The sequence below is a fragment of the Furipterus horrens genome, unplaced genomic scaffold (assembly GCF_987537825.1).
Source record: "Furipterus horrens unplaced genomic scaffold, mFurHor1.1.pri manual_scaffold_7, whole genome shotgun sequence".
NCBI classification, from domain to species: Eukaryota; Metazoa; Chordata; class Mammalia; order Chiroptera; family Furipteridae; genus Furipterus; species Furipterus horrens.
This window is the reverse complement of record NW_028327177.1, coordinates 107,581,891-107,726,069: the sequence shown is the minus strand read 5'-3', so window position 1 is coordinate 107,726,069 and position 144,179 is coordinate 107,581,891. Positions and strand designations below refer to the sequence as shown.

At 37.1% G+C, this 144,179-nt stretch overlaps 1 protein-coding gene across 2 annotated transcripts; it reads left to right on the top strand.

The window, feature by feature from the left end:
- The first annotated feature begins 27,204 nt into the window (after positions 1–27,204).
- Positions 27,205–142,305, top strand: RASA2 (RAS p21 protein activator 2). Of its 2 annotated transcripts, none has more exons than XM_090284247.1 (24): positions 27,205–27,360; positions 55,220–55,337; positions 60,189–60,292; positions 71,747–71,841; positions 81,967–82,043; positions 97,615–97,698; positions 99,400–99,472; positions 103,090–103,166; positions 104,170–104,271; positions 112,347–112,503; positions 112,908–113,056; positions 113,635–113,749; positions 114,525–114,599; positions 115,290–115,413; positions 117,728–117,834; positions 124,770–124,853; positions 125,276–125,353; positions 128,788–128,861; positions 129,393–129,499; positions 137,690–137,772; positions 138,426–138,634; positions 139,339–139,442; positions 139,791–139,980; positions 141,667–142,305. In XM_090284247.1, exons 1-24 carry the CDS (start codon positions 27,228–27,230, stop codon positions 141,695–141,697), a joined length of 2,550 nt encoding a protein of 849 aa, XP_090140373.1. In that variant the 5' UTR covers positions 27,205–27,227; the 3' UTR covers positions 141,698–142,305. The 2 variants fall into 2 exon arrangements, with proteins under 2 accessions (XP_090140373.1, XP_090140371.1); XM_090284245.1 differs by having other exon boundaries at positions 129,393–129,502.
- The last annotated feature ends 1,874 nt before the right edge of the window (positions 142,306–144,179 follow it).

Below are 144,179 nucleotides of genomic sequence, written 5' to 3'. Positions count from 1 at the left end.
TCAGTTAACTCCTGGTCTAATTAGCTCTGGTTAAAGGGAATGAGCCTGTTGGAATACAGCTGCAGAGACCTGACCCTGAGGGCAAACTGCAGTAATCCAAGAGGGCAGAGTGGGCGGCTAGGAGAGACCCTCAAGTGCCCACCACGTGGTTGCCCAAGCACAAGAGCTGCTTAACCAGTAACTGCATCAGTATGATTGCTGAGACCTGTCATGATGGCTTTGACTCTGCCACCCAGCTTTCTAGCCCAGAGTTTCCCATTGCACACACACCGAACAGTTACCGGAGGGTCTGCCTGGCTGAGAGGCGGACTCGGGCCCCGTCCTGCAGCAGCATTTCTCACGTGTTCATGGTGAGATGATGCGTGGCAATGCGAAATGTTGGATTTGGGTTGATATTTGTAAAGGATCCCTCACTCCGAGCCACAGACATTAAAAAAAAAAAAAGGGGGGGGGAGCTTATTTTGACAATGTCTTCACCTCATTTTGTCAAATTCAAATTAAGAAATTTCATAAAACTGAGTGAATATGTGCAACTTGCTTTTGAATATGTTATTTTTGGGAAAATCATTTTTTAAAAAAAAACATGTTTATGTCTGGAAATTTAGTAATGTAAACAAGCTGTCTGCATTTGAGAGAAAGCTGAGGGAGGTAAAGATAGGATCGATCTGTGCTTAAATTCCCAACTGCTGTAACCTCCAAGCCTCTAGTTAATTTGCACCGTGAACGCCTAGTCCGCCCTTCCCTCGCTGAGCATCATACTTGCGGCATCTCTGAAGAATGATGAACCATATAGAGGTGGAGGGGACGCCAACATTTGTGCAGACCGGAGAGGAAAATGTGGCCAGCAGAGGGCACTGCCGCTGCAGCCGGGACTCCGCCGCGGCGGAACACATCCCAGGTGCGTTGTGCCTGCCGCTCCACCCAGCCCTCTTCATTCACTTGCTCTCTGCCTAGCTTAGGGAAGGAAATAAATGTCCATGTGGCCCTAACCAAGTGTGTGCATGCTATCAGCAATTTTTCTCAGTATTGCTTTTCCCTTTGATATCCCAAACCTGAGGGTTTTAGCTAAACATCAAGTTAATACTCAGAATAAGACAAGATAATAACTTTGAGACACGGAACAGGTTCTGCTTCAACCTTGGATGGTGCCTGAGCAGGTGCAGCTCATTCAATAAACTAGTTGCACTTGCTTCTTGCCTGGATGACTGGGAGTTTACCCCATCTCTCTCTCTCTCTCTCTCTCTCTCTCTCTCTCTCTCTCTCTCACACACACACACACACACACACACACACACGCCTGAGGTAACATGCAAAGACCCCAACAGAGTAAGGGTGGGTGCTGTGGTATGGCATGGAGGGGTACAGCCCAGTGAGAGCAGTGAAATGAGAAGGAGGCTGTGGACTGCCTGCAAAGGATGAGAAACACCTGTGAGCCACCCGCGGGCCCAGAACTAGCCATGGGCAACAGCTGCATACAATGGACTGGCTTGCCAGTGTTCTCAAGTGGCCACCAGCAGAGCAAAGAGATGCCACCAAGGGCCATCTACCCACTAAGGGTGGAGGGAAGAAACTGCATTTTCAGGATGAGGGAGGAAGTACTAGGGCACCTAAAAACCACTGGATTGTCCCACGAGGGCACCCACCTCTTCTAGGGGTCAGGGCTAAGAGGTTGCCGATCCTCTGAGGCCAGATGAGAATACCAGCTTCATGAGCCGTTAGGACGTATAGTCTGTTCCCCAGCCAGGCAGCCTGGTCACTTCATCTCACAGACACTGGTCAAAAGACATTTAATGGTCCTGTGAAACCAGAAAGCAGTACAGAGGCACAGTGGCAGCAGGAAGCCGCATGGGAAGAGAAGGAAGCTGTCCATTTATCTGGGAAGAGTTCTGAGGAAGAAGCAGGCGACCTAGTTCTAAGCCAGGCAAAACATTGCATTTCCGTGATCACAGTGACTGGCTCAGCAATGGGCAAGTAACCCACTCAGCACCAATAAGACTTAAAGGCTCCCGGGAATGCTGTAAGTGAGAACATGTGTTTATCTCCTGACTGGACTTGGAGCTGAGGAGATACAGTTTGGAGATGCTGCCTCCTTCTTGTCAGTGTGTGGAACACCTGGAGCTGAGTGGGGCCACCAGGGAGTTCCTGCAATTATGACTAACAATGCAAGAACCTCAGGGTGGGAGGGAAACTGAGTCCTGATAACATGCTTTGAGCCCTGAATCCAGCCATCCCTGAAGTTAATGCTACTCCTGGATTTTCAGTGGGCCTGTGAAGTCAGTGCCCTTGTGCTGAGCAGAACCTCACTCCTGTGCCTCTTGGTGTGGAAGAGACAAGGGTAGGGGTTCTCCAAGCCAGTTCCGACATCTGATATCTTTAGGATTCCTTGTACTGAGGTTGATCAGAGATAAACCCACCTGGCCCAGGTGAAGTGCTCAGGCTCAGATGGTCATCCAAAGCTTGTTCTTTTACAAGCACCCGGATCGTTCTGAACCTTTGTGACCATTCCTGGCTCCCGAGTGGGAGCCAACAACTTCAAGGCAGGACTCTGAACTTGAAGATTAACACAGAGATACCAGCACTGCTATTACATGTCACACATTTAGAAGAATCTTGTTGAAACTGATGATGATGTTTCAACTTAAGATTTAGAAGAGGTTCTAATAAGAGAGGGGTGATAAATTGAAACATTCCCATGATTACTAATTTAGAATGTGTAAAGTATCACTGATTTTCTCTTTATTCAAAATTCTGCCTTTATTCCTTTCTTTTAACTATGGTAAAAATATATATCTAAGATCATTTTTTCTTTTGTTCATTTTTACTTTTTTTAAAGTATATTTTATTGATTATGCTGTTACAGTAGTCCCATTTTTTTCCCTTTGCTCCCTCTGCCCAGTATCTCCCTTTTCTTCAGCAATCCCACCCCCCTTAGTTCATGTCCATGAGTCGTGCATGTAAGTTCTTTGGCCTCACCCTTTCCTATATTATCCTTAACTTCCCTCTGTCTATTTTGTACCAACCAATTATGCTTCTTAATCCCTGCACCATTTCCCCATTACTCCCCATTCCCCCTTCCAGCTGATAACCCTCCAAATGATCCCCATACCTGTGATTCTGTTCCTATTCTGGTTTGCTTAGTTGGATTTTGTTTTTTAATTCAGTTTTTGATAGTTGTCAGTTTGTTGTTATTTTAATGTTCATAGTATTGATCTTCTTTTTCTTAAATAAGTCCCTTTAATATTTCATATAATAATTGCTTGGTGATGATGAACTCCTTTAGCTTTACCTTGTATGGGAAGCACTTTATCTGCCCTTCCATTCTAAATGATAGCTTTGCTGGATGGAGTTATCTTGGTTGTAGGTCCTTGCTTTTCATCACATTGAATACTTCTTGCCAGTCCCTTCTTGCTTGCAAAGTTCCTTTTGAGAAATCAACTGATAGTCTTATAGGCACCCCTTTGAGGTAACTCTCTGCTTTTCTCTTGTGGTTTTTAAGATTCTCTCTTTATCTTGAAACTTTGGCATTTTAATTATGATGTGTCTTGATGTGGTCCTCTTTGGGTCCAGCTTGTTTGAGACTCTCTGTGCTTCCTGGACTTGTATGTCTATTTCTTTTGCCAAATTTGGGAAGTTTTCTTTCATTATTTTTTCACATAAGCTTTCGATATCTTGCTCTTCCTCTTCTATTTCTGGCCCCCTTATGGTTCGGATGTTGACACGTTTAAAGTCATCCCAGAGGTTCCTAAGCCTCTCCTCATTTTTTTCAATTCTTGTTTCTTCATTCTGTACTGGATGACTTTTTTTTTTCTTCCTTATGTTCCAAATCATTGATTTGAACCCCGGTTTCCTTCCCTTCACCATTGATTTTGTGTAGAGTTTCCTTTGTTTCATTTAGCATAGCCTTCATGTCTTCCCTTATGGGTTTGCCATACTTAAGCATATCTGTCAAGTCTGTGAGCATCTTTATCATCAGTGTTTTGAACTCTACCTCCTTGTATGTTAGGTTGGCTATCTCCTCGTCGCTTAGTTCTCCCACTGGAACCTTGATATATTCCATCTTTTGGGTCATACTTCTCTCTCTCCTCATCTTGTCAGGCTCCTGTGTTTGTTTGCTTCTGTGTCTTAGACAGAGCTGTTGCTCCTGTTAAGTTGTAAGGGGCAGAGCCTTAGGTATTTGTCAGTACCGGTGACCCTTTTCACCACGTTGTGGCGCTATATGTGGGGGTAGGGTCTGAAAGGGAACAATGCTGCTTGCTCAGCACTCTCCCCTTTTCCAGGCACCTCTCCAACTTCCCGTATGGAACTGGTGCCCCTGTAGCTGTTTCCCTGGCCTCTGTACCCAGAGTGGGTGAGTTCGTGGATGATCTAGGACTGCAGGATCCCTTTAAACAAGTGGACTCTACTGAGAGACTGGCAGTTTCTTCCTCCGCCCCAACCCCCATTGGTTTTCACAGTCAGAAGCAATGAGGTTTTATTTTTCTGGCACTGGAACCATGAGCTGTGCGGTCTGGTCAGGTGCTGGGAATGCTCCCCAGGAGTCCCTCCTGACTTTTTAAAACTTGTATCTGCACTTCCCACTGGCCTGCTGCCGCCACCACACTGTGTCCTCTCTACCCCAGCTCTGCCCCTCCTACCTGTCTAGATGAGTATTTCTTCTTTATATCCTTGTTGGACTTCCATGCAGCTCAGTTTTCTGGATCTTCTGGTTGTCTCTAGTTTTGAGGTAGTTGTATTCCTTCTTAGTTGTGGAGGGAGATGCAACGTCTCTGTCTAGGCCTCTGTCTTGGCCAGAAGTCTGCTTTTTTTTTTTTTTTAATTGAAGTAAAATATGACCACAGTAAAGTACACAAACCTTAAGCATATGCTTGATAGCCTTCATTTATGTAAAACAAGCAACTTTCTCTCTCTGAGTCTGTGTCCTCAACTGTCAGGCAACTGTTAATAAGGCAGCATTTCTTAGGTCTTTTCTCAGAGACTTTCTTCCAAGCCAGTGACATCTATTCTGCATATTTTGATGCAGTAGCACTGATCTTATGATTGTAGTATGTTTCTCCTCATACCTGATGCAGTGGCTCTGCATGGTTGGTAGGCTGAGGTGCCTCTGATACCGTCTCCAGAGGAGCCCAAGAAGCTGTTGACCAAAGATCCCACAGCCCATAGCCACAGCACTGCCACGGTCATCAGAGTGCCCAAAGTGCCTGCTGAGGGGAACTGGAGGACCTCATCACTGCCACACTCACTAGTAAATGCTCACATGGAGGGGGTCTAGTGTATATTTGCTGGAAGGGTGGGTAAATGGATGGGTGGATCTCAGTTCCAAATTCTCTCACAAAGAAAGCTGATTTTGTGGTAGGCAGGCTATTGTCTTGACAGAAAAGGTGATTCCCCAGCTATTCAGCCTGATGTTTATTGTTCAAATCAATTTCCAGTTCCTCTGTGGTATAACTGCACAAACTCCTTGGAAATCCTTTGGTGTCTAGCATCTTTCTTTAAGCCATAATGAAACCAGATTGTTTACAAATTGTTTACTGAAGGGTTTGCTTTAGGCCTGATTGTATTAGGTCAGCAGGGGAAAATGTGTGTCAGTTAAGATGCTTTGGACTTCAATCCACAGGAAAACCAACTTAAGATGTCCCAAAGTAGGCAATTCCGAAGCTCCATGGTATTAACATGGACTGAGGCCTTCATCCGCATCTGTGACCTCTGTCTATAATACCTACCCTTGCAATCAGAGGATGGCCAACACCAGTCCAAGCAACAGGGCCCTCACACAAGTCCAAGAGCAAGAAGAAAAGCAGCAGGGTATACTTATCCCCTTCCTCAAAGGTTTTCGGCAAATCACAATTTAGACCAATTCTTGGTGAAGAAGAAACATATGGCCTGGGCTCATAGTCACCCAATAATTACAGAACTAGAGGTCTCTGAGCACAGAAGGAGAAGATGTGAATTATGAGTGAGCAACCAACATGTTTGCCATAGGATGGTCACATTGGCAGCCACTGGCCATCATCCAGTACAATCCCAATTCAAGTAAATTAATTATTTTTTAACTTTAAATAATCCATTGTCTTAGTAAAATTGGATGACCGCCATTGACCAGGCAATCAAGACCTCTGTGAAAATATAGCTCTGGTGGTTTTTGGAAGCCCGTGGGGACTATGAAGGCCTTCTTGCTCTGTTTAACACAGATTCTCTCCAGCAAATGCAGAGACTCATTAAGTGTGCTCAGCCTTTTCCTGGGTAAAGGTCGTGGCTCTGGGAGAAAGCAGCTCATTGTGTGGATTTGCAGAACAGTCATCATTTGTTTCTTCTCAGTGAAACTCAGCAGTCTGGGAACAGAACTGAAACCCCTTTAACTCTCCTAGCTAGCTCCATCTCAAGAGCACACCCACGTGAGCCTGGATAAATGGCCCTCTGAGGGAGGCATGTGGGGTTTGGCAATGACCCTGGGAGGGTGAGGGGTTAAGGGCAAGGGGTGATTTCCCAGGAAGTACCAGAATTGTCACCTTAGAGGCTCATGTACTAACAATTGGCCTTTTATTTCTACCCTTTCTCCACAGTTGTGGAGGCAGAATGAAGACTCTCTCAGATGCGGGTGGTATGCATGTTAGAATAGGGTCTGTATGTAGATGAGTGGGGGGGGCGGAGTGAGCAGGGCCAGAGGACCAGAGAGTGACTTGTACCTGTTGCAATTAACCCACCCCCAGGGATCACCCTGGTTTGACAGGGTGCCACTCTTTTCCCTTCCTCCCAGAGCAGGGAGGAGCCCATGGGAACAACTGGGTGAAAGCACAGGTGTATGCTGGATTATTATCATTGTCAAGTGCTCTCTTGGCTTCTTTTCTGCAGTATCTTCGTCCACATTCTGCTCTCATTCTTTCTCCTTGTCTCTGCATATGGCTACAGTTAGGAACCCACTTCCCCAAGAACAGAGTATAATTTCAGGGGCACACATCAAACATCTTATAGTTTAATAGATTCTGCATTTATTTGGCTTTTTATTACAAAAATAGTTGTAATGAGAATTATAGTTTGTAAGGTGGCCTTGAGAATTCCATTGGCTCTTGAGCTATTTCTCCAGAAGAATGTTGAACTCCCCCTAGAGCAGTGGTTCTCAACCTTCCTAATGCCGTGACCCTTTAATACAGTTCCTCATGTTGTGGTGACCCCCAACCATAAAATTATTTTCGTTGCTACTTCATACCTGTAATTTTGCTACTATTATGAATCATAATGTAAATATCTGATATGCAGGATGTATTTTCATTGTTACAAATTGAACATAATTAAAGCATAGTGATTAATCACAAAAACAATATGTAATTATATATGTGTTTTCCAATGGTCTTAGGCGACCCCTGTGAAAGGGTCGTTTGACTTCCAAAGGGGTCGTGACCCACAGGTTGAGAACCGCTGCCCTAGAGGCTGGAAGAAAACAAGATCCAGATGGAAGGAATCTGAATGGCATCTTGCAGCATAAAAACAGTGGTTTCAGTATTTAAAAATCACATGTTTGGGCTCCTAATTTAATGCTTCTCGCTCTACACCATACTTGTGTTAAATATATCTGTCTCATCTTAAGCACTTTTTATTTTTACAGTAACAGAAATCTTGTAAATTACTCAATGTAAATAGCTGCTGTCTAGAGGACTTTCATTTAAGTTTTTTTGACAAATCTCTAGACTTCCAATCAAGATGGCTGTGTAGGTAAACACAGTTTGTTTTCTTGCACAACCACATCAAAATTACAACTAAACTGTAGAACAGTCATTATTCAGAACTGTAAGAGATTGAGCTGAATGGCAGGAAACTTCCCTAATTTGGTGAAGGAAATAGACATATATGTCCAGGAATCACAGAGAGTCCCAAACAAGCTAGACCCAAAGAGGACCACACCAAGACACATTATAATTAAAATGCCAAAGGTTAAATACAAAGAAAGAATCTTAAAAGCAGCAAGAGAAAAGTAGTCAGTTACCTACAAGGGAGCTCCCATAAGACTTTCAGCTGATTTCTCAAAAGAAACTTAGAAGAGATTGACAAGAAATATTCAATGGGATAAAAGCAAGGGCCTACAACCAAGATAACTCTATCCAGGAAAGCTATCATTTAGAATTGAAGGAAATATAAAGAGCTTCCCAGACAAAAAAAGCTAAAGACGTTCATCACCACCAAACTAGTATTATATGAAATGTTAAAGGGTCTTCTTTAAGAAGAAGAATATTAAAAAATATGAACAATAAAATGGTAATAAGTACATATCTATCAACAATTGAATCTAAAATAACAAAACAAGCAGAACAGAAACAGAATCATAGATACAGAGAATGTTTTGTTGGTTGCCAGATGGGAAGGGGGTTGGGGGATGGGCAAAGTAGGTGAAGGAATTAAGAAGTACAAACTGGTATTTACAGAATAGCCATGGGCATGTAAAGGAGAGCATAGGGAGTAGAGTAGCCAAAGAACATATATGCACAACCCGTGGACATGGACAATGGTGTGGGGATTCCCTGAGTGAGTATGGGGGAAGCTTAGTGGAGGGGAGCAAAGGGGAAAAATTGGGACAACTGTAAAAGCATAAACAATAAAATACAACTTTAAAAATGTCTAGCCATGGCTGGTGTGGCTCAGTGGATTGGGTGCTGGCTTATGAACTGAAAGGTTGCTGGTTAAATTCCCGGTTGGGGCACCTGGCTGGGTTGCAGGCCAGGCACCCGCTTGGAGAGGCAACGAAGTGATGGTTCTCTCTCACACTAATGTTTCTCTCCCTCTCTTTCTCCCTCTCTTCCCCTCTCTCTAAAAAATAAATAAAATCTTTTTAAAAAATCTCTAAATATTTTTATTTTTGTTTCCTCATCCAAGAAATTACAGGGCATTACGGGCATTTCAATGAATTTTTAGTTAAGAATTTAAAAGGTAGTAACTATCTATATAGCTTGGTTTCTGAGAGAGTTTAATTGAAATTTCAATATCCCACATAAGCTAGATCATAAAGAAGATTACAGAGTTCATGTTTTGTGCCAATCATTTTTGTAAATTCATCTTTTCTCATTGTAGACTCAATGTAACTGAGACATCTAGTGTCCAGTCCTAAGAAAAACAAATTTCCACTGATTCTGGGTTTAAAGAATCCACCAAATCTGTTTTATGGTACTTGTAAGTGAAACTACATATTTCCCCCCAACCTCATTTTGGAAAACCCATGGTGCTTCCCATGTGAAAAATATTTTCATATTACAGAAGCTCAAGAAATGTTTCCCACATCTAGTGTTCTTGTTATAACATTGTTGCCATTCACATGGATAAAATCTATTCCCTCAGTCCCAGCTCATCCTCCCCCAACTTTTTCAAGTGTCCCAGGGAGAAAATGTGTATCCTCTTTAGTGGCATTTGAGTCTAGGTCATACCTTATTTTCTGGATTTCTAGTCACTAAGAATGTCCTCCAGAAGAATGTATGTATAAACTCAAAGTATTTAAAGCATTTTCTATATACATAAAAAATATATAACATATAAAATATATTACTAATGTTACCTGAAATATATGTGCACAAATAATATGTATTTATTTCTAGCACACAATATTTTCATATAACTTTTAAAGTAAATTATATATTAAATCTGACACTAAAAGCAAAACAACAAAAGGAAAAAAATAGATAAATTGGACATCATCAAAGTTAAAAGCTTTTCTTTGTTTAAAGGATATCATTAAGAAAATGAAAACACAATGGTCAGAATGGTAGGAAATATTTGAAAATCTTATATTTGATAAATGGCTTTTATCTAGAATATATGAAGTATAATTATAACTCAATAATAAAAAGATATAGTAACTCAATTAAATATAGACAAAGGATCTAAATAGACATTTTTCCAAAGAAATGTACAAATGGCTAATAAGTACATGAAGAGATGCTCAGTGCCACTAATCATCAGGGAAATGCAAATCAAAATTGCAGTAAGATATGACTTCACATCCAGCAGAGTGGCTATAATCAAAAAGACAGATAATAACAAGTGTTGGTGAGGATATAGAGAAAATAGAGCCCCTGAGCGCTGCTAGTGGCAATGTAAAATCAACGTGTCTGGAAACAGTCTGGAAGCTCCTCAAAAGATTAAACATAGAGTTATAATATGACCCAGCAATTTCTCTCCTAGGCATATCTCTAAGAGAAATGAAAGTATATGTCTACCCATAGACTGGTACACAAGTGTTTGTAACAGCATTATTCATAAGAGCCAAAAAGTATAAATGGCTCAAATGCCCATCAACTGATTAATGGACAAATAAAATGTGGTATAGCCACACTGTGAAGTATTATTTGGCCATTAGAAGAAATGAAGTACTAATACATGCTGCAACATGAACAAACACATATGCTAAGTAAAAGGAACCAGACATAGAAGGTCACATATTGCATGATTCTATTTACATAAAATCCCTAGAGTAGGCAAGTCTATAAAGATAGAAATAGGTTAGTGATGCCTAGGGCTGGTTGGAGGAAAATTAAGACTGACTCCTAAAAGGTATTGAGTTTTTTTCGTGGGTGAGGAAAATATTACAAAATTGATTATGGTGATAGTTGTAGAACTATGTGAATATTCTAAAAGCCATTGGATTATATACTTTGAATGTAGAATGTATAAGTTATACCTCAATAAATCTGTTATTAAAAAGGGAATTATAAATATTAACATATTTAAATAACTAGCAAAATGATATTTAAAATGCTCTGTAATCCATGCCCCGAACATTTTTATAACCTCTGTTTCTATTCATCTCACAAAAGCTAAGGCAGCCTCCCTGGATGTCTCTACAAAGGAATTTGTAAAGATCACTGCTAAAGTTAATCCAAGGCCCTTTGAGATGAAAATAGATCTCATTTATTTTACAAAGAAGAATCCAAGTTTTCTGTTGGGTGGGTGGGTAGAAACCTCAGAAATATATCAACCAATCAAATTAAGGGGAATAAAAGGCATGGGGAAGGAGGATAAATATAAACCAATCTGTGCCTTGTCCAAGCCATGTTAACTTCTGTGAGCCCATATGCTGCCTCTGTTAATGAGAATAATAAACCTGCACACAGATTTTACACCAGGTTGCCACAGGGTTCTTGTGAAGATCAGAGCATTGTCTGCCAATAATGGTGGGTTACCTATTGTCCCAGTTTACCAAGTTTCCTGGGATGTGGGATTTTCCATTATAAAACTAAAACAGTCCAGAGAAAAATGGAATGAATTGGTTGTCTTGGTACCAGTTGAGCTGGTAATGTCCACGAAAAACTTTCGAGCATGGAAGGATATGTGCTCATTAACATGTGCCTGAATCAATTTTCAGTTTATTTAAGTTTTTTAAAATGTAAGTTTGCAGTCTACCTATATAGTTATTTTATTCATAATTATATATATTCAAAAGTACATGTAAAAATATATTATACATACAAATAAGAATAATAATTTTTCTCTCATCCTTGAACTAATGTTTCATTAACCTGTAAATTTAAAAAATTATATTCCCCTAAACTCTTTATGTAAATTAACTTAACTAAATTCCTTAAACCTTTTAAACAATATTTACCAATTTAATGTTAGGTCCCCTCAGGCATTTCAGTTGCCTCACATAATAAAGTTATAAATTTAACAGACAAAATCATACTAAATTCATCAAAAAGTAATAAATATATTAAATTAAAATTACAGATGTACTAAATCAGAGTCACTTGAACAACCAAATTCTTTATGGGCTTAATATTATCTTAATACTTTCTAATTAAAGTCTCTTAATTTTTCCAATAGCACAAATAACAAACACTCACAGATTATAACAATGAGTATAACACTTAGCATGAATTCCATTTTAAAAAGTATTGGTCAATTTATTTTATTGGGCCCTAACTTTTTTCTCTATCTACCCATGGCTACAAAGGCTATTATCCCACCCAGGTGTAGAGATGTGATCTCAGACCCATGGACCATGAACCCAGGACCAAGAATGCACGTCATGGACATGCCAACCCAGTGCCTGTTAATATGCTGTGTCTCATTTTAGAGTATGGGACTCTCTAAGCCCATGGGTCCCAATTCCAAATTTCTCTCCTAAGCTCTTCTATAACTTTTAATTTTCTGATTTGAATTAAAGAGATTCTGAATCCTATGTGTGCTCCACAAGTCTATTCTACATTGAAGAAATTTTTCCTTTCTTTACACCTGCCTTAAATGTGTACAAGTAGAGCCTTGCAAACATAAGGAAATTAACACTTTAAAATGCTGCTGCCATTATTATTTGGTCAACATTTAGTAGCTTCTTCATATTAATTCTCAATGAACACTTGTTGAATAGGATGTAAAAGAGTAAATCAAAAATTTAATAGTTGTATTTATGGAAACAGCAAGATGATTCTAGTAGTTCATCTGGAAGAGAAAGCAAACAGGAATGGTAAGAAAAATTCCAAAGGGAATAGTAATGAGCAAGAGTTAGATATAGAAGGTTAGTAAGTAGTTATTGTAGTGAAAAATATATGATGTTGGCACAATAACTGACAGGCTGCTTAAGTGAACAGCAATGAAAGTCATGAGCTGGTATTGATATAAGATTGTGTCATTTATAGTAAAGGAAAGAACAGAAACCAATGAAAAAGTAAATGGTCTATTAAACAAATGAAATGATATGAAGATTATTGTCTATTTGGGGAAATATATGAAGGTTGGTTCACATAACATGCTAAATTTCAATGAATTAAAGAGTGCAATGGAAAAAAATTAATTAAAAATTACAACATAAAAACTAAGTGCACATATACCTGATACCTGGAAAGAATAGGTATTCTGCCCTGGCTGGTGTGGCTCAGTGGATTGAGTGCCGGTCTGGGAATCAAATGGTTGCTGGTTTGATTCCTAGTCAGGGCATATGACTGGGTTGCAGGCCAGGTCTCCAGTTGGGGGCGCGTGGGAGGCAACCACACATTGATGTTTCTCTCCCTCTCTTTCTCTCTTCTTTCCCCTCTTTCTAAAAATAAATATATAAAATCTTTAAAAAATAAGGAATAGATATTCTGAGCACAAAAATGATGATAGAAATATCACAAACAAAAAGACTGACTATGGGTTTATAAAAATTGACAATTCCTATATGGTGAAAAATACTATAAACAAGGCTGCACACACACATAGAGCGACTGGGAGAAAATGTCAGCATATCACATATACATACACATGGTTCTTATCTGTTGTAGGTAAATATTTCCTAGAATCAGTAAGAAGAAAATATTCTTCCTCTTCTCACGTCCCCAGTGAATAATATTATAGAAAGCTTCTACTGCTGTGATGAAGCCAGGAACCAGGAAAGGAAAGATAAAATATCAAATGCCAAAAACAAGATTTTTTTAAAGAGTTTGGAAATTTGTCCAGAAGTGGAGACAAACAAGCAAGCCAATAATTTCAGTTTATAACATTGGTGTGATAAAACCACTGACAGGAGACAACTGGGAACTCGACATCATTGAGTCAACGAGCATTTCTGCTAAAATAAACAGATAGGCCAAGGTGTGCATTAAGTATTTGACATAGAAGGTTTAAAAATATACGTATCCTTTAAAGCATAATTAGTAACGTCTTTGGCCAGAATTCTATTAACCATTATTTTCACACTTTTCCAGCGTCATAACAGATGTTTAGAATAATGACTGAGGAACTGCATGTTTTTGAAGTTTCTTTTCAATAATCCTTTCTCAATGGAAGTCTCACCACCCTGTCACTATAGAATGTATTCTATCACAAATATCTGTGTCTCCAAGCGACACCTGCATGGCACACAGGTAATTCTATTAATTGTTCTAATTACTACTTTTGTACAACAGAAATTTTACTACAGTTTAATATTCCTTTATCTGAAATGTAGAGAATGAGATTAAACAAAGCTTCTGTTTAATAGAGAAAGAGTAACAAAACAGTCAGTTTAGCTGAGGACATCTAGTCAAGTAAAAAAAATGTAAAATGTCTCTAAGTGCCAGAGAAGATCTCAGTGAGCAAAGTCAGAAGGGACTGCAACGTGTTCATCTGTTTATTTGTGCAAAAAGCTGCATTTTCTGTTTTATCCGACAGGTGGCGCTGCACTAACACTCTGCCTCTTGAACACTGGCTGAGTTAAGAAAGCCGCCAGGAACTACCTAGACCACTTCCTGGAGCGGAGATCATGAGATCCATTTTTTGTCTGACTGTGGCCTTCAAGAACCTCACTTTGTCACAATACAGAACACCGAACCACACACAGGAAAGCACTTCGTAAAGTGTATGTATTAAGGCTGATTCAAATGATTCTTCTTAGAGGTAAATTCATTTATTCATTCACTCATTTACTTCATCAGTAAATATTTTTGCCATATCTATCGTATGTTGGGCCCCATGCTTTGTGCTAGAGATATAATAATTTTTAAAAATACATGGGCCCTGTTTTTATGGTCCTTATGGTTTAGTGGAGGGAACAGAGATTACTGAAATGCTCACATTAATTAAATAATCATGAACTGTGGTGATTCAAAGGAAAAGTACAAGCCATATACCAATACAGACATTGGGACAGTGAACCAAAGTAGAAAGCCTGAATAAATATGGACTAAATTCTGTACAGAATGAGGTAGCGATTGTTTAAAATGTTAACATGCACCCTGTGCATATCTATTACATTATTAGGAGTATCTGTGATACAATGAAAAATCACCTCCTAACCCCACCATGGTAACCAATAGACACAATAACTAACAGACACAGAAAAAGTGCCCCATTCACTTCCCACCAAACCTTACACTTCAGCTAAAGTCTAGGATGGGCTCCAAGCTTTATCTCCTAAATGGCTTTCCTTCCTCTAGCCTCTTGCCCTCAAAATGCAGTAACTCCATCAAAGGCTGCACATAACCAACAACTTAAATTTCCCAAGCATGGTTTTCTTCGTATCAGTTTCCTTCTCATGGGACAGTCAGACACTCTGCCTCTCTCAGAGCTGACATTCTCACCCTGTTACTCAAGGATCTCCATGACATGCTCTAACTTCCTTTTAGTCCTACTTTCCATTGGCCCCTGCACAGTCTGGAGGCAAAGAAGTGTACCTACCATCCCTGGAAGAGATGTACCTACCTCCCTTCCCTGCCTCTCTTCTATGCCTTTGACCTATGCCTTCCAGTCATCCGAAATGGCTTTCTCACTTATCAATAAACGATGCCTTAACTAAAATAAAATCACCAACCTTCTGGTGTTTAAAGCCCTTTCTTTAAAGAAAATAAATAAATTTTGATGGTAAAAATAGTGGTTTTTTGTTTTTTTTTTAAGATACTTGCTTGGCAATATAAAAAGTTGATATCCCAATGTTAGTTCTCCCATTAAAACCATTTTTTCTAATTGTAGAATCAGGGAAACACAGTTGTAGATAGAAGTCTCCCTTCACAGGCCCAGGGCCTGATTCCATTTGGAGAGAAAATGAACCCACACCTGGGAGGACTGTCCTAGTCTGGAGGCCCCCGTGAGTCCAGGCGAAGGAACCCAGAGGATGGAAGAGTCCAGGCAAAGAAACCCTTTCTTCTGTTTGTTAAGGTTTGCTCTCAGAGTTCTGGTTTCCTGTCTGAGGACCTACATCTTTTTCTGGCTATTTACTGGACAGATGCGGTCTACCCACAGGGCTGCGGTCCCAGCCTTGCAGGCTTCTATGGAACAGACACATTAGAACATGACACGTGGTGGGGAAAATTATCAATATATATAACGGTGATAATAGTTTTGAAATCCCCACTTATGCTGCTTTCTTTAATAAAGGGGTGGGTAAAAGTAGGTGAGTAATAATAAATAATACAATAATCAATAAATAAATAATACAAGAATAAAGTCTGTGTTTCATGCACTCACAACTGTAAATCTACTTTTGCCCACCCCTGTACTTCCTTATACTAACCTCTCCCCCTCACCCAATATCTGCAGAGGTTTCCATTTACCTTGGGGAGGTTTAGGATTGTTACAGAAGAAATACAAAAGAGAGAAGAGAGAGAGAGACAGACAGAGAGACAGAGAGAGAAAGTTAAATATCAGCTTTCAAATAGGATTTTAGGATTTTTCAGCTAAATGATCTTAAATGCTCGGCTTTGTAAAAGAGAGAAAAGATATTCTAGATTCTTGTATTTCTCTTGTTGGCATATCAAAAACTAACTTGATCATGGTTTTACACAGGGAAGTCCTGGAGTAGACAGGAAAAGAAAGAGGAACATCTACCCTGTCAGTCCCAGTGGACTACGCAGGAGAAAAAAAGGAGAGAGAGGTAGTGGGGACGCCAGAGGTGACGCTAATCTCCCTCCTCCTGATTCCGCCCAGAGTAGGGAGGTTTGTTAATTTGGTGGAGGGGTCCTGAAGACTTCTCTGGGACTCTGGGAGGGGCTCACCTTGCAGGTTGGCTGGCACCACGCGGGAGTGACTGTATCTAGGTTTAAGGCAACAGTATAGTATGATTCTGCAGGGTGAGGGAGGGAATATAATTTTCTAGGCTGCCCCCAGGATCAGTAGGGAATAAATTGGGCCAAGGAGTTTCCACCTGCCCCAGAGGCCTGGAAAGCTGCTAAGGTGAGAGCCAACAGGCCTCCAGGCGTTAGCCATTACGAGGGAAGAGTGAGTCAGCAACAAGGTGGGGGTGGACATTCTGGGCAAAAGTCAGATGAAGGATGTGGGGTCTGTAGCAGCAGCCAGAGCAGAGACTGAGTCATCAGGGAGCACTAGCAGGTTTTTCGACCCAGGAGGAACCACAGGTACTGTAGATATGGCTTCAACAGCAGGTGCTCACAGAACTCCCAGGGATGGGTTGGATACATCAGTGAGTGTCCAGACCCCCCACCCACAGCAGCGAACAGCAAAGATGCAAAAGATGTTGCATGACCTGAGGATCCCATCTTCTCTAGGGAGGGTGTTAGCCAGAACTCCACCCAAACCCAGACATCATCTCAAAAAGACAGGAAGGGAGGATTCAGATATCTATAAGACACTAAACTTATTTTGCATAAAGATATGGACTATTAAACTAAAATATCTATTTAAATTGTTGTGTCAGAATATTTTCCCATCTACTCAGTGATTGGATGCTCATAAAGAAGATAAGAATAATTTTTAGAGAAATAAAGATGTTATATCTTCTCTGCACATTTGTGAGTAGGGTGAAAAAAATCTGCCACCTTTCACACATATTGGTGTTGCCAGCTTTTCCCGGCCTCCTCCTGCTTCTAAATTTGGTGCTGCTTGAGCTACTCGGCTCCTCCCGTCCACCCACACCCAACTATGCAGAAGATCTTGGAGGGTCCAGACTGAATTTCTGGGATTTTTCAATGCGGAACCGGGGAAAGGGGAGAGGGAGAGAAATGGTATAAGCCACATGGAGAGAGTCTAAGGAGAAAAGAATAAAAAACCAACTCCTCTTGCAAGAAGCCATGGAGAGCAGGGGGTATGAACGTGTGCAGACGCATCAATGGGAGTGGAGAGGGACAGAGAGGTGCAGGGAGAGAGTATGTTATTCTAGGAAAGAAGAGTGAGGAATGGCATGGTTGGACATTCGAGCAGAGGAAAGATTACATACTCGCATCTCATTTATATCCCTTTGGATTTTGATTCCACTCTCTCCATCCATGCCTTCCAGGCATTGTATCCATGCTCACTGAAGGAAGAAAGTAAAGGGCCACAGAGAGAAGGTATGGTGGCAGCCTCATCTGTCCCTTCTAGGAAAACCAAAAGCCTTCTGGAAGCCCAAAGAGGGTTCCCTCTCATAGCTTATTAGGTCACATAACCAACTCTAGCTATCAGGGAGTCTGGAAAAGCAATATTTAGCTTTACTGACCTCTACGGTAAGGCAGTAAAGCAGAAGAAACCTCATGGGTGTAGACTCAGTGGAGGGGGAGATGCCCAAATTGGTGTCTCCAGGCCAGGGCTGTTAATCTTCTTCTAGGTAACTTCTTTCTGCCTTCAACCTGAAGAGAATGAAATCAAGCATGTAATGAGAGAATGAAGCCCCGACCCTTTATAACATGTGTAAGTATGGCATTTTTGTTGTTGTAAATTGTATTTTGTCTGGTTTGTTCTTTCTAGATAAAAGCATCTGTTTTATTAACCATAATATAGAAATCTCCTTTCAGCCTGGCATCTTTGACTAGCTAGAGGCTGATGGGATAAAGAGATGAGAATCAGAGCTGAGAGTTGATTTTATGAGAGATTCTGAGCCCAAGCAATGCTGTTTGGGGGGCCTGGGATGGAAGAGATGGCCTTTCTCACCAGCTTTGATGACACCTGGGAGCTCCACAGGCTCTGAAGGACACTGTTCCTGGTTTGGGCCTTGAAGTTCTCACAGCAGGCACCATAAAGTTGTGAGGATCCCTCAAGCTGCTTCCTGAGTAGACACAGTGACAAAGGGGAGCCAGAGAGGAAAAGAAGAACATAACAAACCCAGCAACCCCCGCCCTGCCCATGTTGAAGCTAACTGACCACTCAGGCACTCCTGGAAATAAATGACTGGGGTGAGGTTGAATTATTCAGGCAAGTGGAAGGTGGAGGCAAGATCAAGAACTTCGGGTTAATGATGTTAGCAGGGTTTCATGTGTAGCCACAGGCTGGTAGCGTTGCCTGGAGATTTGACCATAATAACAAGTATGAAAACAACTTGCTACTTTGAAATCAGTTTTTCCAGTTTCCACAATAACCCACAAAACATGAAAGATGTTTAGATCTAGCCCACCACTAGACAGCAGTTCATGACCCATGAGCTTCTGCTCTCCTTGGTGTCTCTGCCAAAAACGAGCTGCTTGTGACACACACAGCCTCAGCCCAAGGAAGGATTGCAAACCCCAGACCCTGCCTCCTTCCCTTTCTCCTTCCTCATCTGACTTCTGAGATGTTGCCTTTTCTCTGCACCTAAGCTTTCTGCAAAGCCCAGGCTCAGCCCAACATGATTATGTGGTCTTCTCTGGTTTTCCTTGTGGGTTTTAAATTCAGAATGCTGAGTTCCTTTATTAGTAGCTTCTCTGAATAGGCCATCTCATTAATTTGTTCATTCATTCATTCATTGATTCATTCATCACTCATCAAACATTTAGTAACTGCCTCCTGTGTTCTTTTATGTTTTCTATGCACTAGAGAGGCAGAGGCAAATAAAATATCATCCAGTCTTTGAGAATCTTATACACAGGCAAACAAATAGGAATGGCAAATGTGTTATGAGCATTCAAGTGAATGTATACATGGTGTACTATAGTGGCACAAAGGAAGAAGAGGCAAATTGTATGGAGGCAAACCATGAAGTAAATCTCAGGTGTTAAATATATTGAAATATTTTCCATTGAACTTATTATTGAAATATAAGTAAGTATGTTGGTATGGTGGTCAGAGTTGGCTGTCTACTCTATGGCTACTGGTTTCCTTTCTTTCACAAGAGAACATTGGTTTGGTTCAGCTCTCAGTTCTCAGACAGCAGTTCACTTTTGGAAGGAGAGTCCATTCTCCAGATCCAGGGACTATTGATCAGGCTGAGACCATTACACATTCATCAGGATTATGAGTGAGATTTAAGGAGACTACACCTGGTCAGGGTGAGAAAGAGCATTAGAGGCAGGTAACATCCAGAAAAAAATAAATACCCAGGAAGGGTTTTTCTCCCTAATTAAAAAAAAAAAAAAATTCTGAAGAAAATGTTTCTTCCTACCATTAATGTTGCGATGTTTAGAACTTCAGCAATCATCTTGTGACGATGAGGCCAAAGCCAAAAGAAGTGCTTAACCAGAACCTTGCCGTCATTGAGTTGATGAGTTAATCATCCATGGGTCTGTGGACTTAAGGACCTTTTTCTCCCCAAGATTTTACTGTGGCAAAACATACATGAGAGTGATCTTCCTAGCCATTTTTAAGTGTACAATTCAGTGGCCTTAACTACATTCACACTGTTGTGCAACCATGACCACCATCCATTTCCAGAACTTCTTTCATCTCACAAAACCGAAACTCTGCACCCACCAAACAGTAACTCTCCAACCCCTCCTCCCTCAGTCCCTGGCCACCACCATCTTACTTTCTGTCTCTAGAATTTTGACTATTCTAGGGACCTCACAGAAGTAGAACCACACATATTTGTCTTTTATGACTGGTTTATTTCACTTAACAGAATGATTAGCCTCAAGATTCAGCCATATTACACAATGTATAAGAATTACCTTCCTTTTAAAGGCTGAATCATACTCTATCATATGTCTACCACATTTGGCTGACCATCCTTCATCTTTCAGTGAACACTTGGGTTGCTTCCACCTTTTGACTGTTGTGAACATGGGTGTAAAAATCTTTGAGAATGTGCCTTCAATTATTTTGGGCATACCCAGAAATAGAATTGCTGGATCATACAGTAATTTCATTTTTCATTTTTTCAGGACCCATCAAGACTTCTTTTTTATGGACAAGATAAACTGTAATTGTTTAAGCCATTTTCTGACTATGTTTCTGTTACTTGCAGCCAAAAGCCTCCTAAGTGGTCTGATGAGGGGTGGAGTGGGAAGGGGATCTGGGACAAAGGGAGCAGCTGGAGTATAGCAGATCTGCATAGAACCCCCTTGCACTTGTAGGAAACTGCAAAGAGCTGGGCATATCAGCATATAAAGTGCAAGAATGTATCAATTGCATCTGTCCTTGAAATAACAGAACCCTCCCCAGGTAGTTTAAGCAGGAAAACAATGCATTAAGTGTATTGAGTAACTAAGAATCTCTTAAAGGGTCAAAAAGTCAAGCTGGAAAGCTTTCCACCCAAGAACAATACCCAAGTCACACCTCTGGCCAACACACATAGAACTTCAGTTTGCACAAGATCTAGTGGCTGGGGCCTCAACTAGTATGCCTGAGGTCTGTCTATGCGCTGTGCCTTGCCACCTTCACCGGCACTGTCTTCTTCTTCCTCATATTTCTCTTCTCTGAATTAAATTCTCACATGGCTCTATCTCCCTGGGAGAAACTAAGACACATGTATGAATCCCCACTCCAAGAGACTTTGATCTTGAGAAGGCTGAACACAGTGTTCTGAGGCTCATCAAAATTCAGTTGGAAAAAGTGTTGTGATTGATTGGTAGTATGTGCCATGAGTATTATGGAAGCTTGTTACAGAAAGAATGTTTGTGACCCCCCCTTCTCAAAGTCATGTGTTGAAGCCCTAATCCCCAGTGTGGCTGTATTTGGAGATGGGGCCTTTAAGGAATTAAGCTTAAATGAGGTCATAAGAGAGGGGCCCTGATCCAATAGGACTAGTGTCCTTATTAGAAAAGATACCAGAGAGCTTCTTCTCTCTCTCCACCCGCATGCATCAAAAGGCGGCCATGTGAAGGCATTGAGAGAGGTGTCATATGAAAGCCATGAAGAGGACTCTTACCAGAAACTGAATTGGCCAGACCTTGATCTTGGAGCCAGGAACTTTGGTAAGAGGAGGAGGAGCTCAGGAAAAAGGCAAGAATTCAATCTTATCTTCCCCTCCCCTACCCCTACTCTTACCTCCCCATAAACCTCCCTGCCTGGGGCAGATCTGGGAAGAGGAGATGCTTTTACTTTGAAATAAGAAGTTATGATTATTGTTCTGTACTGGACACTTACTGACATGAGAGTCCTGTATGAGACTTCAGTTAGGGCAAGAGAGAAGTTTAGTCCCAAAGCAGGGAGAAAAGGATATGAAGGGGGAAATAAAATTGTTTTTGTTTTTTTTTTTTACCCACAGAATTCTGCTTATGCAATAAAATGGCTAGTACACAAATTGCTGGCTTCTCCTCCTCCTCTTCCAAACTGCACTGTTCCTCCAGTCCCTTCCTTCTGGACTCCTCTTTGTCTCGAGGAGCAACCTGTGCCCTTCTTGGCTCAAATAAGATTTTCCTACGGTTCTCTTCTGGAGCCAGCTTTTCCCCTTTGAGACTAAACCCCCAACCAGCATTCTCGCCTCCAAAATAGTGTGGAAGCTGCTCAGAAGTTGCTCTCACCATCAGGAATGACTTCCTCCAAGAGGCAGGCTCACCCAAACGCTCACCACTGGGAAAACTACCTGGTGGGAAATGGCTCTTCCCATGATGGCACTGGGGTAGCGTGACTGGTGTGTGCACTGCAGTCAGACTGCATCAGGTCCAGTCCCAGATGTTCTACTTACGAGCTGCCTGACCTGCAGAACTCTTCTCACCCTTCTGTGCTCAGAGACATCATCTATAAAATAGAAATTACAATAACAGCAAAACCAACAATAAACAATATCAACCATGTATGGGTCCACATACACAGTCTGGCACAGAGTAAGTACTCAGCACATGCCACTATTAGTTCCCATCATTGACCAGTGGGTAGGGTTACTTTTCAGAGAAGCTCCCCTTGGACTTGCATTGTTGAAGCTCTCTCATTTATGTTTGCCCCACCCTGGGTTTTGCTGTAAGAGGGGGTATTGAGCCAGCTCTGTAGCCAGTTTCTTTCTAGTTCCACCCAAACGTCCTTTCTCCTTCCTCATTGTTTGGAAGAACACAAGGGTTTTATCTACCCAAACACCATTCCACTGTCTTCCCATGGCACTGAGGAGGGGCTGAGAGGTGACACATTGATCTCCGACCTACAATGAGTACAGCCAGGTGGGTCTCCAGCTCCATCCTCCTTTGCCGACTGCTGGAGGTGCAAACTCAAATGTGTGTCAGTCAGGTAAGTGACAGGCTTCTTGGCCTGAGGAGACCTTAACAATGTCTTCAGATTAAGAAAATCAACTGGGCCATGGCCTGAGGTCCTCTGGCCTAGTTCTTGCCAAATGGATGGAACGTTTCTCCAGGTTTCATGGTGAATGGACAAATCTGCCCAAATAGAGAAATTCCTTGAGTACAGAGTAGCAGATGAAACAAGTGCATTTTGGCCCAACTTTCCAGTTTTCTCTTCAGACCCACTGTTTTACCAGTTTAAAATGACAAGAAGGGTACAGTGGAGGTAGAGTGGATATGCCATCAAGTTCAAAAGCAGGGAGGCCAAGAAGCTGAAGTCAGACTGGCCTAGGGGCAGAGACTGTCCTGTGGTCTAAGAGTCAGGCCTTTACCATCCTCCTCCAGGAACTGAGAAAATTTGAAAATATTTTTAATGGAGGAACTGGAAGCTTTAGGATAAAAACTTCTCCATATATTTTGGGCACATCCTTGTTATGGCCCAGTTTGATCTTAAGGTAAAATGCTAAAAGTATATTTTGAATATTCTGCACAAATATCCTGATATTTAAGTTCTCACCTCACCTTCCACCACTCCAACTTTACCAAAATGAAAAATGCTGATTGGTTTAGAGATTGTTTGTACAGTGTAACTGAGTGAATAATGCTTCATATACAAACGGCACTCTGATGAAATACTGGGGAAATCAAGTCATTGGTGATCAAAAGAACTTGCCTTCCCAAGTCCACCAGAAATAGTCTTGTCTCATGAGAGTATTGCCCTGTGAAAATAATCTCCACTTAAATACTAAAAAGCAAGCACATTTTTCTTCTCCTGACTCACCAGAAAGAAGGTAATAAATAACTCAGGACCAGGAGATACTCTTTTTATTGCTGTGTTAGAGGTTGATGGGTGCTGATTCACAACACTGCTGTGTAACCGACAAGTTCTGGAATTACTTTCTAGCTGTAGGACATATTCTTATTAGAGGCAATACAGTTTTCCTACCTCAGCCACCATGAAGCAAGCCAGTTTGTGGGTAGAAATGACTGAATGGGTTAAAAACTGGTGAAGAAAGAGGAAAGAACATAGTAGTGAATGGTTGCTCATCAGAGCAGAGGGGGTAGAGATAGGAGAGATGGCCTTTAAACACATTCATTAATAATTTGAGGAAGGAAGTGAAGTGCAAGTGTGTGCATGATGCAATATTGTTCCAGTTACTAAACATCATGAAGAAATGAGAGGAACTCTACGTGAATTTAAAACACAATGCAAGGGCAATAAAAGGAAGGAGAGGTAACAGCCTTCTTTTAATTGTAGTGTGAGTAAATCTTATTTGTCTTTATAAAACTTTATTTCCCAACTACTTTACACTAAGGAAACATTGACTCTGCTAAAGATCTATGTAAATCAGGCCAGTATCAGTAAAAGAACAATAATGTCCTTAAGTGTTTATTCAGTTAATTAGGAATGATTTTGGCTGAAGAAAAAAATGGAGTTTCTGGGTTTTAGTGAAAAAGTATGGTAATTCTGAAATCTCTCAAAAAGGAAGACTGCTTGAGAGAAAAAAAGTGGAGGGTCACTTCATGTAGAATTGTTTTCATATCTTCAGTAACAATTTAGTAACAGAGTCATGGACTTAGGGTTAAGCTAGTGAAAGAGAAATTAGGAGAACCTGTGCAGATATTTATATTTTAAAGAAGGGAACAAAGCTTTAAAAACCAGCTTTTAATTTCAAATTAGAGAATGTTATTAATGTTTCCCATTCTTATTTTAACCATTTGGACGGGTATGATAATGAACAATAAATACAAGTCAGAATTTTCAAAACAAGAAAACTTCAAGTCTGCCAAGTGGAGGAAGTAAGTGAGCAAATATGGTTCGATCCATTTATTCAACAGATATTTATTGAGGGAGTTAAAAACATGAATCTAAAAGAAGAGATCAACAAGTACACAGGTACATAATACCATGTAGAAAGTGATCAATGCCACAGATCGGTACATACTAGAACCTCTGTGAGAGAAAGAGATGGATGGATGAGGCAGCATGTGGCCAGGCAGGAACAAGATCGACCCTAACAGAAAAGTGACTCAGTGTGGCTGGTGGTAAGAGGAGTTAGGTAGGCTTGGTCTGATTCCAGCAGTGGACATTTGCCTAAGGAATTTTAACTTGATTCTGCTGTCATGTCTAGCACTCTTCATGGCCTGTAGTGCAGCTTGCTTGCTGGCTATTGGGATGAATCAAGTCATTGGTGTATTTTCAGTGGACAAGTGACAAACTCCCATTTTTGCTTTAGGAAGATTAATTGAAGTGGTGTATAGGAGGAATGAGAGGGATGGGAGACCTCTTAGAAGAGTTCCAGTCAAGAGAATAAGGCTATGTTTACTGAGTTAATCCTACTATGTGCCCGGTATTCCACCAGATGCTCTACACATGTGCTCTCAATAACTATTTAATCCTGATAATAACCCTTTGAAGAAAGAAGAGTAAGTATAGCATTCCCATTTTACTGTTATAACAAACAAACAAACAACAACAACAAAAAAAACAGGTTCAGAAAGGATGAGTAACTAGCCCAAATGTTGTACACATTACAGCGGTAGAATTAGGCTCCAACCCAAGTCTGCCTGTGTCATAAGCTCATGTCTTTTTAAAAACAAACAAGAAAGAAAAAACACTATAGCATATCATACTATTCAAATGATGATTATTTTAAGAAGGATAATGACAGGGAATGGAAAGGAAGGGAAGGGAAGGGAGAAAAGCGATTTTGGCAGAGTCAGAAGGATGTGGCAACTGAAAACAGTATGGTGACAAGGGTTTTAAAAAGTCCAAGTTTTGAGTGCCGGTCTGCAAACTGAAAGGTCGTGGGTTTGATTCCCAGTCAGGGCACATGCCTGGGTTGTGGGCCAGGTCCCCAGTTGAGGGTATGCAAGAGGCAATCAATCACTGTATCTCTTGCAAACATTGATGTTTCTCTCCCTCTCTTTCTCTCTCTTTTCCCTTCTCTTTAAAAATAAATAAATAAAACATTAAAAAAAAAAGAAAAATGAGTCCAAGTTTTTAGCCCAGATAACAGAATATGGCTGTGAACTTAGCTTTGAAAAGGAAAACAGGAAATCAAGTTTCAGACTTATTGTTTGAAATGACAGCCGAACATCCACATAAGAGAGGTAAGTTCACTCTCTTCAAAATGTGTAAAAATCGTGTAGAGATAACCAGCAACACACCCAAAGTTGGAAGGGTCGCTTCTCAGTGACAGACACATTCTGAGACTATTTTCTCTGCCTGTCCAGCCTTTGCACAGTGGCTTCTCTTCCTTGTCACACTTCTGCCTCTCCTGGCTTGTCTTCAGTTCACCCCTCAGTGCATTGCCCAGGAAGGCGTCCCAGTTTCCCCGATCAGAGTTCTTTTCTCCTAATGCCTCTATCCTTCCTGTCTCCCCATAGACTGAGCTGCTGGAGGGCTGGGGCTCTCTTCACCTTGACCGTTGTATAATCTCTGAGGCTATCACTTAGTCTGAACCTCTAAAAATATTTGTTGACAGACTGACTGATTCCTATTGTTGCCCTGTAAAACAGCTACCCTGCCCTATTAAGTCACAGTTTCTTCCTTCTTAGGGCAATGCAGTGCACACCTCAAGACCAGGAAATCATCTTCCACCTCACATACCAGGGTATTATTCATGCAGTTTACTCACTGGAAAGAGCTCGCTTGAAATAAAGCTAACTACTTTTTCAAAGATTGAAAAATTACCTACTGTCAATGAACTTTTTAACAAGCCCACTTATGGCGGTGGCGGAGGGGCGGAGGGGAGGGGTGTGCGGGGAGACCCAGCCCTTCTTTACTCTGTTTCCGAAATCCACAAGTGGTGGTAAAGGTTTCAGAACTCCTCTGCCACAGGGTGTCAGGCACGGCACTCATGCTGTATGCGGGGACTAGGATCCTTTTTTGCACCAGCTTTTGCAAAGCAATGTTCTTACTTAAAAAGAAGGATTTGTGTGTAGTGTGTGGCTTGGGGCTAGGGGACAAACGGATATTATTGAGGGAATCTCTAATGCAACTCTTGGCTCCTTTAGAATAAGGGACTTTTGAGGTCCACCGAACTGTCAAATTCCATTCTATTCCGCAGGCAGTTAGTTCCCTTGAGCGTTAGGAGACAAGGAAGTCCGCTGGTGCAAGGGGCTAATTCCCAGGAGGATTTGAGGATTCCGGGAGGGCCGGGGTTTTCTCTAAGTGGGTTTCAAGGCAGCTCAGAGCCACGACTTGGAGCCTCACTTGGTGAGCGCCTGGGCTTTTCCGGGGCAAAGAGGAGGAAAGCCAGAAGTTTGGTTCCCGCAGGGGTGGCGCCCCGGGGTCGGAGCGAGACTACTGTGCTGGCCGGGTGGGGCGGGGGCGGGGGCGGGGGCGTGGCCGGCAGTCGAGGCCGGGGGCGGGGCCAGACGCGCAGCTCACCCTCGCTGGGCCGCTGGGCTCCGCCTCGCCGGGCTACGCAGGCGGCAGGGCTGCGGCACGGGCCGGGCAGCACCATGGCGGCGGCGGCGCCTGATGCTGCGGCGGCTTCTTCCGAGGCGCCGGCGGCGGCTGCGACGGCAGAACCCGAGGCTGGGGACGAGGACAGTCGCGAAGTCCGAGTGCTGCAGAGTTTGCGGGGCAAGATCTGTAAGCCGGGAACGGGCTGACGGGACCCACCCAGAGGCGGCGCGGCCGGCTGAGGGGGCGGCGTGCGCGCGGGGGTGGCGGCGCCGCGCCGCGCTGGGGTCGCGGGAATGTGAGGGGCCTGGGCGGGGGCCGGAGCCGGGCGAGAAGCTCGGGGAGGGTGGGCGTGGGTGAGGCTGGAGGGGTGTGTGTTGGGGGAGGCGTCGCCCGGACGGGGCGGCTTGGGCTGGGCTGCCCCTGTCCGGAGGGAGTGGTGAGCCGGGAATTTGTCCGGGACGGGGACGCCTGGGCCGCGCCGGCGTGAGGGGCTCGGCTAGGGGGCGCGGCCTGGACGCGGGGACGCCCCAGCTAGAGGCGCGGGCCGGGGGCGTGAGGCGCTTCCGGCCGCCCTCAGACGCAGGCCTGCGGGCGGCTGCGGGCGCCTGGAAGCAGCCGGGAGGTGGGAGCCGAGCGTTAATTACCGGAGGCACGGCTGGAGGAGGCGGTGGGCGGGGAAGTGGGGCTGGTCCGAGGGGAGGGGGCTGCCTGCTTCCTGGGCTCACGAGACTGGGCGAGGTTGAAAAAGGCGCCCTGATCAGGAGGAAACAGGCTGCCGTGGGACTCGAGTGGCCGCCGCGCGGGGTGCTCGGGAGGGGTCGGGGCCGGACACCTGTACTCGCCCGGCTTGAATCGAGAGACAGCGTGCCTGACACTGAATTCAGGCAGGATGTAGTGGCTTCCTGTGAGCAGGTCTCAAAACACAGTCATCCAGCCAGCACTCTTAACCCACTTAATTCATTTCCTTCTCAAGCATGTGTTACTTTTGTGAACGAGCCATACTAGTTGACTTAACACCAGATTTTCGCTTGGAGGCTTAGAGCATTATCATAGACCATTTCAGTCCAGTCATTTGGACATTTATTTTTGGGAAAAAATAACCCTTGGCATCACAATAGCTACTTTTTTTTCCACAGTAATTTATTCAGAGGAAACTTTTTTCCTGTATGTAAGATGTATCAATAAACCTTATTTTTGCTTTGCCAGATTTTTTTTTATGCAGTCTCTTCAGATTGGAAACATGTTTCATGTTTCATGTAAATAACAGGAGTACTTTTTACTTTGTATGAAGAAAATTGAATTGCATTAAAACGGCTAACCATGCTCTTTCTCACATTTTCCTCTTTGTGAAGAGTGATATTAATTGAGCTTGGATTCTCCCACTTTTCTCTCTTCAAGTTGCTCTCTCTTCCAAGTATTTGGGATTTTATGAAACCTCAGAAGCAGATATGTCAAATGTTTTCACTTTTCTGTTTTCAGAAGTAGTCCTCAGGCTTATAAGAGTACAGTTCTTAAAACCTGGGGAATAACACCAGAAAAGTAGATCTTGTCTGTATCTAACTTCCCAACATTGAAGTTACCTTCTAAGGTATAGAATCTTTTAAGAACTCAGAAGCTGTTTATTTAATATTTGTGTGTGTATATATATATTTAAAGATTTTACTTTTATTTATTTTTAGAGAGCGGGAAAGGGAGGGAGAAAAACATCAATGTGCAAGAGAAACATTGATTGGTTGCATCTCGCGCACCCCTACCTGGGGACCTGGCCTGCAGCCCAGGCATGTGCCCTGACTGGGAATTGAACCAGTAACCCCTTTGGTTCGCAGGTCGGCACTCAATCCACTGAGCCACAACAGCCAGGGCAGTATACGTCTAATTTAATATTTGGAAAAACTATAAATGGTCCAGAATTTCCCCCTTGATCTAATTTTCCAATTTTTCTGCCGCTTTACATTTTAGTGTCACTTGGATGCTAGGCACTCTTCACTGGAGCCTCACTGATGTACCTAGCTGCAGGTTATACTGTGGAACTGCATATACACCTGGCTTGGAATTGAGGGTTGGGGTTAGGTTGTTTCCAGAAGAACTTAGTTGCCGTGCACTTTCACCTGCACCATGGCAAAGATATCACAGTAAGAGATACCACTGTAGGTGAAACTTGGGCCAGCAAATAAGAAGACACAACTGGTTTCTATGCCTTAGAGCAACCCCAGTACCCAGACGTGGAGACTGACCTGGACGTGATATTACCACTTTAACCATTGTGGAAGTAGTACATCTGTTACCTCAGTTTCTTGCATTTTGAATTGCTCAGCTTATAGCTTAGATCATAGAGTGTCTGCTTCATAGGAGAAAATGCATGAAGATAGTTATATATGAAACTTCTCCCCACCTTCCTCGTCATTTCTTTGCCCTCCTTTTAGCTGGCAATCCAGAGTTGGTTGACCTTCAGAACACTGTGAAGAGATGCTGTTTTCTGTTTCCCTGAAACTGACATGTGGGTTTTGCATGGTGGGGGATGGAGGGACTGGAAGAGTCCTTAGCAGGTGCTAAAATCACAGGAAAGGGATAATGGTGGTTGTGACACTGAAGTACTAAGCAGCTTGCAGGTGGAGGTAACCATGTCAGCTTTCCTTTTCACCGTACTGGGAGACCCTGGAACAAAGCCTGATAGTGCCCACTAGCCTAGAGATGTGCTGGCAGATTTCAAACTCCTGACTGGGAGTCTCTGATCTGGAGAATTAGAGATCCATAGGGCTCAAAGGGAGCCTGAAAATCAGTGTCCTTTTTTCTGAACTGAGGTAAGGACCCGTCAACTCCAAATCATACCAGCAAAAAAAAAAAAAAAAAGTGAGCATGGATTGATTCATATATCTTTAAAGTTCTAGAGAGAATAGGGCACAACTTTTTTTAGGGGTTTCACTACAGTATTAATTTTCCCATATACTTTACAAGGTGAAATATCAGGTTGACAGATTGAAAAACCATTTTGTTGTGGTCAGTTTCAAATGATCAACTTATATTAGCAAATCCAGTGTTGTTGACAATATTTTTTTGTCTTACGTGCTTATCCCAATTCCCTTAGGTCCTTTCAGTACCCTAGGAAACCATGGCAGTTCCAAATGGTCTGCTTCGTTAATATCCAAGAGGCAGTTTGGGTTGTTGGATGTCCTATAGTTGTCAGGCGAGCCCTTGATAAAAAAAAATTAAGGGTTACTTCAGACTCCATCCTTTGGTCTGAACTCCTGTGCAGTGAGTGGCAGGTACACTAGTGCAGCTGAAGCAATTTTCCATTTCCCCCGCCACCCCCCAAAACACACACACAAGTAAAATGGGGGGAAAGGGATTAGGGCTTTCTCTTATACTTTCGGTCTTCATTCTGTTATTTTATGGTGTCCTTTTTATTTACTTTTTGTTAAGTTTGCTCTTGTCTAATTAAATCAGATTGTGAAACACTGCTGAAAGAGCCCGTGCCACCTCTTGCATGGTTTTACCTGCTCAAGGGAGACCACATCTATAAAGGAGCCAAATTTGAGGATTTGTGTTAACTTTGAGATGCGTAGTATATCACAGAATCTGGGACTGTGATTTATTTGTCCCAGAACTTCCTTGGTCTCTGATACCTTCAGATGAAAGAATGACCTAGGGCTATTTGGCAAGGTAGGATTTGTAGGGTATGCTTTAGTTTAGATGCTTGGTTGGTCAGGTTAGTCACCTAGGTTTGAATCTCCACTTAATTTCCAACTTTTGTTAACCTCTGTTTGCCTCTGTATTTTCATATCTAAAATGGGGATAGTAAAAACATCTATCTCCCAGGATTGATTTAAGGATTAAATAAATACTATTCTCTGATTATTTCTTCATTTCCCCCCAGAATCAGGGACAGACATGGACCGTCTCTTAAGAAGGAGTAAAGTAGGAGATAAAAACTAATCTTTATTTGATGTTCTTATCCAACATGTACTGGAATTTCCTGGTATGCAAAGCTGATTAAAATCAGGAGACCTGTATTTTGTTTCTGCATTGTTAATTGTTATACATGTGACAACTTTAGGCAGCTAGCTCACTTATCTTTGAGCTTATCTTCCTCATCTTTAAAATGGGAATAATGCTCCATCATGTACATGTTGTTCCTTCTAGCTGGGAGTGTTTTTCTCCTTTTTTTCACCCCATATTTATGTTGGAGAACTCCTGCTCATACATCAGAAGCCTGCTCCATGTCATCTCCATGTCCTGTCTCTTCTCTGGGTACTGCCACCCTCATCCCTGGAGAGAAGGTGTTAGGACTTTGTACTGCTGGGGAATCACAATTCCTTGTCCATTTCCTATCACATTTCATAAAAATTATTTATTTACCCTATTAGACTATGAGCTCTTTAAAGGCAGAATGCGTTCTTTTTTAAAATTATTCCAGTGTCAGCACAGTGTCCTAGAACAGTATGGGCCCTTAGAAAAATGCCCTACTTCTCCCTATGTTATCCTGAGGAGAATTTGAGATACAAGATATGAAAGTGCTTTGTAAATTTTACAGCTAAACAAAATAGAAGAGATAGTATTCAGAGAAAACTACATGGATCTGTGACAGGAAGTTCATCTCTTTCAAAATCACAGTGCCAACTGAGCTTAGGTTTGAACTGTTGCCAAAGTTGCCTCATTAGGAAAAGGATTAAAATTTTCTAAATACATTGATTGCTCATTATTAAGGGATTTGAATATTGTTATCTGACTGTATTCCATGAATATTGTTACTAATTGGTCCTGAGCCCTGAAAAGAAAAACTTCATAATCATACCGTACACATTAAGTGTCTTTATTTGTCATGGCAGGTTTAATTTTTTTTGGGGGGGGGAATAAAGTTTAAATCAGAACATTTTATTGACTACAATAGAATTGAGAGGGAGAGATTAAAAAGTTTATGCTAGGAATTCATTATCAGATATTTGAAATGAGATAAGTTATTTAATTGAGGAGAAAATTTAAAAAGGGTTTGTTCATGCTAAGAATTTATTATTCTCAGAAATTTGAAATGAGATGATGAGTTATTTAGAATGGAGGAAGAAGCCATCTTTCAGATGGATAGAAATGAGAGAAAGGGGTTCTTTGTAAAAGTTCACAGAGCAGTCTGCTAATCATTTGCTCTGAGGAAGACAGGAGGTAAACCTCAATGAGTTCATAGAGTTTTTTTTTGTTTGTTTAACTTAGAACTCTTTGAATAGACTCTTAAGAGACTGGAACTAATGTAGCTGAAATAAAACTATCATTTTATCCTTTAATCATGGATGCTAATTCTATTTCCTTTGTTAATGTTCTTTATGAAATTATTTAATAATAAAATCAGATTACATGTTTTATCTATTAATGAAGTTCTGTGCTCTTTTGACAGTGGCCAGCAGTTTTGTTGTATAGCCATTGATTAATGTAAATTAAGAAACTTTATATATATTTAGAAATTTCTATCATATATATCTTTAGTTTTAAAGGTCATTTTAGTCATCAAAAAGTCTATGGCCTAGAGAGAGCATTTTATCCCCTCATTTTATAAATAAGGAGGTTGACAATCAGAGCCCAGTGTCACACAGTTAATGGCCTGTTTGATAGTCCTGATACTATCAAAATTCTTTCTAAAATGCTACCTAGAATGAATTCATTAGTACTGTTGTTGCAGATGCACCACATTTAATAAAAGAAGATTGCACTGCCTATCTAGTGATATATCCAGTAGTAGTTATTTTCATTCTGCTATCTACAACTCATCTGTTCCTTTTCAAGAACTTTGTGAAATCATTAGGATTAGTGACGAGACTGTGATTGTGACTTACGTGGAGATTGAGCCTGGATGCTTCCTTATTTGTGTCATGCTCTAACTCAGCTGTTTTCAGTCCTGACTGCTGATCACCTGTGTACTTAACACATTGTGTACGGGTGGCGAGAATTCTCATCATTTCTAAAAGGCATTTAAATTCCCTGGTATGCAGTGTGTTAAATTTTGATGCTTAGGCTCTACTCTGAACCTACTGTATAAGAATTTCTGGGGTGGTACCTGGACATTTAGGCTTAAAACGTTCCACAGAGGGTGATAATGGGTTGCTAAGATGGTGAACCTTTGCTTTTGCCAGCTGAACAGATTAGCCACAAACTACCTGAGTGGTAGCAACCTGCTATGTGTGACCATTTAAAGGGGACCAATAAAAAGTTTGGTGTGATCACAGGGAGATTTTAATTTGTTTATTATAAAAATAAATACAATAATACAAATACCTGTTAAGAAATTCAAAAGATACAAAAGGATATACATTCAAAACTTTCTTCTGTTGTCTTTTAGCCATTTCCTCTTCAGAAGCAGGCATTACCAGTTTTTTTGTATAGCTTTACAAGGATACTAAGTATTTACAAGCATAAATGTAGGAATATTAACATCTTTCTCATCACATTCAAATAATAGCAAAATAGATTATTTGCATCTCACTATTTTATATTTAACTATAGTATGAAGATTTTTCACATCTATATGTATAAAAAACTGCCTCATTAAAAATACATATTTTATTGATTATGTTAATACAGTTGTCCCAATTGTTACCCACCCCACCTCACCCCCCAGATCCCCCCATTCCCTCCAGCAATCCTCCTCTTAGTTTATGTCCAAGGGTCATGCATAAAAGTTCTTTGGCTACTCCATTTCCTATACTGTTCTTAGCATCTCCCTGTATTCTATGCCTGCCAATGTGTACTACTTTTTTTTTTCTTCCAGGATACAGCAGTTTGTACTTCTTAATCCTTATACCTTTTCCCCTGTTCTCCCCCTCCCAAATGATAACCCTCCAAATGATCTTCATGTCCATGATTCTGTTTCTATTCTGCTTATTTGCTTACTTTGTTTTTTAGATTTAATTGTTGATAGTTGTGAATTTATTGCCATTTTAATGTTCATAGTTTTGAACATTTCATATAATAGTGGCTTGGTGATGATAAACTCCTCTAGCTTTACTTTGTCTAGGAAGCACCTTATCTGCCCCTCAATTCTAAATGATAGCTTTACTGGATAGAGTCATCCAGGTTGTAGGTCCTTGCTTTTCATCACTTTGAATACTTCTTGCCAGTCCCTTCTTGGCTGCAAAGTTTCTTTTGAGAAATAAGCTGACAGTCTTATGGGAACTCCTTTGTAGGTAACTCTCTGCTTTTCTCTTGCTGCTTTTAAGATTCTCTCTTTATCTTTAACATTTGGCATTTTAATTATGATGTGTCTTGGTATGGTCCTCCCTGTGCCCATCTTGTTTGGGACTCTGTTTCCTGGACTTGTATGTCTATTTCCTTTACGAAATTAGGGAAGTTTCCTTATATTTTTTCAAACAAGTTTTCAATTTCTTGCTCTTTCTCTTCTTCCAGCACCACTATGATTTGAATGTTGGTACGTTTGAAGTTCTTCCAGAGGCTCCGTAGCCCATTCTTGTTTGTTTGTTTGGGGAGGGGGGGGCAGGGATTCTTTTTTCTTCTTGCTGTCTTGATTGTATGTTTTTTTTCTTTCTTATGTTCCTAATCATTGATTTGATTGTTGCTTTCATCCACTCCACTGTTGGTTCCCTGTAAATTTTTATTTCTTTAGGGTAATCTCCATTCCTGCTTGTGTCTTTTTTTATGCTGCTGAAGTACCCAATGGGTTCCTCGAGCATTCTAATAACTGTGGTTTTGAACTCTCCATCTGGTAGATTGCTTATCTCCATTTTGTTTAGTTCTTTTTCTGGAGTTTTGATCTATTCTTTCATTTGGGCCATGTTTCTTTGGCTCATTTTGGCAGCCTCTCTGTGTTTGGTTCTGTTTATTAGGTAGAGCTGGTGCGACTCCCTATCTTAGTAGCTTGACTTATAGAAAAGCGCACCAGTAAGTTGGAAGGGGCAGAGCCTTAGATAATCACCAGTGCAGGGCAACCCATGTGGACAAGGTTGATGGAGTCTCTGATACAGTGTTGCTTCTCTGTGGCTTTGTGTTGGGGAGGGCTCAGAAAGGGAACAGTGATATGGCCTGGCCTCTGGAGTTTTGTCCAGGTGGAAGCTGTCCCCCGGCACTTGCCCTGATGCCAGATACTCCTGTTCCTCTCTCTGTGCTATTGGTGCCCTTCCAGCTACTGCCTCAGTGCTGAAGCCCAGAAAGAGTGAGTCTGCGTAAGCCCTAAGTCTGTTGTGGGCCCATTAAGAGAAGACTCCTGAGAATCCGCAGTTTCTTCTGCCACCCCAACTCCCAATGGTTTTTACAGCCAGGACTTATATTCCTGGCAGTGGAACCCTGGGATGTGTGGTCTGGTATGGGGCTGGGATCCCTCGCTCCTGAGGTATCCCTCCTGATCTTTATCCACCACACGTGGGTGTGGGACCACCCATTCCACGTCTCCACCACTCTTACCCTTCTGGATAAATGTGGCTTCTTTAATTTCTTGGTTGTTGGACTTCCATACAGCTCAATTTTCTGGCCATTTTGGATGATATTTGCTTTGTAGTCTAGTTGTAATTTTTGCTGTGGTTGTGTGAGGAGGCTAGCTGTGTTTACCTATGCCTCCACCTTGACCAGAAGTTTGGGTCAGGAGCTGCCTCATTTTTAACAGCTCCATAATATTCCATCATCCGGACACATCACAGTTTATTTAACCAGTCCCCTCTTGGTGTTCATTTATGTTGTTTCCATTCTTTGCTAAATATTACTGCAACAAGTAACTTTGTAGGTATGTCATTTTTAATATGAGTATATGTGCTTATCAGTAGGATAAATCCCTAGATGTTAGGAGTTCAGTCGATGAATCGAATGGTACATACATTTTTATTTGGAAAGAGGGTGCCAAACTGCTTTTCATAGGAACTATAGCAATTGATGCTCCTACCAGGAGTGTATGAATGCTTCTTTACACCCACATAGTATGTATTTTAAAAACTTCTTAATCTTTACTGGTCTGCAAGATGAAAAGAAACATCTAATATGTAGTTTTTATTTGCACTTCTTTGAAATGAAGTCAAGGATCACTTCTTATTTTTAAGAGCCATTTTTATTTCCGTTTTCTGGTGAACTTGTCTGTTTATTTCTTTTTTCCCCCCACCCCCCTATTGGCTTATCATTCTTCTTTCTGGGTTGTGGAAATCCTTTATGTAGTAAGGAAGTTAGCCTTTTTTTTTTTAGTGGAAAGATTTTTAAAATTCAGATGCTTTGGCTGATGCCTGAATATATTCTTGAGGAGAAGTTGATTGTGAGATCCAGTGAGGGCAATCAGTTGTTGATTTCATCTACTTACGTCATTTCTGATATTAGAATAGAGATGTAGAAAGAACTATCTGAGGTAAGGTAAGTGAAGACTTCTAAACAGGAGTTAAAAGACAGACAATAGTTTCAGAGAAAATTTGTGCAGCAAATCCTACAGACACTTATTCTGTGCCAGCCACTGTTTTAAAACACTTTTAGCATATTAACTAATTTAATCCTCACTGTAATTATAAGTAGTTATTGCCCACATTTTGCAGATGAGAAAACTGAGGCACAGAATTGCTAAACTAAGTAACTTGACCAAGATCAGGCAGTTAGTGAGTGTTGGAGCTGTCATTCAAACTGGGGAGACTGGCTCTACAGTTCATCCTGTTACTTTGAACTTACTGTGCTATTCTGCATCTCTATTTGTTAGTGTCCACAATGTATTAAAAGTTCATACAAACTTTAAAATGGAAAAACCTGTTAGAAAAATAAAGGATCCCTGACTGGTGTGTGTCAGTGGGTTGGGCATTCTCCTGCAAGCTGAAAGGTCATGGCTTCAGTTCCCAGTTGGGTTGCATGCTTGGGTGGTGGGCCAGGCCCCCGGTTTGGAGCATAGGAGAGGCAACCAATTGATGTTTCTCTTGCACATCAGCGTTCCTCTCCATCTCTCTCCCTCACTTACTCTCTCTCTAAAAATAAATAAATAAAATATTTTATTAAAAGAAAAGAAAAAGGATATGAATAGGCATTTCACAGAAAAGGAGATACAAAAGTTTAGGAAACAAAGGAAAATACTTGTAAGATTTAACAAAAATTAACCAGAGAAACACAAATTTAAAAAAGTCACCAGTCTGTGAAAACAGAAAAACTTGTTAATTTCAGTTTTTGGTGAGGATTTAGGGAAAAGGTATTTTCTTCCCTGTTGCTGTGTATTTAAGTTGGCAAAACAATGTTCAAGAGCATTTTGACAGTATCTGTTAAAAATTTAAGTGTATATACCCTTGCATTTCTATATCTACATTTCTGCCTTATAGAAACATTTGTACATTTGCAAGAGAGGCATACACAAAGATGTTTAATGGTACCTTGTTGGTAAAGCAAAGCAATTAGAGATAACTTGTGTCAATCAGCAGTAAAGTGGCTAAATAATATATTCATATACATATTCTATAGCAGCTAAAAAGAATGAGGTGTGTCTATAATATGAAAAGAAACAACTTCAGGACATACTGTTGAGTTAAAAAAAGCAACTCGTTAGAGTGGTATGTATAGTATGTGTTGTTTTTCCTAAATGTATATGGGAAAATGCACAGAAAGAGGTTTTAAAATATGAACAACTTTGGTTACCTCAGTGGTAGATAAAGGGAAATTAGCCTTACTTATAATGGTTTAATTTTCTACAACATGTATTTGTGTATTAGCTATGTTATTTAAAAAAAATGACCATTTGTACAAATGAATTTGATACAGTATTTAGTTGTTTGAGCATCTTTTGCTCTACTGTTGAAGACTATCCTATCTGCACATATAAGGGTAACCAAGTGTTAAGCTTGCTAACATTTTGAGTGCACATAGAAATAGTCAACTTTTAGAATAGAAATAGGGTAACTTTCTATTTCTTATACTTTGCCTGTTTTCACCATTTGTGTTCAAAAAGTTAGCTAAATAATCCAGTGTTTCAGAGGAATGTAAAAAGAACAATTTTGATCCTTTAAAATATTATAACATTTGTTTAAATGATAGAGAACCTCTTGGTTCTGAATTAGGATAATTTAAAAAAAATTTTTTAAAATCCTCACCTGAGCATATGTTTAGAAATGGGGTGGGGAGAGGGAGGGAGGGGGGAGAGAGAAACATTGATCGGTTTGCCTCCTGTATGTGCCCCTACTGGGGATCGAACCCATAACCTTTTGGTGTTTGGGACAACACTCCAACTAACTGAGGCACCTGGTCAGGGCTGGACAATTTTATTTTATGTAACAATTTCTTAGGATGAGAAAATGAACTAACATTTATTGATTATTCTTTTCTATGTACTATGCTAGGCTACTCTGCAAACTGTTTTATTTCCAATTTTGTGAAGAAGATTGTTATTCCTCTTTTAGTGAAGAAGATGCAGACAGAAAGGTTATTTGTTCAGGTTTTAAGAGCCAGGTTTTTAGAAGGTCTTTAAGTTATCAAAGTCTATATCCTTTTCTCTACCAAGTTGCCTATCAGATTGTATACTGGAAAGAACTGATGAATACATTTCTGTTATCAAGAAGTTGATAATTGCTATGGTTCAGTGGATTGAGCTTCGGCCTGCGAACCAAGTGTCGCTGGTTCGATTCCCAGTCAGGGTACGTGCCTAGGTTCCACAACAGGTTCCCAGATGGGGGCGCATGAGAGGCAACCACACATTGATGTTTCTTTCCCTCTCTCTCCTTTCCCCTCCCTCTAAAAACAAATAAATAAAATAAAATAATTTTTTAAAAAAAGAAGTTGATTATCCGTAAATTGGCAATGGTCTAATGTAATGGATGTTCAATAAAATTAGAATGTTGGAATGCTGTATCTTTCGTACTGTTTTGGGGATTGACACACACAAAAAAATGTTACTCTTTTTTGCCTATTTGCATGTGGGTTTGTCTTGTTAGAACACACAGACACACATACACCTATATATTGATACATGCATGTGTGTGGGTGCAACTTTTTTTTTAAAAAACACTGGGTCATGAGTCCCATTTTGGCTCCCTTGATGCTGTTACCAGAAATAGCGGCCATATTCCATATATCACCTGTCCATGGAGTCCTTAGTTCAGCCACCACCTGGCTTTTGGGTTTTTTTTTGCTTGCATTAAGAGCTTTGCTAAGCTTCATGTAGCCATAAGAACCATTGGCTTATCCTAGGTGAGATTCATATCGTATGTGCTTCAGAATTTGGTTTGTTACTTGAGAAAGGGGTTGAGGGGTCAGCACATAGTCAAAACTGAAACTGGAAGTGAGCAATGCAAACCACAGGAAGATCCTGCCTGCATCTTGGTGATGTATCTCTATAACCAATGGACACTTCCTGTGAAACTTGCCTTTTCGAGTACAGTAGTTTCCTAACTTGTTCTGTACTAAGCTTCAGTCAAAGGTGGTTAATGTGATAGCAATATAGATAAGTGTATGATAATTATTGTACACAGGACTTGCATGAAACAACTGGCCGCTGATTATGTTCTGTAAACTTTCCTACTGAGGAGTTGCATCTTACCTGGTAGGACATTTTTGTGGAGTCGCTGTGGAACTTATGCTTTAACCTTGACTGTATGCCTTGTCAAGAATTGTACTTACTGTTCAGGTTTTATAGCCACAAAACAGTTCTTTGCTTACTGAGTCTAGACTAACCACCTAAGCTATATTAGATTCCTGGAGCCATTTGCCCACTCAGGTGCTTCCTCAGCGGTGTTACCTTGCTTTTAGGCACCTTGATGATTGCACAGCACCTTATTTCTGTGAGGGCGTGGGGATTGTGATTATTTAGTAAGGGTTGCCTGTCTGTAGTTTCTACTCAGAACCATGTTGTCATGTCTTTGATTATTAAAGAGAAACCAAAAATAATGTACATACTTACTATTAATTCTCCCAGTTTCTAGATGTTGGCTCGCTCTCTCTATATATGTATATATATACTTTTTTTTTTTTTTAACATTATGTAGGCCAAACAAATCTCTGGCTACCTGACCCTCATTTTGTGCCTGTATGAATAGTTCAAACCCCTAATTTTAAAGATGTGGAGCTTGGCCTATGGAAAGGCCAGTTGCTTTTTCATGTATTTTTTATTACTTTTGAAATAAGAATCTCATTTTAAAAAAATAAATGAGCTCCTCTGGTGTATCCAGTTAAATTGCGGATTATCTCTGGACAGGACTTAATGGCCTGGGTAAAGAGAATTGTGTGTAGATGCTGATTTTTAGGAATCTGACCAAGGAAGGGCATTAACTAGTTACTATTTACAGAGTGCTTACTCTGTTCTAGGCATTGTGGTATAAGTGCTTTACCTCAGTTAATGCTCATAGCAATCCTAAAGCATTATAGTTACCTCTTTTTATATAGGCAGTTGAGATTAAAAACATACAAGTCAAATACAAAGCTTATGTTTAAACTTGCTATACTTTACCAATACTGTATGTTTTCAGAATTATGTACCCCTTTTATTGCAGACATTTTACTTAAACTTTTAAAAAAGATTTGAAAGAACTTTTGATATGTTAACATTATACAGGATTGTCTTATTTATGTCTAATTAGATGGCATAACAGCATTTTAATTTTACTCTACACTTGTCAACCCCAAGACTGTATTACATTTTAAGTGTACATTTGCTTCATTCTTCTTCTTTTTTGTGTCTGTGTGACTGTAAATGATAAAGTTTTCATGTTCTTTATAGCTTTTCCCTATCTAAAGTTTCAATCCTCTGTTAAGGTTGATATTCCTGTTATTAGAATATCATCTCCTCAGTCAGTTAAGCCAAATTATTCTCTCCCTGTAGTATCTCTTCCATTTTTCTTTTCCTCCCAGTGCCCTTTCATTTCTTTAGTTTAGGCCATTTAACTGTCAGAGTAATTCTCCCAGAGCATAGTACTGACCACACGAACTTTTAGTGACCCTTGTTGCTTACTGAATACAATCTTACTCCTCCTTATTCCCCTTTCAGCTCCCTTTATGCTTTAGCCAGCTTTTACTATTCACTGTCTCCTTGAAGGTGCTCCTGCTGTTCCCACCTCTGGACCTTGTTCACTTACTCCTGGAATGTTATCCCTGTAACCTCCGTTTCTCTATTTTGGATTAAAAAAAAAAAAAAAAATCGGAAGAAGTTAGTGTGAAGATTAAGTGAAGTAACGTACATGAAGTCCCTAAAAAACATCTGCTATGTGTAGTATATGTATTAATTTATTCATTAAAAGGTAGCTATTATTATGATTTAGCATTCCTCCCAGGCCAAATAATCTTTGTCTTTAAGGTTGTCTCTTTCAGAACTCTGGCCTTTTGAAATTTCTCTTGGGGTTTAATTTAATCCAGCTGAGATCTGTGTTGGCTCTTCATCCTGTACTTAAATTATCCTTTGAATAGACTTGGACCTACAGGATCTCTTAGGATAACTTCAGAGAGGAATAGCTGTCTATTTATTCCTTTCAGCATTGCTGTATTCAGAAAGACATTAAGAGTGGAATAGAAAAAATAAGTTTTGTCTTTGTAACTGATTTTTTTTAAAATTTATAAAAAGGAACAGTAATACCTACCTCACAAGGTTGTTGTAGGGCTCAAATGAGATATTTGAGAAATTGTTCAGCATTATTCTTGGAGTATCCAAATACTTGATAAATATTTATCTCCTTTCTTACTTAAGCCAGTAGTGTTCTTCTTTAAGACACACAGAAACATATATACAGACCTACAGATATAAATGCATGCATATAATTCCCCCCAAACATATACATAAGCAAATATGTACACACTCATGCACACATCCAGAAGCATATACACCAGAGTCTGTACCCAGTAGCCTGATACTTGAAATTCTAGTCCTAGGTGAGATTGATGTGGTAGGATTCGTATTTACTGTCTTTTGACCTTTCCATAGAACCATTGATCTTGTACACAGAGAGTTGCCCATCTTTCCATTTCTGTTTATCTAAGTTGTCAGTTTTGATTTCCAGTGGTGTTTATCTTCTTAGTTTAAATTGTTTACTTTTTGACAATGACTAAAAACTATCTTCTAGAAAATATTTACTTGTCTCCCCTCTTCTTTCGGCTATTTATGCAGAAGTTACCTTTTCAGTGGAGCCTTCCTTGGTTCCCCCTTCCTCTGCCTTTCATGTGGCGCCCATTTCTGCTTAACACTTACTAGTAACATACTGTTGGCTCAGGAAAATATGGTTTGGTCTCTTTTTCTTTCCTCACTGTCGTATCCCTAGTATGTTAGTAAGCACTCAGAAGATACTTCAGTGTGTGATTTTCAGTATAACAAGTGTTAACATTATAAAGGTTCTTATAGTTAGTGGTTTAGATAACTGTATACAGGAGACTGTGTAACACAGACACATAGAAACAATATTTTATTGTGGGAAATTAAAAGTAGGGAGAATAACATCATGTAATTCAGGGTGGCTGGGCACCAGCTGAGTCCTAGCACTGGCTTATGACCTCTGCACCCTGCGTCAAACCTTTCCTCTCCCAGCCTCAGTTTCTCCACCTGTAAAATGAGGATCTGGACTCAGAGGTCCCTCCCCTCTGGGCCTCAGAGGAGGTATAGGGGCTTGGTAGTTGCAAACTGACCCTCTGTAGCCGGGCTGCCTGCAACCCCAGCCCGCTATGCACTAGCCATGTTAAGGCTGCCTGGGAATTCCTGGAGTCTCTTCCTCGCAGTGTTGTGGGAGGTTTAAGTGAGCTAGCAACTGTGAAGCACTTAGACAGGTGCCCAGCACAGTCAGAACTCAGTGACTATTAGCCATGATCTGTCGTCAGTTGTCAGTCCTCACTCCTCGATGCTTCCAGGCAGTGCCTGGAGATTCTGTGTCAGGGGACGGAGGCTCCTTCCCCGGCTCGCCTGGAAACACCAGAAGTGAAGCAGTGGGTTTAAGGGACCAGAGCAGTGGTGTCAAACCTGGAGTCCAAGATAGCAGTTCGTTGACAGAACCTCTCCCCTCTCCATGCCACTACCAGCTGGCCCTGGACAACTGCCTGTCTGGCCACCCTTCCCCTTCAGCCAGGTCAGTCCTCTCTCCTTGCAGGCCACACTGGCCCCTGCTGATCCCCAGACACCTCAAGCCTATGACCACACCATCCCCTCTTGTTCTTTCTACAACCTTGGCTCTTTATTGTCACCTAGACCTCGGCCTGGCTCTCTCATCTAAAATAGTAGGCCCCCCAGTCACTCCCTGTCTTCTTCATCCATTCGACAAAAATTGGAGCTTCTAATGTGTGCCAGGCTCTGTTTTAGGCCCTGGGGAAACAGCACCGAACAAGCCAGGCAAAGCCACTGCCTTCATGGAGCTGGAATTCTAGCACAGGGGCAAGCAGGGGGGCAATAATAAAGCACACGTGGCTAAACAAGGAAAATGTTAGATGGGAGGAGTGCTGTGCAGAGGACGAAAATGCTAAAATGGGGGACAGGATGGAACATGGGCATGTCCTTGTCGGTGGGTGACCCTCATCAGGCGCTTACATGAATCAGGAGCCCATGTCTAACTAGCTCTGCACAGTTCATGGAAGTGGGATTTGCTTCAAGTTGTCAAACACCTACTGAGCACCTACCCTCTGCCAGACTTCACACCAGGCTCTCAGTGCACATGGTGGACAGTCAGCGGTGTCACCCTCTGCTCTGTAGACTGGCACGGGACACTCATTCCCAACCAGATCATAGCGGCAAGCCTGAGGTGGTGTGGCTGTCCAGAGTCAGGGGAGGTGACGAGGTGACATGTTGGAGTTGAGGGCCAGATGAGAGGTGGAGCTGGTGGAGCAGAGAGCAGCAGAAACACAAGGATGGAGGTGGAAAATGAAGGTAGAGGCCGGTACCCAGGTATCATACTGTTCCCACTCTCACTACCAGCAGCCAGAGCCTACAAGCACTTACCAAGTCATAGGCATTATGGCGAAGCACTTTATATGGATTATCTTATTTAATGCTTACAACAACCCCATAGGGAAGATACTGCTATTATGACCCCACTTTACAGATAAGAAAGCTGTTAGCTAAATGTAAGTAACTTGTTCAGGGCCACCCAGACACTAATTGGCAGAACTGGATTGAGCCTAGGCCATCTGGCTCCAGGGCTTCTGCTCTTAACCCAGGTGTGCATATGAGCACATACTGTGCAGAGGAGGGAATGTGGGCAACACGTGAGAGTGTGGGCAGGGCCCTCAGGACTTGAATGGAGGGCTGAGGGGTATGGACTTGATGTTGGGACGACCATTCCCCACCCCTGACCCCAGACCCTCTGCCCAAGGTTTTAAAAACAAGAGAGTATGGGACACAGTCAGAAATGTGCTTTAGGAAGTTGCTTCTAGCTTGTAGAAAGTGGGTAGGGAGGCAGAACAGAGGCTGGCCCACATTAAGATCAGGAAACTAAGAATGGCCCAATGCTGAGGCCATGCTCTGGGATGATGGGGGTGGGGGTGGGGTGGTGCAGGGTGAGGTGGGAGGTGAGTAACTGGTGAAGGCCTGAGCTAAGGCAATTCAGTCCTATTGGAGAGAAGAGGTCAGCTTCCAGGGATGTGAGGAAGCAAATCTGTTCTTGCATTAAAATAATATTTACTAACCACTATGTACCAGGCACTACTCGATGCCTGTGTTAGAACAGTGAACAAAACAGAAGCATCTGCCCTAGTGGAGCTGACATTCTAAAGGGTGGAGAGAGATGATAAACTAAATAAGTAAAATACATAATATGCTAAGGAATGATAAGTGATATAGGAAAAAATAGGTGTGGAGGTTCTGGGGTATTATAAATTGGGTGGTCAGGGAAGTCCTCAATGAAAGTATTTAAGCCAAGACCTGAAGGAGGTGAGGGAAGAACCATGCTAGTGCCTTGCAGGACAGGAGGAGGAAGTGCAAAGGCCCTGAGGTGCAGGTTAGGCTCTCATGATGAAGAACCAGGAGGCCAGGATGGCTGGAGTGGAGTGGGGTAGAGGAAGAGAAGCAGGAGCTCAGAAGGCAGCCCAGACTCAGTCTGAAAGGCCCCTGGGAGACTTTGGGTCTCACTCTGAGTGAGATGGAGGTCACTGAGGGTTCTGAACATAGGGGAGACATGGACTGACATGTTTTATCAGGATCACTCTGGCGGCTGTGTTGAAAATAGACTGTAAATGGGAAAAGGAGGAGGGAATACCAGCTGGGAGGCAAGAGGCGAGGTGACCTAGACAGGCCGTGGGGAGTTCTTTCTCCCCTCCCCTCCTCTCCTCTCTCCTCCCTGCCTTTCTTCTTCTCTCCTCTCTCCCTTCTCCCCTACTCTTCTATACACTCTCCTCTTTTCTCCCCATACATCTACATGCATGAGTGTGTGTAACACAGACACATACAAACAATATTATTGTGGACAATCAAAAACGGAGAGAAGAGCACTGTCCCCTCCATCGCACACAGGTACTCGTCACTCAGCCTCAACCATCGTCAGCTCATGGGTAGACTCGTTCCATCTATGCCCCTTGCATGCTCACTCCTCTTCCCCTGGACTATTTTGAACCTAATCCAAAACATCTTGTCGTTTCACCATAAATATTTCAGTGTGTCTAGATATATTTCAGAAGTAGAGCTAACAGGAACTGTGGATGGATCGGTCTGTAGGGTGGGAGGGAGAAAGAGGAGTCAGGGATGACTCTGGGGGTTTGGTCTGAGCAGCTGGAAGGATGAAGCTGCCATTTGCTGAGCTGGGCAGACTGGGAGAGCAGCTTGAGGGTGGGGAGTCCAGTTTTGACATGCATATTGAAGATGCCCATTGGACATTAAGTGGAGACATCAAGTAGGCAGCTGGACACATGAATGACCAACTGGGTCTGGTGCTAAGGGGGCAGGGCAGCTTGGGGCTTTCTGAATGGGGTGACTGGGTGGAGAATGGGGCCTTTCACTGAGCCAGGAACAGAGGGGAAGCCAGTTTGAGGCAAGGTCAAGCGTTTGTTTTGATGGGTTGAGTTTTAGGTACCTGGTGCCTTGATATGACAAGTTCTCTAGCAGGTGCTGAGGTGCCCCAGCTTGGAATTCAGGGGAGGGGTCAATGCTGGAAATAGATATAGGTGGTAGTTAAGCCAGGAGAGCCACTGGGGTGGATTAGGGGGTATCTGCAGACAAGAGGAGAAGCAGGCAGCACAGAATGGGCATGGATGATGGGATAGGGGTCCCTGGATCATTGGGGATGGAGTGGGGGAGAAAGGTCTTAAACCATCCCGAAATCTGGGAAGAACCTTTTCTGCTTGGGTACCCCCATGCACAGTAAAAGCTTATGAAACTAGGAGCAATAGGGTTTATGCATGATCCATTGGGTTTACCTACTCTTCCTCCATGTCCTCATCCAGGATCTAGCCCTGGGCATGGACCCCAAGACAGGAGAGACAAGCTTCAGGGGATTGGGGATTTTCCTTCCTGCCGCTGCCACTGGGAGAGGGAATCCCTCTGCCTCAGTTCAACTGAGAGCCCTCAATAGTGCTGCCTCTGAGTGTGACCCTGAGCATATGAGCATGGCACAGCAAGCCAGTGTCCCCAGAATGGCCAGTCTGTGGAGCCAGACTAGCTAGGCTCAAATCCCAGACCATTGCTAGCGGGCAGCTTCAGTCACGAGACTTAATCTCTCTGAGCCTCAGTTTGCTCAGCTCTAAAATCTGCATAACTGTCCCTAGTCTGCTGGGTTTGAGTAGATGAGGTGATATATATATGTGTGTGTATATATATATATGTATATATATGTGTACATATTATATATATATATATATATATAACCCTGGCTGGTTTGGCTCAGTGGATTGAGCGTCGGCCTGCGAGCTAAGTGTCGCTGGTTCGATCTTCCAGTCAGGGCACATCAGAGAAGGAAAACTCTGATTCCAAAAAACCTCCGCTGCCTTGCGGCATACCTCTTCAGGGGAAAGGCTAAGGGAGTAAACCCCGACAGAAAATCCGGAGCTGGAGTCCCTAAGGCGGTTTGACGTTGTAGTCAACACCGGCAACTCCTGCGGCGCACCTGAAGCCAAGCTGTATTGACTCCGTCTTTCCCTTGGATCCTTCAGCTGCGAAGAGAGGGGGGGTCTGCTGCATGGGCAACAGCAGATCCTCCATATCACCCTGCCCAGGCTCTGTAGCTTCAGCTTCACTGGAGGGGACACTCCAGCGTCATCGCAAGATGTCGATTCAACACGGGAGGAGACATATACCGTGTCACTCCCGAGTTGGACTGCACAGCCATTCTCGGCGGTGCAGATAGACTCTTAAGAAGCTACACCATCGTCTCTCGAGACGGACGGCTGCCGACGATACAGGAGACTTTTTAAAACCGTTGGAGCAGTTGACATAGATCAACTTTCATCAGCTGGAAGAAAGAGGCTTATGTGCAATTTTTCAGTTTGTGATGTGATATTAGAACTCTTTTTTTGTCCATGCTAAAGTTTATAAACACACGCACTCATACATATTCAGTAGATATTTCATTATCTGTTATAAGCTAAGCATGGTTCTAAGAATTGGTCCTTCCCTCTAAGAAGTTTATAGTTCATGCCCTGGCTGAGTGGCTCAATTGGTTGGAACATCGTCCCCTATGCCCAAAGCTTGCGGGTTGGATTCCCAGTCAGGGCACATACCTAGATTGTGGGATTGATCCCCAGTCATGGTGCGTATGGGCGGCAACTGGTTGATGTTTCCCTCACATAGATGCCCCCCCCCCCCCGCCCGCCCGCTTCTCTAAAATCAATAAACATATCCTTGGGTGAGGATTGAAAAAAAGAAGTTTATAGTTCAGTGAATAATATATAGTAGTTTTCTTTGCTTTTTTTTTTTTTTTTTTTCTCTGCTAACTCAAATGATGGAGAGCTCTGAGGCTCCATCTTCAGATTCTTTTCTATCCATATTTATTCTCCTTGTGACCTTGATTTTCAAATTTTATCTCCATTCAGGACATCTTTGCTCTCTTGACATCTGCACTTGGATATCTAATAGGAAACTCAAACTTAATATGCCCTGTACAAACTCTTGATCTCCTTCCCCTAACAAGAGGCTCCTCCCTCTGTAAGTGGCGTCACTGTTCATCCAGCTGCTCAGGCGGAAACTCTAGGAAGTCATCCTTGACCCCTCTTTCTCTCACACCCACATCCAAAATATCAAAAATCCCGTCGGCTCTGTCTTCAATATGTATGCCCAATTGACCACTTCTTTCCATGTCAGGACTGCTCCCCTACCCACAGTTTATCTCTAATCGTGGTTATTACAATAGCCTCCTATTTAGTCTCCTGCTTCCACCTCTTTCCTTCTGTAATGAATCTTCTAAAACAAAAGTTAGATCATGCTGTTCTTCTACTCAAAATTGTTCAATAGTTTCCCATTTCACTCAAAAAAGCCTAAGATTTTTCATTGCCCTACAAGACTTATTTAACCTATTTTCTTCCTCACCCCTATCTCATTTCTTACCATTTTCTCCTTCTATGGCAATAAATATGATTTACTTGTTTAAGAGTTAATGATGTTTGACTCCCCTGTCTAGATTGTACAACAGTTCCATGTGGGCAGAGACCTATTTTCATTCCAGCATTTAGAAAAGTACCTGGCATGCTGTAGGCACTTAATAAATATTTGTTGAATGAAATGCAACAAGTGCAATACAATATGATCACTATATAAGGAAATAAAGGAAATAGTGACATGAGTACCTAGGAGTTGAGGGAAGACTTTATAAAGATGCCCTTAAACAGATATTTTTTGAGAAAGAAAAGCAGGTAAGAACATTCCATACAATGAAAATAGCATTGCAGATGTACAGAGGCATGAGAGAACACAGGGTATTCAAGGAACCAAAAGTACAGTACTGCAAGAGCGTAACTTGTGGGGGTAAAGATTAAGTAAGCAGATGAGGCCAAACATGTAGTAGTTGGTGCCAGATCATGAAGGGTTGATAGGCCATATTAAGGAATTTTAAATTTTATCCTGCAAGGTGGGTGGTGTGGTACCACTGAAGATTTTTGAGCAAGGGATGATACATATGTTTACACATTCAAAAGGTAACTGGCAACATTGTGATGGGTGGGGATCCAAGCTAAACAGGGCATTTTATTTAAGCTATATATGATGTTGCAAGCTATGATGCAAAGAAACAATTACTATCACTTGAGTGGGCAAGAGGCTATTTTATTTTATGATTGGACAAAAACCACTGATGTGTAGTGTGAAGGTGTTCTTGGCATACTTGCAGTACATCTATGAGGGGGAAGAAATGCCCTGTGGAGATGAGTTTGTTCATCTCTAAAAATCCATGCTTTAGGAGAGTTTTTTAAAAATTTACTTAATTATGTCTTAAGTCATTATGTAGACTAGAAAAGTTTTTAAAGAGTAACATTTATGAATTCAACAAGAAAGGCTGTTGTTGTAGAATGAAAGGTGTTGCACTTGAAGTGAGCCTCCTTTCTTCATAGAGGACCAGTTTTGTCACAATATGCCTTCTGATCTTGATTCACTGATGTAGGAAATAGTGACAGTTGTAAATATAATTAGGACTATACTATTTGCTATAGGGCCCGTACATCTGCTTTTGTAGGATCTGCCTTTGCATATTGCAGTACCCTGGTACAGACAGAGTTTTTAAAATGAGGGATAAGCTGAAACATTTCTTCTTTCATTCAAATGCAAGGAAAAACCACTTCCATTACTTCATTTGTCTTGCTCAAGTGTCTCAGAAATATATTGAATGTCTGGAATACTTCTGGATCAGAACATGATGTATAAATTTAAGGATAAGATGGAGGTACCTAAAATGGAGCACATGGTTTGAAATGTTGAGAATTTGACACTCCCAAATGCATGGAAACATACCGTATTATTGAGCCTATTTTAAAAACCATATCCAGATACTATATTAGGAAGTGGAAGACATGTTTACCAGAGACAGATACAACAATACAGAGAATTAAGATCCATTTGACTCCATTTCCCAAATTAAGACATTTACCTTTTGAATGCACTATATTATTCAACTCAACTATCTAATGGAGCAGTAAAAGTAGTTTTTAGTGAGATAATTGCTTTATCATTTCTGAGTCCATATTTGATCCAAATTACCATATCTAGCTGAAAGATTTACCAAAGTCAGATGACTAGTAACGTAGGATGGAATTTTCTAATTTGTTAGAAATGAAGGGTAAGAAAAGAAACCAGTTCAGGAGTAGGTTTATAGAATCATCTCTAACTAGTTTAAGCAGTTTAGTAAAAGATTTCAAGTGGCTTATAGAATTGTTGGGAAGACTGTGGAAACAGACTGTTGAACTTTCAGGAATGACATTCAAAGCCACATTGCAGCTGGGCCACCAAAAGAGTTACTATCTCTTTTAGGATCAGAAATGTGCCTGCAGCTGTAACTTTTAGCTTCTTGGCTTAGAACCTCACCACCTCTGCCATGATTAGGAATCTGCCACTGTTAGGAAATAGCCATCAGCAGGAAGCCATCTTCATCAGCAAACTGTTGTCACTGCAGCTGGCTCTTGAGCCACGACACACCTACCACAACCTGTATGACAGAATGGATGCCATGTGCTCTTCTTGATACCTGTGAAACCTGTGACTAGATACAAGGACCTCTGCAAATGCTGCTGCAGAAAACTTGTACATCTCCATGGCAGTCCTTGTTAGTAGAAACAGCCTAAATGCAACCTCCCTCGTCTGATTGGTAGAATTGAAGTCACATCCACAATGCTAACTGCAAGAGAGGGTGAGAAATATAGTTTTTAACTTTGTAGTCTCTGCAATGCAGAAAGTCATAGACCAAATGATGAATACTGATCCACCATATATACCACAGATACAGATCCCAGTTCTCCATAAGGCTAACCACCATCAAATAGGTTACGGATAAATTGAGAAAGTTTGCAAATAATACCATCAAATAACGTTGAGAAACATTTTTTTTAGTATATTTTTATTGTTTGATTGTGACACTTTTAAAGATACTTAAAATTGGCGCTCCACCTATATTTAGTGAAAAATGTATGCCAAAAGTTTCCTCACATTTAAGGTGTGGGTAGTGGATGAAAAGCCTGAATGAGGGAGTGAAAGAAATCAGAAGGGGTGATTCCCTGAACTGAGCCTCGATCAGTATTATCAAATACTGAAGCATGGTTAAATAAGGTGGAAACTGAAGAGCAGTCATTTGATTTGGTAGCACTTCATATTTACTAGTGTTCTCAAAGGTCCTAGTAAAGAAATAGCGTCAGAAACCAAATTGCAGGTTGAGGCTATAAGTAGGAGGGAAGGGATTAGAGCAGAGATTATAGAATAAGTTTTCAAGAAGCTTGCCTTTTAAGGAGTAGTAGTAGTTTTGTTTTTATTTTGGTTCAATGCACTTGCTTTTGTATATACCATGATTAACTAGAATGAGGTGCAAAGCAAGTATCACAGGTCAAGTATAATGTTCCAAATTTCCTCATTTTTGTCTTTTTGTGTAGTTTGATGTAAAGTGTGTACTATTAAGATAATCTCTTTCTGCTTAGAGATATAATGGATACAACATTATTTTTATTCTCTAACCATTAGTTACTTCACTTTTGATTTGTTTTCAAAGAGCATTTAATTATTTTGATTTACATTTTTAATAAAGTGCCAATTTTGGAGTTGCAGTTTAAAGTCTTAATAGCTCACTTAATAAACATATTTGTATGCCTGGTTGGTTACCTGGGCGCTGATTAGATGAATTCACTTTCAATGTAGTTTATTTGAGCATTAGTGACAGATACTCAAAAGAGTGCAGATTATAACTGCTTTTATAGGAAGTGGTGTGAGAGCATTTTGTATATTACACAGAACTTTTAAAATGTATTCTAAGTAAATATCTGATCATGTTAAGTTCACTGGATGCTGTAGACAACATAATCTCTATTGTCTGTCTGTTAAAAAGGTGGGTGGTGGAATAACTGTACATTTGATAGTGTAGTTTTCTTAGAGTGCACTTATGTGAACAAAACAAGAATGCCTTCAAGGGCAATGATTTAGTGTTCCACATTTCCTCATTAGCTCTGGCTGGTGTGGCTCAGTGGATTGAGCGCTGGCCTGCGAATCAGAGGGTCACTGGTTCAATTCTTAGGGCTCATGCCTGGGTTGTGGGCCAGGTCCCCAGTTGGGGGTGTGTGAGAGGCAACCACGCATTGATGTTTCTCTCTCTCTCGTTCTCCTTCCCTTCCCTTCTCTCTAAAAAAATTAATAAAATTTAAAAAATTTTTCTCATTTGATGGAGCATGTCTGTTATGATTTAATTCCAAATTTATTTACATTCTGGGCCCTAGAGAGTGACCTAGTTGGATTTTTGGTTAAAAAAAACAAAGCAGAAATTATGCAGAGTGGAGACATCAAAAAAGAAGGAAAGACTTAAAGGAGAAGAAGGTTGAAAATAATGAAAACAGAATTTTGATCAGTGCCCTGGAGTGAGAAGGAGGGAATGGGATAGAGAGAACACACGTAAGTGGATGAACTACAGATGAGCTTTGGATGAGAGGAGGGACACCTAGTCTTTTGAGGAAGAGAATGGACAAATACAAAATCAAATAGGTATTATTTTTCCTATTAAGAAATGGGTTTATTTGTAAAGTCCAACCCATGTGGGGCAATTTTGAGTATCTTAAAAGATTAGATTTCTTGACTCTTACTTGAGATGAACATAAGTATTTTTATATATTTCGTTAAATGATAAATTGATTTTTTTTGTTGTTGTTTCTCAATGACAAGTTTCATAACAATGGGTATCTTACTGGTGCTTTTTCATTGATTATCTCATTTTAATTGTCAAAAAGTATTTGTTTATTGAGTTTTTACTAGGTGCTTCTTAAGTTTCTGATAAATTTCTTTAAAATATATTGGTTTAAATGGCCTTTCATTTAAAAGTTGGTAGTAAGATACTTAAGTTTATCTACTCCAAACTTTCATTAAGAAAGTTGTGCTTTAGTGATTTATCTGAAGTCACTTAGCTGCTTAATGCCAGAGGTAGGACAGGAACATTGGTTTCATGATTGTTAGGGCAGAGCTCTTTTTATGCCAGCTGCCTTGCTTCCTAATTTAGTACACTGGTGCCTCATTTCATCATGCACACTTTTGTGTGTCTTGTGGCCCATGATCACCTCACAAGAACTTCAAAACTAGACTTCCTGTCTTTAATATGCATTCAACAAATATTCTCAAGTGCCTTCCTTACTGTATGGCAATCACTATTTTAGATCTTAGGGATCAACCAGTTCTCAGGCCTCAAGAATGAGGAAAATGGAAAATAAACACTTAAGTAATATTAACAGTTTCAGATAGTTATAAATGCTATCATGAAAAGAAACAGAGAAATAAAATGTGGTAACAATAGTCAGAGCAGGTTTCTCTGAGGAAGTGACATTTGAGCTGAGATCTGAATGATAAGAGTCAGCTATGGGTTAGAGCATTCCAGGCAGAGGCCCTAAGCTTGAACAAGCTTGGCATGGTTGGTGAATGGAAAGAAGGTGAACACTGGGGAGAGTGGGAGGAGAAGAGGTCTGAGAAGAGAGGGCAGTTCAGGAGGGCTATGTAGACCCTGAAAGTGGAAATTTAGAAAAAGGATTGTATTCTAAGTGAAATGGAATGGTATTGGAGCAGGGGAGTGAGTGACCTGAATATGTTTAAAAGATTATACTGCTTGATAGAGAGTAGATTGTAGAGTGTAACCAGTGAAGGTGATTGAGGAGTGGTTGGATTTGGGATTTATTTTGGAGGTCTGCTGGATTTATTGATGAACTGGATGTGGGGGTGGGAGGTTTGGGGAGGATGGTGAGAAAAAGAGGAAGGTGGTACTAGACTGGGGGAAGAGCATGTTTTAGGGGAGGAAATCAGATGGTTTGTCTGGGACTTGTTAAATTTGAGATGTCTACTGGAATCCAAGGAGGAACTTGGATATTCATATCTAGCGTTGAGGAGGATATATCAGCCCTGGAAATGCAATTTGGAAGGCAGCATCACACCATATACTGAAGGAGTTTGCATAGGGAAAGAAGAGAAGGTGGTCCACAAGAGCCCTGAAGCATTGTAACATCTAGAGGTGAGGAGGGAAGAAGTCAGGAGGGGGCCGGCGATGTAGGAAGAAAGCCAGATTTGTGGAAGCCAAGAAAAGAGGGCATTTTAAGGATGGATGTTCATGTTCACTTACTTTAAATAGTGCTGCCAGATCAGGTATGATGAGGACAGAGAGGTAACTACTGGGATTGGCAATATGGAAGGCAGTTTCACTGTCTCATGGAGTTAGAAGGTAATTGGAGAGAAATGGAAAATGAATGGAAGATGAGAAATCAGAATAACTGGAGATAATTACTTTCAAGAAGTTCTGCTGTGAAAGGGAGTCTAGAACTGGAATGATATCACAAGGGAGGAGGTGGAGTCAGAAGAGGTTTGTTTTTTCTTTCTGTGCTTTTTTAAAATTGGGAAATACCAAAGCTTATTTATGTGCTGATGAAATGATCCACTAAAAAGGAAAAATTAATGATGATGTAGTAAAGCAGGATGAATTGTAGAGTCAAACCCTTGAGTTGGAGCTGGTTGGATAGGATGGACAGCACAAGTAGGGCGGTGCCCCCTTTCTAAGAGCAGGGCTTCAGTGATGTAATAGGACGATCACGTGCCTCTTTACACACAGCTCCTCCCTCAGTATCACTGAACTTCTTTAAAACAAGTTGATCAGCCCTGGCTGCTGTGGCTCAGTGGATTGAGCATCGGCCTGCGAGCCAAGTGTCGCTGGTTTGATTCCCAGTCAGGGCACATTACTAGGTTGCATGCCAGGTCCCCAGTTGGGGGCATGAGTTAGAGGCAACCAAACAGCGATATTTCTCTCCCTTTCTTTCTCCTTTCTCCTCTCTCTAAAAATAAATAAACAAATAATTAAAAAAAAAAATACAAACTAGAATCATTTGTGAAGTAGAGGTGATGAAACTGTTGGCTAATAAAACTATTATTAAAAAAAAAAAAAAAGTTGATCATCTTCTTTCTCTAACCACTAATTTTTCTCTGTACTATATCTTACATGTTCTTTTGGATGACTTAATCCTTTATAAGCCTTAGCCTGAAGCAGCTGGTGATATTTAACACCTATTTCAATTTTTGTGCCAACAGGTGAAGCAAAAAATTTATTGCCATATCTTGGACCCAACAAAATGAGAGATTGTTTCTGCACCATAAATTTGGATCAGGAAGAAGTTTATCGTACCCAAGTCGTTGAGAAATCTTTAAGGTTTGTAAAAATTGATAAATTATCATTTATGTGAAATATATTGATACATATATTTATTAATAAATTTTATGCTCTTTCCAGACTTCATCAGAAAGACTTTCCTTCATGTGCAACTTTTATTTTTCTTTTACATTCTGAATTTAATTTTAGAATTACAGAATCTCAGAGTTTGAAGGAGCTTAATGGTGATTGAGCTGGACTAACTGCCTTATGTTTGTTTCATTCTGACAGTTATCTTTGACAGATGGTCATCTGGCATTTGCTTGATAATGTACCAATGACCAAGGAAGTCACTGCCTCCTAAGCAGCCTGTCTGGTCTTGAAACTATTCTGACTCTTAGAAAGTTATTATTTTTAGTTGATTAATGTCTAATAAAAAGCTTACTATATGCCAAGAACTTGCTGGGTGCTATTTATTAATACATCCACGAGAAAAATATAGACACAGTGCTTGCTTTTATGTGGCTCTTCATTGCCTCAAAATGTATCTTCCTCTTAATTGTTCTTAATTCTGTCACTTGGATTCCTGGAGAACAAGTTTAATCCATCCTTCACATGACACACTCAAGTTCCTGAAAATAACTATCATATACCTCAGTTTGTTCTCAAGGTTATATTTTGCTCATTCATTTGAACTTTTCTCAAACTATATTATTTTATTTCTCTTGAAAATAACTTCTTACAGTTTATATAAGTCACTTAACTCCTCAGTAGGTTCCTCATTTTTAAAAGTGCAGCAGCACTTTCAGAGTATAATAGTAAATGCTCACTCATAAAATTGAAGTGTGCCACCTCTGCCCTGTAATAGTGTTTGTGGACGTTCTCGTGCAGAGCTGTGCTGGAAGGATACAGTCTTGTTCAGACATCAAAGTCAAAACAAGGGCATTGGGAGTTGTAAGAATGAACATGTGGGTGAAATATTGAGGATCATGACTAGTGTAAATTTTATATGGCACATGTATACTTTTATGCTCTTTCTTATATCTTTTTTTTCTTTATACTCACCTTTTTTCCTCTGAAGTTTTCCCCTTTATGTCTTTATTGTCAGTATTTATAATTTTGAGTGTCTGTTAGATTCTTCATAAGAAAGATATTGCATAAAGCTGAAAATACATCAGTAACACAAAAAAATTGAAATAATACACTTCACATCTTTAGTCATAAATTACCCGTCCCTGTTGTATTAGAATTGTTGTTATTTGTGTTATAAATGATGAAACTGAGTCACCAAAAGTCTGAATAATTTGTACACTTAATAAAGGAAGTTTGAAGCAAAACTAAGATTGAGACCCGAAACTATTTAAATCTCAATGTGTTACTTAATGTATGCTGATTCCATATCACACAAAAATGAGTGGTATACAAAATTGAATACTTGTGGTAGTTTCTAATATGTAACGTTGTAAATGAGTAATTAAAATTAGCTTACTTTTTTTAACCCTTACCTTTCCAGATATTTGTATTGAGGAAAATGAAATGATAAAACAATTATTTTTATCCATCTTATTTTTTTTAGATGCATAGCAATTTGGGAGATATTTTAAAGCTAGCAGTGGTTATCTTAGGTCATTCAATACAAACTATGTACTAGTTAGTTAGACTAGGTGCTGCTTGGATTCTAGGTGTCCCCTAGCATTTTATCTTGTGGAATAGTGTGAAAGAATCTGTAATATAAATCGTTGCTCACTTTGGGTTCATTTCAGTGTTTTCTACCCTTGTGGATATTGTTATGATGATAAGTCAGTAGATAACTACTTAGATTTTTTGTGGGTTCTGGATATTACCGTTTTTGTTGTTGTTTTTTTAGGATGAATATTTTATTTCATTTTTAATTTTTGATTTATTTATTGTTTTTCTATTATAGTTCCAATTTTCCCCCCATTGCTCGCCCTCACCCAGCCCACTCCCTCTCCCACAGTCAGTCCCGACCTTGTTGTACATGTTCATAGGTTATTTATACTAGTTCCTTTACTAAACCCTTCCTCTATTTATCCTCCTTCTCTCCCTCTCCCCTCCCTGGATATTACAGTTTTTATAGGTAGTCTGGAGATAGAATTTTCATAACAGGTTAGTGGGAGTCACATATGGGATCCATAGTTCCTAAATCTCTACCTCACTCAAATCCTTTTAAGAAGTAGACGGTATGTAAACAAACTGAGTAGCAGCAGTGCTGCTTATGCTTGGTGCTCCTCTTCTCCACACCAGAATTTCCTTAGGAGTCTTGTGAATGATCATAGTCAATGGTAATAAACAGTAGAGTATTGTTTCAAAAACTATGTAAGTCTAGTCACTGCTTCTTACGAACTTTGTTGAAAACTTTTCTTCAAATGGATTGATTGACCCATTTATTTATTTATTTATAAAATAAAAATGTGGGCACCCAGATGTGGATATTGATGAGATTGGGATGATACAGTGATACAAATTACTTAATGAATAATTCTCATGTTATTCTTATTTCGCTTATTTGGATATATGATATATAAAAGAGTCTCTATTTTATAATTGTTTATAAAATGATGCAAAGGAGAAAAATACCTAAACATGTCATGCCTTTACCTAATAGTTGTTTTCATATTGATTTCTATGTTGAGACTAATTAGAAGGCTGTAGTTATTCTGACAGACCAACTTCTAAGAGTTTAGTTTGGTTACATTTGATGTGAAAAAAATACCAGGCATTATAACAACCAAAAAGCTGAGTCAAATTTTTTTTGGACAGAGTTGGAAATGATGTCTCAAAGAGCATTTTACTTTGTATTTCATATTATCTTTAAGTTGTGACATCGTAAAGAGATTGCATTTTATTGTGACATTTTCAAAGTATCTTTTTGTTATTTAAACTAAACTTTCTCTAGAGAGAGGAACTCTTGACAGATATTTATAGCATTTCAGAGATTCCTGTCTTCATAGAAGAATTTAAATATCAAAATATTCTTAAAATGCACTTACAAAAATAAGTTGTTTCATAGGAGAAACTCTTAGGCAAAAGTTTTTTACTTAGCATGCAAAAAGTACTAATTAAAATAGAAAAATTGATAAACTGGATTTCATTTTGATTTCATCAAAATCTCAGCCTTCTGTCTGTTCTTCAACAGACACTGTTAAGAAAATAAAATTACAAGCCACAACTGGGAGAAAATATGCTAACAAAGGACTTGTATCCAGAATTCATTTAAAAAAATAAATAAGGAAGACAACCCATTTAAAATAAGTGGAGAAAACCGAAACATGTATTTCCCAAAAGAAGATAGACAAATGGCCAACAAGCACATGAAAAAATAATCAACACCATTAATCATCAGGGAAATGCCATTTTTTTAGAGAGTGAGAGGGGACAGGAAGGTGAAAGAGAGGGAGAGAAACATCAATGTGTGGTTGCCTCCCGTGCACCCCCAACTGGGAACCTGGCGCACAGCCCAGGCATGTGCCCTGAGTGGGAATTGAACCAGCAACACTTTGGTTCACAGGCTGATGCTCAATCCTCTGAACCACACCAACCAGCATGGAAATGCCATTTTTGTCACTACAGAGTCTTTTTAAAAAATTTTATTTTATTTAATCTTTATTGTATTTTTTTTTTCCATTACCATTTAGTTCCCTTATACCCATCACTACAGATTCTAAAACATAATTGTCAAGATAAAAATCAGATCACCGGTTCCTGTGACAGTGTGGAGGGGGAACTTTCTGGGGAGATAGAAATGTTCTATATCTTGATTGGAGTAGAGATTCACAGGTGTATAAATTTATCATGTCACATTAAGTAGAATAGCTAATTTTATAAAGACTTTCAATAGCAAAAGTTGACAATGATATGGAATAACTGGAGCTCTTATATGTTGTTGGTAGGAATGTAAAAAGATTGGAAATCATATTGAAAACAGTTTGACAGTTTCTTTTAAATTAAAATTGCACCTACCCTTTAATGTAGCAATTTCATTTTTAGTTACCTACCCATAAGAATTGGAAGCTTATGTTCATGAAGAGCCTTGTGTAAAAATGTTCATAGCAGCTTAATTTTTACTAGCCCAAACCAGAAATAACTCAAATGACATCACTAGGAGAATGGAAGGTATTCATAAATGAAGTACTATGCAGCAATTAAAGCAAATGAACTGCTGATACACATAGAAAATGGAAAAAAATCTCAGATATTAAGCTTAGTGAAAGAAGCTGGACATGAGTACATAATATTTGATTCCATTTGTATGAAATTCTATACCAGATCTATCCACAGTGGTAGAAATCAAATCACTGGTTGCCTGTGGCAGGCGTGGTGGGGTAACTGCAGAAGAACGTAAGGGAACTTTATGGGGATATAGAAATGTTACCATATCTTAATTGAGATGGAGACTACACAGTTTATCAACTTATCAAAAATCATTAATCTTTATACTTCAAATTTAATTTTGTATTTAATTTATACCACAGTAAATTTGATTAAAAAATAACATGTTTTAATTTTGAAAATACATTTTAAAGTAGTGTTTTACATAACATTATCCATTTTAGGTGTTATATTTTATGACTGATAGAGCTTTGCATATTTCAGAGATGATGATTCTATCCTCTGCTCTCATTTGTGTCCACTTTGGGTGAGCATGACCCTAGGCAATTACTGAGTCTTCTTCTGTTCACATGACTCCTGAAAAGCTGTTTGTTCAGAGCTCAACCTGGCAATCGAGGTTCTTTCAGAGTTCAGCTTGGTTTAGTTGAAACTTAACATAGAGTTTTTGAAGCTTTTGAAGCTTTTCTTTTGGCATTTTAGTGTGTAATTTATTTTATTGAAAATAGTATTTGAGGACACTGTTAAATTTAAAATAATGAGTTTTTTCCCTTTTCTCTCTAGCCCATTTTTCAGTGAAGAATTTTACTTTGAGATTCCAAGAACTTTCCAGTATTTGTCTTTCTATGTTTATGATAAGAATGTTTTACAAAGAGACCTTCGTATAGGTATGTACTATTCATAATTATCTTTAATCACAACATTCTTGTTTATGTTCACTCTTTCTCTAAGTATAAAGTATTGAAAACAACAGAATAATATATGCTCAACATTTTTAACCCTCTTTTAGTCTTCAAGTTTATTTGTGAGTCTGATTTTTAATTTGATTCCTCCTCGTCATGGTGTCATGTGTCCTCAGTACCTGATGGGTCCCTTTCCATAGTACTCAATATGCTTGTTCACTAGTTTGTTGTTTAATGTCTAGGTTCTCTAGTTGAATATGATATTAATGAAGCAGAGGCTGTCACTCACAGAGTGCCTTACATTTAATAAATGTTTAATAAATGTCTTCATATTAATATTGAATGGTTCAAAGAATGTTTTATACAAAGATCACAGGATTTGATTCCCCCAAAGAACATCTGTTTTTTTAAGTTTTTCTCATAGAAGTAATTAATTCACTTTAATCTGGTCATATTTTCTGTTGTATTGGTGACTAGTAACTATTTCTTAAATAACTGTCTAAGGCTGGGTGGACTAAAATAAAGTTAACTGGCCACATATGTGTCACATTCATGATCTTTGTACCAGAATCTTTCTATTTTAATAACAGGTAAAGGTCTATAATTTACATGTATTATTCTCTCCCTTTTAGTATCCTGAATTTCACCATCTGCATTTCTTCCTTATTTGAAATATGCTCAAGTCTCCTACAGTTTAAATGAGAAAGCTTTATTTGACTTAGACCTCTCAACTACCATCTAATTTGTTTCTCCTTTGCTATTGAACTCGTTAATAAATGGTTTATATCCTTCTTCTTACTACTATTTTTAAATCTCTGTAACCTGGCTTCTACCTTTTTCTGACAAACTTTTTTCAAGTTTGTAGAAATAATTTTAGGGAAAATCAAATAACCTCTTAAAAACATTTTTTCTTAATTATAAAACTATTACGTAATCATAGTGACTGGTAGTGACTCTGCACAGGAATAACTACAGTTAATAAGTTGTATATTTCTTCCTGTTCTTTATTCCATGCTACATTCAATTTTTTCCTTTTTCACTTAATATCATGTGATGACCCTTTTCCTTTGTTAGTAAATACTTTAAAAAATATTTGGTATATAATAGTTTTTTATATAGAAATGTATTATTTTAACCACTTCTTTGTTGGTAAACACTATGTTTCCAGATTTTTGGTGCTCTAAATGGTGCTGCTCTAAACATCCTTCTGCATAAATTTTTGCATGTTCATTTTTCTTAGGATAAATTTTTAGAAGTGAAAATATGGAGGCAAAGGGTATGACTATTTTTAGGGTTTCTTCTATACAGATTTTTACATTGGCCCCAGAAGTATTGTACTAATTTACAGTGCTCCAAACATGGCATGGACAAACCATTTCATACCCTTGTCATTCTTGGATCTTATCATTGAGAAAAAGAATTCCAATTTGATAGGTGAAAATAACATTTAATTTTTAACTTATATTTTTCTTATTATCAGTGAATTTGAGGAATTTTTCACATGTCTTACATTTTTCTTTTATGAATTAGTTCATTTTCACCCATTTTTTTTTTTGCTAGAGTTAAATCTTTTATCTATTGTTACGAATCTTTAGTTGTTAAATATGTTAGCTTTTGTCAGCTATATTTAGAGCAAATAATTTTTCTGTCACAAAAGGCAGTTTTTCAACCCTCATCTGCTTCCATGTCACATTTGACTCTTGATTGCCCAGGAAAAGACAGTTTAATGGCATTGTGTTTTCCTAGTTGTCTTCTGACTTCTTCATCATCTCTATGCATACTCTTCTCTAGAAAGAGAAACCCTTAATTATAGATCACCTCTGAGGCTCCATCCTCAATTCAGTTAAACAAACATTTATAAAAACTTCTGTGTGGCAAACAATGGATGGGAACATTAAGATGAATAACAGTTTCCATCCAGGCTATCAGAGAGGCAGACTTGTATGTACTCTAATACTAATATATAATATTATCATAGGTTCTGTGCTGGAGGTATGAACAAAGTACTTGGGAGCATAGAGGGGAGAACAGTTAATTTTGTTTGGTGGAGGATTAACATTACTTAGGTAGGAAGTTGTTTCAAGGTAATAAGGATTGTCAGAAGCAGAGGAGAAAAATTGCTTCACGTCTGCTGAAGTATAAAAATTACTTAAGAGGAGGATGGTAGAAGATGAAGTGGGAATATAAAATTGGGGTCAAGTTGTGATGGACCCTAAAGCCGTGCTAAGGAATTTGAACTTTATTCTATAGACAGTAGTGTTGTGTCTCTTAAGAATGGGGAACCTTTTAAAAATTTACATATAACTGCATATGTATGTGTGTGTGTGTGTATGTGTATATATATGCATATACATAATATATATACTTTTATAGTTTAACAACTTCCTATAACAGTAACTTTCAATCTAGAAACTGTCTCTTGATGACATTTAATGTATTATATATAACTATATATACACACACATATACTTTAGGTATGTAATCTATATTTTATAATTTAGAATAGAGAGAGATTAGAGGCAGGGAGACCAACCAGGAGGCTGTTACCAAATAAGGTGAATTAGGGTAATGGCAGTGGAAATATGAATGAGGAAATGTACTTCACAGGAGTAGCTTCAAATAGGATTTAGAAACTAAGGGGAAAAGAGGATGTGAGAAGGAAGAGTTTAAAAAAATGTCTTGTGTTGGTGTGGCTAGAGTGCCAGTCTGTGAACCAAAGGGTCACCAGTTTGATTCCCTGTCAGGGCACATGTTGGGGGCATGCAAGAGGCAACCACACATTGATGTTTCTCTCCCTTTCTTTCTCCCTCTCTTCCCCTCTCTAAAAATAAATAAATAAAAATCTAAAAAAAAGTCTTGATAGTATGGCTGTGATTCATTAACTGATATAAGGAACACAGCAAGAGCATTCAGTTTTGAGCGGGGGTTGGGAAGGGGAGATGACTTTGGTTTCAGACAAGTTAAATTTGTATTACCTGGGGAGCATCTTTAGATGACTGTTGGGAATACAGATCTGGAGCTTAGAGAAAAGAGCAGGAGATGTGGATTTGAAGAGTCATTAGCATTAAGTGATACTTGAAGCCTGCCCTGGAATGAATGAAATTTCCTCAGGAGAAGATAAGGAGTATGTTGCAAGGAAAATGAAGCCTCAGTGAGGATTGATAATGTGTTTCAGGAAGTTAGAAAGAGAGATAAGAGAGATTAATATCTTTGAAGGCAAGGAGATCTTTAAATGTCAACAACTAGAGAGAGGTAGAGTAGGATGAGGATTGGATAGAGGCTGTTGGTGATTATTAGAGACTCATGAGAGAGAGTGTATCTTTTGACTGTCATGTATTTTTAAGAAAATATTTTGTAATTTTCATTGTGTACACATAAGGTAGTTATATAGTATTTTTTGAAAAGGCCTTTAGTTGAAGTTTGTAAATATTATTTCTAAAAGTTGACTGTGCGTGTGTGTTTTCAAAGTAAAAAATCAATTTTATTTTAAGTAAAAATCAATTTTTTGGTGGCTTCGTATCTGAAAATTACAACTTGGTGTGAGAACTTTTTTCAAATAAGTTTACTCTTATTAATAGATACAATTTATATATTTAGTGGGAATTTTTTCCTTTTATCTATAGGAATTATTATTAAACACAGTACATATGTATCATTTGATTTAAATTTGGAAAATGGTCTTGCTGTTTTCATTTACAAATATTGGGTTGGCTAAAATGTTTGTTTTTTTCCATAAGATGTCTCTAGTAGCACTTAGTTGTCTTTACATTCAGAACAATTTTGTTACGTTGTATTGTGACAGCTGTCATATCAGTGTGCATTAAAAAAAAACTTAACAAAATTGGTGAATTTTTGTCTGGCCATTTTACTATTGAAGATGGAAGAAAATATGCAACAGTTTTGGCATATTATGCTTCATTATTTCAAGAAAGGTAAAAACACAACTGAAATGCAAAAAAAAGATTTGTGCAGTGTGTGGAGAAGGTGCTGTGACTGATCAAATGTGTCAAAAGTGGTTTGCTTGCAAAGTTTTGTGCTGGAGATCTTTCACTGGACTATACTCCACAGTCAAGTTGAAGTTGATAGTGATCAAATCAAGACATTAATTGAGAACAATCAACATTATACCAGGTGGGAGATAGCTGACATACTCAGAATATCTAAATCAATAAAGTTATTGGTGAAAATGAAAAATGTGCCTTTTATTTTATGGAAAAAACTAAATGGACTTTTTTGGCCACCCCAGTATTAACTTTTTGTAGTTCAACATATTTTCTTTTGTCATTAACTATAAAGTTGGTTGGGTTTTTTTTTTTCATTTTGAGCTACCAAAAATTGAGTTCCCAAAATTATTTTATTATTCTGAGTTGCCCTGTGTAGATTAAACAATGGCACAGCATTTTCTGGAAATAAAATTTGAGCTAGAGACCTGAGAATGTGTACTGGTCGAATATAACTAAGACTTGTTTGATTTTTGTTTTTAATTGTATTAAGTAATATGTGGATATTTTTCTTTCTGTAAAAATATTATAGCATTACAGATAATCCTAATTAATTTTGATCACTGACCCCCACCCCCAATCCCTTTCCCAGGAGTAATAACTGTTGTCAATATGGGGCATATATTTTCATATTAGGCATCTTATATGCTATGAATAGTTAGTGCAAAAGATTGATTAGGGGTTAATTAAAAACTTGAGACTTAGGAACCATTTTACAAAAAGAAAAATTGTAAAATTGAGGCTTTAAAAGTTTAATATATTATCTTAAGGTATAATGTCTTCTCTTAAAAATTGAAAAAAAGACAAAAGGAAAACTTTATGTAAGAATATATGCATATTTCCATGTCCAATGAAGATCCTAATCACATTAAAATTAAGACACATATTTTACCTCCTAATGTATCTTTTCAGGTTATTTTAGTTTTCAGAGGAATGTAGGCTCAAACAAACTGTGGTATCTTAGTAGACTTCAGCAACTTTTTTTTCTTTCCCCTGGCTTCAGAACAGTATTTGATAAGAGAATTTTACTAGGATATTGGAGAAGTGAATTCCAGTAATGACTATCAGTAACCAGCTCTGACCTCAAACAAGTCACTGTACCTTCTTAGGCTTAGTTCATCTATAAAATAAGGCTGAATTTAAGATAGCTCTTTGAATTGTAATTTCTGCTGGCATTTAGCTCTTAAGTCAAACCTACTGTTTAAAATTTACCTAAGACTACACTTTGGGGTCTGTTTGCATGGTACTGTTTCACTTATCTGTTGCTATGTAACAAACCACTCCAATACTTGGTGGCTTCATACAGCAACCATCTATTTGTTTATGATGCTGTAGGTTGTCAATCTGGGCAGAGCCAAACTGAGTGGTTCTTATGCTAGTCTCACCTGGGGACACTAATGAGCAGTTATCTGGGAGATTGACTGGGCTGAATGGTCTGATTCATATGTCTGATGGTTAGTGCTGGCTATTATCTAGGCCTTTCTCTCCACATGGTGTTAGGATTCCAAGAGGGTAAGCACCATTGCACAGGTGTTTCTTAAGCTTCTACTCATGTCACATTTGCTGATGTCCCTTTGGTAAAAGCAAGTGACATGGCCAAACTCAGAGTCTGTGCTGGAGGGGACTACACAATGGCATACATCAAGGAGATCGTTAATATACCAGTCTGCCATAGAGACCAAACTGTCCACCTAAACCGCATACACTGAGGTATCAAAATATTGCCATTGGCTGAATTGCTGTTGTTGATTATCTGCCAGAATTTGTTCAGTCTTCTGGTCCTATTTCATCTTGTAGAGGCAGTCACACTTGTCACTATGTTTATCTACTCTTAAAGCCATTTCTTCTGGTATCCAGCTAGGAATGGGCTTGTCGAGATTTTGCCAGTTGGTAATTTGAATCAGGATGAAATTTCTAATATGCTGTATCAAAAAATGGAGCCCAAATATAACACAGTATTTACACATGGCAAGAAAATGCTACATAGAAGTGGTGTTGTAAAGCTAAGAACGCTTTTTTTAATACACCAACAAAGATGGTTTTGTTGCCGAGAGTTCCTTCATTTCTTTTTGTGTTTCCTCTCCTCATCTTATTTTAAGGAACTAATACAGCATCTGGGGTGTATGTGTGTACGAGGTCTGTCCAGAAGGTATCCAGCCATGTAATATGAAAAATAGAGACATTTATAGATGAAAATATAAGATACAAGAAACATTGTACATAGGAAAATGATGCCTCAGTTCCCTTCAAAGTAGGCACATTGGGACCTCACACAGTTTTCCCAGTCAGCTGCCCCATTGTATTTTCCTGAATCTCATCGATGGTCTGAAATCTCTTCTCTTTCGAAGGTTACTTTAGTTGGGAAAAGGCAGAAGTTGCAGGACGCCAAATCTGGGCTGTAGCAGGGCTGAGTCACTTGGGTGATTTGATGTTTTACTGAAAAATTGCATGAGAGGTGATGCATGAGCAGGTGCGTTGTTGTGATGAAGCTGCCAATCACCAGTTGCCCATAGCTGTGGCCTTCTGAATTGTCCTAATAGTTTCCGTGTAGCAATATTCAAGCTTAATGCAAAATTTGATGCAGATTTGTTGCTGTACTTGCTCAGTCATTTTGTATGTGATGGCCACCCAGTACACATGCTCACTCAGTGGCATCACTGCCCCCACTGACTAGTACAGTGAAGTTGTCATTGTTCACGTGTGCGCATTCCAGTCCACTCTCCTTGGCTGCCAGATTATATTGATGTCCCACAAACTATTCTCATTACATTAACAACAACTGGACTTTTTCTGGACAGACCTCATGTTTGGTCTAAGCTCTTTCTGTTTATGAGTTCTTCAGGACAGTGAGGAAATATCACCTACAAATAATTTGTTGGGTAGTTTCTTCCTGGGTGTATTTTCTTTTTTTTTAGGTTGGTGATTTCATGGCTAGTGAAATAATGAATTAAGTTAGCTTAAAGCAGTAAAACAATAAACTAAAATAATCTTTGGGACCATTAGAAGCACAGAACAGGTTTTTAAGATCATTAGAAAGTTTTTTCTAATGCAGAGGAGGTAAATGAGAGGTAATGTTTAGATAAACAGCCCAAGATTGCATAGCTAACCAGTAACAGAATTGACACTATGTTACTAAATAAATGTCTTTGTTGGAAGCAATATGGACAAGGGGTGCCTTGGTTTTGAAATCTGGCTTAGCACTTGTTAGCAGGCATGTTTCTAAATATTGTTAAGCTTTCCTCATCTGTAAGATGGTGATTGTACTCTCTACACCCAAGATTGTTATGAAGATTAAACAAAGCTATTTAAGAATGTCTACTATCTGGTGAATGTTCAGTAAGTGCTGGCTTTCTTTGAGTTCCATGCTCTTTCAGCTATGTTAGGCTGCCTGCCTTTCACAATCAATACTTGCCATCTAACCAGTTTAACCAGGGGTAGCTCAAAACAACAAGAAAGAATGATGGGCTTTTTTGGCCTTATGTATGTGTATTTCAGAAACTTGTCCTTCCCATATCTGTCCCTCTCCCTCTTCTACATCCCCCTTCCCTTTACCCTCCCACCTTTCTCTCTCTCTGTCTCTTCCATTCATTCATTCATCCATTCATCCATTCATTCATTCTCTTTCTTTCCCTCCTCCCCCCTTCCTGTTCCCCTTACTTGATTCTCTAAGACTTGTTTAATTCCTTAGGACTGAAGACATTGTCATGTTATACTGTCTATTTAAAGTGCTGAACATGTTGCAGGTATCCTAATACCTAATGACTGCGAATATTTTTGTTAGTTTCCTCTATCATTCCTACATAACAGTTTCTCTGACTTGGGATCATACACTCTTCCCTGCTTCTTCAGGCTGACTAGTCTCATGCAACTAAATCTTTACATTTCAGAAACTGACATCTTAAAAAGGAATTTGATAAGAATAAGAGCTGGTAATAAAATTGCAAGTTTTTCTCAATTTATGAATGGCTTATTTATGCAGCTGGTCAGGAAGGGCTTCTCTCTCAGACGACAAGAACCATTCAATTCTTTCATGATAATAAGTGCCATGGATACACAAGCTATGCAGTAGGAGGAAGAGAGTACTTCCTTCTGGGATTTTTTTTTAAACCTGTGAACTAAGAGGATTGAAAAGACGTATTTCCAATGCTACAAAGTTGTGAGCCATAAATAGAACAGGTAGATTCTTACTGTAGTTTTTAGATGCATTATTGGTTAAATGAACTTTGGTTAGGGGAGTCTGAGAATCAAACCACCATTTAAAAAACAGTGCTATTGTGATTATTTGTTGAATGAGTAGATGAATCAAGCCAGTAAATGTCTAAATAAACTTTTTTAAAACCCCTATTTTTAAGGTGGGGGCTTGCTTTAGTGATGTTTATATAAATTACATGTACACACATGTGTACATCTACATACATATTCATAAATTATCTATGAAACTAAAAATCCTAAAAAGTGTAGAATAGGGATCTTAACTGGGACTGTACCAGCAAGTTTTTGGATGGTGGGTAAACCGTCTTAAAATATATGCTAGATAATATCTATGCATTTTTTTCTGGGGAGAGGGCACAAAAAATTCATAGATACTAAGATTTTTAAAGAAGAAGGTGAGTGGTTCTCAAAATATAAGAACTTCAGCTATAGGAGGTATGTATATACACACAAACATGTATGTATGAAGCTTTAATACATTGCCTTATTATTTATATCTGGTGTGAAATCAGTGGTAAGTGGAACCACTTTATAGAATTTTGATAATTTTAGTCATTTGTGATGAACAATATTAAATCCTTTATCATAATTCTGAATCCTGAGCCACATATTGATTTGCCAGGAATTCGATATAGTCTATAAATAAAACATATCAAGAGATTTGTATGATTTGGTTCTTAACTCCTTCAGGAGTACAAAGAATATTTGGGTGTCCTAGTTGTTGCTTGAATTCTCTACTTGGCTTGTAATATTCAGCACTGGAAGAATTTATTTTTTTCCATTATTTTGTATCTTAGATTTATATACCTCCCCCAAAAGGCTGAAATGTATTGTTTTTCTGGTGTCATTTCCTATAAGATTTGAATGAATTATAAATGCTATATATTTACATGAAGATTTTGACCTTCACATTAGATTTCATCCAATATATTTAAAAGAAATTTGGAAAGATTCATGCTTGTTGTGAGGAATAATTTATTAATTTAAAATTTTTACAGATATTAATAAATATAGCTGATGAAGTTTCAATAGTTCTCTTTTGGGCTGTATATTAATACAGTTGCCACTCTAATGAAAATATATGTAGCTGTATATTAATATTTTCCTTAAAATTATACATATACAGCATTCCCTCACTTATCACAGGTATTCCATTCTAGACTCCCCTGCGATAGGTGAAAATCCGCAAAGTAGGAACTTTACATTTATTTTAGTATTTATATATATTTTAAGGCTTTATAAACCCTTCCCACACACTTATAAACCATTCCCAGTCCCTTATTAACCTTTCCCACTCCCTTATTAACCTTTTCCACACTTTTATAAACACTACTTATGTTCTTAAACATATTTTACACTCCTAAACCTACGTAACTTTAACAACATATGTATACAGTACCGCAAAATCCTGCGATATAGTGAAAAATCCATGATAAATAATTAAATATAATATTTTTAAAAATCCCGCAATACAGTGAGTCTGCGATAAGTGAACCACGATATAGAGAAGAGACTACTGTATATAGTTAGTCTTTGTAGTTTGAGTGTCAGTTATGACTAGAAAGATGAGCTTATCAAAAATTTTAATATGGCCCTGGCTGGTGTGGCTCAGTGGACTGAGCACCAGCCTGCGCACTGAAAGGTTGCCAGTTCAATTCCTGATCAGGGTACATGCCTGAGTTGCAGGTCAGGTCCCTAGTTGGGGGGTGTGTGAGAGGCAACCAATTGATGTTTCTCTCACACATCCATGTTTCTCTCCCTTTCTTTCTCCCTCCCTTACCCTCTCTCTCAAAATAAATAAAATCTTTTAAAACATTTTTAAATATGGCCCTGACAAGCGTGGTTCAATTGGTGTGTCATCATCCTGCAAAGCAATGTGTTGTGTATTTGATTCCCAGTCGAGTCATGTGCCTTGGGCTGTAGGTTTGGTCCCCAGGTCAGGGCGCATCTGAGAAGCAACTGATTGATGTCTCACACATCGATGTTTCTCTCTCTCTCTTTCTCCCTCCCTTCCACTCTCTCTAAAAATAAATAAATAAAATCTTTAAAAAATTTTTATGTGATTAAAAATTTTAAATAACAGCTTTATTGAGGTGTATTTCACATATCATAAAACTTACCCTTTTAAAATATACAGTATGTACAGTGGTTTTTAGTATATTTCCAGACTTGTGCAACCATCACCATAATCTAATTCTAGAATAAAATTTTAAAGATAGTTCTTTGTTTGTTTTCCTGTCATGCTTTTCCTTTTTACTTGATACACAATAACTGATATATTGTTTTTAAAAGTTTTCAAATGTTGAACTAAAAGATCAGGATAGTTCATAAGTGAAAGATACCCTTGAAATATAATTAGGGCACTTAAAATGAAAATTCTTACTTGATAAAAGAAAGTGAATTGTGTTTGACTTTTAGTGTATATCCTTTGTTGAAGTTTTTATGTAGAATCTTCAAATAAATGTCAGTCATATGCAAAACTATGTCTACTTCTTAAAACTTGAATTGAGGAAGGAAATACTTTGTACCAACATGGCAAATACTTCTTTATAATAAGAACATTTCTGTTTCTTCCTCTTCATACTACTGTATTCATTGTACTATATCTTTCTTGAGAGGTAGAAACTCTTTAAGGAGCTGCATTTATTTTTGTGTGTGTGTATGTTTGCATTGAAGCAGCATAAGCAGTGTTTGCAACATTTTGATAGAGCAAACTTGGAATAAAATTATTGCTTTAATTTCCCATAATTTTCAGTATTGTTAGTGATATGTGATGCATGATGTTTTTATTTTTCTCTTAACTGGGGCTTATACACTCTTATTAAATGCAGGTATAAAACATATGGTTTATTCATAACATTAAACAGTTGGAAGGATTATTCTGCACTGTCATTGAATAAATAAAATAATTGCTTTTTACACTGATTGTACTCTGGGTGAAAACATGAATCTGAATAAGTACTAAAAAATGCAATGGCATGTAAATACAACTAAATTTTTGTCCAATTCTCTGATTCAAAATGATGCAGAGGAGGGCCTGCTAAGGGGCAAGGAAAAATAAGTACTTTTCATTTTTTTATAATATAGAAAAAATACTTTATAAAAATGTATTTTTAATGTCAATAGGTATAGGTTATTTTAAAATGTTTTCCACAAAGTATTATATATAACAGTGCTAAGGATTATACAGAATGTTTCCTCATATTGATTTACTTATTTCCTATAGGAAAAGTAGCCATCAAAAAAGAAGACTTGTGTAACCACAGTGGCAAAGAAACTTGGTTTTCACTACAGCCTATTGACTCCAATTCAGAGGTTCAGGTAAATATTAAGATTTAAATGATACAGGGGATTGTCACACAGAAAATGAATGAGAACAGATTTTACTAGTTTGTATACTTAGAGCTCATTATGCCTTATTTTACATTGTGGCACCATATATTTTAGATCTTTAGGTAATAAGTAGCTAGAAGGAAATGTCTTGCCACATGAATTCAAGAATAACATGTATATGTGCGTGTATGTGTTAGGGGAGGTTATGTTAGGAGATATATTTTTCCCCTTAGTTCTTTTGTATCAGTCATAGTGGCAAATTATTAAAGATTTTTTTAGATGGGAGAAAATGTTTTATTTATTTTTTTAAATATTTTATTTATTTTTAGAGAGACGGGAAAGGAGAGAGAAAGAGAGGGAGAGAAATATTGATCACAGAGAGAACATTGATTGGTTGCCTCTTTCACACATGCCCTCTCACACGGGACCGGAGGCATGCACCCTGACCGGAATCAAATAGGCGACCTTTTGGTTTACGGAATGACACCCAACCAACTGAGCCGTACTGGTCAGGGCTAGATGGGGGAAAAAGTTTTAAAGGAAAAACGTGTTTTTTTAACTTTGAGGAGAATTCCTAGATATCTGTAATTTCATCTGTTCTGACCCAGGATGCTTTTATTTTACCCTCTAGTAAACTAGACTTAGGAAAATGCTACTCATTCAAACCATGCTTGAGATCACCATACAGTACCTTTATTCTCATACCCACCCTCTGTATTATTCACCTTTTCTTCATTTGAAAGGTGATCATTACTCTTTTTAAAACTTTTCTTTCCTCTTGCCAAAATATGTATGAGTAAAGATGGGATATTTAGCCATGTATCTTAACTTTCTATTTGTTTCTGGAAAACCTGAGTCTTTCTTAGAAATTGTTATTTCTATCTAAAAGGAATCCTTTTTTAAATATCCCTATTTACTTATAAAATATGGTAAGGCTTGTGAAACCATTTCCTGAAGGCATAATTGCAAACAGAATTCTTCCTCTCTAAAAGAAGCTATAATTTGCTACTGTGACTCAAACAAGTTTGAGAGAAGAAAAAAAGTGCTGTGTACACACCCACAGATATTTGCAAATAAAGTGCCTGTGTGTCTATTTCCTCATAACCTCTCAAGCATTCTCTTTAAGTTCTCAAAAAACTAAGCATTGGTATACTAAAACCTCTTCTTAAGTACAAAATATAATTTTTTTCCTGTTTTAGCCACTGTATCCTATTTTAGTGTTCTTTTCCTTCCATTTGACAATAACTTATTCATATCCCAATTATACCATATGGTAAATGATCGAGGTGACTGGCAATGTGATGAAGTGGAAAGGATTTTAAACTAGAAGTCAAAAACTTTAAGTCTTAATTTTTATATGTGGTTACTTTACATATCTTGAATTTTATTTCTTTAAAATGGAAATAAAAGTTGCCCTGTTGATTCATACGATGTGAGAATTAAATGAAATACCTTTAAAAGTATTTTGAAAGCTGTTAAATGCTATCCAAATGTAAAATATCTGTTTACTACCAGTTGATCTGTTGACTGTTTCCCTAATATACCTTTATGAAAAGGCAGATATGAAGGTTTTAAAGTTTTAACAAAAAGCAAGGTAAGAATTGGCTTTGAGAATTTGATCTAAAATGAAATTTAAGGGTTATTTTAATTCTTAAAAATTTCATTTAATTAACTCTGGCTGGTGTGGCTCAGTGGATTAAGTGTTGGCCTGTGAACCAAGTGTCGCTGGTTCGATTCCCAGTCAGGGCACATAACTAGGTTGCATGTTAGGTCCCCAGTTGGGGGCACAAGTAAGAGGCAACCACACAGTGGTGTTTCTCTCCCTCTCCTTCTCCTTTCCTCTCTCTCTAAAAATAAATAAATAAATAAATAATTTAAAAATTTTTTCATTTAATTTTAGAGAGAGGGGAAGGGAGAGTCTAAGAGAGGAAGAGATACAATGATCATCAGTTGCCTCTCTCACGCCCCCAGCTGGGGACCTGGCCTGCAGCCCAGGCATGTGCCCTGACTAGGAATTGAACCAGTGACCTTTTTGGTTCACAGACTGGCACTCAATCCACTGTGCCACACCAGTCAGGGCTGAGGGTTATTTTAAGATGCAGTTTATAAAATCCATTCTTATGACCAGTGTAAATTTTCTGAAGGTTGTTAGGGCCTTAGTTGTCAAAAAGTAGAAATGTTTTTATAATACTCTTTATATAATTCTTGGAGATAGTATGAGAAATTAGTACAAAATAACAGGCTTTTATTTGGTGGTATACACAAAACTCATTTCTGAAACATGAAAATTCTGGAAACAGCATTTAACTGTTAGATATAATGTCATTGTTTTTTATTTGCTACGAGTTATTTTCATGAACATGAGTATAAACTTTACAGCTCTTTTTTCTTAAATGATACACAGTATTTAAAAGATCTACTCAGTATTTAAAATAAGATTTGGGAGGAAGAGTACTTTAGGGAGTAGGAAGAATGCATAACACTTTTCAGGTTAATGTAGTATTATTGGAAATATTGTTGTTTGGCTCCAAATACTGATCTAGGAATACTAAATTAACTTGGTGAGTCTAGAAAGCATAGAAAAACAGTCTGTGATTCATACAAATCCTACTTTTTAATGAATTTGTTCACTTGCATAACTTTTATAAAATTTTACAAAAATACAATGGAAATGAGAGTTATTGATGGAGCCATAGGAAAAAGCTGTAAGACTCATTGTGTTCAGCAGGAATTCAGTGTAATAGTTACTATTAGTAATTATAAAAATATATACCAAGCACAGTACTAAATACTTAATATACATTAACTCATTTAATCTTCAAAATAGCGTTGTGAGGTATAAGTAGCACTATCTCCATTTTACAGATATGGAAAATAGTTTCGTAGAAGTTAAATGATGTCTCCAAAGTCACTGCACGATTAAGTGATGGAACCATGATTACAATAAAGATCTTGTGTGATTCTAAAACTCCTCACTACAGTGCTTTATTGCCTTTCATTATTCTATGCTACTGGCCATAAAAAGGCCTCAACAGAGATTATTAGGAGGATCTCTTAGGAAACATCTGAGTATAAGGAACAGAAGCCTACTGAAATAAGCTCAGAGAAAAAGGAAGAGTCATTAGAAGGTTCCTAGGGAACTTCTTAGAGTATAATTACAGGAACTTCAATTTAGCCAATAGAAGTTAGAAAGTTATCAGCCATTTAAGGAGCTGCATCTTAAATGGAGGTCAGGTTCTTAAAAAAATAGACTAGATACTGTTCACATAGTCAAAATTATTTTTGAAAGGCTAATTTCTCATAAAGTACAATAAAATGTTGGCTGTTTGGTTTGTTTCTGGTTGACCACTATATAAAACAGCTGGCTTGCATTTGGGGCCACGGTGAAGTTAAAATATATTCTGTATCTTTAAACTTCCATTCAGTGAGCAATAGATACTGCAAGAGGCACGTGGGAACTAGATCCATGGATTCATTTCTCCCTACTCTTATGCTCACTGTGCTCCTTGAGTGTAAGTGCTCACTGTTTAAATAGTATTTTTTCTTTCCCTTTCATTTTGTAAAGTGAATAATTGATGTTTTCCATCTTTCTCATTAACTACACACTTTGCAAAATGAAAGGGAAGGGAAAAAGCACTATCTGATGAGATTCCATTGTATTCTTTTTGTATGTCTAATGAGACTACGTCTCTCCCTCTGCTTCTCTTTGTACATATAGTCTAATCTCTTGTTAACTGCTAAAAAAAAAAAGAAGGGCACATCAGCCTTTGAATCTACATGACCATATAGCCAAATAGCCTCCTCACTCTCTGTGACTCATTTCTCACAATTTAGAGAGAGAATTTGGCCAAACATGGGTCAGATGTCCACTGCAGTCTGATTTGATATGACTGGGGATAAAGGCACTGTAGAGAAGTCTGTATGGGGACTTTGGGTAGGCATGTTCCCCATCAGAGGGATTTGGGTAGAGGAAATAATTGGTGTATCTACTTCAGAGGGAAAGATGTTTGAGTTCCTAGCGCTACCACTAGCAGGCATTTGTACCCAAAGTAGTTGCTAGCCTATAGTTGTCTGAGGATCTTCATCTGTGAAATGAGATCTTCAGTATAAAAGATTCCCTTCAGTTTCAGTAACATGAGAAAATATAATTTAGCCCTGAAATGAAAAGATCCTGATAGTAGTGAGATGGGTTTTATACCAAAAGAGTTAAAAAATTGCTAAGAGCTCTAACCTCTTACCTGGACTTGTTTCTCAGATGCTTTATTACTGCTTTTAATAATGTTAGTTATTTTTAGTTTTCTTTTCAAACATTAAGATACTAATATTTCATAAGTGCATTTTCTGCACTTTTGCAGCTTTTCTGTATTGAACTATTTTATTCTCAGCCCACTCTAATCTGCCTTCAGATCCCACAGTTGGTCAGAGAGGGCGAGCACAAATGGCTCTCACTAATGTTAGACCCGTGACATCGTGTCACTAAGTCTAGTGGACATTTTTCAGTCCTTCTCTTACATGGCTCTTCAGCAGCTTTTGATATTGTTGAGCACTCTCTCCTTTTTCAGGCAATCTCTTCTTTAGTTTCTGGTCATCATCCTACTTCACTTGGTGTCTTTTCCCCATATTCTTTGCCACATAACTGAAGTTAACATGGATTGTGTTGGTGCCTCTTCCTATAAATTCTCTTCTCACTTCGGTGATCTGCAGCCATGCAGATCCTGGAATGCATTACAAACTTTAAGTGTTTTTCTTTTATTTATTTCTTAGATGCTATGACAAAGAGCATTCCTTTACGTAAGACTGATGAAACCAAATCTCCCATATGGAGAGGTTGGAACTCTAATTAATTTAGGGTGTTTGTCTTACACAACTTGTACAAGCAGTAAATCCAGATATACTGTCAATCACATCCTTTTGATGTAATTACTTAGTTAATAAACCTTTACCAACAAGCTCATCTTGAATTTCTGGGTCATGCTGTAAGTTATTGATTGTTTTATAGTTTTTCTTTGGTAATATGGCCTATACCCTCCCTCTTTAAACAAGCATTAAAAAAGAAATGCATTGATTATAGCTAATAATATTAATCAGGTTTTTTTACATGCCATTACGACATATTGAATGTTGCAGGTTGATTTTTTAAAAATTCATTTGTAAATTTGTAAACATGAAATAACAAAGGAATGAGCCTTCTAGATCATAATAAATACTTCTTTAAGGAGAAAAACAAATCTATCCATACATAAATAAGAGATAATAAGTAAAGTCTTTGTTTTTTATCTGACACGTAGTTGTGTCCAAAATGATTTATAGATTCAATTACTATGTATGAAAACATCTGTCAGAAATAGAAGTTGGGATATTTTACCCTCATATAAAAAATATCTTTTACCAGTTGAAATATACTGAATTCTCTTATGCAGAATATTGTTAAAATTTAGTGTTTTGTGATAAAAGCTAAAAAAGTGTTTAGATTCAAGAGGTTTTAAGTGCATGCATTGTATTCTGCTCAAATACCTATATTCATCTGAGTTTCCCAAACTGTATACAGAAATTCACATATTTTCTATAGGGTACAGGAATAACATAATATAAAATTAAAATAATCACAGATTTTTCTGTGTGAAATTTTTGTAAAAGTAATTGAAATAAAGTTAGTATGTAAAATATTAAGCCTTCAAATAGTACCAGAATAATACAATTTTCTAAATATGCTAATACAAATTGATGTGATACAGTTGCATATACCAACCTAACATAATCAGTGCTATGTAATACACATAGAATAATACCTTCCAAGAATTTAGTTTTAATTAAAAGTAGGGAGTATAGTACCAGATATTTGCCCTTCCAGTGTTTTCTGACCTGTGTAAATGCTCTACTATTTTGTCATTGAATCTCCCTTAGATATTGGATAAGAAAGTAATTGTGGACCAGATCACATTGCATGTTTCTGATCAAACATAATTCCTTGTCAAAGTCTTACAGTTTTTTCTTTATAGGCTATGGCTCTTTTTTTTCCTGTTACTTGTAGGATTTTCTCTTTATCTTATACATTGTCAGTTTTACTATGCTGTGCATATGAGTGGTTTTCTTTATACTTGGGTATTTCCTGGGGGCTCTTTAATCTTTGCCTTGATGTCATTGTTCAGTTTTGGAAAATTCCAGGCAATTATCTCTTTATCTGTTTTTTCCTTCTGTGTTTTTTCTCCTCTCTTCTGGGACTACAATTACATGAATAATAGACCATTTTGCTATGCCTCTTATTCTCTCTCTTTGCTTTCTTTGTGAATATTTTCTACTGACTAATCTATCTCCCATTTACCCATCCTTTTTATTTTTTAGCCGTGGATAATCTTCTGTTAAATACATTCTCGTTTTGGCTATTGTATTGCTTAATTCTAAATTTTTCATTTGATACATTTTATAGTGTCCACTTATTGCTAAGCTTTTCATTTTGTTTTCTATCTTAAAAATATTTTTAAACAGCTATTTTAATCTCTTGTCAGTTAATTCCAACATCTGCGTCTCCTGTAAATCTGCTTTCTGCCAGTTTTTTGTTTTTCGTGTTTGTCTTCTGGTATGCTTAGTAATTTTTGATGGAATGCTAGACATTGAAATACGAAATACTTTAGAAATAATTCGGAGCTCTGGATATTTTTTTCTTCTTTTTCTAGAGATTTACTTTTGCTTTTGGCATAAGGGTAGGTTAGAGGCAGCTCACCTTAATCCAGTTAGGGATTCAACTGATTCCAGGCTAGGTTTTAGTCTTTGTAAGGGCAGGTTTATATTGTTCATTATTTCTCAGGCATAGTCATTTGGAGGTTCCAACAGAAAGCCTGGGTGTTTACTATCTTGGTGAGCCCTGGACTGTAATGTTTTTCTGCTTGGCACCATGAAACTGTGGAAAGCTTTGATTAAGTTTAGCATCTCCAACCACAGCTAAGTTAGGAAGTCCCATTCAACAAACTTCTTCGGATGCCCACCAGCAGCTTCTGTTTCACATCTATCTCATTGGCCAGAACTGTATCATATAGCTATCATTGCCCACTATCCCTGGCTTCAAGGGGTGTGATTTGCTGAACTCATAACTGCGCTTTCAAAAAGAAACAACAAAAAAAGTTGTTTTGCTACAATCCAAATGTACAAGATGATGACAGATATAAGTAAAATTGAACTTTTTGTGTGAACATATCAAGGAATACTAAAAAGTTTTCTAAGATGTTCACAAATTTAGGTTTCTGATACTGAGAAGTAGCTTCAAGTAATTTAAAAACCTTTTTGTTCATTTTTATTTACTAAAAATAACACACATTGGTAGTAGAAATTTAAAAAATCTAGATGAACATAAAAAATATCTGAAATCCTACCAACAAAAGGTAACTTCTATCAATGTTTTAGTAGATGGACTGACTTGTAGTCATTTTATATAGTTATATATGTACAGTTTATTTCATTTTTATAAATTAACGTATACACCCTGTTTTGCAACTTGTTTTTACTAAGTATCATGTCCATATTTCCATGTTAGTGTATACAGTGAAGTAGTGTTTATAGTTTAGAAATTATAATTTCCTTAATTCATAATGCTTTTTAATGTTAATGTTCCACACTAGTAGTATGTGTCTTGTGTCTCCTGTACTTACTCTTCTTGGCCATGTTAATACACAGTTATGTTATTATTGATTAATACCAAAGGAATCTTATGTTTAACAGGCAGTGGGAGTAATGAACTTGTCCAGTAGGCTCTGATCAATGATAATGATTCCTGGTAGAATGCCATTAAATATCTTTTTATTTCTAGGCTTGACTTGATGCAATGCTATGATTTTTAGTTGTAAATGAGATTATTAAACCTTTTCTCTATTCTATTTTAGTAGTTTTTATTGTCTTAGAGATTCTAGACATTTCCTGAGAGACAGTTGGGAGTGCCTTTTTAGTATACAATTTCTATCATAAAATGCATACATGTTGAGATAGTAAAACTGCTTTGAGTTGGAAATGTTGGTACAGTTGGCTAGGCTCACTAAGTGACACACACATGTTGGTGTGAGAACAAACATGATTAAAAATTCTACTTGAATAATATTACAAATTACTAGAGATCATGTACCTCTTCAAGGCCACTCATGAATAGCAGGGGTTGTGAATATTAAATGCAGGATTAACAAAAGGTACAGTTTGTAAATTATATATGATGTTATAAATATTTGTGCCTTGAATTTTCATGGAAGATTTACTGAATATAATTCTAAATCCAACTAACTGCTAATTTTACTGCCAAATCAATCTTAACTGCTAATTTTACTGCCACTGGTGCCTTTCTTTGGAGCTTAACATTTTTATGTAGACTTTTGTGTTGAGACCCAGCAATACTTATTGCTCATCATAACCCTAGCTTTGTATGTGGTGTACCTCAGATTCACTCTGGTGTAACACATCCCCATAAAATAGTGAGGTTGATTCAAGTAAGATTTCTTTGAAAGAATATCTGAAAGGGGTTGTTCCAAAAAGCAAGTGAGTGGATAATAAACTTTCTTGCCTCTAATGAAATTACTTATGTCATCAGCCCCTAAACATCACACCCCTGCAATCTCCAGTTGGCCCCGTGAGGATTTGCCTTGTCAGCTGGGTGGATGTAACCCAGCACTGGATTCCTAACCAGTTAAGAATTGCTCATAACCTGTTTAAAATTGCTCATCGCCAGTGGCAGAGTAGAAATATCAAGCTTTGGATTATATTATTCCTAAACCTTTGTTTGTTAAGTTAATAGTTTGCTTTAAATTTATACTGCTGAGTTTTAAAAATTCATATTAATGTCTATTTAAGAAAATACTCCTATTTTCCAAGTGTCACTGGTTCGATTCCCAGTCAGGGCACAAGACTAGGTTGCACGTCAGGTCCCCAGTTGGGAGCGCAAGTGAGAGGCAACCACACAGTGATGTTTCTCTCCCTCTCTTACTCCTTTCCCCTCTCTCTAAAAATAAATAAATAAACAAGCAAATAAATTATTTTTTTTAAAGAATTAAGGTCTTTTCATTAAAAAAAAAAAAACACTCCTATTTTCATCAATGGTCATATATTGCTATCTTTTGTTTATTGTCTCCCCAGCTAGATTGTAAAGCATCTTATATGCAGTAATTGTGTGTTATACATCTATAAGTTCCTACCCACTCCCACAGTGCCTCCTAAAATATAGTAGATATTATATAAATCTATTACTTAAGAAAAGTGTTGGAAAATTGCATTATTAGTTTTAACTTAATTTTGTTGTTTTAGAATTTTATGGTTTCTTTTTCTGTCTTTTAATGACACTGCCTGTGCCCCTATTGTCTTTTCTGGGAAAAGCATTCTACATTTTATAATTAGCTTTTATTTCATAATTTCCTGAGATACAGGTGTTATCTTTCTTTGTAATCCATGATATTTGAGATACATAAATATTGGGATGGCCAAAACGGTCGTTTGTTTTTTGTGTAGCCATTGTAACATTGAAGATGGAAGAAAATACGCATATTATGCTTTATTATTTCAAGGAAGGTAAAAATGTAATCGAAATGCAAAAAAAGATTTGTGCAGTGTATGGAGAAGGTGCTGTGACTAATCGAATGTGTTAAAAGTGGTTTGCGAAGTTTCGTGCTACAGATGTCTCGCTGGATGATGCTCCACGGTCAGGTAGACCAGTTGAAGTTGATAGTGCTCAAATCAAGACATTAATTGAGAACAATCAGTGTTCTACCATGTGGGAGGTAGCTGACATATTCAATATATCCAAATAAATAAAGTATTGGTGAAAATGAAAAATGTGTCTTTTATTTTATGGAAAAACCTAAACGGACTCTGTGGCCAACCCAATATTTGTTGAACTGGGCTTAAAGTTCTTAGATTTGAATACCATGTTTGATATCAGCATTTGACTGCTTCTTTCAGATTTTGATACACATTTTTGTTTATTGTTACTTAATGTGGGCAAGGCCATGTGCTAGGGATCACAAATATTTAGTTAGCACATAATAAAATATTATGAATACCATTTGAAAAAGTATTTACTTGTTAATTAATACTTTTGTCAACAAAGTAGACTACTCAGTTTATAATATTTTTTTGTCATTATAGGGTAAAGTCCACCTTGAATTAAAACTGAATGAACTGATAACAGAGAATGGAACTGTGTGCCAGCAGCTTGTTGTACAGTAAGTATATTTCTTTTACCAAAATCAGCTAGAAACAATTCACCATCTTATATTCTTTGAATCTTAAGCCAGCTCCTTATTTTAAGTACTTAAGAAACTTTTTCAGAAATGAAACTGCTATGCCATTTTTTTATTAAGTTGATGTCCAATTTGTTTTCTTTAGTCTACTCAGGTTTGGTAAGTCATTAATAAATTCAACCAAAATTTATTATTGAGTATGTGTTAAATGATAGATATAGGCAATAAGTTGTTACATATAGGATCACAGATGCGTGTGTTTAACTACCTGGCAGGAGGGAAGTGGGAAGTCTTCCTAGTGGAAGGCCCCTAGGAGCTCTGATACCACAGACCAGAGCATTAAGGACCTTGGAACTAAAACTAAATGCCTACCTTGAGATCACCGGTATTGACTCTCACCTACTTTGAATTCCTTTTCCCTCTCTTGCCTGAAAGTCATTTTTTTATCACCCAGACTCTAACCATCTGACTGCTCCGGAAGTCTGTTCTAGCCCAATCCCCTACTTTTTTCTTCCTACCCAATTCCATCCTCTCTGTTATTAACAAACTACTCAACATCCGTGACTTCTTCCAAATGTTTTCTCTATCTTTGTCTTAACTAATATCTGATGACCCTTTGAGATACTGTTTCCTTTTCTGCTTTCTCAGGGGCTGTTTTTAAAAATACCACATATCTTAGAGCCAGAGAGTAGGATAAGTGTTACTGTTCTATTGCTGCTCCAGACTATAATTTATTCTGTTAATTATGAACACCCCAGCTCCTTTGAGGCATCCTCTCTATATAAGTATATATACTTATACTTATGTATTTTAATATATACATTAAATACCATGTATAATTTACTCAGTTAATTTTGTCTGGTTCTTTCAAAGAAGGTTACTTACGAGTATGTCATGACTCTTAGTTATATCAGTGCTTATTTCCTAAGAACAAAGATATTCTCTTCAATAACTTGAGTAGAGTTACCAAACTCAGGAAATTTAACATTATTAAAGTAAAAGTATAATCTATAGTTATTATATTCAATACATTATAGTTATTATATTTTACTTTTATCAACTGTCCCAGTAATGTCCTTTTAGGACATTTTGTTTCTCGCCATGAAAGAATTTAGTTCAAGAGCACGTATTACATTTGATTGTCTGGTCTCCTTCATCTTAACCTGTACTTGTTTTTAGCTTTTATCTGTTTTTCATGATATTAAGATTTTTGAAGAATACAGACCAGTTACTTTTCAATTTGGATTTACCTACTAAAGACAGTTAAAGGTTTGCAGGTTTTTGTCGCCTTAGACTGACAGCATATAATGAAAATATTTGGGTTAGTCCCCCTTTTAGTACTCCCCCTCTGCTCAGTTTGGTTACATTATACATTTGAAACACAACTAGTTGGGTTGGTTTGCTTTGTTTGCTTTCAGTTTAATGTTATTTCCCCCCCATCCTTGTTGGTTTATTTTTATTTTTTGAAAATGTAGAGTATTATTAGCATGACTTCAAAAGTCCAAACTATATTGTAAAGCATTACTCAGAAATGTATTCGGTTCCTGCTCCCTGTACCCTGATTTCTATCCCTATAGTTTTGGCTTTTCCAAAATGTCATATGAACAGGTTCATATAATATATAGTCTTTTGTGTCTGGTTTCTTTCACTAAGTTAACACAATGCTTTTGAAATTCATCTACATTGTTGCATATGTCAGTAGTTTATCCTTTTTTAGATATTTATTTATTTTTTGTCATAACTTGATAGTTACTGTTGTCCTCATTTTACAAATGATAAAGTGATGCACAGATTGGTTAAGTAAGCCCGAATTCATAGAGGGAGTCTGGATTTTAACTCTGGTAACTGGATTTTTAAAAAAAACATTTTGCATTTGAGATAATGATAGATTTACAGGAAATTGTAAAGTACAGAGAGGTCCTGTGTATACGGCACTCAGTTTCCCTCAGTGGTTTCATCTTATGTAATTATAATAGAATATAGAAACCAGGAAGTTGGCATTGTACAATGTGCAGTGCATTATGTATCATTTCATCACTTGTATAGATCTGTGTAACCACCACCATAATCAAGATACAGAGCTATTCTATCACCATAAAGATCTTCCTTATATGACTTCTTTATAGTCACACCCACTCCTTTCCCCGCCACCACCCCTAACCTTTGGCAACTTCTCATTTGTCTCCATGTCTATAATTTTGTCATTTCAAGAATGTTATGTAAATGGAACTTCTAGTATGTGACCTTTTGAGAATGGCTTTTTTCATCCAGATTCATCCAATTGTTGTGTGAGTTTCTTGTGGATAGAATGTAGTTGGGTCACTTTTAAATCTACTCTCCTAAGTTCTTATTTACTGAGTTTATACCATTTACTTTTAATGTAATTATTGGTATATTAGGCTTAAATCTCTTGTATTATTTTTTCATTTTCTATTTTCTCTGTGTTTTCTTTTTTCTGTGGGTTACTTGAACATCTTTTAGAATTTCATTTTGATTAATCTGTAGTGTTTTTCAACCTATAGTGTATTTCTTTGCATACTTCTTTTAGTGGTTGCTTTAGGTGTTACATTGTACATGTATAACATCAGTCTACTGGTGTTGACATTTTACCACTTAGAATAAAGTATAGAAATCTTACCTTCATTTAAATCCCTTTAACATCCACCATTTGTAATATAATTGTTTTAAATGTTCCTTCTACATAACCTTGAGAACCACATTAGTTTTGTAATTTTTGCTTCAGCCATTTAACATTTAGAAAGTTAAAAGTTGTATTTACCTATATTTTTGCTCTTTTCATATTCTTTTTCTTTCCTGTTGTTTCAGGATTCCTTCTGTTACTATTTTTATGTCTAGAGAATTTTCTCTTTCTGTTGACACTTTCTCTTAGTTTTCCTTCATCTAAGAATGTCTTGATTTTTTTCTTCATTCCAGAAGGATATTTTCACTGGATATAGAATTTTTGCTTAACAGTTCTTAAAAAAAGAAAGAAAGAATGTACCACTTCCTTCTGACCTTATGGGTTTTGATGAGAAATCTACTGTCATTCATATTGTTTTTTCTGTGCAAGTAATATGCTGTTTTTCTCTGGCTACTTTGAAGATTTTTTCTTTGTTTTTGAGTTTTCTGTGTGTTTTAGCTTGATTGTTATCTATCTTGGCATAGATTTCTTTAGGTTTATTCTGTTTGGTGTTCGCTCATCCTCTTGAATATAAAACATATTGTTTGCCAAATTTGGGGAATTTTCAGCCATTATTTTTTCTAATATTTGATCAGCCCCTGCCATCCTTCTCTGCTTTTTGAGATTCAGTGGCATGAATGTTAGATCTTCTGTTATAGTCCCACAGCTTCCTGTGGCTCTGCTCTCTTTTTTTCCAGCCTATTTTCCCTCTGTTTTTCATTTTGGGTAATTTCTATTGTTCTGTCTTGTAGTTCACTGACTCCTTCCACTGTCCTCTTTATTCTTAGGTTGAGCCCATTTATTGAGTTCTTTAAGTTTTGGTTACTGAATTTTTAAGTTCTAAAATTTCCATTTTGTTCTTCATAGCTTTTATTTCTTTCATGAGAATTTATCTTTTTTGATGAAACTTTCTATTTTTTTACTTATTTCAAACATGTTCAAAATTTCTCATGGAATCATTTTTATGATGGCTGCTTTCATATTCTTGCCAAATAATTTCAATGTCCATGTTATCTAATGTGTTGGCATCTGCTGATTGTCTTTTCTCACTGAAGTTGAAAGTTGTCTGATTTTTTTTAGTATGATGAGTGATTTTCAATTGTATCCTGGACATTTTGGGTATTATGTTATGAGACTCTGGATCTCATTTAAGTCTTCTGTTTTAGCCAATTCTTCTGACACTCTGCTGGTGGGATAAGAGGAGTACCTGTTCATTACTGTCAGGTAGAGGTAGAAGTTTAGATTCCAGACTTAACATCTGTTGATACCCCTTGAAAAATGTTCCTTGTTACTGCTCAGTGGAGTGGTAGTTGAGCCTGCCCTTAGTCCTCTCCTGTGACCACTGTCTCTGGCATAGGGAGAAGTGCCTCATTACTGCTCTATGCCTTCCACCGACACCGTGTTTGGGGGCTATTAGTTACCCTTGCCTTCCCACTCAGCCTTCTCTGACGCCACCCTGGCATGGAGAGGAGGAATGCCTTATTGCTACCAGGTGGGGATGGAAAGCCAGGTACCCCATGTGGTTTCTGCTGACACCATGGGAGGAAGGGGCTACTATAGCCTGCTGAAGTGGGGGAAGTCTAGATTCTCCCATCAACCTTTGGCCTTCGTTGATGGAGTAAGGCTGGAGCCACAGCATTTTTCATGGTGTTTGATTGAAGTAGGTGGTTATTATCTGAAAATGGTTTCTGTCTTGCTAAGTTGCCTAGTTCCTGGTCCATTGGCTACAGAGAGCTGATTTTTTCTTAGGGCATTTTTTGTTTATGCCCAATGGTGTTTCCAGGTTAGTGGCTTCTTTGCTACTCAGTCTGGGATATATAAAGTATAGTAGTGCCCACACCCCCAAATCAGTGGTTTTAACTTTCTGCAGTTTCAGTTACCCATGACCAGCCACAGTCCACAAATATTAAATAGAAAATTTCAGAGATAAATGATTTATAAGTTTTAAATTGCATACAATTCTGAGTAGCATAGTGAAATTTCACACCGTCCTGCTCCTTCCAGCTCAGGATGTGAATCATCCTTTTGTCCACTGTATATGCTACCCACCCGTTAGTCACTTAGTCTCAGTTATCAGATCGACTGTCACAATATCACAGTGCTTGTGTTCAAGTAACCCTTATTTTACTCAATGACACCCAAAGAACAAGAGTAGCGATGCTAGCAATCTAGACATACCAGAGAGAATCCGTAAAGCTCTTTAAGTGAAAAGGTGAAAGTTCTATACTTAATAAGGAGAGAAAAAAAAATTGTATACTAAAGTTGCTAAGATCCACAGTAAGAACGAATCTTCTGTGAAGTTGTGAAGAAGGAAAAAGAAATTCATGCTAGTTTGACAAGAGAGAAACCACATTTATATAACATATTATAGTATTTGGTTATAAAGGTTCTATTTTATTTTTAGTTATTTTGATAATTTCTTGCCTAATTTATAAATTAATTTTTATCATAGGGATGTATGTATAGAAAAAACATAGTCTGTATAGGGGTCAGTACTGTCTGTCGTGTCAGACTTCCGCTGGGGGTCTTGGAATGTATCCCCCATGAATGGGGGGGAGTTACTGTCTAAAGAAAGTCCAGGGAACTTATTGCAGTATCTTTTCTTGGGTCCCAAGATTTCTACTTGGTTAATCTTCTTTTCTTCATTTTTAAGAGTTTTCTTTCTTATGTTAGTTTTATATATAATGTCCAGGGTTTTTAGCTATACTTAGTAGGGGGACTGGGGAGACCTACATCTACTCCCACCTTGTCCTAGAGCTGGAAACTAGTTAGTTTCTTTTTATTTATGAGTAACATTCTATTGTATGGAACTTGTTTGTTCATTTACCAGTTTATGTATATTTAAATTATTTTCAGTTTGAGGCTGTTATAAAGGAAGCTGCTGTAAATGTTCACAGACAGATTTTTATGTGAACATACACTTGTCTATATTATTTTCTACTTTCTCTTCTTTTTTTTACTTAAGTCTCCATTGTCCATACTCACTGAATTGCAGCAACAGATTACCAGTAGTAGCCTTATGGAATTTATTGCTGCTTTCTCAACTCGAAAGGTATTTTGAAGTTCATGGTATTCTGTTTTTTAGTAATGCTTGAAGGCGTGGTTTCATGTGTTGTTTGCTTTGTGCTCCTTGCTGAACTTACAGTTTTGGGGGGCAATATGTGGGAAGATTCCTATCATAGCAGTAGCTGTTATCCTCCAGACCTAGAAGCTCCCCACTGGAGCATTTCTTATATGCCATTAAGACCATTATTCACTGGTCTTTACCACATTCTTTCCTGCTCCTGTTTTCACTTCCCTTTATGTCTTTGTTTTAATGATCTGTTACTATAATCATTTTCTTGCAGGTTCCCTAAATGCTCTGCTCTTCTCTTTACCCCTCTTATTTATCTGGAAAAATCTTAATATGAATTAATTTACCCTCTTCCTCTATGTTCAATTTGTGTTCAGTCTGAATATTGCTAGAGGAAAAAAAATCACACAGACTGATTTTACTTTACATTCATGACCATAAACCTTACATGGGTACCAATAACTGCCCTGTAGTCTTACTGTGCTTCTCTAAATGCACTGATGAGATTTTTTTTTACAGCCTGTAAATTGGTCACATCTTCCTGAGAACAAATCTGCAAACCTGTATTGCATCCATCTTCTTGTCCTTATGTTATAGTAGGGGAGGTGTCCCTTCCCTTATTGGGGGTGAATTTTTCCATTTGAGCTCTAGATTCCATCTGTTTTCCCTACTCAAAGACTTTGTTCCTTCAGATATCCCTTCTTCTGTTTCAACCAGTTTACGCTTTCTTTTAGATTGTTTTCATATTCCTAAAAGACATCCCTTTCAGGACCTCATCTCTCCCCCTCTCTCCCAGCTACCATCCCCATTTCTGTTGTCCTTTGAAGACAGACTTTGCAAAGTAAAATGATCTAATAAATGTGTGTGTGTGTGTGTGTGTGTATACACTTGTTGTGTTCAATGAGAAGGCCTAGAAACAGTGTCACCCCAATAGCAATGAACATACTTAGTACCTAAATTTTGGTTTCTAAATATCATTCCCCAATCCGTAACGTCTGATCTTTCTGTGATGAAAATGTTTTGTATCTTAACTATTCGATACAGTAGCCACTAGGTGTATGTGGCTATTGAAAATTTGAAATATGGCTAGTGCTACTAAAAAATTGAATTTTTAATTTTGTCTAATTTTAATTAATTTAAATTTAAATAATAAGTGGCTGATGGCTACAACATTTGATAGAGCTGCTTCAATAAAAAGAAGCTGCACTTCTTTTTAGCAGTGGCTGATTTCAAGGCTTGGGCAGAGAAAATATAAGATGAGCCCCGAGCATCTATGGAATCAGGAAGTAAAGAAGTGCTTAAAAAATAATGAGGGCATATAGCAAAGACTTTGAAGCCAACTTGAAGGAGCTCCCAGATAACCAAATCTAAGACGATTTGAGTATCAACATGAATAACAATAATGATGGATTAAAACCTGTCGAATAAAATAAATATTTTTGAGTCAGTGCTGCTATAAACAAATAAATACAACATGGGGGACAAAGGGCTGCTTTTCCTTATAATAGAATTCTAATTAGTGAATATAGGGCAAATGATAGAAATATAAATCATCATTGACAAACACTACAATAATAATCAGTGCAGGGACAAATCTCCCATAGTTACTAAAAAAGGTGGGCCTAAGTATAATGACAAACAACATATTTGCATAATTTCAAAGAATATCCACAAAAGATATCTGATAGATACCACCTTTACTGAGTGATCAAACTTAGTATCACCTGTAATGAAATACCCAGTACCTCCTTGTATGATGAATTGTAAGAGACACCAAGATGCATAATCTCAATCTAATCACGGGGAAGCATCAGACAAATGCAAGTTAAGGAATGTTCTACTAAAGAACTGGCTAGTACGGGCAAGATCATGGGGCAGAGAAGGAAAACTAAGGAGCTGTTTTAGGAAGTCATGACAACTAAATGCAATGTGAGATCCTGTATTGCATCCTGGACCAGAGAAAGGACATTGGAGAGATTGGAATAAGGTCTGTAGGGTAGTTAATATTGTTACTAACTAACATTGTATCATTGGTTTCCTGTTTCTGTAAATCTACTTTGGTTACACAAAATGTTAACATTAGGTCCTGGCTGGATGGCTCAGTTGGTTGGAGCATCGTCCAGTGCACCAAAGGTTGCAGGTTCAGTTCCCAGTTCGGGCACATACCTAGGTTGTAGGTTCCATCACTAATGTTTCTCTCTCTATTTCTCTCCCTCTCTGCCTCCCTCCCTCTCCCTGTCTCCCCCGCCCTTTCTCTCTCTCCACCTCCACTCCCACATCCCCGTTCCCCTGTCCTCCTTTCCTTTCTCTCTAAAATCAAGAAACATATCCTTGGCTGAGGATTTTTTAAAAAATGTTAACATTGAGTAATGGCTATACAGAAACTATATATATTATTTTTACAAGTTTCTAAAGTCAGAAATTATTTAAAATAGCCTTTAAAAATTGTTTACACCTTGTACATTCAACCTAGGTATTTTTTTTCTAAGCTCCAAATTCATATGTCCACCTGCCTTTTTGACAACTTCACTTTGATGTCTCACAACATCGCAATTTAAAACTTAAGTATTGATTCTCATATCTGTCCAGCTCCTCCCCCAGCCTTAGCAAATGGTTACCACCATCCACCTAATTGCTCAAGCCAGAATTCTGGGAGTCATTTAAAATCTTTCCCCACACATTGGATCCATTTCTTGTTGATTTTATAAAATACTTTTTGGATTTTCTAATTTTTAATAATAGCTACTGACATGCCCTTATTTCAGACTACCAGCCTTTTCTTACCTTGACTCTTCAGTGGACTCTTAGCTGGTCTTCCACTCTGTAATCCATTCTCTTTATATCAACCCCGTGTAATGTTTTAAAACAAATTAAATCATGTCATTACCCTGCTCAAACACTTAGTAATTTCCCATCGCATTTAGAATAAAGTGCAAGTCCCTTATCTTGGCCCGCAAGATCCAGCATGTTGTGACCCTGCCTGCCTCTGAGTTCATCTTGTGACAAGCTTCGTCTTGTCCTTGTGCTTGCTGGCCTTCTCGTAATTCCTCAAATGTGACATACTCTTCCACTTCAGAGCTCTATGTCTGCTGTTCTTTTTGTCTGGAATGCCCTTGTGACCATTCTTTTTCTAGCTGGTTCCTTCTCAGCCTTCAAATTTCAACTTAAATACCACTTGTTCTAAAATAGGGCATTCTGTTCTTTTTCCTTCATCACATCACTATTTGTTGTTACTATTTTTTTCTTTATTGCTTGTCATCTATTTCTTCAAGTGGACTCTTAAGCTCCAGAAGGTCAGGGACCATGTTTGTCTTATTCACCTCATCACCCCACTGCCTGACACTTAATAGGCATTACATAAATCTTTGAAATAAGGAAGTGGAGAAAGAAGGTAACATTTGTCTTAAAGGATGAATATAAAGTAGCCAACCTAGAAAAAGTAAGTTGTTTTTTTTCCCCCAGAAGCAAGCAAAGAACGATATAGGCAAAAGCATGGAGAGTGTTTGTGTGTCTGTGTATGTATAATTAAAAGAAGTTTGATATTACTTAGCATATGAAGCTTGAGTCAAAGATTGGTTAGAAATTGGTGAAATAGGCTGGAGCTAGTTCTTGGAGGTTCTTATGTATCATATGAGCTTATGGAACTATTGGAAAACTTTAGACAGTACAATAATATGGACAAACTGCATTTTAGAAAGATCAGATTTGTGACAACAGTTAAGTATAGAAACTAGGAGGTGAATTTGAAAGGTGTTAGGGCAATCTCAGGGAGAGATGATGGATTCTTCACCAGAACAATAGTTGCAGATATGAAAAAAGAGGACAGAAAAAGAAATATTTAAAGAGTAGAGTCACTAATACTTACTAATTAGGTGAAGAAAGTAAGGAAGAAAAAGGAATTTCAGTGTTTCCTAGATTTCTAGATTGTGTTACCGGCTGGATGGTGGTGTTTTCAAGAAAAAGGAAATGCCCGAGGAGGAGGAGTTGCTTTAACAAGGAGGTAACCAAGTGCATTTCAGCTGTCCCTGAACATCGAGGTGTAGGGATTTATATCAGGCAGAATTTAAAACTATGGGGAGATCTCATTGGAAATGTAAAGGTAATGGTAGTTGTAGCTAAAAGAATAAATAGAAATAGGCTTAGAGGGAGTTGTTTAGTGTAAAGAGAGCAGTTGATGAGAACAGATTCAAGAAGGGATAGAACAGAATGTGAGGAAAACATGGAAGTGATAGACAGGAGATAGGAGGAAAATTAGGAGAGTGGGGGCCGTGGAAACCAAGAGAGAGGAGGGTTTCAAGGGGAGAATAATTAGAAGTATTGCATGTACCCAAGAAGTCCAATAAGAAGATCCCTGAAAAATACGGGTAGTATTTGACACTCAGGAGACCTTAATTAGGAGAGTTTCCATAGGATGATAAATGTAGAAAAAGAACAGATTTCAGTAGGGTGCAGAGTGAATGGTAGGTCAAGAAATTTGGAGAGAAAAACAGAAAAATTAGATTGGTATAGGGTGACACAGTAGGGTGCAGAGTGAATGGTAGGTCAAGAAATTTGGAGAGAAAAACAGAAAAATTAGATTGGTATAGGGTGACACGAGGTCCAGGCAGTGATATTTATATTAGAGAAACAGACAGAGAGAGATGGAGAGAGGAAGCGGTTGAAAATATGGTTGGTTGTTTCTAGTATATAGAAGTGTTTTGTTTTGTTTTTTGTATCCTGCAACCTTTTTACATTCACCTGTTAGTTCTGCTAGCTTTTTTTAGATTATATAGGATTTTGTACATAAACAATCATGCAATCTATGAACAATTTTACTTCCTTTTCAGTATATCTGGATATGTTTTATTTGTTTCTTGCTTTAGTGCACTAACTAGGACCTCCAGCATAACGTTGGATAGAAGTGTGAGAGCAGATGTCCTTGTCTTCTGCCTTATCTTAGGGGGGACACATTCAGTTTCTGTAATTATGATGTTAACAGTCCTTTATTAGACTGAGAAAATTCCCCATTGTTACTAATAAATATATATATTTATATAACTTATTCTTTACATGATTAGTGCAAGAATTCACCAGTGAAACCATATGAACCTGAGGTGTTTTTGTTTTGTTTATTTGTTGGTAGGAAAGTTTTTAAACAGGAATTCAGTTTCTTTAATAGATACAGGGCTATTCAGATTTTTTAAAAAGTTATCTTGGGTAGTTTGTATCTTTCAAGGAATTTGACCTTTTAATCTAAGTTGTCTAGTTCTTTAGCATAAAGTTGTTCAAGTTATTCCTTTTTTCTTTTTAAGATCTGTAGACTTTATAGTGATGTCATGTTGCTCGTTCCTAATATTGATAATTTGTGTCTTTACTCTCTTTTTCCTAATCAGTCTAACTAGAGGTTTATCAGTTTTAATGACCTTCTTAAAAAAAAAACTTTTTTATTTCATTGATTTTTGTATATTTTTTGTTGCTTTCTCTTATTTTAGCGATTTCCACTCCTTATTTTTCTTTAGGTATAATTTGCTCTTCTTTTTTAATTTTCTTATAATGTTGGCTGAGGTTAGTGATTGGAAATCTTTATACTTTACTAATGTAGTTATTTAGATCTATCCATTTTCTAAGTACTATTTTAGCTATATTTCACAAGTTTTAATATGAATTTTCATTTTCATTCAGTTCAAAATACTTTATAATTTTTCTTCTGTTTCATTTTTCAACCTATGGATTATTTAGAGGTGAGTTATTTTGTTTCCAAATACTTGAGAGTTGTTCAGATATTTTGTTGGTGAATTCCAATGTAATTCCACTATTAACATTATTTGTATGATGTGAATACTTTTAAATTTACCAAGACTTGTTCTTTGTCCTCAAAGACTATTTATAAATGCTTATTATATCAGATCTGTTTCTCCCTAAAGTTCTATCAGTTTTTACTTCATTTGTTTTGCAGCTCTGTTGTTAGGAGCTTAACATGTAGGGTTGTTTTCCTCTTGATAAGTTAAACTCTCATTATTATAAAATGACCCTCTTTAACCTTGGTAATATTATTCTTTGTTGTGAAATCTACTTTGTCTGATAGTAATATAACCACTCTGACTGTCTTTCTCATTCCTTTTTTTTGTTACTAATTCAAATTTAATATTATAAAATTTTTAATATGACCTTAATTTTATTTGTGTATTTCTTTCATCTTAATTTTTAACAATATTAACATAATTTTTTATCTTTTATGTCTAAGATATAGAAAATCCACTCAATATAATACCAATATTACCACTGATGAATGAAGTTTAAGAGATCTCTCTATTGTTCTACGAATACACATCACTATGGATGTAGAGTCAAATGTTGTGTTCTAGTCCCTTGAAATTAATTCTCTTTTTTAGTGGTTTTTCAGGTTTTATTTTTAAGGATTGCTTCTTAAGTTTAATTTTACTTATGAAATGTAAAACTTTCTATGTTTCCAAAGTCAGAACTTATATAAGGTACATTTGGAGAAGTATCATATCCATTCCCTACCCTGTAGCCTCGTTATTCCCATATTTTAAAGTTTTGGTTTTACTTTTCATTATTTTTGAAAATATAAGCAAATATACATACATACATATATAAATAAAAATATATTTGTGTCTCCCACCTGATTCTTACACAAAATGTAGTCTTCTACAACTTCCTCTTTTTTTACTTAATAATGTGTCCTGAAAAATCACTTCATATCAGAGTAATTAGAGATTAGAGATTTACCTTATTCTTTTTGACAACTACATAGAATTCTAACATAAAAATTCAGTATAGTTTATTCAATCAGAGCCCTACTGATGGGCATTTGCATGTTAATTACCCATACAATACACTTTCTTTTAAATATTAGCATGATAATTTTTCTTTTACTTTTAACCTAATTTTATCTTTACATATAAAGTGAGTTTCTTGTAGGTAGCATATAATTTCCTTTTCTGTTCAATCTGAAAAATCTCTGCTTTTTAATTGGTGTGTTTAGACCATTCAGACATCTATTTAATATGTGTTTATTGCTCTTTGTATCAACTAATCTTTTCTTTGACCATATTTAATCATTTTAAAATACATTTTTTTTTTTTTTTTTTTTTTTTTTACATTACATTACCTTTTAATCCCCTTATTCTAATCTTCTGTTACTCTCACCTAGCGTTTTTCTTGTCAGACCTGTGTTTTTCATCTTTTGGCTTCATATTTTTAATGTTTTCTGTCTCTACCAAACATATGAAATATAGTTATAATAACTTTTGAATGTCCTTATCTAGTATTTCTATCATCTGTGTCATTACTGGTCCTGTTGCTATTGATTTTTCTTTTTCATTATGGGTCATATTTTCTTTATTCTTTGTGTTGCTCCTTATTTTCTGTTGGATGCTAGACATTGTGAAGTTGCTGGATATTTTTGTATGTATTCCCATGAATATACTTAAGGACTCAGTTAAGTTACCTGAAAACAGTGATAATTATGTGGTTTGCTTTTAAGCTTTGTTAGATGGAACAATAACTGACCTTTAGTCTAAGGCTTATATTTTCCCACTGTTGAGGCAGCACCCATGAGTTACCAGGTCTTGTGTGGTTGGTTAGACCTCTTGCTAGCCGTTGATGGGCTTCAGGAATTGTTCCTTTTGCTCTTTTCAGATGGTTCTTTTCCAAGCCTGTGGTAGCTCCCTCACATGTGTATGCTTATCAGCACCCAGCTGAAGACTCTGGGTGGTTTCTTGTAGCTCTCTGGAAGGTTCTTTCTCTGTGTGCAGCTTTCTTCCCTCCATACTCTGCCCTGGGAACTCTAGTCACTTTGGCCTTCCTCCACTGACAGTTCTCCCTCTTCTTCTCAGAGAAACTAGGTAGCTGTAAGCAGGACACTTGGAGGGCTCACCTTGTTTATTCCCTCCTCAGAGATGGCTATCCTGTGCTGCTGAATTTGTCCTTTTTTAAAAAAAGATTTTTCAGGTGGGACGGTAAATCTATTTCCTGTTACTCCATTGTGGCTCTATGTAGAAGTTAACATTTGTCTTTTAATTAAAAAAAAGGAAAGAAAAGATTCACATCACTCTGTATTATAAACTAGTTTAGTCTAAGTGCATTTTCCTTTGTAATTTCTTTAAAAAATATATTAAATCAAATGCTTTGATTTAGTGTACTGTGGTTATTTTCAGTATTTTATACTCAGCTATGGTTTGTGATATGAAATTGCTTGAGTTACCAATTAAAAGAATAGTTGTATCCTATGTATTAGAAATAATATATGTAGCAAATAAAATAATCTGTATGTATATATGTATTGTTTTTTCACTAAACTCAATTTTTAAATCTTACATTTAAAAATTGAGTATTTTTGATGATTTTTATAGCCTCATATTTTTGGCTTATACATATTGTTTTGGTCTGTGGGTATTATTATTATGGAAGGCTTTGTATACTGAACCGCATGTTTCTCAGTTTTTTAATATTTCATAAAATTATAGTAAATTTCTATAATTAAGGTATCTCATAATTAGTGTTTACATGAGATGAATTTGGTTATTACAGGGAGAGTAATGGGACTGTAGAAGGATGCTAGACTTTAGAAACAATGAAAAAAGTAGAAGCTGAATCTTGGCCCACTTCTTATAAATTTTGTATTACCTTGTTAGCCTTATTTTGTTACTTTCTCACATAACCTTTTTGATCCTTACTTCCTTCTTTAAAATGGCATGATGGTACTCTTTGATACTCTTCTCAAAGGCAGTTGTGAGAATTAGATGCATTTTTTTGTGAAAATACATAGTAAACTACAAATGCTATTCATATATATAAAAATCAGGTATCGTTCTGAGGTTTGGCCTGAGAAGGGTAAGTTTCACACAGCTTGTACAGTGGGAAAGTTTGACTGTACCTAAGCCTTACATTAATAACTAGAATAATTATCTTGGCCTGTGCTTTCTCTGGTTAGTTTCAGAAAATCTTAAATTTGGTTTTTGATACCCAATTTAATAGAAATGAGTCATATTATCATTTCTTTCTTTACTCTGCAGCACATCATTTGTACTTTACACATATATGATCTGTGGGTTGTGGAGAGAAATAAGGATGTTGCTCAATAGCCCACATCTTTCAGTGAAGAATACTTTGAGCAGCACTCATGAGTTTTTCTTAGGCATTAGGACATGCAGAAGAACCTTAGATGTTAAACTAAAGTCAGGAACTCAGCAATATTTAATGAGAAAATTTGGGAAGCAGGTCATTAAGTCAGCTTCTATGATCTTTGTAAATACCAACTATTTACCCATGGAGTGGGTTAGATGCCTTGGTTTTTATGGTGTAAAACATTTTCAGCAGAGTGATGCAGGAGCTGTTGTTACTGAGAATCAGAATAAAAGGCTACAGAACTCTGAGGCTTGGCCTCCATATATGAATCAGATTTTAAGTGGAAACCACAGTTGTTTCCTTATTTCTCATTCATGCTTTAGCAGAGGATGTGACACCATAGATCTGGCTTGGTTTTGTAGTTTCTCCTTTAAGGTTTACACTGCTTTCTTTTCCTTTTTAGAAGCCACAGCAGTTTTAATGTATTGTCAAACCACAAAATGTACCTTGTTAGATATTTGGTGGGGATGTGTGTGCTAAATATTCTTTGTCCTGTAAGTAAATAAATGCATACATACCTACATTTGGGGTAGGTGGTATATAGGCATACAACTGCAGGCATGTGGAAAGCAATTTTAACCCTTTGAATATGTTAATTTGTACTTAAAGATAATGTTTTATATTGTTTTAACCTGAATATCGTATGTTAATTTTCTTTTGTTCTTCTTTAGCATCAAAGGGTGCCATGGGTTGCCTCTCATAAATGGACAAAGCTGTGACCCTTATGCAACGGTTTCTCTAGTAGGCCCTTCTAGGTAATGTTTATTGATTTATATGATTTTTAAGATTTGAAGTTTGATATAAGAATTACAAAATTAAGGTTCTAAGAGCAAGTACTAAATCGATATTTATGACACAAAGTAATGCTTTGAAAGAAAAATATTTAGTGAGTTCTATTATATACTTATAAACAACCAAGTCCTGTTTTTATAGAAAGAACACAGGTGTAATTTCAGATCTGCCAGACAATAGTCTGTGGGGAACAGCATCAGTTTTATAGTACTTAAAGTGTACTTTAAAACATAAACTTAACCTTCTTTTTTCATCATCATCCTTCCTACTACTGGCAAGTGTCTTAGATTTTATGCAGGTAAAATCCTGTTTTGATAAATGCTAGCTCAGAAGAAAAGTTTCTGTGTTGTTACCAGAAAAGCAACTCAGGACCAGAAATAGAAATGCCTTTTCTACTCATGACTGCTATACTCTGCATAGAAAATTCCCAACTGTAGACAAACTGCTGAAGTACCAGAACATGGTGAAGTGCACCATGTCATGGATTTAAATTACTCAGGATAATTTATGGAAAAACCTATAGCACTTTGTACTGTTTTGTAGTTTATAACTTCATTATGTTTTTTTTTCAGAGCTTGACTAGTCTGAAATTTGTCTATAACTGGAAGGTTTAGAATCAGGAAACAAAGAGCACAATATTCCCTTTACATAAACACAACATTCACACACAGACACACACCCCATTCCCCCAGCCTCAAGCTCTTCTAGGTAGTATTTTTTTTTTAGAAAATCACCAGTGAGTCACTTTGAAAATTGTGTGTGTGTGTGTATGTGTGTGTGTGTATGTGTGTGTCTGTGTGTGTGTAATATATCTAGCACCATGCCTGGTACTCATTGAGTGCTCAAACAGTAAATAGTATGCTATTATTATTATAGATGGTTTTAAATTTAAAAGGAGATAGACACCCAGTCCTGTAACATTTGTGCTATCAGAGGAATTTAGTTTTGTGTGTTAAAAATATTTAACCTAACAGAGCCGTTTTTATTTTTTGTCTTTGTTTATAACCTGTACCTGACCGGAAAATTTTTAAGTGTGATTGTTTAGTAACATGCAGATAGAAACTACTTAGCATATGAATTTTTTATTAAAAATCACTATTGATTTTGATATTATAATATAATTGTATAAGATGTTAACATTGAGGGAGACTCGGGAAAGGCTGTGTGGGACTTCCCTATACATTTCTTTGTAACCTCTGAATCTGTAATTATTTCAAAATGAAGTTTTTTATAAAGCCATGTTGTAGCTGAAGCCCAAGAAGTAAACTGAGTTAAGAATGCTTTTCGTGTTCCTCAGGTATTTTTCCACATAGATAAAGGTACTCTGAACCTCATTGTCTTCCTTTTACCATTTATTCTAAGTTGCTTATATAATAGAATGTGTTTTTAAAACCCCCTAACATAAGCTTGGCAGTCAATCTGGTATAGTCATAGATAGAATAGTATAATCTTGCTATATATCAGATACAGAAAACGTGTGTATTCTTTTATTTGAGTTTTTAGAGACACCTCTTCCCCTCACTCCCAAGTAATATTTAAAACTGCAGTCTTCCCTGAATCATCTTAACATTAAACAAAGGTCAGCCTCCCTGGTTGGAAATAGCATGTTTTATAATTGTGTACTGTTAAGTTCTACAAGGTAAAACTCTACCACATTGGAACAGGAATGACCAAAAGAAGACAAAAGTAAAGAAGAAAACAAGCAATCCGCAGTTTAATGAAATCTTTTATTTTGAGGTAACTTTCTGTTTTATATAAATATTAACATTGAATATTTAATACTGATTGCTGATTAACTTCTTTTTGTCAAATTACGGCCATAGTGATCATTTTACCAACCAATGCAACTAAGCTTTTCTCTCCTGAGAGGAATAGAGCCATGTAGTGGAGGCTCGATATATGAACAAATGAAGGCAAAGCTCTGACTGATTTGAGGATGGGGAGACTAGGGGCACACTCACTTCCAAGTCATCCTCAATATCACACCCATCCCCATACACCCCCCACCTCATCCAGCCACCCTACCTGACAGATAGTGGCCACAGAACTCTTCTGCAGAGCACTCTTTGAATACTACTAGTGAAGTAAGTATCATATTACTTGGTAGGTCTGAGTTCTAGTCCCAGTTGACTTTGAGCAAATCACTGTATCTGAGACTCAAGTTTCTTATCTTGTGAGAGGCTAATTTTGTAAGTGAAAATAGTAACAGCCCTACCTAACTGATGGAGTTTTTATGAGGCCCGAATGTGAGAGTGCTTTAAGACTGTAAAATACACTATGGGCACAAGCTTATTTTCATAGAGATCTTCAGCTGCCTGGAAGTTGCCCCAAATACAGTGCTTCTTTACTGTGGAGCATTTCTTAAATTTGTTATTTTCATATTATCTGAGAACTACAGAAAAAGTAAAAATAATTCAAACTCTATTCAAAGAGATTATGTTCTAGCTGTAAAACATGTTGTAGTTGAAATTAACATGTAGGGTAGATTTGAAAAAAAGAGTTGTGTTTTGTGCTTTTCCTTTTCTGTGTCTATTTTTCCTGGTATTTCCAAGTGGAGAGAGTGAGGGCACATCTAGCCATGCTTGAATACCATACTGTAATAAAGGAACACAGATTGAAGAGAATGCCAGAGTTGAAATACAAAGAATTGTGGGGATGGAGGCAAGAGAGAATAAAAAACAAAAGAAAATGTACTGATGTGAGACTTTTCCATTCCCTAGCTAAGGATTTAGTTTGGGAATTAAGTTCTACATTTATTAGTGGCTGTTACATCTAGCCTTGAGAAAACAAGGAAGGGACAACTTGCAGTAAGCAAATGGCCCGTGGAAGTCAAGACCTGACCTGCTTGCTATGTACAAACAAACCTATTAGGCCTTGAAACATTCATTCAAAATGCACTTTGTTGAGATGATTATAAAGATAAGGTTCAATGTCCTCTAGTAGAACAAGAGATACAAAACACACACATACACACACAGTAGTAAAATGCAGTAGATAATTGGGGAGGCCAAATGAGCTCTGCTCCAGCTGAGTTAGTAAAGTCAGAGGAAAGGGAGCATTAGAGAAAAGGGACGTTTTGAGACAGGAGAGAAGAAAATTGGGTCCAAAGAATAGCAAGTAGTAATTTATAAGATTTGTGTAAGGGAATAATAGGAACTAAGCTCTTTTTTTTAAAAAATTGTTTTTCTATTAAAGTTGTCTCATTGTTTCCCCCCACCCTGCCCACACCTTCTCCCACAGTCAGTCCCCACCCTGTTGTCCATGCCCATGGGTCATTTATACTAGTTCCTTGAGTAGACCCTTCCTCTTCTTACCTTCCCCTTCTTACTGCCTCCCCACTGGTCACTGTCAGTCTGCTCCTTGTTTACATGCCTCTGGTTCTATTTTGCTTGTTTGTTTGTGTTGTTCATTAGTTTCCTGTATTAGGTGATATAATATGGAACTAAGCTTAAAAGAATAGATAGAGTAGGACCACCTAATGAAAGGCGTGCCTGCCTGAGGTGCTTAAATATTAGCTGTTGAATGTTTTTGAACCTGGAAGCTATAAGAGTAATGCAGTGTTTTTTGAAGAATTGACCATGATCTGTGGGCCAAATGACTGAGACAGAGAAAACGGAGATCAAGATGACTGTTGTAGTTTAGCTGTTTAGGGTTGAGGTAAGGTGGATCTGATCCAAGAGAGTAATATGGATTAGCAAAAAAGGGACAAATGAGAAATAAACGGCAAAGGGCAAGATAATGAATTGATTATAAAAGAAAAGACAAAGGGAGGAAAGAGTCAAATGTTGTCTTCCTGATTTCCTATCTGGAGAAATAGAAAAGTTAAGAGAAGGAAAATAGAAGTGGTTTATTTTGAGGCACAATGAGCTTGCGGTATGACATGTAAAGTCCTTCGATAGGCATTTATGACTGAAACTTAAGATGGGTGATGGTTACAAATAAAGACTCAAGATTCACAGGGAGTACAGGTACACGGTGAAGGAAAAGAGTGAAGACCGTCAGTTCTGGCATGCATTGGGTATTCAGCTTTGAGTGTGTCTCTTCATTTCAGTATTTTAGCTTCCTCATTTCTGAGATGAGGATAATAAATCTAGCTCTGCCTGCTTCAGAGCAGTGATCTGATAAACAAAGGAGATAATGGACGTGAAAGCACTTTGGAAACTATGCAGCCCTTGCAGCTCTTAGAACAAAATAAAAAATTAAATCTTAGAGAAAACCCATACTTACGAGTTCTGTGGAAGAAGAGGCCCTAGAGGAAGAAGCAAAGGGAGCAGAAGGTTGCCAGGATCACGCCTGGGCAAACTCAAAGTAAAGAATGTTTCTGGGAAAGGAGGTATAGTTGTGTGATTACTCGTTCAGACAGAGGGGTCAGTGAAGAGGAGAACTAAGAATTCATCATCAGACTGGGTGATTAAGAGCGGGGTTTTAGGCGGGTGACCTGTGAGGAAGCCAGATTATGAAGAGTTACTGTAGTGAGTGGGTGGCGAGGAAGTGGAGGCTGTAAGGATAGGTTACAGTTTTGAGATACTAGTCTGTGAAAGGAAAGAGATAGAAGGACCATAATTTTAGGGGAGAATTTTTCTTAGACTTGAATGAGGTGAACAAGCTGGTAAAGAATGCTTCCTGCGGACTACATGTGGGTGCAGTTTTAGAAATGAAGATCATCTCATCTTATTCAGAAGACGATAAGAAAATTTATCAAGTAGAAAGGGCTTTATGGGAGTGAACTTCAGGTGGACTGTAGTTGAGGAAGTTCCTGCCAATGGTCTTGATATTTTCAGTAAAAAAGAGAGAAGGAAGTATAAGGGTGGCATTGGTATCTTGAGAAGTATGGGACAGTAAAGCTTCACTGAAATATGACAGAACACTGTTTTCCCTTTGAGTCATCAACAGATTACAGATGAGCCTGAGAACCTAATGTTGCTTTGTATGGAGTTGATAAGGAAGGGTACGGAGGCAAGGTTGCTTTTGATATTTTTATACCACCTTAATCTTTAAAAATTTTTTTTATTTACTGATTTTAGAGAGAGAGAGAAACATAGATTTATTGTTTCACTTATCAGTGCGTTCAGTGGTTGCTTCCTGTATTGCCCTGAACCTGCAGCCTGGGTGTATGGGCTCAATGCCCTACCCAGCTGCGCTGCTGGCCTAGGGCCCACACCACCTTATTCTTAACCTCCCTGCTACATCCATGGCTATTTTCATATTTAGCTTTTGGGTAAAATACTACCTAGGCTTTTTCCTCTGTTTCTGATAAACCAGTTGAACTTACTAGGGATGGTAGTTTTCTTTTTAATTCATGTAGGAAAAAGATACTTAAAAAAATTTTTTTTACTAGAATATTTTGTTTACAGGTAACCAGATCCAGTAGCTACACCAGAAAGTCCCAGTTCCAGGTAGAAGAGGAGGACATTGAAAAGCTAGAAATTAGGTATGTGTCTTGGGGTTTTACACGATTGCTTTTTTCTGTGCTAAAAGAAAATCCTAAATGTAATTGGAAAAAGTGAACCAAGCTTAGTAGAATTCTCTTTAGCAAGTTGGTTGATGAAACTTAGAGGAACATGCGTCTAATTTAAATCCAAATTATCTTTTCAAAATCTGATTCTTTACAGAAGTAGTCAAGGTGTATTCATTTTATAAACAAAGATTAACTCATTTTTACCTATTTTATTACATTTTTAATTTTTTCCTAATTGCTCCTTAAATTTCTGAATCATAGCATAGTGGATGCAAATATATATATATATATATATATATATATATATATATATATAGAAAAGTAATTACATATTAGCCTATTTAGAAATAATTTTTTTATTCTTCTTAACATATCTGCTGTCTTAACAGAAATTTCAGTGAGGTAAGATGTCTTGTAAGATAATTCAACAGGTGCATGTGTTTGAAGTTTGTGCTATTTCCTAGATCTTAAGTATCTATGCTGTTTGGGAGGGGAAAGTTTTTGTAAATGCATGTATAGGTGTGGTGTTAACAGTGTGTTCATCTAAAGGGTGTGTTAATCACATGTTTGGAATGATCAGGTAATGTATTTTTCTAAATCAGCTATCTTTACACATTAACTGATTCTAATTGAGAAAGAAACTGTAGTCTTGTGTTGGTTTCTTTTCTCAAATTCAACAAAGTAACTCTGTAGTCCTTACTGTTACAGGTTAAAATAAAACATAGACCTTGAAACAAAAAAACTTAAGTGCTTTGTCTTAAACTATTTAAAATGGTTACTTTCTGTGCTTACAAATAAAAGCTACTGCAGCATTTTGCTCTCTTTAGGTAGTAAGGTATATGGCAATGCTAACATCTCTTTTAAGCATGTAAAATTAATGCTATAATACAAATCAAAGTAATTTGAAGCTATTTGGTGGTGTGTGTTCTCTTAAACATTGTTTGCAAAAAAGGTAAAGCCAGTTTTAAATTTTCAGGATTGACTTGTGGAACAATGGAAACCTGGTCCAAGATATTTTCCTAGGCGAGATTAAGGTTCCTGTGAACGTATTAAGAAATGATATCTCTCATCAAGCCTGGTAAGAAGACAAACATTCTAGTGAACTCTCTTTAATATACTATACATGCAAATAAATGTTTTCGATAAGTATATTTTAAATTTGTGATGGAGTAAGTCAAAAGCCATTAGCATTAATTGATTTGGTCATTAATTTACTGTTGCAGAAATATGAGTACATTGCTGGTTTTATGACTTGATCTCTGATACTGAGACGAAAGTACTGAATTGTCTGGGAATATTTTTCTGTTCAAAAACTAAATCCTATCGCTGAGGGGAAAATGGAAAACATTTAAAACATTACATAAGAGTTGCTCATGTAAGAAGATGCTTGGTCACAAATCAACATCTGCAGTTCAGAAGCTTCATTAATGATCATGAAAACTGGATGTTTATGTGATCTAATCAGTGATTTTCCTTCTCTACACCCCATTGAAATGCTCTATAGTTGGCCTGATGTTATTTTCTAAATGTCTAGGGTCTAGGTGTTATTGATCTCATTCATTTAATACACTTCTCAGGAGTTCTGGCTTGAGAATGGTCACAACATTATTTTACCTTTTATGACTCTAATAGTGACATTAAACTGATGTTAATTTAAAATTAATGTGCAGACATTAAATTGATGTTAGCTTCCTTAGCAGAATTGATGTGCAACTATTGTTTCTTCTGTCTACAGCACTTACAAGTCATGCTAGACTTAGGTTTCAATGGAATATTAAAAGGGCATGTTTTTCTCATTTGCTGAACTTTCAGGGCCCACTTTTTAGAACTCAGTTTCAGTTGCCTGGAAGAGGAGTTTGAAACTAAGCATTTAGATGTTTCTTACCATGGGCGCCAATCTCATTTGTCTTTAAAAGAGTTTGCCTCCCCTGCCTGGCCATCAGACATTCTTCACTTTGGACTGTTGTCCTCAAGTAGTTATCCCTTGAAGACTGATTTTTAGGCTCTCAAATTTTTTCTTTTCTTTTTATCTCTTGTTAATGCAGATCTAAGATTTATTGGTCTTTATGGTGGCATTTTGTATGTCATAATTTCTAAAATGCATCCACAGGGTGGGTGGGGGTGTTAAACTTAGTCACTATGAAAAATTGATGAACATTTGTCACCTTCCCTCCCCACCCCCATGTGTCTTCTTTCACCTTTCATAAAATACCATATATTTTTTAATGAAAAATTTTGAACTCAGCTTATTAAGTCTTTAAAATTATATTCCAGACTTAGTACAAAATAAAAACATAAGTTAGTATGCCTCCGAGAGCCCCTCAAAGTGAACTTAAAATGTGCTGTATAGCCTGTACTTGAACTAAGACCATCTCCAGACAGGCCCTCTAAATATGTCAAAATTTTGTCCAACTACCTTGTCAGGGTAATAGAGCACTAACAAACAAATTAATTTTATTCCTATAGATTTTTCATGCTAAAATTTAGCATGAAATAGGAACATTTTCTAATTTATTTATGCTCCATAGATGTAAGGAAATATAAAAAACTAAAAAATGCCGTTTCCTTTTAAAGCAAAATTATTAAACTTAGTGTCTTTTGTCAATTGTAGAGCTATAGCATCCCCTTGTGGAGTTGATGGTAACTGCATGAACACTTGAGAAAAGTTTCTTTACCTTCCAAGATTTCAGGCATTTTCTTTCTAATCTTGATATTAAGAAAGATGTAGAAAAATGATCAATTTGCTTTTTCACATAATTCCTACTATTTATTTATTACAGTCTTTTTTTGAAACCTGATTTTTGATGGTTGCAATTTAATTTTATTCTGAAATTAAACATTATTCAGTCATTTTCCCATTCCTTTCTTGGCTCTTCAGTTCCTTAGTAATGATATGTGTTCTTTATTCTGAAACTTCTATGAAATGTTAGGATTAGCTTGTTAGTGTTGACATTAGCTGACTTTGACTTGAACCTATGTAAACAATAGAATTTTATTTGACTTTTTGAATAAGTAATATGCTTATATGGTTCACAGTTAAAAAGGTAAAAGTATGTCACCTGCTTCTGTCCCCCAGCTAATCAGTTTCCTTCTTTTGAGGCAGCCACTGTTTTGAGTTTTGAAAGTATTTTATTATATACTGGCAAATACATATGTACCCTTCTTTCCTGTTCTTTACACAAATGGACATAATACTATATCTTGCTCCGTACCTTGCTTTTTTCACTTAGCAATTTAGTAGAACCTCGGTAAATATTTATGTCTTTTTGATTGTGGTTAATTAAGAGTACGGACTCTGGAACCAAATGCCTTTGTTCGAATCCATCTCTGTCATTAACTACCTGAGTGACCTTGGACAAGTTATCCCACCAATTTGCCTTACTTTCTATGGCTATAAAATGGGAATAATACAAAATAGTATCTGCCTCCCAAAGTTTTTAGAGGATTAAGTGATTTTGCATAAAGTAAGTGGCAAGTGCTGTGATCATGGGTTTAACTCATATTCTCATCAGTATAGTTATTGTTGCTGTCATCCCCATTATTCCACATCAATGCATATGGAATTTCTGCATCCCCCTTTTTTTTTTTGCACCAGTATTTCATTGTTTGGAATGTTACAAATAAAAAGAATCTTAGATAATCTGGTTCAATCACATTTCACCAGTTATTTCAATGTTAGGGAACCTAATGTGTATGAAACCATTTTGTAATTATATAGATTAGTATAATAATCCCCCCTAAAGGCGTCAAAACTGTAAAAATGTACATTAAGAAACTAAATATAAATATTTTTTCATGTTATACTTTTTAATTTTGGAAGTAAGATTCAAATAGTAAATAAAACAAATGGGTTTTTTCCAACATAAAGTACTTATACATATTTAAAACTAGGTTAGTATTTTATTTGAGATGAGTTGGTTCCCTACTTTGCCAGTTTTAGCACCTAATCTTTAATTTATCTTTAGTAAAAATACATTGATAATTGTTATATTTATGGAACCAGAAATAATATTCAAGTATTAGTAGAGTTGCCTTTGAATAGTCATTTTTCAGCTTATATAGAATTATGAACAAATAATTGTGGTTTTTGCCTGCCTACCTCAATTTCAGTTATATAGACCTTGTGGTTAAAAATTTTCAAATGCTAATATTTAATTCTCTTAAGTGGCTATCAAAACTACTGACTCCTAAGAACATAAGGATTACTTTTATGCCTCTCTAATTATGAATGAAAAATATATTTATAGAGTAACTACACTTTTATAAGTTAATAATTTATCTTTATTTCCTGTTTCTTATTCTTTCAAGCTGAAACACATTATTCAAAAAGTGAAGAAAATATATTTGAGATTTTTTTTTTTGCATCCCTGGTCCTTAGGTATGCCAGATACCCTCTATTTAACAAATCTTGAGGATTTTTCCCCCTCTTCAGCTCTTGATTTATACAAGATTGCCTAATTTACAAGGGATCCTTCAAGTGATTTAAATTAAGCCTCTTAGAACAATGTTTTATTTTATTTTTTTTTAAATTTGTTCCACCAAGGCGAGGAAGAACATTTCTTTTTGTTTTTTGTTTATTTATTTATTTATTTTAGTGGGGAATAGAGGGAGAAAAAGAGGGAGTGAAACATCAGTGCTCAAGAGATACATCAATCAGTTGGCTCTAGCATGTCTCCAACTGGGGACCTGGCCCTCAACCCAGGCTTGTGCCCTGACTGGGAATCGAACTGGCGATCTTTTGGTTCGCTGCAGGCTAGCACTCAATCCACTGAGCCACACCAGCCAGGGCTTGTAATAATGTTTTAAAATAATAAATCACACTTATATAGATAATATAAATAACTATCGTCGTCGTCGTCGGCAGCCGTCCGTCTCGAGAGACGATGGTGTAGCTTCTTAAGAGTCTATCTGCACCGCCGAGAATGGCTGTGCAGTCCGACTCGGGAGTGACACGGTATCTGTCTCCTCCCGTGTTGAATCGACATCTTGCGATGTCGCTGGAGTGTCCTCTCCAGTGTAGCTGAAGCTACAGAGCTTGGGCAGGGTGATATGGAGGGTCTGCTGTTGCCCATGCAGCAGACCCCCCCTCTCTTCAGCTGAAGGATCCAAGGGAAAGATGGAGTCAATACAGCTTGGCTTCAGGTGCGCCGCAGGGGTTGCACCGCGGTGTTGACTACAACGTCAAACCGCCTTAGGGACTCCGGCTCCGGATTTTCTGTCGGGGTTTACTCCCTTAGCCTTTCCCCTGAAGAGGTATGCCGCAAGGCAGCAGAGGTTTTTTGGAGTCAGAGTTTTCCTTCTCTGATGTGCCGACTGGAGGATCGAACCAGCGACACTTAGCTCGCAGGCCGACGCTCAATCCACTGAGCCAAACCAGCCAGGGGGATAAATAACTATATAAGTGTAGTTATTTATATATTTAAGTGGCAATAGTTATATGTATATAAATGTTATGTAAATAACATTTGCAAAGTGTTTACTGTATATCAGGCACTATTCTAAGTGCTTTACTTATGTAACCTCTTTAGAGTTGTTTTAAGGATTAATTCAGTTAGACACTATAATTACCTGTTACTTAACAGATTAAGAAAACAAGTGCAGAAACAGTGAGCAGTTTGCTCAAGTTCACAGCTAGAATTTGAACCACTCTCAGACTCCAAAGTTTATGCTTTTGTGCTCATAACCAATGTGCTATAATAAATTCATACTTTGGCATACATATTTTTGAATATGTTTAAAACTCAAAAATATTCTGTTTTAAGCTGTCAGCAAAGATTTGAGTGCCCTTTGCTTATAAAATATTATTTAAAAGGAAATTGAAATGGCCCCTACTCATTGAAAAGAATGATTTTTTTCAAGGAATAGGTAGGATAATGACATATTTTGAAAAAAACTTTTTGAGTAGAGTTGGATGAGATATTTTGTCCGTAGGGATATTTTATCCTGCCAAAGAAACCCAAGGAGACAAGCTGAAAAAGTATGGCAGGAGTGAGTCCTTCTCAAGTTCCTAAGCATCCTAAACAGTGTATGCATAAAAGTTAATAACTGTCATAATAGTACTCTAATCATTCTACACAGGCCATGCTATGTTAGTACTGTGGATGTGTTTTGCTGGTATTTTGTAGTTTTACGAGCATAACAGAGGTATGAAGCATAATCCCTCCTCCAGTAATTTGGAGATAAGGGAATTAAAGTTGCCCTCTGAGTGGGATTTCTATAGAACAAACCAAAACAGAGTCTGAAATCTGACCCAGGTATAGGGACACTGCTTTAAGATGGGCAAGTTGTCTCTGGGAGACAGAACCTGGTTGTAACTGTAACACAAGTTATCTCATTCTACCATATATGGAAAACACCAGTTAAAATAGAAAGGGAATATTAGAAATAAAAAAGGATCCCAAAGAGGCAAACGTGGGTGGGTACTGCCTATTTGACAGTCACGGAGAAAGAGGATTCTTGCCCTAGAGGCATTATTATTTCCTTTGCAGAACTGCTGTCTTGGTTGAGAGATTCCTAAGACTCCTTAAATCTTTGTGTCGTATCTCTTGACTCACCACAGCACCTTCTGATAATTTGGCTTTTCAAATAGTTTACCAATAGGTAAAAATGTATAAATCAAAGAGACTTTTAAAATAGCATTTACAGGTTAAAAAAATGTGTTAGTTGAAGTGAGGGATAGAGATGAAATGAAATGCCAAGGGAAATGGAGATAATTGTTGAAGCTGAGTGGTAAGTACACGGGGTGGTGGTAAGAGTGTTGTTTTTAATGTCACTCTTATCCGTGCTTTTGTGAGTGAATATTTCCATAATAAAATGTATTGCTCACAAGAAAGTGCAGGTATTTTTGTCACTTGACTGTTGTATTTCTTTTTGTAAATTTACTAGTTGGCCCTTTACTTTAAATATATCAGTCTCTGTTCAGTTATTGCAATTCAGGTTCACTTTTAGATGTTGATAAAACTAGGTATCTGTATTTGCAAAGCTACAAAACATACACCGGATTGTTGGAAATGTAAAAGTAATGCCCTTTTCCAAATGCTTGGTGATCAGCCAGCTACACTTCCCTTAGAGATACTTCTGAGTCACCTTTGCTGATAGACTTATTTGCAATTGTTTCCTTAGGAAATATTTAAATCATTATTTTTCTAATCAGAGATTAGACATGCTGAAGGTTGGTCTTCTGAAACAGGAATTCCTCTTTTGTGGGTAGTAATATAATTTCAGTATAATTTCTTCTCCCTATTTTACCATGCCCTCATCTTTTAAATTTTGCTTGGTTGATTCTCTAGTTTTCTTTTATCTTTAATCCTGTCTTTCTCAAAGCAAATAATATTCTATCAAATCCTCTTCCCTTCTATTTTTAAACGAGTTTGTCTGTTGGGGAGACCATAAGTGATAAGCATCAAAAATAAATAAATATAAAAAGCATTCCAGCTAATAAATAATGGAGGAAAGATAGAGTTATAAAATTATCATTTTGCCAACTGTGAAGATTAATGATGCTAGGCAGCGATCATCAATGATGCTAATGCCACAAAAAGAGAAGCAATGAAATATTACTGCCCCTTAGGGGAACTACACACACTATCAATGAAGTGTTCTTGGCAGAATATCAAATCTGAATCTGACTAGGCCTCGAGATCTAACTACCACTATACAGAAATACAGAGGGCACAAAATAACATGTTAAATGATATTGTGGAGACAAAGATGGAGTTAATGCAACCGCAAATGTAGAAAATTCTATTAAGACAAATACCTGATTTCTTAGAGGGTACCGGGAACGCATAGAGTAAAACTATTCGGCCATAAAAAAGAAGAAAGTTTTACCCTTTGCAACAATATGGATGGACCTGGAGAATATTATGCTAAGTGAAATAAGCCAGTCAGAGAAAGACAAATACCGTATGATTTCACTCATATGTGGAATCTAATGAACTAACAAGCAAACAGAGACAGTCTCATAGAGAACAGGATGACAGCAAAGGAGATGGGGAGGGGAGGGGGTGGAGGGATTGAGCAAAAGAGGAAAAATGATTCATGGACATGGACAACAGTCTGGTGATTGTGAGGAGGAGGAGAGGTATAAAGGGAATAAATGGTAATGGAAAAAAATATAAGAAAAACAAAAAAAAATAAAATAAAAAACTTAAGCTATCAACCAATTGCAATCTATGGACCTTGGATTTGAATAAACTGTAGAGAACTGTTTATGATAAGTTTGGGAGAATTTGAATACTGACTGGCTAATAATGATTTTTTAAAGTTTTATATATATAGTTATTTATACTGAAATATTTATAGATGAAGTTATAAAACACCTGGAGATTGCTTTAAAATAATGCATTAGTGGAATGAGAGGAGTGAGTGGAAGTATGGCTGAGATAAGAATAGTTTTGAGATAATTATTGAAGTTAGGTGATGGGTACATGAGGGTTCAATATACTACTATTGTTTCTTTTGTATGTATTTTTAAATTTCCATAATAAAAAGTCTTAAGTAACTGTTAGATTTTGGGTTTTGGTCCTACAAATGTCTCTTGATTTCTAAACATTTCTTCTTCCTTGGATATTTAAAGATGTCTATTTTTACATATATATATTTTTTTGCCTTTTACTTAACATTTTCAGTAGTTACACTGTTACTCTTTTAATAATATAAAAACTTTTAAACCTTCAGTCACTAACTTTTTAAAAGATAAGTTTAAATTTTTACATATAGGATTTACTTTATAACAAGATCATTTATGCCTTCTTGTGTTGTATATTTTAACTATTTCAACTATATATCTTTCTTAAATTTAGTTGGTAAGAAAAAAAAAATGTTTGATATTGGATTTTAAATATTTTACTGTTTTATTTTTCCTAAGCCAGAAAGCTAATCAAACTCCTATTCAATACCTTTGAAATCCTAATTTTTGTATTATCTATACTTTTTGTTTCCTGGATAAAAATCTATTTATTATTTTCTAGTTCAATATACGACCTCTATTAAACCTCTGAAGATCCATAATCTGTTACTTATGAAGTGTCCTGATCTTAAATATTAAGTTGACTTTTTGGGTTTAGTTTTTTTATAGCTTCACTGTTTATTTACCTCACTGGCTTGGATGCCCAATACCATCACATGGAATTGACTGTATTTTTACTTTAGGTACTTGCTACAACCAAGAGACAATGGAAACAAGTCATCTAAAACTGATGACCTGGGGTCTCTTCGATTAAATATATGTTATACAGAAGACTACGTGCTTCCTTCAGAGTACTATGGTCCTTTGAAAACTTTGCTGCTAAAATCACCAGATGTTCAGGTACTTTAAAAATCTTAAATGTAAGATTTAATATGAAAAGGCCAGAGTAATTTTGTAAATGATGTGGAAAAGATTTCCGAGTGTCAAGTTTTATTAAAACAATAAAAATACATATATATACAGGGGTAGACAAAAGTAGATTTACAGGTGTGAGTATACAAAAGAGTTTATTCTTGTATTATTAATTTATTAATTATTGTAAACCTACTTTATTAATTACTATAAACCTACTTTTGCCTACCCCTGTATACATGTAGATATTTAATTCATCTGAACTACAGTACTGTGATTCCAATATGTGCTCTTATAGTTAATGAACATATTTGAATTACTTTTACAAGCTGGTGATTGAACATCTAGTTACATTTCCTTGATTTTGTGCTTGTTTTCTGTCTATTTTCCAGCCAATATCTGCCTCAGCTGCTTACATTTTGAGTGAAATATGTAGGGATAAAAATGATGCTGTTTTGCCCCTTGTACGACTGCTGCTGCACCATGATAGACTGGTTCCTTTCGCCACTGCAGTGGCTGAATTAGACTTGAAGGATACACAGTAAGAGTTATATTAAATGCTAGTTATGTGTTGTTGACTTTGGACCTTAGTTTGTCAAACTTTTGTAATCTTAGTTCGTTTGTATTGATCAGCTTTACTGTATCATAGTCTAAAAAGAACTTAAAAATTAATGATGAATTCTTTTTACTTGGTGTCCAAATTCATGTTTCTACTCTTTGCTCCTTGTTATCATGATTCACATGTTACAAATAAAATACCAGGTCACAAGTTCCTTTTTCTTGTCCATATGTATCACCCTTATATTCATAGGTGTGACATTATAGAAAATAATTGGGTGGCTTCCTGTTCCTGTTGTAGTCTTAAACTGTTGTTTTATACATACACACACAACACGTTTGTAGTTCATAAGTATGGTTTGCTTTTCTAAAAATGTATTTTCTTAAAATTCCAATAAGTTTTTATAAGTTTGAAAATCCAAGTGGCAGCAAGCTTTTAAATGAATGGTAAAAATTACTAAAGTTGTGTATATGACGAAATCAAATATCTCATATTACCTTTGTTTTTGACAGCCTTTGTTTACTACACTTGTTCTCACCTTATTTCTACTTGTATTTCAGAGATGCAAACACAATTTTTAGAGGAAATTCCTTGGCTACCCGATGTCTGGATGAGATGATGAAAATAGTGGGAGGGCACTACCTGAAAGTAACATTAAAGCCTATTCTAGATGAGGTATGGAATGAATATATGTACTCTGATAATAATAGTTTGTGTGGACTTATTATAGCATCTCTTTCATTTAGTGATCTGTTGATGGGAATGATATATCTATTCATGTATTATTGAAAGAATAAGACTGAACACTTTAGAAATAAATTATTTACTGTTTCATTGATGGCTATTTACTCAAAAGACATGTTATAGTATAATCTACATAATTATTTCTTTATTATTGGATTACTGTTTAGTTAGAGTCTCAAATATATGAGAAACTTTTTCAATATAGTTCTTTGGGAACCTCCCTTTTCTACTAAACATTTGAATAGTGAGAATTTTTAGTTCCACACAACTGACTAAATTTGACAGTTTGATAATGATAAGGTTTTGATAGTGATAGGTTTTTACAGATAGCGTTTTAGATATTAAAAACATCTCTATTGTAATATACATGGAATTTTGAGGTATATATGTCAGTAACTGACATGTTCTAATTTTGCACAGCAGCAATGTCAAGGCTTTGCTTAGAAACATTACATAAAATTAAGAGTTGCTATCCCTGATTGTCAGTACTTGGAATTAGTCTGATTATATGCATCTCTGATAAGTAAATAAACTTGCTATAGCTGTCTTTTCAGATCTGTCTGTTTATTTTATCTCTGGATGGGGGTTTTAAACTTTGTTACAGTTTTAATTTTTATAATTAATTTGTATTATCAGGAAAATAGTATTTTCATTTTGCCAAATATTTTTAAAAGAGCATTAAATGAAAAATTAATCTATTTTCCAGATATGTGAATCTTCAAAATCTTGTGAAATTGATCCTATTAAATTGAAGGAGGGAGATAATGTAGAAAATAATAAGGTAAGTCCTTGTTATCTTTATAACTCCATTAAAATGGGCCTAAAGGTGTACCTGAATCCCACTTATGTTGTAGTAATGTCATGTGGAGGGAAGGAGTGCTTTTTATTCTTTACAGAATGCCAATACCATTAGCAACATTACTTGTGTCTAGCATTTAATCTCCTCATCAGCTTTCACTTTATTTTTCTTCTTGATTGTCTCTTTTTTGCTGTAGTAACAGTAATGGAGTAAGGCTATATCTAGTTGCAGCCCCATTCTGGTCAGTCCTTTAGGTCAAACTGATCAGGCTAAGCAGTACAATTACTTGGTCAACCAGTACTTAAAGTTATCTTTGGGAAAAGACAGTTGTGTTAGTCACAAGTTTTCATTGCAGTAGATACCAGTGCCACAGTATCTATGTGCCTGCATATCTGAGTTATTTTCCTCATTTACCTTGGGATCATTTTACTCTCTGTTGCTTCTTGTGCACTTTTTTGATACATTTACCTCATATCTAGCTAGTCTAAATCTACTATATTAAATGAAGTCAGGATGTAAATTGTCCTTTAGCTGAATGAATATGGAGAAGGGAAGGAGAACTTTACAGACTGCCGAATAGAGCTCATTTTCATTGCATTTTTTTTTTTCATGAAGGCTATTCAGAACGTGTAAAAGTTAAAATCTTAACATTTACCTTTTTAAATCCTACAGGAAAATCTGCGCTACTATGTAGACAAGTTATTCAATACAATTATAAAATCAAGTATGAGCTGCCCCACTGTTATGTGTGATATCTTTTATTCTCTAAGGCAAATGGCTACTCAAAGATTTCCTAGTAAGTGCCTTATATTACTAAAACATGCCCTTTTTTTTCATTATTATTATTTTTTTTTTGGTAGATTTACTCTGTATTTTGCTTATGTGAAATGTTTATGGCTTATAAGTATAGTCTTATTTACTTTTTCAAAATAGTTACTGCTTTTTAATGAAACATCTGATTTAATTTTCTTATAATCTCAAAACACTTTGTTTTATTTTAATATGACAACTTTATACAAAGAGCAAATCAAAATCACCATTATTTTTTAAAAAGGCAAAATTTAGAGCTATAAATTAGTATAAGTAAACATTTATACCAGGTGCTTATGAGATTGTTAAGTAAAATAAACAAAAACACCTTTGTTACTTGTACAGCCTCCCTTTTCTACTTGGCGTACATTCGAATAGTGCAAACTTTTAGTTTTGGACAACTGACTAGATTTGACAGTTTGATAATGATAAGGTTTTGATAGTGATAGGTTTTTACAGATAGGGTTTTAGAAATTAAAAACATCTCTGTTGTAATATACATGGAATTTTGAGGTATATATGTTAATAACTGGCATGTTTTAATTTTTTACAGAAGCAATGTCAAGGCTTTGCTTAGAAACATTTCATAAAATTAAGAGTTGCTATTGCTGATTGTCAGTATTTGGAATTAGTTTAATTATATGCATCTCTGATAAGTAAATGAATAACTTGCTATAGCTGTCTTTCCAGATCTGCCTATATATAATAAGGGGAAGGGGGTGGGAGATAAGGCAGCTACTTAAGTTATCCATCTCACCTAGCTCTGTGAAACCTTGAGTTTATCTCTATAACATCTGAAGAGATTTTGCTATTTTATCATGTTCTTTAAGTGTGTGTATGTTCACGCATGTGTGTGCAGTTATCTGACCCTCCACTAAATATACCCAACGTTAAAGTGGTGGGCCTGAGTTGTCTTAACTAGAATGTAGGTTAATTCAAACCTAGGTGTCTTTGCTAATTATAGTAAAGACATAAACAATTAACTTCAAATAAGTATATTAAATCAAGCCTTTGCAACAAAAATAAGAGGAACAGAGACATTAACGTATGGAAAGATGTAAGCTGGCTGAGATCATATTTTTAGTGAGTTAGATCATGATAACCACATCGAATGCTTAATGACTGCACAGACACATGCTAACCTGCATTATCTCCTACTGTCATCTACAAAGTACATATGAGGCAAGTACTGCTACCCTTAGGTAGGTAATGAAACAGGCTTAGAAAGTTTAAGTAGCTTGTACAAGATCCACGACACGGCCAATGGGCAAGCAGGGTCTCAGACCTGCACCTGGCCTATTCGAAAGCATGCTACTCAGTGATCTTGGACTTAAATATGCTTCATCTATTTAATTCTGGTTTATGTAAATAATTTAAAACACATTTTATGATTTTTAATAAATGCAAAATTATCTCCTTGACCGACTTTGTTGGCTTAAATATTAATGTGTCTTCATATCCTCAGTAGATTACAGTAGTGACAGTTTTGTTGTCATAAAATATTTTTATAGTTTCTCATTTGTTCCTGTCACTCTGGGAAGAAGATGGATTGGGAAGGGGGAAGAGGCAATTATTGGGAAGCAAGTATTATTAAAGAACTACAAATTAAATGGCTTGTCAGTGCTATCTATTGAATGTCTTATAAGAGTTAAAATTCAAAACAAATCCAGACATTCTTGCCTCACCACCTGCTTCTCTACCATCTGATTGGTGGGTTAAGTGTTGATTACAATCTGAAATGAAAGTTGTAGGTAAATGATCAAAGACACAGGTTGTTTCCAGTTCATTTGAATTTTTATATGGCATATGGTTAGCTTTTGAAAAGTAAAGGCTTCAGCCTAATTGTTTTTATTGAATACTGTTTGATATTATCAATATTTTTGAGGGAAAAATTAAACAATACCCTAAAACTGAAAACAATCTCCTATCCAAGTCTTAAGGGAGTCATTGTTACCACTAGGCAGTGCTAAACACTGTTTTCATTTTTGTTGTTATAATTTCAGGAGTCTCTTCTTGCAGATTGAGGAAAAAATTAGTTTTCCAGATTAAAATATTTCTGAAAACCTAGCAGCTTTGCCTTTCATTTTTAAATTAGTTCTTTCAATTTTTTTAGTCATAGAATTTTTTCTTTTAATTTAGTCATCATCATCACTATCATTTTCATCAACTCAGTCCTTACTAGACAAATTTTATTAATCTCCTATTTAGTTTACATATTTTTTTCAATATTTTTCACTTTGTCATCTTTGTTTTTTAATTCAGTGTTTTTGTGCATGACATTTCACCATTTTTTTCTGCAGATGACCCTCATGTTCAGTATTCTGCAGTGAGCAGCTTTGTATTTCTTCGTTTCTTTGCCGTAGCTGTAGTGTCACCTCATACTTTTCATTTGCGACCTCATCATCCAGTAAGTGTTGTTTTTCTCAAAGTTTTATTCCATTTTTATTTATTTTTACTAAAATGGAAAAAAGGTCAAAAAAGCAGGTTTCGCTTGGCTATGTTTTCATATACTTAAATCCACTGGGCATTTTTCTTGGCCATTTTAGCCTTTTAGAGAAGGCTGAAAATTCTGTTTCTTGTTGTTGCTGTTAAAAGAGATTACACAGAGTGATAAAATATTGATAATTGTTGAAGCTTGGTGATGGGTATAAAGAGTATTTATTTAATTTTCCATCTGCTATTGTGTATGTTTGTAAATTTCCATAATACAAGGGTTTTGTTTTTGTTTTTTTTTTAATTAATTGTAGGTTTAGTTTAACCTTGAAGATACTCTTAATTCTTACAGAAATTTGAAGAGGTTCATTTCTGAAAGATGTAGAAACTTTCTTTGGAACATAATTTGTTTGCTGCCCCCATAATTTTGCTTTTTATTCACCCGAAATGATATTGTAACTATATGAAATTTAAAACTTTTTAAAAGCATATAATCTTTTTGTTGCGAAATCCTACTTAATTATTTAAAACAGGAGTCTATACCACATAGATTTACATTTCTTCACACTTTAAAACTCTTAGTTTTTCCTATTTGTTTCCTTCTCATGAAGTTTATTTCTGCTGATTCTTTAACCTTTTATGTCCCAAATAGTTTATGATCTCATCTGATTGCTTTTGTTTCTGATTTGTATAACAAATAATAGTAGCCAGCATTTATTTAGTGCTTACTTTGTACTAGGCTCTGTTCTAAGTACTTTATGTTTTAACTTAGTCTTCCCAGTAACCCTGTGAGTAAATTCTGTTATCGTCCCCATTTGAAGATAAGAAAATCACAGTTCAGTAACTTTTCCAACATAAAACAGTAATTTATGATTTGCTCTCAGTCTGGACTGAATTAAACCAGAATTCTAATTCAGTCTACCCAGTCTGTGAGCTTACTCCTCTTAGGCAGTCAGGTGTCAGAGCGCCTGTAATGTATCAAACACTGTGCTCAGCACTGTGGAGGCAGTGCTGAGAAAGACCTCCCTGCCCCTAGGAAACTCACTGACTAATGCAGTGTACAGAGGACCTATGGGTTTTGCAGTTAAACTGGGCTCTGAAGGCCACTCCTCCTCTTGACACTGGCCACTCATTTAACTTTGAGAACTGTATAGGACCATGCTGCTGTTTCTCATCAAAGGACAAATGATCTATTAGTGGCTGCAGACCCAGAAGGGCCAGTGTCCTTTTGTTAACATACTGTCCTTTCAATGGCTATGAAGCTGTACTGAACTTGGGACAAGCAGAAGCTTGGTAGCAGCCTTCTGGACAGAAATAGAACTACCTCTGAACTTGTGACCCTGCCTGTCTTCAGACTTGGATTTGCGTATTCTTGTAACAGATATTGCAATAAAGTCCTTTTTAAAAAACTTTCATTCTAATTGGGGAAATGGAGGAAATACATAAAATACATAATCTCAAACTATATATATGAACCTAAAAGTAGCACCTGATTTGTACCATGTTAGAAGTATAGACGATTCATACTATCCAAATTGAGAGCAAGGGATGATCCCAGGAACCTGGGGGTGATGACATTGTTAAGACCAATACTGAAATTTACAGAGTGATTGGGGAGAAAAGCCAATGAAAGTTCATTGGACTTTACATTTAGAAGTTCTTTGAATTTTGAGAAGTCAGTTTTAGTAGAGTAAAAGAAAAAGAAAATCAGATTGCAGATTATAGAATAAATAGCTAACTGTAGTTTTACTTAGGAAATATATCCAAAGTAAGCTTGCCCTACTGCTAAAACACATGGGCAAACTCAGGAATGTCTACATGAATGAATAATTTTTAAAAAGCACTAATTTTAAAACATAGGTTATGTTAACATTGACATAATAGACCATTCTTTCCAGACATTTCATAGTAGGAATAAAAAAACGATTGAACCATCCTTCTCACCCTGTCTCCCATTCTCTCATTTATATATCTCCTTGTAAAATTCAGCACAGAGACTTCTCTAACCCTTCAGACTGGGTTAGGGGTCCCCCCCGCCTCTTTCATTTTTTCAAATCCTTACCCAAGGGCATTTTTTAATTTATTTTAAAGAAGAGTTGGGGGTGGGTGATGGGAGAGAGAGAAATATCAATCTTGAGAGAGAAACATCAATCGGTAGCCTCCCATATGTGCCCTGTGCCCCAACTGGGTATCAAACCTGCAACCTAGGGAGGTTCCCTGACTGAGAATCAAACCTTCTGTTGTATGGGATGACACTCTAACCAACTGAGCCACCCGGCCAGGGCAGGTGCCTCTCTTATAGTGCCTTGTGGCTCTCTCTATCATGGCATTTCTCATACTGTTTTATAATCATCTTTATAGTCTCTGCATGTGGACTGTAGGTACCATAAGAGCAAGGGCTAGATCTTTTTCTTGTTTCTGTAACCCAAGCATGTGGCACAGTTTCTAGGATAAGTAGATTCTCAGTAAATGTTTGGGAGTGAAAGATGGTAGCTCAGAGAGGGAGCCCATCCAATGATGAGCCTTTTCCAAAATGGGAAAACCTACAGATGGTTTAAATAGAGGAGAAAAGACCAACAGAAGGAGAAATTGAAGAGAAAAGGGGGCTTATTGATACCAGATCAGAATCCTAAAGGATTCAGTAAGTGTGTTTTTAAAAGAAAAAGTGATGGGGTAAACCTTAGGAAGAATAATTCCTCTTTGAAATATATGGCAGACTATATGAAATTGTTTTGTTTTGTTTTTTTATATATCAAAAATAGTCAAATAATGGTAATTTTCTACAGTTCAACATAATATAAAGAGAAAAGGATAGGATGTGATGTTTTGAGGCAGGGGAGTCAACATTTTAGTTGATTTTAATAAATGTTAGATAGCATCTACTATATGTCAGTGCCGGCTGTGTACTGAGTGCCAGATGTCTAAGGTACTGGTTATCCATGAAAAAATACAATGGCAGATGGTAGCAGGGGAAAAATTTAGAATAACTCATTTGTTCACCAGGGATCAACAGCAGCTCAGGGGCATGATTGTGAAATAACAGTGAGGGCCACATTGATGTAAGCGAACCTCTGATGTGCAGAAACTGTATAAATATGCTTTGTTCTCTTTTCCTAGTTCAGGAAAATTATGACCTAAAACAGTCTTTAAAAACAAATTTGAACAGAAATGTCTTGGTAAAATTTAGTTTAATTCAATTTTTTAGCACATTGTTAAATATTGTATATTCTTTCATGGCAGAGAATTATAGGGACCTTTTATACATATAATGAAATCCTGGATGTTTAACTAAAATATTTCTGAATAACTTAAAGTGTGTAACTGTTTCATAAGTATATAATATGAGTCATATCCCAGGTAGCCCTTCTTTAACAGATTGCCTTACTTCCTGGTCATCTCTTCTTCACATTCACTGCCTGTTTTCAATGTGTGGATCCAAAAATATTAAGGAATGTAGACCAAAAACTAAACTAAAGCATTTCTGTATCTAAATTTTCTTCAGTATATCTTTGGGTGGAAGATATTTTTTATTTGAATCCCCAAACCAAAGATGTTCTATATAGTAATAGGGGAATTGGTTATACAGATGTATGGATTGATGACAACTCGTCAGCCTATATATATTTAAAATCTATTCATTTCACTGTATGTAAATTATACCTCAATTTTTTGTTTTAAAGGGAAGGAACAAGGACTCATTAAGGAACACCATTTAGTCAATTTTATTTATATTTACTTCTTTCTGGTAGACTGACCTGAAAAACGCATTGGATAATAGACCCAAATAGTTACCCTCTGCTAAGATCCTACATGAACTGGGTGACCTCTCATTTCCTAAGTTGAATTTAGGTCTTTGCTTCCATGGTGGAAAGTCTTGATTGCAGAAGCTGTATAAATTACTGAATATGCTTAGAGATGGGTCAAATATAGAAAATTTGGAAACTACCATTTTTTGATTATAAGGTAGAAAAAAGTAGATGCCATTGACATATCAAAAGTGAATAAAATTTGTTAGGTAATTCAAGCAGCCATACTGTACAGACAACATATATAAAACTGATTAAATTATGGCTTTTAAAAGTAACAGGTCATAAATATAATTACTTTTGGGAAGAATTGTCAATTACATGTGGCTTCTTTAGTCTCTTCGTTAGTCCAATGAGTTGTGCCCATCCTTAGCTAGATTTTTTTATTATATTTTATTGATTATACTATTACAGTTGTCCCAGGTTTTTCCCCTTTGCCCCCCTCCACCCAGCACCCCCCACTCCCTCAGGCAATCCCCACACCATTGTTCATGTCCATGGGTCATGCATATAAGTTCTTTGGCTACTCCAGTTCCTGTACTGTACTTTACATCCCCATGACTATTCCATAACTACCAATTTGTACTTCTTAATCCCCTCACCTCTTCACCACTTCCCCCACACCCTCCTCCCTTCTGGCAACCATCAAAATGCTCTCTGTATCCATGGTTCTGTCTCTGTTCTTGTTTGCTTAGTTTGCTTTTTAGATTCAACTGTTGATATATATTACTTATTGCCATTTTGTTGTTCATACTTTTGATCATGTTTTTCTTAAATAAGTCCCTTTAACATTTTATATAATAATGGTTTGGTGATGATGAACTCCTTTAGTTTTTTCTTGTCTGGGAAGTTCTTTATCTGCCTTTCGATTCTACATGATATCTTTGCTGGGTAGAGCAATCTTGGCTGTAGGTCCCTGCTTTTCATGCTTTGAATATTTCTTGCCACTCCCTTCTAGCCTGCAAAGTTTCTTTTGAGAAATCAGCTGACAGTCTTATGGAAACTGTCCAGTAGGTAACTAACTTACTTTCTCTTGTTGCATATAAGATTCTCTCTTTATCTTTAGCCTTTGGCATTTTAATTATGATGTGTCTTGGCATGGTCCTCTGCATCCATCTTTTTGGGGACTCTTTGCGCTTCCTGGACTTGCATGTCTGTTTCCTTCAAAAATTAGGGAAGTTTTCTTTCATTATTTTTCTCAAATAGATTTCCAATTTCTTGCTCTTTCTCTTTTCCTTTTGGTACCCCTATGATGTGAAAATTAGACCTCTTGAAGTTCCCAGGTGCTGCTTACACTGTCCTCATTGTTTTGGATTCTTTTTTCTTCTTCTTGTTTTGATTGGTTGTTTTTTGCTTTATGTTCCAGATTATTGATTTGATTCTCGGCTTCATCCACTCTACTATTGTTTTCCTATAAATTGTTATTTATTTCAATTAGTGTATCCTTCATTTCTGACTGGATCTTTTTAATGCTACTGAGATCCTCACTGTGTTCCTTGAGCACCCTTATAACCAGTGTTTTGAACTCTACATTCTGATAGACTGCTTAGCTCCATTTTGTTTAGTTATTTTTCTGGAGTTTTGCTCTGTTCTATCATTTGGGCTATGTTTCTTTGTCTCCTCATTTTGGCAACCTCTCTGTGTTTGTTTTTATGTATTAGGTAGAGCTGATATGACTTCCTGTCTTGGTAGTGTGTGGCCTAATGTAGCAGGTATCCTGTAGGGGCCCGTGGCACAGCCTTCCTTATCACCCAAGCTGGGTACTCAAGGTGCACTCTTTGTGTGGGCTGAGTACACCCTCCTCTTGTAGTCGAGCCTTAGTTGCTGTTGGCAGGTCAATGGGAGGGATTTACCCAGGCCAATCAGCTGCAAGAATTGGCTGTGATCACTGACCACCAACCTCTGCCCTCCGTGGAGGATCAGCTGTGCAGAGACAGGGTGGTGGAGCTTCGACATGGTCTGTAACTATACACTGGGTGCACAGACTTCGGGGTTTCCCAGATGGTGCAGGCCAAGGTCAGCCTCAACCTGTGTGTTCCCGAGGCCACCTGCTTGAGCTATAAAGGAATCTGAGATGGCTGTTACTTTTACTGGGCTTGGAGATTCCCAGGCTAAGCCAAGCTATGAATCTAGGCTTGCTGCTGCTAGTACTAGGCCTGGGGCCACTTAGCAAGAGGTATGGGGGACTGGGAGCTCACTGAGGACAGCTGGCGCTTGTTTGAAAAGTTATAGGAAGTTGTGAAGCATGAGCCAAGACCAGCTATTTATATGAAAAGGCCACTGTTAACAGCTGTAAGTTTGCTGGGATGGAGCCTCAGGAGGTCCTCAGGGTGGGGCAAACAGTGTTAGCCAGGTTGATGGCGTCTCAGATATTACCTCAACCTGCCAGCTCTGTGGCTCTGTTGGGGGAGGGTTCAGAAAAAGGACAGTGTCCTCTGCCTGCCTTTCTGTCTGGGAGGAAGCTGTTCCCCAGCTCTTGACTTGATGCCAGACACTTCAGTTCCTCCGTATATGCCACTGGTGCCTTTCAAGCTGCTACTGGGTGCTGGAGCTCAGAGGGAGTGAGTCTGAGTAAGTCTGTGTGTGGGTTCTTTAAGAGGAACTGCTTGGGACTCCAGGAGTTTCTTCCATTGACTCATTTCCTGCTGATTTTTGCAGCCAGAAGTTATAGGAACTTACCTTCCTGGCACTGGAACCCTGGGCTGGGGAGCCCGATGTGGGGCTGGGACTGCTCACTCATGATATATCCCTCTGGAATTTTTATCCACCGCACATGCATATGGGAACAGTCTGTTCCACATCTTTCAGTCTGGATGGATGTGGTTTCTTTCATTCTGTAGGTTTCAGACTTCCATTCAATTCGATTTCTGGCAGTTCTGAGTGATGGTTGTTCTATAATTTAGTTGTAATTTTGATATGGTTGTGCGAGGAGGCACCATCTTGACCAGAAGTCTCCCTTAGATTTTTACTACATTGCCTTGAATGAACACTTTTGAGTCACTGCTTTTAGAGCAATGTAGCCCATTCTCTCTGTTCTGCTTTTCATACAAATTTGATTTTTTGAAAATTTAACAGGGGTTTGTGTCCTTTTTACATTCCTTAGGACCCACAGACAATTAGAACATTAACTCTCATCTCAAAAACCATTCAAACTCTGGGAAGCTGGGGTAGTTTGTCCAAAAGCAAGGTAAGTCTTTACATCTCTTGCTTTGTATTCACACTTACTCTGTCATTCCTTCTCCCTTACTTCTTTCCAAATTAAAAACAAAGCAAAACCAAACTACATAGTATGTACAATGCAGTAGCTGTCTTTTAGATAGATGTTGTGTCTTAGTCACCTGACAAAGAAGACAGATTCTAAGTTAATATATCTACAAGGGGGAGAGAGTCTGGTAAACTGATGGCTAGCGCCACCTGTTTATCTCTCTGTACCTTAATCACCTAACAGCTGTTGAGGAAATCTTTAGCTCCAAGCCATATAACTCTCTTAAAATATATAATTGAATCCTTTTAGGTCTTAGTCCTCAGCTTTATTAAAAATATAGTCCACTGTATTCTTAGTTCTCTACTTAATATATATAAATCGTGTGGTTTTTTTTTTTTCCTTAGTCAAGTTTCAAGGAGACATTCATGTGTGAGTTTTTCAAGATGTTTCAAGAAGAAGGATATATTATAGCAGTTAAGAAGGTATGATTGCTTTGCACTGGAAGTGTTAACATTTCTTATCATATAGCATTGGGGAAATAATACTTCATAATATTCCTACGAGTTAATCTTCAGTTTTAAAAAATAATGTAAAATTATCCATCAACTATAACAAAGCTTCCCGTTTCCCCCTTTCTCCTCCTGTTCAAAACTATGGTGTTTTTAGCTATGAAAATACCTAAATGACTTTTAGCAATGGCTACGATTGCCAGTGTCTTAATAACACAAGTTACAAGTATCTAGAGCTATGGTTTCTCAACAGCGCCACTATTGGCTATTTAGTCAAGTAATTCTAGATTGTGAGGAGCTGTCTTGTCCATTGTAGGACGTTCAGCAGCATCTCTGGCCTCCACCAATTAGATATTAGTAGCATGTTTCTATGTAGTCTAGAGGTAACAACCTACTAAATGTGCCTTATGTATAGTAGGCACTTAATTGCTATAGTAAAAAATATATGAATTATTGAACATTTTATAAACAATATAGACTTATGGTAGTAACTCAAGGAAAGTTACTAAAATTAAAATGGACAAAAGCCTACAGTATATAATATCCTAACATAAGGCTTACAATATATAAAAATTGCTATACTTAGAAATAGAAAATGTTTTGAAAGGATCTATAATTTCTTGAGTTTTTAGTTCTGAATAATTCTAAACAAAATGTAGCATTATTGTAATACTCTAAAAATTTGTTAAGAGAAGTTGTTTTGAAGTATATCTAAACTTGGCTTTAAGAAAGTACTGTTATTTTATTTATCACAGTTCTAACTTAATAAAGTCAAATTAGCAAAGCCAAATTTCAGAGATTTCATTCATTTCTACAACATGATTCACAGTTGATTGCCAAGAGTATATTTTGTGGAAGTGTGTTTGTACTTTTAAAATTCTTACAGGGATTCAGTAAATGAAAATGATGATTAAAAATATTAAAGCCAGTTGGAATCTTTTCATCTAGAATAGTGCAACTTCAACCAAAAATATTTTAAACAACCATTGAAGACTTTTGAGGAGAAACTTTTTCAAAAGAATAAACAAAGAAAAAGCTGCCCTTTTATTTATAGGACATTGTTGAAACATTTGTGGGACAGTGAAGGCAGACTTCTGTTGGCAACATTATGATGTACTATCTTTTGTTTTAAGGTTGTTTTCCCATTTTTTATGACCTAGGCCATAGTAGCATCTGATTTTTTTTTCCCTGATGTAATCAGAATGTGTAGAGTTGATAAGGTCAGTGGAGAAAGTATGTAAGGGGCGCCAGGAGGTTAGTCTGTTCCTGATCCGCCCAGAGTCACCCACTCACATTCTCATGAACTGTTACCATGGTATGTCTCCTGTCTCAAATTTCATTGTAGACTCCTAAACTAGCATAGGCTATTTTGCCCTAATATAAGAGTTTTCTTTGTTATTCACTAGCTAAGTCTGGATATGTGCAGTGCCATAAAGTGCAAAAGCTTACGAAGTCCAGCTTCTCATTTCGTATTGTTCTCACTAGTGCCATTGACCACCACTGCTCCAGAAGAAAATAGGTTATAGCTCTGAATCCTATACTGTTCCCACAGTGTTTAGGAAATGTAGTCTGGACAGGTCTATAAACAGAATGACCATATAATTTAGTGTTCAATACTTCTAAGAATAAAAAGGAGTTCTTTTGATTATGTTGGGACCACAGCTGTAGACAAGGACAGCCTGAGCACAGTGGGGCTTATATTCACCCTGCCTGTAGTCTATCTTAATTATTGTGTTTTTTTTTTTTTTTCACTTTGCCTAACTGTATTTACCCCTTACTTGCTTATAAATACAGCAGATAAATAGTAAATGTACTAATTATCATAAATAAATATTTGTCAAATCAGTGCCTTCAGGCAAAACTAAGAAATAAAACATTCAAATAAATCTGTTACACTCCATTAGCAGGTGGTCCCTAGTGAGAATTAAAGATGTGATAGGAAACTTTAGTTCCCTTAGATACTTGTTCTGTATCACCCACATAAATATAATGCAAAAGAAAGTCTGCTATTGTTCCTTCACTTGCCAAGATTTCCTTCCAGGAAACTAGAAGTAAACATTCCATTGGAAACCCCTCAATGGTGGGTTCTGGTGGGTAATTCACAGCCAGTCTTAGGAGAAAATGGCTGTGCCCACAAATTCTATTTACATCAGTCACTGGTGCCTCAACGTCATTCTTATTGGAATGTAAATTTTTTTTTTTAAGTCCTAAGTGGGAAAACATAGAAAAATATAAAGGAAAAAGCAAAGACTAAACATATAATTCTTTTATTGGACAACATAGAATTCCTCTCTGGGAACAAGAATTGTTCCTTGAACTGATTTCCCTTTCCCAGGAAAGCCACATGCCAGGAAGCTCTTGACAAATCAAGGTAGCATATTTATGAATGCTCTTCACTGGTGGCTTGCCATTGCTGGGGATGGGTACTTTAAATTTTCTTAAGCTGTCATATTTCTATAATTTCCGTAGGAAGTTTATAAATTGTGATTAGATTCCAGGTTATTTCAGAGAACCCAGTTATACTTCAGTCATTCCTGTGAAATACTGTCTCTCAGGGCTAAAGTCAATTTATAGCAGAAGTCAGCAAACCCTTCTCTCTCAAGGGCTAGTGAGTAAATATTTTAGGCTCAGTTGGCCACCTACGGGCTCTGCCACATATTCTTTTTTGTTTGTTTTTATAGCTCTTTAAAAATGTAAAATAATTTCTTAACTCATGGCCTTCCAAAAACAGGCTGCAGGTTGGTTGAATCTGGCCTGCTGAGCCATAGTTTGGTGATCCCTTATAGTACAGGTTTACAATTCTATATCTAAAATCACTGGAGCCAGAAGTATTTCAGAATTCAGTTTTCAAAGTTTGGTTCACAAGCTGGCACTCAATCCGCTGAGCCACTTCAGCCAGGACCAATTTTCAGAGTTTTGAAAGGTATATGAAATATTTTATGTAATACCCACACTGGGTCCTGGGGTTGCACCCCATAATCAAACACATTAATGTTTATGTAGCACAAAGAATAATCACACTAAGTAGATAAATACAAACTATAAATAGCATTACACCAGTTCAGGTTACGTTATATCCCAAAATGAGTTACTGTAATTCAGAAATAAAGTGAAAAATCTCTTTGTATTCAGAACTTTCGAGATTTCAGAGCTATAGTTAAGGGATTATACACTAAATTCTTTCTACAAGGAAATATATTTTGGGTTTTAAGTAATTTAAGAATACCTGTCATTTTTAAATTAAGGACTTCCTCTACAATTAAATAATATGTTTTGCTTTATACATTACAATTACGTGTATTCTTTAATAACAAAGAACTTTACCTTGTTATCTTTGCCATTAAAATAAGCTGAATTTATGATGTATCTTATCACAAAGTATAATACTTGCCTATTTCCCCATCTAGTTCTTGGATGAAATTTCATCTACTGAAACTAAAGAATCCAGTGGTACAAGTGAGCCTGTGCACCTGAAAGAAGGGTAATTTGATGAAATTAGACATTAAGGTCACGTTTTAGTGTAGATGTTAAGGAAGTACAAAGAGCATTGGTCTGGGAGTGAGGAAATCTAGGTTTTTGTTCTGTGCTAGAACTGCCTGCATAGCATCAACCAGGTGAGTCACTCTCGCTGTCCTGTCAGCTTTGTCAGATGAGCATGGCTCCTTGTCCATACAGCCCTAGAGGGCTTATAACGAGATTGTGGGTATTAGACTAATTAGAGCTACTGTTTTGAAAAAGTAACAGTACTGTTCAGTCTGAAAGTAGTATTATCATTGGAAATTAAGGGGGAAGTCACTCATTTGGCCCTTTTAGTTCTGGGTGACACAGTTAATTAAAGGCTTTAGTCCCATAGTGTGACCAAAATAAATGCAAAAGTATAAATGGCAAAAGCATTTTTATGTTCTTAATGTAATCTTACACTTTTTTATGCCATTTAAAATGATAATTTTTTTGTTTTGGCTTAACTATTTTAATATTTGTAACTAAATATTTACATCTGTTGTTTTGGCAGCGAGATGTATAAAAGAGCTCAGGGAAGAACTCGGATTGGAAAAAAGAACTTCAAGAAACGGTGGTTCTGCTTAACAAGCAGAGAGCTCACCTACCACAAACAGCCAGGTAGTTGTGTGTATGCTTCATTGTGGGGTCTTTTCCTGATTCTCAGTGAAGATTTCTTTTTGCTGCTTAACGTGACTTATAGGGAACCTTTTCACTAATATTACTGTAGTTTATAGTTTCTCACAGTGATACACACACTCTAAGAATGCAATCAATATTTGACAAGTGACACCGTGTGAATTACATTTTTCTCACACATGCTCTGTTTTTTGAAAATCCCTGCTATTATAATCAGTAAGAAACAATATTAAGGCCTCTTAGAACTTGGAAGTTTCTTTAACTCTCAGAGCCAAATTGGTAGGAATCAGTATTTAATAAATGAGAGTATTTTGTCATGCCTATAGATAATGATTCCTATAAAATTACCAGATTCATTCTAGACTGTTGGCCATACAAACTCCAAGATGGAAATTTTCATTATTTGCCTTCTGAGAAAGTACACATAGGCTATATGTTTGGGTAAACAAAGCCATCTTTTTACAGTATGATTTGAGGGCTTCAGAGAGGCAGTTTGTCCCACAGCGGACTGACACAATGCTTAAATCTTCACCTTTTAAGTTTATTCCTTGGGGTAAAGTATTATCCACAGAAGGCCATTAGCTTCTTCTGATATCTTGGCAAGAACTTAGTACCTAGGTCATAGATCACATACAGTACAATCCCTTTTATTCAAAGTGATCAGGATCCAAAGATGTTCACTTAACCAAAAAAGTCAGTTAAAGCAAAAATCACTGAAAAACAAACAAAAAGATGTATGCATAGCTTAAATATTTATGTAATTGTTTACCAGTCTTTTGATAGTGAGCCAACATCTTTTCTTTGAATGTGGCTCTATAGGTTGGTTTTCCCCTTTGTGTTTCTTGTGCATATATACCACAAATGCATCAGTTTTCAGGTTGATTTCTCCAAAGTGAAGCTAGAACTTAAATACTTGAAAAGTAATCAAAATACAGAATCCTTTTAGGTTTTCAGGATGGTCACCCTAATCTTTAAAGCTGTCTCACCCCCATATAAATCAACCTTATTTGTGTAGATGTAGGCTCCTGTTTTGAAGCTTTTGAAAGCACTTGCCTGATTTTCATATAAATAGTAAATCTCTTAACAGGGGGCAATTGTCACTTTATATATATTTCAGTAAATTATAATTACAACATGGAATATGACATAAGTAAGATTAGGGACAAACTCAGTGGACTTGGTAAGCAAAAAAACCCCAAAAACCTACCCAATGGAACAGAAAGATCTAGGCTTAATAGGTAATAGCCTAGCAACCACAAGCATTCAGCATCCCATGAACATCATTCATTTTGTTTTACAGAGGAAACGAGGAGTCTTAGTCAATCCATAGATATGTTAGGTTAAGTAAGAGAGCTTCTATAAATTCTGAAATGATAAAACAAACACCAGACATGGGCTACTTTTAATGTAGAGTGCTAAGTAAGGTGCTTCTTGAAGAGTAGAGTGATAAGAAAAATGTTTTGTTTTATAATTTTTTTGACTGGCCTAGGCAGAATAATTATATATGTCCACATATGTTAGACACAAGAAAGGAAATTCATGTTTTTATTTAGGCACCCAGATAATTTGTTATGGCAGACAAACATTCAAATGACTAAAGATCAATAGGCTACATACTTGCCGTTCCAGACAGCATTTTTTATGCTAAGCATATTTTGAGGGATTTAGAAGTTACAGCTTATGTTGAATACTATATAAATGTTCTCACATATATAGTAGCATTTTAAAAAGAGCTGTCATAGTGTGCTAATTATGTTTAAGTTATGTGTATATTAACTATATTAAAATGAAACTTAAGGTGAGTTAGTCATTCTCCATGAATAAGTAAGCTATTTTTTCCTTATTTAAAATATTTTCTAATCTAAGCAAATATTCTAAAGTCTTTTATGGTTTTAGACTTTAAGAATCAGATGATGGCTTTGGACCCTTTCCTCTAGAAAAATGCATGTACAAACTAGACACAAAATTTTGCATGTAATTTCAGGGAGTTCATAGACCCAAAGTCCAATCACAGTTCTCGAGAACCTTTGTTCTATCCAATGATCTTATGAGGATAAAATTTTGTGAAATTCTGTGGTATTTTATACCTAGGCTGCTCTAGGTATAAAATAGACACATTAGAAATTACATTGTTTTCAAGCCTGAAGAAATTTAACATGTTGGAATGACTAGAGGAGTGAGCTCTATTATATGAAGTTATGAGATTGTTTACCAAAGCCTACAGTTTTAAGCATCATCCATGTCTGTCGCTTTAACTATTTTGATGGATTTTTCCAAAATGTATTACATGCTTCCCTGCCTTCTAAAAAAGAGTTCATTGAACGTAAGTTAACATTTTCTAGACGACTTGAATCTGTCATTGATAATATTAATTATTATATAGTGCTCTTAGTGATGTTCTCAGGGATGTTTATGGGTATGTGCGGCTGTTTACTCCCCAGCTAAATGCTTTGGACTGCTGTGCTTTTTGTGTTCCTGTCTTCGTTTTTCTCTGTCCCTTTTATGTTTAGACTGACATCTTGATTTCTTGTGCTGTCAGTGAACTATAACATCTCACTTTCACCTCCATCACCCACCTCCATTTTTTACTGCTAATATACTAGGGATGAAGATATGGTTCTGTGTTTGTTAAAACTATACATAAAAGTCCTTGATTCAAGACTTAAGGAATTTCTTCTTATGAATAAAATATGTGGGCTTTGGATTCTCTGTTTGGTTGTTAAGCAGATGTTTTGTTTACTGCCTCTCTTCTTGCTGCTTTCTGGATAGCCAGGGCTGTAGTTAAGTCTCTTGCTACACTTACTATGTGACTTTGGTGTCTGAAAGAGAGCCTCCCAAAGTTTCTGTAACATAGTTCTGAATCATTGAGTCTTGTTCTGTCCTCTTGCTGGGCACTAGTATCTTGAAGTTTTCTACCAGTTAAAATCAAACAATATGGTCTTTTTCCAAATTACTGGAAAAGGAATTAATTTTTTTTAATTTTAAGGGTTTGTCTCAAATAAGTTGTTAAATTTTTGGTTCCTGCTTAAGTAATTACGAGGAATAGTAAGCAACAAATCTTCAATACAACTAAGTTAACATGTCGCAAATGAATATTATAGGACACTCAACCAGTCATCAGTCATGATTACATTAACAGTTTTTTATGGACCTGTGTGCTTGTGATTATGGTTTTATTGCTATATTGTAATGTAGTCATCTTCCACAAGTAGAAGTTCTTTCCTAGTTGTATGCTGGAACCAAATGCATTGTTGACGTTCCTGCTTCTTCCTGTCTCATGCAGCCTCATCTTCTGCATTCTCCATCTGTCGCTTCACCAGACTACTCTTGCAGTTTCTTTAACTTGTATTCTTTCATGTTCCTGCTTTTGCATAGGCTTTTACCTAGAAATACCTTTCCTTCCTTTTTCACCTTTAAGACTCAAATCAAGTATTAGGTCTTTACAGAAGTCATTTATAAGTAGAGATAACTCCTGTCACATTGTCTGGTCCTTACTTCTCTGTCTCTGTGCCCCCGGTCTTTAAAATACTCAGTGGTAGGGATGATGTTTTTACTGCCTTCACTAAGGCATTACATTAAGTAACTCTTTTTAATAAATGGTGTTCTTCAAGGAAGACCATGTCTTTTAGATATGTTATCATCTGAATTATTTTAAGAACTATAGCTCTAAGCTTCTAAACTGTTCACCAAGCATGCTAATAATAGATTATTAATAAATTCATCTCTGAAATTCCATCCTGTGTTCTCCAGACTTGATTAGGTATTGTCTGCTTTGGGAGACCTGACATACCAGAAACATACAGCCTGCACAGCTTCCATGTGATAGCCAGTGTTCTAGCTTATATAGCTGGCGGACCATAGAAAAGAAATTACATGATGTTTTAAACAGACATTTTAACACATTTCAATTGACTTGGTTTTTACCTGCTCATATTTTCACACACAGGGCTGTATAGTATTTTTTCTTTGATAATCAAAGAGTATCATTGATTCAATCATGCATTCATTCACCAAATATTTTATTGAGTGCCAACTTTGTGCCAGACACTGTTGTAGATTCTGGAGAAAACAGTAGTGAAAAAACATACCAAAATCCTTGCCCTTGTGGATCTTATAGTTTAATGATAATAGACAATACACACACAAAAAATGTATAGTATATTGGATGATTATAAATGAGATGGACAAAAAAAAAGCACAGAAGGGCATAGAGAATGATGGGCTCATTGAGGAGAGTTGTGATATTAAAAATTCTAGACAGGGTTGGCTTCATTAAGAAAGTGACATTTGAGCAAAGACCTAAAGATGACAAAGGATTGTGCCATGTTGATACTTGGAGTAGTAATAACACAGACATAACTAACAGCAGCCAGTATAAAGGCCTTAAGAAGAAGCATGCTTAGAGTAGTCAAGAAACAAGAGAAAGCTCCTGTGGCTAGGGAAAAAAAAAAAAATGAGTAAGGGGGTGATTATAGAAACTGAGGCCAAAGATCATGGAGAAATTAGACATTATAGGGCTTTATGGACCATTGGAAGTCTTTTACTCTTGAGTAAGATGGAAAGGCATTGGAGAGTTTTAAGCAGAGGAATAACATTGTTTTAATAAGATGAATTGCTCATGCCAGAATGCAGTGGGCAAGGAAACAAGTTAAGGCACTTTTACAGTAACCCAGGAGAGAGAGGATAATGGTTTGGACCAGTTGGTACCCATGGAGGTGGTAAAAATGGATCATATTCTGTATCTCTTCGTGAAGATAGTACTCACAGGATTTGCTAGAGCAGGGGTCCCCAACCCCTGGGCCACAGACTGGACCAGTACCAGGCTGCACAGCGCCACACAGAAGGGGGTGAGTGGTGGGTAGGTGAGCGAAGCTGCATCTGTATTTACAGCCACACCCTGTTGCTCGCATTACAGCCTGAGCTCTGTCTCCTGTCAGATAGGTAGCAGCATTAGGTTCTCATAGGAGAATCTATGCACTTGAATCATCCCAAAACCATTCCCTGCCGCCACTGTCCACCCTCCGTCCATGGAAAACTTGTCTTCCACGAGATTGGTCCCTGGTGCCAAAAGGGTTGGGGACCACTGTGCTAGAGGATCAGATATCAAGAGCGAGGGAAAGGCAGGACCCCCTCCTCCCCATCCTGCCCAGCCCTATTTCTTATATAACATATTTGTTTTTCCTGGATTTATTTTTTATTTTGCAGGAATACTTCCTCAAGGAATTACTTCATATAGGCTTTATGGCTGATAAATTGTCTGAGTCCTTGCATACTTTTTTAAAACTCTTTATTTTTACCCTTATTCTTGAATGATAGACTGAATTTAAAATTATTTTCCCTCAGAACTTTGAAGATATTACCCCATGGTTTGCTAGTTTTATTGTTGCTGGTGAGAATTTTGATGTCAGTCTTCTGATTCTGTCTTGATTCTTCTTCCTAGAAATCCTTAAGACTTCCTTTAGCCTTCAAGTTCTAATATTTTACAGCAAAATGTATAGGTATTTGTCTTTAATTTGCTCAGCACTTGATGGATCCTTTCAATCTGGAGATTTCTACCTTTATCTCTGGGACGTTTTCATTGGTAATTTTCTCCTGAACATATTTCTATTCTGTTTCTAGAATTCCACTTAGACAGACACTGAAACTTCTAAAGCCATCCACCGTGGCATTCCAGTTAACACTATTTACTATGAAATTAATTCTGATGACATGACAGTATATGTGCCTGGGAGCAATGTGCTTTCTGTACGTATGCAACATTACAATTTGTCTAGAAATGAACAAATATGGTAATTTTAGGATATGTGCAAGCTTTGTATATTCAACAAATCTAAAACACAGAAATTTCCTGCAAAACTTTTAAATTCTCTCTAATCTCTGTGGTCCCCCCCGCCCCCAATAGCTTGGTACCCAAAGACATGTCTTCTTTGCCTGTAATTTATTATACCTGATTTCCTCAGATGTTACTCTCTTTGTTGTACTATGTGTGTCTCTCCTTTAGAGTTTGGTAGTTCCCTCATCTGTTTGGTAATTTTTTTTGGTGATTTGTCATATTTATGTTTTTATAGTTCTGTCGCCTGCTTGAGTGTTCAGTAACTTTACTGCCAGTGATTATGCGGGAGGGGCAAGGGTGCCAGTGCTTGTCTTCTGCTGTGGGTGCTCTCCCTCCCTCCTGAGGGCCAGCAGCTACCTTTGACATGGCACTGCTCTACAGCACAGTACGCATCCTTGCTGCTTTAGCCTGGGACATATGCTTCTGTTAACTGATGCTTAGCACAGGCAGGGGCATTGTGGGGGTGGGCAGGTGATGGCCTAATTGGCCCAGCTGTTCCAGATGTAGCTCACTGACTAATCATCCTGATGTGTGTCTGAGACTGTCCGTTGACTGTGGCTTAAAGCTCTCTTCTAATCATCCTACTTTTGCAGATGTCTTCTGTAGCTTTCTTCAGTTTACTCCCTGCACCCCCCACCCCACCATAAATTTGACCTTCTCTGCTTCCAGGAGGCTATTGATGGTTTTTTCTAATTTTCCCATGCATTTATAATTTGTATTTGTTAAAATTAAGTGTTTCCTCAGAGAAGTTTTCCCTAACCACTCAATTAAAGTAACTTCCCAATTACTTTCTATCACATCTCCTCAGGTTATTTTCACTTTAGCATTCATTTCTACCTAATATTTATTTGTTTTTTGTCAGTCTTTCCAGACCTAATTGTAAACTTTTTATATGTTCTATTTACTGCTGTATCCCAAGTGAGATACAGCGTCTGGTAGGTATGTAGGTAGACATTCAATATGATAGTTGAGATAAGTGACTTTGTTTTAAAAAATAAAAATCACATTTGCTTGAATTAAATTTTATATTTTATTATAGAAACCAGGTTTAGCAAGTAGTCTATGTTAACCTCTCTGTTCAAGACAGAAAACCTTTAATAACCAAATAATTTTTTTGACCAGAAAGCTATATACATTAATCCATAGACTAATATAAAATGTAAAGGTCTTAATCTCCAGCACTTTAATCCACATGTCATTAAAACAAAGTTTGGTGGGAAAGAAAGCAAAGCTTTGATTTCCTAAGAACAGTATTACGAAATGACCAGAAAGAGTTGTAATTCTGTTTGACTATATGAGAGCAAGTCTGTTCTCAGGTAACTTGTAAGTTGAAGTGCTTCATCAAATCTTTTATGCCATATTTATGGAGTTCCTTTAGCAAACTCAGATTTTCAAATTCTTAAATTGGTAGGTTAAAGATTTACTCTACAAAGTAAAATTTTTACTTTTGTTTCCTGTGTCTCTTAGAATAAGTTTGTTAGCTCTAGTCAGCTGACCAGCCAACATATGATAGTAATGAACAATTTTTCAATTTCAAGTCATTATTTCGCCCTGACTGGTGTGGCTCAGTTGGTTCGGCTTCATCCTGCAAAGTGAAAGGTTGCCAGTTCAGTTCCTGAACGGGGCACATGCCTAGGTTGCGGATTTGATCCCCCCAGTTGGAGCACATACAAGAGGCAACCAATCAATGTTTCTCTCCCTCTCTTTCTCCCTCCCTTCTCCTCTCTCTTAAAAATAAATAACTAGATAGATATTTTGAGGGTTAATCCCTTAATTAAATATTAGATTGAAAAACCAGAAAACTCTACTTCTGTATAATCAGATTTACTGCTTGTGTAATAATTTCATGACTGAAAATTCCATGTCTCCTCAAATTTTGAGTAGGTCTTTGTTGCTAAGTATATATTTTTTTCAGTCCCCACATAATGTTACAAAATAATACAACATTTTACAAAATAATACTGATGTTAAAAAAGATTAATGAGAATTTGTCCTAATAAACTAAAGAATGCTTTTTGAATATGGTTTCATAGCAAAGTAAAAATAATGGTAAATATAAAAATATTATAACATTCTTATTTTCTGCAAAGAGATTAAATGTATTTCCACATTTTCATATAATGTTTTAATTTTTTTAAAAAGTAAAGAGAAAGTCACTTTATAGAACACAATCAAAATTTATCTGTTCCATAAAACCAAGACTATATATGTGCAGTTTGGAAATCTGTAGTTACTTATAACATCAAGAGGAAGAACAAATCTTACGTCATTAGCCTCTTATCTTTCTTTATAATACTGAGCAAGTTATTTTAATTTTGTTGTACTTCTTTTATTATTAGGCAAAGATGCAATTTATACAATTCCAGTGAAAAACATTCTTGCTGTGGAAAAACTGGAAGATAGTTCTTTCAACAAGAAAAATGTAAGTTGCAGATATAAGTGAAGCTTTTTAAATTGCGTATAATTACTTATACAAAAATTTTCAAGAGGTTGGTCATTTTAGTATTTGCCATTAATCATTAATACTTTATAATTGCTGGTTAGGATTCTATCTTAAAATTGTCCGTTATTGTTGATGCCTTGTATAGCCTGCCTAGCCTATTAAGTTAAAGATACTTTTCTCAATATTACTCTATTAAACTTCTCAGCTTACCATTCAAGTCTTGTAGTAATATAGTCAACCAATCTGTACAGTTTTATCTTCTGCTACCACTCAATACATATTATACTCAAACCAACCAGGAGATTCCCTTGTTTTTCTATATTTTCCCATTGCTTTGCCTTTAGTTATAGTATTTTCTCTACTGAAATCCCCTCCCTTAATTCCTATTTTATGATAGTCTGTTCTTTGGGCATGTGTGGCTTCTAAAAATTATATAATAATGTACTGTTTAGTATCATGTGACTCACATTGCCCTTAGGACTAACTTGCTTGAAATGTAACAGTTCCTGAGATATCTGAGCAGCAGTTATCTAGCCAAGCAAAATATATTTCTCTTATATACTTTTTTCTGTTTTGTATTGTGTGTTGATTTTGAGATTGTCACTAACTTTTTATCTCAATTGCCTATAAAGATGTTCCAAGTAATACATACGGAGAAACCACTCTATGTCCAGGCAAATAATTGTGTAGAAGCTAATGAATGGATAGATGTACTCTGCAGGGTGAGCCGATGCAATCAGAACAGGCTCAGTTCTTATCATCCCTCTGCATATCTAAATGGCAGCTGGCTCTGCTGTCAGGAGACCAGTGAAAACACTCCAGGCTGCAAGCCGTGTACTGCGTAAGTTCCTTCTGATTAAAAAAGCAATGCTTCACGTGTAGTCTATCTATACAATGAAATATTTACTCAGTCATGACGTGGGATGGAGTACTGATACAGGCTACAACACACATGAACCTAAAAAACATGCTAAGTGAAAGCAGCCAGACACAAAGATTATATACTGTACGTTAACATTTATATAGTGTCCAAAATAGGTAAATTCATGAAGATGGAAAGTAGATTAGCAGTTGTGAGGAGAGTGGGGGAGGCAGGAATGGAGAGTGCTAATGGATATAGTTTCTTTTGTGGGGGTGCGATGAAAATGTTCCCAAGTAAATAGTGGCTGACACTAGTCAGAAAAAAAGGGCAATGTTTATAAAGATGTGTGAATTTGAGCAAAATAATCAAGAAGGGCTTAACATTCCCTTTTAATTGTATAAAACAGCTATTGTCTCCCTATAGACTTAAGAAGTAACATATTGTGGTGAAGCATAGGTTATGAAAATGATTTCACTTTCAAATTCCTCTCCTTTTGATTAGAGTCACATAATAACCAAATTTCTGTTGGCCCTGTTTAATTTGATTAGCAAATGAGTCTAGATTTCTGAGGTTCCTTCTACAAAATCCTGTGGTTTTGCTTTTTAGTCTCAAACCTTCAAAATCTTTGACATGTCAACAAAGTGAAATTTTTTCCAATGTCTTTAATTTCATTTTTACCATAGAGGTGTCCCTGCAGACATCCAAATAGATATTGATGAAGACAGAGAAACAGAAAGAATTTATTCCCTTTTTACTCTCAGTTTACTTAAGCTACAGAAAATGGAAGGTATGATTAAAATATTTTTATGTAACCATGATCCTTAATTACCCGTTCCTGAAGTATTACTTTGGCATTATTGTAACATTGAAAATACTCACAGATTTACCAAAATGTTACTTTTATGAAAGTTGACAAACTCGGAAAGGGGGGCATTTTTCATAGATATTCATGAAGTAAAAATACTATTTTTACATAAATGTGATGATTGTAATTAATAAAATGAATGTATTTTGGTTATCTGCATTTCTAGGGGAAATCGCCCCAGCTTAAGACACTTGAAAAGTTCTTATTTCTATTACTAATTACATTTATGAAATATAGATGTCTGATCCGAGATTTTGCTACCCCTTGTAGAGGCGTGTGGAACTATAGCAGTGTATCAAGGACCACAGAAAGAGCCAGATGATTATTCCAACTTTGTAATCGAGGATTCTGTAACAACCTTTAAGACAATTCAGCAAATAAAAAGCATCGTAGAGAAGCTAGATGAACCTCATGAAAAGTATAGGAAGAAAAGATCAAGTAGTGCAAAATATGGGAGCAAGTAAGTATTTTTAAGAAACTTGAAACATATTTTTAAACATAGTTTGAGATTGACTCCCCTGCTGTGTGTTTACACGTGGAATGCAGGCCTCCTGCTTACCTTTGTCTGTCAAGACCCAGCTCAGAAGCTCTGTCTTGTGTAGGAGTTTCCCTGGCCACTCACCCAGTGCTCTTTGTCTCTTCAGTCCTGGCACTGTTTCCTAACCTTGTGCTGTCCTTCATCACCACTTGTAATGTTACATTCCAGTGTCACATTCCTTAAGTTGAATACTCTAGCCTGCTGGGGTTTCTGTTTGTTTGTTTGTTTTTTACTGATACTCTTCCTTCTTAATTTCTCCCACAGTGCCTTATACATAGTAAGTACTTAAAAAAAAAATTTGATAGTATTTTTGGATTCACCTCAGCTGTACATGGATACTACAGTGGCTAACAACACAGCTCACATTTATTAGGCGCTTACTCTAGCACCAAGTACTATGACTAGTACTTCACACCAATCATGTCATTTAGATTGTTTTTAGCCCAAATAACAGAAAACCCCAGTTGATGGCTTAGCCAATAAGAAATCTTGTATTCTTTTAATTAAGTTCAAATTTCTACAGTTGTTTAGTTCACCAGCTCAACACTGTCATCCAGCCACTCAGCTGTCCTCAATAGGACTTCTGTCTTCCTCATGCTGTCACTTTATGGTCACAGTTGGGCTATAGCAGTTCAAAGCCTCACATTTTTATATAATAGTGTCCAGAGGCAGAATGCTGTTTTCTTCTCACCAAGAGAAAATAACCTTATCTAAAGTTAATTTCCCTAGACCACAGGGCCGCCCAGGACTAGCACTAGAATCTGGTTTCTGTTTACACAGAAGTAAATAGGTAGTGGATGGTTCTTAGACCAACAAATAAGTTATTGCCACAGTGTACACTCTCTCCCGTTGACCCTCACATCAGCCCAACATTGTTATATTCCCATTCACAGCTAGAGGAACTGAGGCTCAGGCAAGATAAGTGCCATGCCCAAAGTCACATATCTGATGAGTGAGGGGACTTTGAATCCTGGCCCCACCATTTTAGGTATTATTTTTAATTGTGTAGATTAATAATTAAATTCGTGGTGTATGAACAATAAAAATCAGTTTGACAGGTATAAATGTTTGTGTTCTCCCTGGATAGAAGGCCCAGTACATTAGAAGGGTTATTATAAACCTCCCTCTCCTTTTTCCTAGGTTAGTGTAATCAGTTCTCTTCCAAACGTAGTTGTGCAGCTTTGGAGCCCAGGAGGTTTCTCCGTGAGGTCCTAGCCAGTGCTGGCCCAGCCTTAAATAGCAGGCCCCCCTCGTATACGTACACTGTACCCCTTCCCAGCTTTATTTTTCTCTATTTAAAAATACCAATCTCTCTTGTACTAAATATTTTACTTGTTCACTTTATTTTCCCTGTACCAGAATATAAGCTCCATGAGGTCACAGGGTTTTGTCAGGTTTGTTCACTATTGCATCTGTATCTTCTGAAATAGTGTCTGACATTTAATAGTAGTCAGTAAATACTTGTAGAGTTAATGAAATAAGACTTGGCATCAGAGAATATCAAGGGAAGATTATAAATACATAGTGGATCGTATGAGGTATTTGTCACTTTTTAAAATGTTATATTCTTTAACTTTTGAAAATGATTTTCTTTTATTTTTTTCCTAGGGAAAATCCAATTGTTGGGAAAACGTCTTAGAGTTTGACCAATTGATTCAGAAGAACTGGAAAATACTATTTTTGTTGGAGTTTTTCAATTCATCAGATATTCTGTTCATAGTATTTAAGAATGAACATTGGCTTCAGTTTCACCTGCATTCACATTGTATTTAATATTTAATAATTGAAAGTAACTGTTTGGGAATCCTCGTGTTGATGTATTACTAGAGAATTTGAAACCTAAGATTCCCTTCATATCTATGTGTCGAAAGCCATGTTTCTGCAACTTCTTTTTAATAGAAAGAATTTTCCTACAGAAGCTTTGTAAAAAAAGGAGCTCCTTCATAGCAGGAAACCACCTCTTGTAACACTCTGTGTTCTGTGGACTTCTCACTACCATTAGTGCCTGCTCTATACTGCCAATGTTGTGTTCTTTTTCTAGAAAATCCCAACCGATGACAACTCAGAGCTTTCCATTTAGTTCACCTAGACCCTCCATCTTCAAAAGAGAAAAAAAAAGAAAAGGCTTTCCTTTGGTCCATTAGTCATTACAGATTACATTAAGGGCAATGACAGAAACTTTAGAAAACTGCCAGAGCATCTTTGAAAGTTGATAGATCCTTTTGCCTATTTAAAGATGTAAACAGAACTCAGGAGGAATCAGGGAACATGTGCTATTGTGTGCATCTTGTTTACATTTGGGATGAGTGGTGGCAAATGAAATAAAATGAGACCACTAAATTTTTTTCATTGTTTTAAATATCAGGTACTCATTCTTTTGATTTGAGAGTTCAGGTTAATGTGACTTCATGGACATTTTTTCTGAAAAAGAAGAGAAAGTAAACAGTGAAAGAAGGTGATGTGGGGAAATCACCTGGCTTCACCTGTGACTCCATGTTGATATAAAGGGCCACCATAAAGACGCCCTCCTCCTAGTGCGGCTGTTACCGAGTTGAGAGCTAACTCAGGAACAGTCACTTGGCGCACTTTAATAATCGGGGCTCTCAGCCCCAGATTATGCTTTAGATACTCCATGGTATCTAATCTTTATGATCAGTTCAATGATCAGTGTTTAAGTCTAGAAATAGTGCTTTTCTGAAAACGTTTCTATTTCATTGCTGTTTCCTTACTGTGTGCTAGCCAAATGGAATTTGGACAAGCAACTGTTTGATCTTGTTTTACCGTAATAATTTACTTTTATCCTAAAAACCATAATTGTAAATAAGCAGTCGAAGCAAGTTGCTATCTTGAAGTCGAGAGGGACGCACTTTGCTTCATCAGTATTAAAAACCACGGTACTCATATTTTGTCTTTTTTAATTCAAACATTTTCTAAATGTGGTACTTTGAACCTTGGAGTATTTACACATTTCTGTTTAAAACTGTGACTTATTAATGTAAGTCTAGCTAGTAGTGCTTTTTTTGTTTGTTTCCTTGAGCATAAGCTATATTTTAAGGTAAATCTTACCAGTTATGTTATTGATGAGTAATTGTTTTTAAATTATATTGTTACTAGGTAGGTATTTTTAAAGACCATTGGCACATAATCAGAGTTGTTCCATAAATGATTCTAATTGAGCAATGTATTTCTCTAAATGACTTGTCAAAATCAATTGGTTTTATTAAGAAGCAGTTCTAGTCTGCATTATGGTAGGTTATTCCTGGCCCATGTTAAAGAGAAGTTTGAAAGAGTTCTTTGAATTTTTTGAGCTTGTAGATTCCACAAAGTACAGCGATTTATAAATATGAAGGAATTCAACCTTTTAATAAATTTCTTACTGTTGAATTTCATTTAAGTTGAAATTTCCTTTTAAGAGTCACTGAATTAATTGTCTACCTGAAAAGAACATGTGAGCATTGTCAGATATCACTTATTACTCTGTAGTGGTTTTTTAGTCTCCTGCTGTTCTTTTCCAAAGTTAAAGAAATATTCTTCTAGTATTTTGTAATGTCATATCCCCAATTACGAGTGTTTTTAAAGATCAAAGCATTACCAAGGGGACCAAGGCTGTGTGAATACATACCTCTGAATTTGAAGGAAAGAGTTCAGTCATCTAGTTATCTTCTCCATGTGACACTTTTAAACAACCGCTTTGACTGGAATTATCCAGGTTGGCACAGCCTAAAAAGGAGTAATGTGAAATTAAATTAATTTTCTTTGAAAATCTTCTGAAATAAGAAACTATATTAGTAGGACCCTAGGTAAGCAAGGTACGTTTGATTTTTACTACCTGATCTGTTTCTCTGCCTTTTCCACACTTGAAAAAATACATAGCAGCTCCCTTCGCCCTAAAAACCTATAAACCCCAAGAAGGAAAGAGAAGAATGATATAGAGAAACTCTTGCCGTAAATGCCAGTTCTGGTTCTTAGCTTAGCCATTTCCATCAGCTGAAATTGTGGCGTTCTGTTGCTTGTTTTGTTGTTATTGTTTGTTTTGTTTTTTGTTCAGCTTTGTTCTTTTTAATACTCATTTAAGAAGACAATGGGCAATAGCAAAGTTTTTTACTCCCAAGAATATAATT

Excerpts from the sequence above, each read along its gene's own strand:
- RASA2 (XM_090284245.1), top strand. The coding sequence starts at position 27,228 with ATGGCGGCGGCGGCGCCTGATGCTGCGGCGGCTTCTTCCGAGGCGCCG. Across the intron at positions 55,338-60,188 it reads GTCGTTGAGAAATCTTTAAG|CCCATTTTTCAGTGAAGAAT; the intron begins GTTTGTAAAAAT and ends TTTTCTCTCTAG. Across the intron at positions 113,750-114,524 it reads TAAAGCCTATTCTAGATGAG|ATATGTGAATCTTCAAAATC; the intron begins GTATGGAATGAA and ends TCTATTTTCCAG.